Here is a 144,179-nt window from a genome sequence, read left to right on the forward strand (position 1 = left end):
GCCATCATCATCTCTAGCCTCAGTCACTGCAATACTTCCTAACTAATCTCCCTGCAACCATTCTTGCCCCTCAAGACTCCATCTTCCACATGGCTGCCAGAATGATTTTTTTTAACACTTATCTAGGGTCAAAGGACATATCAAGAAAGTGAAAAGACAACTCATAGAATGGGAGAAAGTTTTTCCAAATCATACCTGATAAGAGCCAAGTATCCTGACTATATAAAGAACTCTTACAACTCAACAATAAAAAGACAAATAACCCAATTTTAAAATGGGCAAAGGACATGGATAGACATTTCCCCAAGGAAGATATACAAATAGCCAATAAGCACATGAAATGACTTTCAACATCATTAGTCATTAGGGAAATGCAAATCAAAACCTCAATGAGATATCTCTTCACATCCACTAGGATAACTGCCATCACAAAACCAGATACTAAGTGTTGGTGAGGATGTGGAGGAACCAGAACTCTCATACACTGCTGGTGGGAATGTGAAGTGATGCAGCCACTTTGGACAAGGATGTGGCAGGCCTTCAAAAAGCTAAACATAGAGTTAACATATGACCTAGCAATTCTACTCCTAGGTATATACCCAAGAGAAATAAAAGCACATATTGATACAAAAGTTTGTACACAAATGTTCATAGCAGCTTTATTCATAATAGCCAAAAAGTGAAACAGCCCAAATGTCCATTAACAGATGAATGGATAAACAAAATGTGGTATACACATACAATGGAAACTTATTCTGCTGTAAAAAGGAATGAAGTCCTGCTACATGCTACAACATGGATGGCCTTAAAACTTTACGCTACCTGAAAGAAGCCAGACACATAAGCTGTAGGATTCCACTTACATGAAATGTCCAGAATAGGCAAATCTCTTGAGACCGAAGCAGATTATTGTTTGCCAAGGGCCAGGGAAAGAGTCAAAGGGAATAACTGCTAACAAGTACAGGATTTCTTTTGGGGATGATGGAAAGGTTCTGGAATTAGTGCTAATGGTCACACTCATTACAACATGCTAAAACCAATGAGCTGTACATGAATATTAAAAAACACTAATAAGAAAAAAAAACCTTACATCAGACCACGATCTTCCACTAGTTAAAACTCTGCAATGGGTTCCTATAGTACCTAGAGAAAATCCAATCTTCTTCCCCAGGCCAACAAGGCCTATAGGACGTGACTCCTACCTGCCTCTCCCGTCTCACCCCACATGACTCCCTTCACTTCCCATCCTCCACTTACATTACATTCCAGGCTCAATGGCCCTCCCACTTCCAACTCAGGTCTTTACACTCAATCCTCCTCCCGCTTGGAGTATTCTTTGCCAAGGGCTTCTCATGGCTGCCTTTCTTATTACAAAGCTCTCAGATCAATGTCGCCCCTTCAGAAAAGTCTCCCTCACCGTCCCCACCACTGTCTATCACATTACCTGTATTATTTTCTTCATGGCAGTTATCACTATCTGAAATTGTTTGTTTATACATACATTCTCTGAGAGCAGAAATTTTGTATGTCTCCACTGCTATCACCCAAGGGCTAAGAATCATGCCTGGCACAGAGTAGATGCTCAAAAAATACATTCTGAATGAATGAATAGGACCTAATTTATGTACGTTGGAAATTTAGACATTTTGAAGGTCTCTGGGGTGCTGACAGAGCTGTACCTGATTTGAATGAGAACCTCAGGAACCCCACTCCTTGACACATTGAGGCCACGTGCATAGCATCTACGGAGTGAGGTAAGAAGCAGGAGGGGTGGAGAAACGTACCTCAGCATCATTTCCAAATTATCCAAAGACAAAATTTTGTAGTTTTGGAACCATGATAAAACTTCCTGAAGTTTATGAATCAGCTATATACATCTTGCAATGTAATTCATGATTCTGTTTGTTCTCTGAGAGTTGAGGTGCACTTGCTTGATCTGAGTTTATTGGAGGAGAGCAAAGGGAGGATGGCTATGAGGCAGCCCAGTGAGGTATTCCTGTGCTTGCAGCTCAGCCCAGCTTCCGGGCCCATGCTGTGTTGCTGGAAAGGGGCAGTTTATTACAGCTCCCGTAACCACAGAGCATAAAGTACATCTGCTTTGGGGCCCAGGAAGAAGGTAAGCCAGGAGAGAGGTGGCTTGACAGTTATTAAGAATGGAATTAAGGGGGCCAGCCCCATGGCCTAGTGGTAAAGTTTGGCGTGTTCCACTTCGGCAGCCTGGGTTCTGTTCCTGGCACGGACCTACACCACTCATCAGCTGTGGTGGTGATCCACATACAAAATAGAAGACTGGAACAGATGTTGGCTCAGGGAGAATCCTCTTTAGCAAACAAACAAAAAAGAATGGAATTAAGGAGCAACCATGTACATGCCTGTGTTGGGAATGAGGGGGATGTCAGGGTAGCGGAAACCACAGGGCTGACATGAAGAGGGTAAATGAGGGTGTTGGGAGCCAGGAAGACCCCCTCTGAAGCAGCCACCTTCAGGCTGCTGTGAAGGAGCTCAGGCCTGGGATCTCCATCTTTGCTGGTGGAGACTGAGCCACATGCTGCTGTGTCCCCAGTACAACCTAGGGAAATGTGGTTACACATATAACAGAGGGGACAGTGCTCATACTCCCTTATTCAAATAAGGAAAATATCCCATCTTTGTTTTGAGATGATCTATGAATCATCTATGACATAAATTAAGTGGAAGCAACATTGGGTGAAAAAAATCATGTCACCATATATTTTAGTGAGTTTGAGCATTAGGCAAAAGAAAGTGCTTACCTCCAAATTAAGCCAGGAAAAAGAATGTAAAGATAATTTAGCTTTAGATTGTCAAATAAGGAGAAAAGGTTACTGAGGCAGGAAAGAAAAGGCTTTGAGGATGAGAAAGGGAGTAGGTACAAGGAAATTAAAGGTTAGTTGGGAAGTAATAACCAATATTGTGAAAGAAAGAGTAGAGTTTTAAGCTTGAGAAGATAAGGCTTTGTCTAAAATAAGTCTGAACAACTGCACAGAAAATATTGAAAGTAAGTGGAAATGATTTTTAGAAAGTTAAAATACAAGAAGGTGAGCAGAACATGCCGTGGCCCCACTTGCCCAGACACACTGAGGTGACATCTACAATGCCTTAGGCTGCGAATGAGACATTTCAGGTGATAAGCAGCAGCCCAGCGCTGGCTTGCACAGGTCTGCATTTCCAGAAGAGCTTGCCACGTGGCCTCCACTCTCAAGCCGTCCTGCACACTCACTGCCTAACTAATCTGCTTGACACAGGCCTTTAGCCACTACACAACCTTCCATGCTTCCCGTCTCACTAAAGCAACTGTGAACTCTGCCTGGCTCTCCAGCCCCACCCTACCCATTCGATCTTCCTTCTTAGCTCCCTCCAGCACACCCCCTCTCTCAGGCCTTACTCTCTGCTTGTCCTGCTTCTGGGCCTTTGCCCAAGATGCTGCCTTGGTCTGAAATGTCCGCTGCCTCCTGTCTGCCTAGTCAAACACCATCCATCAAGGTTGAGCTTATACTTCATGTTCACCATGGGTCTTTCTTAATTACCCCTTTTTTTGAACTCCTGAACACAACTGCTTATTTACATACTGCCATGTATTAGTCACTATTCCTTTACATATACTAGCACCAGGAACTGGAGGAAAGAGAGAAGATAATAACAGAAAAGAGTGAAATCCCCATTTCAGATTCCAATTTGGAGGTGAGTATTGGTAGAGGATGGAGGAAGTACAGAAAAGTGGCCCAGAAGCCTTTGGGGAAGGAGAAGTTGTAATGAGGGAGGGCCGGTTCCAATGAGCACTCTATTTTCCAGGTCACTTGGCAATAACACCTTAAGTTCAACAGCGTGAAGAGTAAGAAATATAACACGTGGATGTTCCAGATAACGGAAGCTTACCGTGCAAATTCTTGGGCCCCCTCCAGACCTACTGAATCAGAATCTCTGAGGGTGGGGCCCAGCAATCCGTGTTCTAATAGCACTCTAGGTGGTTCTGATGCCTGGTAATGTTAGAGAACCATCACTTCACAGCATAAAAACTTAAAAAGTATTCATTATATTAAATTATTCCTCTAATATGTTACAAACTTCCTTGCCTTCTGGAACAGAACAGACTAAACATAAAGCGCTCCTTTCTTGTGAGGCCAGAGACACGATGATGAACACTCCTTCTTGCCCAGGGCCAGTGTAACGGGTAGCACATCAGACAAGACACTTGAGCAGCACGCTGCCAGGGCCATGGGCCAGCCAGTCACCTCATTCAGGCAGCCGTGTTTCGGGACCCCCCAGCCCTGGTCATTATTCATAACAACACTGGGGGGCTCTTCAGCATGCGGCTTTATGAAAACAATGCAAACTGAAACTGAATCAGAGTATAAAAGAAAATGCATGCCGTTCACTAACACACCTGCATCTAATACTACTACAAACACTGCCTAGAGGCAGTTTGGAGTCATATTCCAATGTCGCTTTATTCAAGAAGCGGTGGGAATTCTTAGGGAATGTTTCTGTTCTCAACTGGATTTCACTTCTCAGATCACCTGGGCTTTACTGATCCTCTGCACGGAACACTCTGTTCCTGCCACACATCAGTGTGCCCAGAAACCACTGCTTCCTCACAAGTCATTTAAGAGTCAAAATCTGTATCTGCAATTGCTTGAAGTTCAGATTTTACAAAGACATCTCCCCAGAAATGGCTATGGGGGTTAGCGTCCCTTGAATACTTTGTGCTGAGCCCGCCACCAGCACCTTCCTGCTTATGGTCGGCACCTTTTCCACATTCACAGCTCCATGTCAATCTCTGAGCAGGATCTCTGTGCTCTGCCCATACTGAGGCTTTCAGTGAGGTTTACATCCAGTTCAGTTCCTTTTGGGAAGAAATAACTTCCAGATTGAGTCCAAACTGAGTGGGATTTCCCTGGATTCAAGGGTAAATGCATATGGAAATTTGACAGATACTGTCAAAATGCCTCTAAGAGGGGTTTATCAATGTTCCCCAAAAATGTGGAGGGTGCCCATTTCCTCACAACCTCACCAGCAGAGACAGAAATCTCTTTTTCCTGTGGGTATCTCAGTGTCCTGCAGCATCTTCACATGGCAGCCACCATGCGAACTTCATCATCTCTTCAGATGCTGATCGCTCCTCTCAGATGCACTTTTCCTTTTCAATTTAATTCAAAGAATTGAATTGAGAACCCACTTTGAAACTAGTTCTCACAAGTATAAAATCACAGAGCTTGCAACCTTGCTATGATATTTGTAATGACATCTACTCTTTTTTTGCTTTGAAGATGAGTTAAGAGTTTTAAAATCAGAAAATTAAAAAAATTTTTTTTCCTAAAGATTGGTACCTGAGCAAACAGCTGTTACCAATCTTCTTTTTTCCCCCTGCTTTTTCTCCCCAAGCCCAGTACATAGTTGTATATTTTAGTTGTGGGTTCTTCTGGTTGTGGCATGTGGGATGCTGCCTCACTGTGGCCTGACGAGCAGTGCCATGTCCGCACCCAGGATCCGAACCAGAGAAACCCTGGGCCACTGAAGCAGAGCACGCGAACTTAACCACTCGGCCACGGGGCTAGCTCCCAGAAAAGAAAATTTTAAATGATCTAGCCCCTGTTGGTATAACAGAGTTTGGAGTCTCGTGGTATCTGTCTTCATATTCCAAGATGCCTATTTCCATTCATAGGAAAGTACTGTTATTCACTGAGAGTCCAAAGACTCTTGCCACACAGCACTGTTCCATTTTTCATTTCTAAGACAGCTGAAAGTTCAAAAGTTAATCACTGATGCAGAATGTTAACAATAAGGGAAACGGGGGTGGGAGTCATATGTAGGATCTTTCTGTATTTTCTGTTCCATTTTTCTGCAAACCTAAAACTGCTCTTAACAATAAAGTCTATTAGTACTTTTAAAGTAAAAACAGAATAGGCTGTGTAACAAAATGCTTTAATTTGGAATTCTAATAGAAGGAAGATTTGTCTCTTCTCCTTTGTTCATTTTTTTAGTCATTTATTTATATGAGTATGGAGTCCTGGACATTTATTTTATACTTTGGGTTATAATTTCATATTGCATTATTTTTGCTCTCAAATTCTTCCAGGTTTGTTTTGGGAGCTTTATCCCTCTTGCCTCCTTGATTATGGGCTGAGCTCAGTCATCGCTTCTAAAGAATAGAGCATGGGAAAGGGGTAAGTTACTTCACAGTGAAGAAACCTGGAAACCCTCCCTAGGCTAGGTGATCAAGGTCAACAGAACCAGTGACGTCATATTGACAGCACACCTCCCTGACACACGGTGTGATGAGAAGGTGACCTCAACTCTGTGGTCAGCCTCTCCATCCAATAACCCCAATCTAACTAGAGAAAAAAATCAAATTGAGAAGCATCGTATAAAATACCTGACCAGTACTCCTTAAAGCTGTCAAGGTCCTTAAAAATGAGGAAAGGCTAAAAAGTTGTCACAAATCAGAGGAGGCTAAGGAGACACAATAACTAAATGTAATGTGGTGTCCTGGATGGGACCCTGGAGCAGACAAAGGACATTAGTGGAAAAACTAGTGAAATCGGAATAACGTCTGGAGTTTAGTTAATAGCAACATACCAGTGTTGGTTTCTTAGGCGTGACAAATGTAGCCTGGCAATGTAAGATGCTAACAGTAGGGGAAACCAGGTGAGGGGCAGACGGGAACTCTGCACTATCTTTGCAACTTTCTTGTAAATCTAAAACTATTCTAAAATTGAAAGTTAAAAAGTTAAAAGGTTCTAACTTACCAGGTACTTATAATGTACCTAAAAAACAGAAACCAGAAGGGGAAACATTGCATGCAGATCCAGCAGGGGAGGAGGAAAATGTCTTGCTTACATTTCACATGAATTATTCTACATCCTTTTTAAGTCTACCTTGCTCAACGCTGTGACCCAGTTGGAACTGAGCTCAGTAATGCAGAAAGAGACATTTTGATGTATGAGGGAAGTCATTAAGATCTGGAAATCTCCATATCCCAGCTTATGCAGAACTGGCTGGGTCAAACTGGATGCTGGTGAAGGGGGGGAGAAGCTAACCTCCTGAGGGAAAACTTGAGTTAAGAGTCTATTCGCTCTTTGGCCCTGCAGGAGCTCACTATGGTACTGTCCACTTTTCTCAGATTAAAGATGTTTGAAATAACCAAACTGCAGCATCATTTTCCCTTTCATGGATGGTGCTGCTGATTTAGATCCAAAAACTCATTAGAAAAAATAATCACTGCCACCAATAACACTGATTTTAATAGATTCCTGTAGACTATAAATACTACTCTAGAGGAAAACATTAAATAAGAATTAAAATCTTAGCTTATATTTACTTCCAAGTTATAAACTGATCATCATATAAAGTTCATAATTTTAAAAATCTTAGCTAATTTTAACATACAGATCCAGTGATGGAATAGGTATTATTTCCATCTTATAAATGAGAAAACCTGAGGATCTGAATAATTAAGTGAATGGTTGCAGAGCATACAACTAGTAAGTAGCTGAGCGAAGTTTAGATATTTAGAACCCAAGTTATCTGGCTTCAATTCTTGACCCACTGCTGGTCGCCCCATATTCTCAGACTGCCTGGTACTGCCAGGTCTCCTTTATAAGCTCCAAGCTTCCACCTTGAATGGGGTGAAGGTAGATTCTGGTATGTTCTGGGGATAGGGTGTGCCTCTCGCACCGGCAGGTGAGCCTAACCTTTCAGCTTGCATTGTCTTCATCATACGTTGTAACACAATGGGAACGGCCCGTTTTCATATCCACAGTTTCACAATAACACTTGAGTTCCAGGGAGGTTGGAGGAGGTTTCTTGTGGCATTTAAAAGTCTCCAATGAAATGAATGATGTTTGAGATTCTGAAATTTGCTTTAAAATAATCCAGAACGGGGCAGAGAGGAAAGAGGGTACCGATGACAGAGGTATGGCCATAAATATGCAGGAAATGGCATACACGTAGGAAATAGGAAAGGCCTTATAACACAAATGTTGAGGTTTAGTCATAGGTACATAAGACTTCATTATACCATTTCCTCTACTTTTGTATGTCTGAAATTTTGCAGAACAAAAAGTTGATAAATTACCAAACAAATATAGAAGTAAATAACACCAAGACTAGACCCTGGGTAAAAAATTAAGTATCTAAATTTTGAAGAACTAACTAATTAGTTAGGGTAGGCTCACTTGTTTTAATATATAGACCTTAAAAGACAGTCACTAAAAGCTTATTTCTCTCTAACGAAATGGCTCAGGGGGTGTTCTGGCCTGGAGGAGTAGAGGCTCTGCTCCATGAAGTCATTCAGGGATCCGGCCCAGACACAGTCTGTGCCATCTGCAACATGTGGCTGCCAAGGTTACTCTGCTTGTCAGCATCCTGGCCACAAGGATGGGGAAAGGAGCATCACACTGTCCTCTGGAAAGGCGGTTCAGAAGTGCCCTTCTGCTGCACTCCACGAACCAGAGCTGAACCACATGAAGCAAACACTTAGCTGCAAAGGAGGCTGGCCATTGTGGCTCGTGGCTGGACAGGCATGACCTAGTTACAGCCTCTGTGGAAGAAACAAAGAACAAATGTTGGTGGAAAACTAGCTGTCTTTGCCACAAAAATCTAGTAGACTTAGCCATTAACATAGGCAGAGATAATTTCCAAAAACCTTATGAAACTCAAACTTCTAGGCCTCTTCAAAGGCCCTGTGAGGGACCTGTATTAGTCACCAACTTCTGTATAACAACTTACTCCAAAACTTATTAGCTTAAAAGAATAACCTTATTATCTCACACAGTATCTGAGTCTGGAATCTGGGAGTGGCTTCTTTGGGTAGTTCTGGCTCAGAATATTTCATGAGGTTGTAGTCAAGGCTGTAGTTATTTAAAGGCTTGACCAGGACTGGACGATCCACTCTCAAAATGGCTCACTCACATGGCTGTGGGCTGGAGGCCTCAAGTTTCTCACTACTGACTTCATTACAGGGCTGTCCAAAGGTTCTCACAACATGGTAGCTGGGGTCCCCAAAGTGAATTATCCAAGAGAGAAAGAAGAAGTCATAATGTCTTTTATAACCTAGCTTCTAAAGTAACATCACTTCTACTGTATTTTATTGGTCTCACAGACCAATCCCAATACAATATGGAAGGGGAATTATACAAGGGCATGAATACCAGGAGACAGGGTTAATTGTGGGAAATCCTCATGAAGGGAGGCTGGCTACCCCCAGTCCCCAGCAATGTGCTCACATGTTTTTGTAGCATTTTGTAAAAGTAAGATTTTTTATATTCTTTTTCTTAATGAGCCATCCTCCCCCCTCAACTATGTAAGCTTTTGACTTCACAAAATGTGAACACTTTTCTATGACCTTGATATTTGCAAAATCGTTTTAGAACTTTGTGAAACTATTCCACAAACCGAAGTCATAATAACTAAATTCTGAAGAGAATGAAGTACTTTTTCAAAATGTGCTTGTTTTGATTACTGTTAATTTTATCTAGTTTGTGCACTACTGATTTATTATCCATGCTAGATGAGAAGTTAGGAGATCTGGATTCCAACCCAGATTTGACCTCTAACAAACCAGGTGACCTTCCTTTCATAAGATGCAGCCGGCTTTCTAGGCTGGCTTTTTTTGTCAGCAGTGAGGGGCTGCATTAACCCATCCAGTTCTTTAAAGGTCTGTGATTGAGTGCTATGTCCCCCTATGCCACAGATCCCTCCTCCCTACAGCGGGGATAAGAGAATCGACCTCACAGAGCTGTAGTGATGATTCAATGAGGTAGCCCACACAGAGAGGAGCAGGCCTGGCAAGCACTGCATGCTCACTAAATTATTAGCCATTCTTTTGTGAACACTAGCTCAAGAAGCCTATTTTGAGTGCTTTTATACTATTACAGTAATTTCAGTTTTCATCTCAGATGATTATGTAAATTTCTATAAGTTGGTAGCACATAATGTGAAGTAACATCAAGGATGTAGAAAGCTGGAACTCTCACACATTTATTGATGGGAGCACAAGTTGGTATAATGACTTTGGTAAAATATTTGATAATACATCCACTTAAGCTCAACTTATGCATACTCTATGATACTGCAAACCCTCTCCTGTCTATACCTCCAGCATAAATCAGTGCTCGTGTCCACCAAAAGACACACACAAGAATGTTCATAACAGCCCGAACTTGAAACAACTCAAATGTCTTTTGACAACAGAATGGATAAAGTACAAGGTAGTCATACAATCAAACGAGTACAGCAACAAAAAAGAACAAAACTCACCAACATAATGTGGAGTAAAAGAAGCCATTTCATTATGCAGAGTTCAAAATCAGGCAGACAAATCTGTGGTGCTAAGAGTTGGAAGTGGCGCCCTTTGAGAGGAGGCTGGCTGGAAGGCGGGCTGAGGGAGCCTTCTGGGCGCTGGAAGTGTTCTACACATTGATCCGAGTAGCGATCACACACGTGTGTACGTACGTAAAAGATCAGTCACGCTTTAGACTTAAGAATTATACATTTTATTGCAAGTTGTATCTCAATAAAACATGTTTTTTAAGTTTGTAAGAGTCTAGAGAAACACAATGCTGGTATCACTGATGTAGGAAAAGAGGCTTGACCATGATGTAGACTTACGCAACTCTTTTTCATTTTAGCTAAATCTTTGACAATTATGGTCACAAGGCAGTGAACTAATGAATAATTAATTGTTTATTACTCCCCTATCATATACTACCTTATTAACTGTGTCAACTGTTTACCCATTTCACAAAATTTAACTGCCAGGTACTCTGCTAGGTGACGGGGCCACTGATAATGAACAAAATAGACATAGCTGTTGCCTAGACAGGGCTAGGTGTATCCAGGAAGGACAGAAAAGTAATCAAGAGTTACAAGTGCAGGTTGCAAATGTATTAATATGGGGAAGTAGAAGGCATTTCCCTGCTGTTGGAGAAAAAAGCAGGGTCAACAAGCCAGAGGGGGAAGACTTGCTGAAGAAAATAATATCTAAGTTGATATCAGTTCCTTTAGAGTAGAAATAGCATGCTGTTCCACAGGCCAAAGAGAGCATGGCATATTCTAGCACCTGAGAGAAGTTTAGTATGGCTGGACATAACGTGTGCTGGAGAGGAAACAAGGAGTGCACTAAATGATGCTAGAGAAGTCGGCCCATGGAAGACTCTGCAAGCCCTGTGAAGGGGGTTAAGATGTTATTCTATGGACAGGCAAAGAGCATGACTTCGCCTGTGTTCTGGATGTATCAGTCTGTCTTCAATTTGAGGAATGTACTAGAAGGAGGTAAGACTGGAGGAAGAGACTGGTTAGAGGCTGTTGCAGTAAACTAGGTTGGAATTGATGGTATCTAAAACTAAGGCAGTAGAGATGAACTGAGCGATATTTGGGAAGTAGAAATGGGAAGACTGGAAGACTGGTTGGCTAGGAAGAGGAGAGCAACGAGTGAAGTGTGGCACCCAGCTTCTGGCTTGAACAATCTTGTTGACAGGAATGCCACTTACCAGGAATGGGCCCATAACTGAGAAGCAGTTTGCTAGTTTGAGGGATTGTGATGAGGTAAGAGGAGGAAACTAATGAGTTCTGTTTTGTCTATCCTGTGTTTAAAGTCCTTAGGAGCCACGGAAGCAGAGATATTCAGAATGTAGCTGGTGTTTAGGAGAGAGCACTGTCCTGAAGAAATAAATTTGGAAGTCAGCATTATATAGGAATTAATTAAAGCCAGGCCTGGTGGTCAGTGGTTAAGATCTGGTGCTATCACTGGGCCACCTGAGTTCGTTTCCCAATTAGGGAACCTCACCACCCCTCTGTCGGTTGTCATACTGTGGTGGCTGCGCGTCGCTGTGATGCTGAAAGCTCTGCCACTGGGATTTCAAATACCGGCAGAGTCACCAGTGGTGGACAGGTTTCAACAGAGCTTCTAGACTAGACAGACAAGGAAGAAGGACCTGGCCACCCATTTCCAAAAAATCGGCCATGGAAACCCAATGAACAGCAGTGGAGCACTGTCTGACACGGCGCCAGCAGGTGAGAGGACGGCGCAGAGAGACTGGGCAGAGTTCTGTTCTGCTCTGCTGTACATAGGGTCGCCAGCAGTCAAAATCTACTTAACAGCACCAACAACAATTAAAGCCATGGGAGTGGAGAAAATCTAAAATCATCGCTGAACAATATGCAGAGCGAGGAAAGAAGCAGATTTCGTATAGAACGCTGAGGAATACTCATCTTTAAATGATCATCAGCAGAGACAGAAGGTCCCTGAAAGAATACTGAGAGGAAACAGTGAAAAAGGTGGGAAACCAGAAGATTGTATATACAGAAGCTAAAGGAAGTGAGATTTTGCTAAAAGTATTAAGTGGGCAAGAGGGTCAAATGCTGCCAGGAGGTTCCATCAGGGAAGTCTTGGCGATCTTAACAAAAGCAGTAGCAGAGAAGGTAGATGCCAAATTTCAGTGGTTGAGGACTGAATGGGAGGTGAGGGGGTTATTGTATCTGATTCTCAAACATCCACCCCCACTCCCAAATCAGAGAGTCCTATTCCCCTTCCCATTGACTAGTTTAGAGATATATAGTTAAAGTACTAATTTTAGACAACAGAGTACACTCTCACTAGTTTAAACAGAAAGGGATTTATTACAGAGTATTGGTTAGTTTACAGGATGTCTGGGAACACCAGGAACCAAGCTTGCTTGTTGCACATTGACAACACAGCCAGGAGAAAGCCCCAACCGCATCATGGGAACTATGTAGCAGATACATCCTTGTTGCCAGTATCTGCTGCTTGATACTCATAAATCCAGGATCTGGTCACTCCAACCCCTACAACAGCTGCAGCAGAAAAGTACATAAGCCTGTCCATTTGTCCTTGCCAGAAGCACTGTGTGGCGTCTGCCTTGCAATGCTCATTCTGCCTCGCAATGCTCATTCTGCCTGGCAAGTCTGGCAGGGGTGCATCTGCCTGGCAGAAAGCATGAGCAAGCTTGCTACACTTCAAACGAGTCTTGGAAATATAGTCTTTAGCTTTCCAGCTTCTAAAGCCCAGGAAGGCATGCTACAATGGATTGAAAAGGTATGGAAGAAGCCAATCAGTAATATCTGTCACTGTTCATCCCTCTCACTACTCAGCATCCATTCATCCTTCTCCCCACACTCAAAATTACAAACCACAGATTGCAACAACATGTTCCTGTCTCTAATAATGCAATTATTTCTTGTACAAAAGAAGTTACATTCATTCTCTCCCTTCAAGACATAGAATTTCATCAATAACTTCATTTATCTTTGGCTAATGTTTTTTCCTCCTCTGGTTAAGTCACAACTCAGTACTGATATTCTGAAATCTGTGGACAAAATTGTGAATTTAACGACAAATAAAAAGGGAAAGGTAAAAAAATAAACCAGAGCAAAGAAGAAGATAATGATAGCTACTCTAGGCCATGAGGCTGTACCTGGCATTTATAATTTTCTTCTGCTACTACTTATCCTATGCTCCCTTTGCTCTAAGCCAGAAGCTTAAATGGTTGGAATCACTTACCTCATGAGACGACCCAAATCTTCCTCCCTAAAAGGTCTGAGCCTTTTTGACTCTGACATAAAGACTCCTGAGGTTTTCCATTGGCTTTACCACTGGGCATAGTGGTGGTAGGAGGCAAAAGATGCTCTAGGTTCTGAACACACTGCTCCTTGCCTTTGTTTGTATGGAAGAAATCCTATTTACCCTTTAAAATCAAAACCAAGCACCTCAGCCAATACATGTAATTGCACCCACCCCCCACCCCACTCCCTGCCCTCGCCACCCTTGTACATAAGGCATGAGAAATCCAAAAAGACCAGGTGTCAGTCTCAATCTCCTGTTCCATGTAACTACTTGGTGTCTCCCGATGGACTCGTTCCTCCCTGGATAATAAGATTGTGAGACCAGCAGAGTTAAAAGTCACAGGCACAAGCAGCAAAAATTTGGGGAGTGGGTCATTAGGTTTATCAGTGGGAGGTGTCACTCCTATTTCGCATCCACTGGTTTCTGAAACCATATATTGTGACCATGGAAGATATGCATTTACTTCATCCTAACTGATGGCATTACAACCTCACAAAGTGTTGTTTCCCAGCTGGTACCTTAACTAGGTCTCCAAAGGGCCATCTACCTTTCTAAAAGCCCATCCACTTCTGGGTGATGGGATACATGGTAAGACGAGTGAAGCTCATCAACAGCATCAGCTCAGCGCTTTAACTTCATTCACCGATAGACAAATTCTCTGGTCAGAAGCAATGGCTAATGGGATACCATTACAAATGAATTAGGCAATTAGTAGAACTACAGATAATGATGCAGGTAAAAATTCAGCATGCAGGGAAAGTAAACCTCTATCCACAGTAAATATATATTTACAATGAGGAAAAAGTGCTGCCTTCTCCATGAGGGAAAGAGGCTTATGTAGCCAGTCTGCCACTAGATGCTGGCTGCTGCTCCAGGGCTGCGGGCTGGGTCAGGGCCACAGGTATGTTCGGCACACAGAAGGTGCAGTTGTGAGTCAGCCCCAGCGCGGGAAGTTGATGCTCAACTTACGTATAATATCCTTCTCGGCCACTATGGAGACTTTTTAAATGAGCCTACTGAACAAACACGTAGACCCCTGGGGAAAGGCCATTTGTCCACCTAATTATTGAGAATCTCCTCTGCAGAAGTCCTTGTCAAGCTTCCTCACGAGACACAGTTATTCTCACACTCTGGGCACAATCTATAGATGTCCATCCGTGCACTTCTTTCCCCATATTTCCTTGTCGCAGTCTTTCAATCTTTTCTTAATGATCTGACTTAGCTCTGACCATGAATCGACATAAATCCACACCCGAGAACATCTCCTTCCATACAAAATACCATGAGATGGTCCTCCTAAAACTCACACATGTACATCTGCTTAGCAGAAAGAAGCTTGTTAGATGAAAACAGCTTGATGATGATGTCTTTTTCCCTGCGAAGAGGAGGCAAGGTCATCTGCTAAGAGTGAGGAAGAAACTGGCAGAGTCAGAAAGTTGAGGAATTCAAAAGGTTTAAACTGGCCACACACAGGGAGAAATGACTTATGGATAGTTTTGAAGGTGTCAAATTACGTGGTTATGTGCTTTTTCTCCAGAAGCCCTACTGCAAGCCACGAAGAAGCAAAAACTACCACAATCGACAAATATAGCATGATTACAGCAACCTCAACACTACTCATTCACCTGTGCTTGACAAGAATTGCTAGTTCACAAAATCAATTTACTGGTAATTCTTCTAGCTAAATCAGGGTTATCATTGAGATATTAGACTTTTAATAGCAGCTTTTGTCCAAAGCATAAGAGTAATGTATAAAAATTATGTTTGCAAATAAATATTATTTGGAATTATTATTATTTGGAATAATCATCTTTTAAAATCTGTAAAACTAATTGGTAACAATAATTGCCTCTAGGAAGGAGAAGTAGGTGGCTGAAAGACAAGAGAGGAGGGAAATCTACGTTTCACTACATATCCCTTTGTAGCTTTCGAATTTATACCTAGACATAAAAATACTCGTACAGTCCCTCGATGTGTCCAGCCTTTCCTGATACAAGTGCCCTCCTCTGAGGGAACAGGGATCTGTGCCTCTGGCCTTCTGGCCATTAGGTCCACTCTATACCAAATGACACCTTTGGTAATATTCTAAGCCATTTCTTGATATCAGCTAATCAGAGGGTTATTTTCCAAAACCTATGTGGTAAGAATATGAATTATTTAGTTTTTCCCTGTATTTTCCAAACTTTCAATAATGCACATAGTCAGGAAAAAATGAATCATACATATTTTGTCATGTACTCGCTCATTCATTTATCTATGTATTCAACCAATTTTTATTGAGTAGTAGTGTGTATATGTTTTCTAAAAACTCCTATGTGACGTGTTCTAGGAAATACAGAGCTAAAAGAGGAAGCCTCTAGTTGTCTCAATCTTTTTTGAATGTGGCAGAATGTAAATAAGAAGTGATCCCTGCCTTCCAGCTATTTACAGACAGAAACGTAGAAAAGTACCCAATAAAACAGAATGAGGTGAAAGCTATATGCAACAAGTATTGTGCTATGAGAGTGAAGGAGAAACAATTCATCCTGGGTATATCAGGAAAGGTTTCACTGAAAAAAAACACAGTTGAGCTAGGTTTTGAAAGGTGATTAGAATTTTAGAGAAGAAAAAGAGATGGAAATTGCATTTCAGGTTGAGGAAACAGCATGGGCAAAGGCATGGCAAGTCTGGAAAAACGGTCACCATCCAGTGAGATAAGAATACATTGTGCATGGAAACACTTATGGGAGCAAGACGCTGAAAGGAATGGACAGATCATTTTACCCAGGGAATGTGCTGGGAAGCCACTGAAAATGTGAAAAGGAAGGAACAAGTTCCACTCAGGTTTAAGGAAATCATCATTTAGGCAGTGTGATAACATAGAGATCACCCACAGGCTTTGAAGTTAAGCAGACCTAAATTTGAATCCTGTCTTGTACTCACTAGCAGTATCATTTGGGGCAAGTCGTTTAACATCTTTGTTTCTTAATTTCATCATGTCAGATAAGAGTTGACAAATAAGTTGACACTCAACACTTGCATAGCACATAGTAGAGGCTAAATAAATTATAAGTATTAGTCTTCCTATGGTAACATGGAAGACATATTAACAAGGTTGGATATTGGATAAATGGGCTAGTTCAGGGAGTGATGTGGAGTCTAGGTGGAGAGGTAATGAGGGCCCAAAATACGTTAACAACTGTGAGAACAGAAATGACAGAACATAAGATGGTAGCATCTAGTGGGTAGAGGCCAAGGATCCTACAATGTACAGGACAGCCCTCAACAACTAAGGATTATCTGCCCAAAAGGTCAGTAGTGCCAAAGATTGAGGAACCCTGTATTAATAGAAGGAGATCAGAAAACAAGTTGTGTGACTTTTTCTCAAATTTTTTTTTTAATTATGAAATATTTAAAACATACTTCAAATATAACAAACACTCACATACTTACTACCAAAATTTAAGAGATATTCATAACAAGGCTCTTCCACATCAATGAGAAAGAAGTGGACCACAAGTCTGGATAATCCTTGAGGAACACTGTAGCCTCTGTGACTGAGAATCAGTTCTATCTGATGGAAGAGGACTTAAATACCTTGAGGTAAAGGCCCTTCGTTCCTCCTTTACAGAACTTTAAAGTGGAAAGATTCTGAAAGGAATAATTTATTAAATTAAGAGTAAGAGTTTTCTCTTTGACTCATTAAGCAATATTAATGAATAACGTTAGGATAGCATAATATCTGGAAAAGAAAGAAAAACTGCAATATGCTATGATGAAAACTTTCAATAAATGGGGCATAAGATTTCCTGGGGATTTTGCTTAAATGGACTCAGACAGGAGAACCCATTCTAGTCTTGCAAGCCCCTCATAGCTCCATCAAAAGCCAACATTGATGAAAGAGTCAGTCTTAGTATGGGCATGCCCCCAAATCTGTATATTCCACTACGCATGTGATTTCTCCCATAAAATGACACAAATATAAATGATAAAAACTGTGACTCCTTCAAGATTTTAGTGACCATTAATGCTTATGAGATAACTTATTGTGCTAAGAGATGCTCTAGGTGCATGGAATACAATATGAACAAAAACAGGTTAGGTCTCTGGACTCATGGAGCTATAATAGTGGGAAATATGGACATTGAATGAATAATTACACAAATAACCATATAATTATCACTGATGAGAGGGACAAGAATAGAATGCTTTGAGAAAAATATAACAAGGGAATCCAGTCTAGCTTGCAGGATCAGGATTGAGGGAAAAGTAACGTTCAAGCTATGACCTGAAGAATAGGTTTCCCCACCAGGAGATGGAGAAAGGACCGGGCAGCAGAGGAAACAACACTTGGGAAGGCTCTGAGACGGGAAGGAGTTTGAGGTGCACTGAAAGAGGAGGGAGGCCAATATGGCTGGGGCATGGAGACGAAGAGCTCAAAATGACAGTAGCAATCATGTAGGACCTGACAGACCACGTTAAGGATTTTTACATTTTAACATAAGAGCAGTGAGAAGCCACTGAAAGATTTTAAGCATAGAAATGACTGCAATAGTCTGAATGTTTGTCTCCCCATCAAATTCATATGTTGAATCCTAACCCCCACAGATGATGATATTAAGAGAGTAGGGCCCTTGGGAGGTGATGAGGTCATGAGGGCAGAGCCCTCACGTATGGAATTAGTGCTCTTATAAAAGAGGCTCCGGAGATCCCTAGTCCTTCAATCACGTGAGGACACAGGGAGAAGGCACCAGCTATGAACAAGGAAGAGGACTCTCACCAGACACTGAATCTGTTGGCACCTTGATCTTGGATTTCCCAGCCTCCAGAACTGTTAGCAATAAATTTCTGTTATTTATAAGCCACCTAGCCTGTGGTATTTTGTTACAGCAGTCCAAACAGACTAAGACAAATGACATCATGTGATCTCCCTTTAAACCATCAGTCTCATACCTATTGAGGAGTGGAATGGCTTGGAGAAGCAGCAAGTGTGGACATGAAGCAGCCAGTGTGAAAGTTTTCACAGTTGTCTAGAGAGATACAGTGGTGGCTAGGACCAGGGAAATGACAATGGAGATGGAGAGAAGTGAACAAATTCAACAAATATGTTGAAGGTAGAAAGGCCACTTATTGGACATGAAGTACAGGGAGATGGAATTTCCAAGCATAACCACCAGGTTTCTGGCAAGAGTAACTGGGTGGACAGAGTTACCATTTACTAATAAAAAGAAGAACGAGATAGAAATAGATTTGGGGAGAAGTTCAAAAGGCTTCAGTTAAAAGATGTAAGATGCTCCTTGCTCTTGCCTACAGTAACAACAACAATAATAAGGAGATTGTAGTGACTAGGTAATAACTGAACCTCATGACTTTTGCTTTTCAATATAAAATATCCCTTAAGAGTTGGGAGATAGAATATATATGCTACAGAAGCAGACCACAATGTTACAGAGCAACTTTTGGACTTTTTCTTCAATTTATTTCTGAATGGAAATGCTAATGACACTATCTTAGTGTAACAATATTCCCCATAACGAACTCTAGCAAGTTAGTACTAGGCAAACCAAGCACCCCAAGTTAACTAATATTACCCTTGCTGATGTGGTAGCTACCAGAAAGTGAAACCTTTGGAACTAGGACCAAATAAATCTTTCAGAGTTTGTAGAACACAAATAAAAATTACAAGTGACCAAACATTCTTTTCTGAATATAACAGATGAACATTTCTGAGTTCTCATCCAATTACCTGAGGATAGCAGGCAACTGTTTCTCTAAGCAAGAATAAAGCTTATTCTGCCAATATTATTATTGTGTTACACTACGAAGGTGGTGTCCAGATTGTGAATACTTCTGTATTAACATTTCATAAAATTGATTTGTCCAAGTGTGTTTTGCTTTTCCATGTTGGCTGACCTCTCAAATCAAACATTGTAAGGCTGCTAGAAACAGCACTGTGTCTTATCCAACTTTGAGCCATAGTGGATATCCAATGAATGCTTGCTGGATAAAGACATGAATGTTTAATAGGCAGTATGCTCTTTGACATCAGTCTTAGCAGCATCTTTTCAAATAACACATCTTGCCAGACTAGAGAAACAAAAGAAAAAATAAACAAATGGGACTACATCAAACTAAAAGCCTTCTGCACAGCAAAAGACAACATCAACAAAATGAATAGACAACCTAACAACTGGGAGAAGATATTTGCAAACCATATATCTGATAACAGGTTAATATCCAAAATATACAAAGAACTCAAACATCTCAACAACAAAGAAACAAACAATCTAATTTAAAAAATGGGCAAAAGAACTGAACAGACATTTTCCCAAAGGAGATAAACAAATGTCCAACAGGCACATGAAAAGATGTTCAACATCACTAATCATCAGGGAAATGCAAATCAAAACTACAACGAGGAGCTGGCTGAGTGGTTAAGTTCATGCACTCTGCCTCGGCAGCCCAGGGTTCAGATCCTGGGAATGGATCTAGCACTGCTCATCAAGCCATGCTGAGGCAGCATCCTACATGCCACAACTAGAAGGACCCACAACCAAAAAAAGTATACTGCTATGTACTGGGGGGCTTTGGGAGAAGAAGGAAAAATAAAATCTTTATTTAAAAAAAAACTACAATGAGCTATAACCTCATTCCCATCAGAAAGACTATAATTAACAAGACAAGAAATAATGTGTTGGAGAGGATATGGAGAAAACGGAACCCTCATACACTGCTGGTGGGAATGCAAACTGGTGCAGCCACTGTGGAAAACAGTATAGACATGCCTCAAAAAGTTAAGAACAGAATTACCATATGATCCAGCTATTCAACCAATGGGTATTTATCCAAAGAACATGAAAACACAAATGTGTAAAGATATATGCACCCCATGTTCATTGCAGCATTATTCACAATAGCCAAGACTTAGAAACAACCTAGGTGCCCATCAAAGGATGAATGGATAAAGAAGATGTGGTGTATATACACAATGGAATACTACTCAGCTATAAAAAAAAAATGATGAAGATTGGAGTAACAACAGCATCATGGCAGAGGGAGCTGTCCCTGTACCCTGTCCCCACGAAGCTACAACAAAAAGGACATTCATTAACCAACAGAGAACATCCACACAGCACAATAGGTGTCAGAGAGATTCACACAGCCATATGTCTGAAGGTGGGGGTGCTAGATCCCCAGGAAGCAGTGGAAAGCGGTAAGTGGACCTCCTCCCTCCTCAGCGGCAGCAATCTAGGGTATGGGACTTCATTCAGTGGCTGGCGCATGACTGAGGAGACGGGGGAAAAAGCAGCCCTCTGCGGGAATGGCTTCACTCTCACAGTTGCTTCTCAGCCCACAGGAATGCTCCACACCAAGGTGGCTCAATCTCTGTGGGACCCCCACACCAAGCCAAGCAGCTCACGTGGGCCACCAATGAGTGCAGAGCAGGAGCATGGGTGAGGAAAAGAGTGCCCTGTCCCCCTCATCCCGCCTGGCACACCAGCTCGGCCAATCAGCCAGAGCAGGGGATCCGTGCCAGAGTGCCTATGCCTGCATGTGTGAAGCAGCAGGGGCCAGTGGGCAAACGCAGAGGAACCCTGTAGGCACAGCTTCCAATGGATGGGCACAACCGCCAGTGGACACAGCAGGCTCAGAAAAGATAGTTCCTGCCCCCCATCCAGTGGTGGCAAGTGGAATCTGCAACCAGATACTACCACTATGTGCTGTCAAAGGTCCACCCCATCAAAAAGCATGAAGAAATACATTAACATTTCAGACCAAAAGGAAAATGACAAGTGTCCAGAGACAAATCCTGAAGTCACAGAAATTTACAATCTAAATGAAAGAGAATTCAAACAGTTTTCACACAGAAACTCAATGAGTTATGAGAAAACACAGAAGGACAGCTTGACGAACTCGGGAATAAAACTAATGAGCAGAGGGAATTCTTCACAAAAGAGATCGAAACTCTAAAAGAAAACCAAACAGAAATGCTAGATGAAGAACAAAATGAATGAGATAAAAGACAATCTAGACTCCTTAAAAAATAGAGCTGACATCATGGAGGACAGAATTAGTAATTTAGAGGACAAATTTAGAAATGCTTCAGGTGGAGGAGAGAGAACTAAGACTAAAAAGAAATGAAGAGGGGCCGGCCCAGTGGCACAGTGTTTGGGTGCACACGTTCTGCTTCTCAGCAGCCCGGGGTTCGCCAGTTCAGATCCCGGGTGCGGACATGGCACCACTTAGCATGCCATGCTGTAGTAAGCGTCCCACATAAAGAGTGGAGGAAGATGGGCATAAATGTTAGCTCAGGGCCGGGCTTCCTCAGCAAAAAGAGGAAGACTGGCAGTAGTTAGCTCAGGGCTAATCTTCCTCGGGAAAAAAAAAGGAAATGAAGAAATTCTCCAAGAAATATCCTACTCAATTAGGAGATGCAACATACAGATTTTAAGTATTCCAGAGGGAGAAAAGAGGGAGAAAGGAGCAGAGAGCTTGTTCAAAGAAATAATAGCTGAGAACTTCCCAAACCATGGGAAGGAGCTGGATTACATGTAAATGAAGCCAACAGAACTTCTAATTTCATCAATGCTAAAAGACCCTCCCAAGGCATACATTAGTAAAACTGCAAAAGTCAACGAAAAGGAAAAAATATTAAGGGCAGCAAGGCAGAAGAAAATTATCTACAAAGGAACCTGTAGCAGGCTTTCAGTGGATTTCTCAGCAGAAACCTCATAGGGTAGGAGAGAGTGGAATGATATATTCAAAACACTGAAACACACAAACTTTAGTCAAGAATACTCTATCCAGTGAAACTATCCTTAAGATACGATGGAGAAATAAAAACTTTCCCAGATAAACAAAAGCTCAGGGAGCCCACGACCACAAGACCCCCATAGAAGAAATGATCAAGAAGGCCCTCATACCTGAAAAAAAGTGTTTACAAAGCCTTGAGCAAGGAGATAGACAAAATCAGAAAACTGCAGCTCTCTACCAGGACAGGTTAGCAAACAATTATAACATTAAAGATAAAGTGAAAGAAAGCATCAAAAAAGCTATAATCACTCCATTTTAATCACAAACTCACAACACAAAACAGAATAAGTTGTGATAACAATAACTTAGACAGAGAAGAGGATAGGGATGGACCCTGCTTAGGCTAAGGAGATAAGAGGCTATCAGAAAATGGCCTCTCATCTATGAGATGTTTTATACAAACCTCAAAGTAACCACTAAACAAAAATCAGAACAGAGACATAAGAGAAAACTGAGAAAACCATGATAGAAAATCATACTGAAATAGCAGTCAGAAATACATGAGAGCGAAACAAGGGAAATACAGAACAACTGTAAAACAAGAGATAAAATGACAGCATTAAGCCCTCATATATCAATAATCCCTCTAAATGTAAATGGATTGAATTCTCCAATCAAAAGACACAGAGTGGTGAGACAGATTAAAAAACAAGACCCAACAATAATGCAGCCTCCAGGAAACACATCTCAGCTGTAAAGACAAACATAGACCCTGAGTGAAGGGATGAAGGACAACACTCCAAGCAAACGGCAAACAAAAGAAAGCAGGTGTCACAATACTTATATCAGACAAAGTAGACTTCAAGATGAAGAAGGCAATGAGAGACAAAGAGGGGCGGTATATAACAATAAAAGAGACACTCCACCAAAGGACATAACACTTATGAATATATATGCCCCTAACGCAGGAGCACCAAAGTACATAAAGCAGCTACTGACAAACCTAAGGGAAAAACTGACAGTAACACAATAATAGTGGAGGACCTCAACACCCCACTTACATCAAGGGATAGATCATCCTCACAGAAAGTCAACAAGGAAATATGGAATTAAATGAAAAACTAGACCAGATGGACTTCAAAGAAAATACAGAACATTCTCTTCAAAAATAGCAGAATACATATTCTTCTCAAGTACACATGGAACATTCTCAAAGATAGGCCATAGGCTGGGAAACAAGGCCAAGCCATGATAAATTTAAGAAGATTGAAATGGTATCAAGTATCTTTTCTGACCATAATGCTATGAAACTAGAAATCAACTACCCAAGAAAAGCTGGGAAAATCACAAATACGTGGAGACTAAACACCATGCTTCTGAACAACCAATAGATAAATGAAGAAATTAAAGGAGAAATAAAAAAAACATCTGGAGACAAATGAAAATGAAAATACATCATACCAACTCATACGGGATACAGTAAAAGCAGTCCTAAGAGTGAAATTCAGAAGAATACAGGCCTACTTCAACAAACAAGAAAAATCTCAAATAAGTAATCTTAGACTACACCCAACAGAACTAGAAAAAGAAAAAGCAAAGCCCAAAGTCAGCAGAAGGAGGAAAACAATAAAAACTAGAGGAGAAACAAATGAAATAGAAACCAAAATAAGAGTAGAAAGAATCAATGAAACTAAGAGCTGATTCTTTGAGAAGATAAAGAAAATTGACAAACCCTTAGACAGACTCACTAAGAAAAAACAAAAGAAGGCTCAAATAAATAAAATTGGAAATGAAAGAGGAGAAATTACCAAGGATACCACAGAAATACAAAGGATTATAAGAGAACATTATGAAAAACTATATGCCAACAAATTGGACAATTTAAAAGAAATGAATAAATTCTTAGACTCACACAACCTCCCAAAACTGAATCAAGAAGAAATAGAGAATCTGAATATACCAACCACAAGAAAAGAGATTGAAACAGTAATCAAAACTCTCCCAAAAAATAAAAGTCCATGACCAGATAGTTTCTCTGGAGAATTGAACCAAACATTCAATGATGATTTAATACTTATCGTACTCAAACTATTCCAAAAAATTGAAGAAGATGGAATGCTTCCCAACTCATTCTATGAGGCCAACATCATCCAGATACCAAAGCCATACAAGGACAACACAAAGAAGGAAAATTACAAGTCAATATTGCTGATGAACATAGAAGCGAAAATCCTCAACAAAATATTGGCAAACTGAATACACAATACATTGAAAGGATCATAGACCATGATCAAGTGGGACTTATACCAGGGACACAGGGATGGTTCAACATCCACAAATCAATCAATGTGATACACCACATTAACAAAATGAGAAATAAAAATCAGATGACCATCTCAATAGATGCAGAGAAAACATTTGACAAGATCCAACATCCATTGATGATAAAAGCTCTCAATAAAATGAGTATAGAAGGAGGGTAACTCAACATAATAAAAGCCATATATGGCAAACCCAGAGCCAACACCATACTCAATGGGGAAAAACTAAAAGCCATCCTTCTGAGAAAAGGAACAAGACAAGGGTGCCCACTTTCACCACTCCTATTCAACACGGTACTGCAGGTTTTGGCCAGAGCAAGTAGGCAAGAAATAGAAATAAAGGATATCTAAAATGGAAAGGAATAAATAAAACTCTTGCTTTTTGCAGATGACATGATTCTATATATAGAAAACCCTAAAGAATCCATCAGGAAACTATTAGAAATAATCGACAACTACACCAAAGTTGCGGGGTACAAAATCAACTTACAAAAATCAGTTGCATTTCTATACACTAATAATGAACTGACAGAAAGAGAACTCAAGAATACAATCCCATTTACAATTGCCACAAAAAGGATAAAATATCTAGGAATAAATTTCACCACGGAGGTGAAAGACCTATACATTGAAAACTGTAAGACATTATTGAAAGAAATGAGAGAAGATATAAAGAAATGGAAAGACATTCCATGCTCATGGATTGGAAGAATAAACGTAGTTAAAATGTCCATATGACCTAAGCAATCGACATATTCAATACAATCCCAATCGGAATCTCAATGACATTCTTCACAGAAACAGAACAAAGAATCCTAAAACTGATATAAGACAACAAAAGACCCTGGATAGCTAAAGGAATCCTGAGAAAAAAGAATAAAGCTGGAGGCATCACAATCCCTGACTTCAAAACATATTACAAAGCTACAGTAATCAAAACAGCATGGTACTGATACAAAAATAGACACACAGATCAAGGGACCAGAATCAAAAGCCCAGAATAAAACCAGACAACCATGTACAGCTAATCTTTGACAAAGGAGCCAAGAACATACAATGGAGAAAGGAAAGTCTCTTTAATAAGTGGTGTTGGGAAAACTGGACAGCCACATGCAAAAGAATGAAAGTAGACCATTATCTTTTGCCATGCACAATATGAACTCAAAATGGATTAAAGACTTGAATATAAGATCTGAAATCATAGAACTCCTGGAAGGAAATATAGGCAGTACGCTCTTCGACATCACTCTTAGAAGCATCTTTTCGAAGACCATGTCTACTCAGGCAAGGGAAACAAAGAAAGAATAAACAAATGGGACTTCATCAGACTAAAGAGCTTCTGCAAGGCAGGGGAAACTAAGAACAAAACGAACAGACAACCCACTGTACGGGAGAAAATATTTGCAAATCATATATCTGACAAGGGGTTAACCTCCAAAATATTTAAGAACTCATACAACTCATCAACAAAAAAACAAACGACCCAATCAAAAAGCAGGCAGGGGATACAGACATTTTTCCAAAGAAGATATACAGAAAGCCAACAGGCTCATGAAAAGATGTTCAACATCACTAATCATCAGGGAAATGCAAATCAGAACTACAATGAGATATCACCTTACAGCTGTTAGAATGGCTATAATTACCAAGACAAAAAAATAACAAATGTTGGAGAGGATGTGGAGAAAAGGGAATCCTCATGCACTGCTGGTGGGAATGCAAAATGATGCGGCCACTATGGAAAACAGTATGGAGATTCCTCCAAAAATTAAAAATGTAAATACCATATGACCCAGTTATCCCACTACTGGGTATTTATCCAAAGAACTTGAAATCAAGAATTCAAAGAGACTTATGCACTCTTATGTTCACTGCAGCATTATTCACAATAGCCAAGAAGTGGAAGCAACCCATTAACTGAGGAATGGATAAAGAAGATGTGGCATATGTACACAATGGAATACTACCCAGACATAAAAAAAGACAAAATTGTCCTATTGGCAACAACGTGGATGGACCTTGAGGGTATGTTTTTAAGCAAAATAAGCCACACAGAGAAAGACAAACACTGCACAATTTCACTCATATGTGGAAGATAAACAAATACATGGACAAGGAGAACAGATTAGTGGTTACCAGAGGGGAAGGAGAGTGGGGGTTCGGGAAAAGGGGTAAAGGGGCACATATATATGGTGACATAAATAATAATGTATACCTGAAATTTCACAGTTATAAACTATCATGACCTTAATAAAATTAAATAAATAAATATAAGATGAAATCTTGCCATTTGTGACAATATGGATGGACCTTGAGGGCATTATGCTAAGTGAAAGAAGTCAGACGGAGAAAGTCAATTACCATATGATATCACTCATAAGTAGAAGATAAAAACAACAACAAGAAACAGACAGACAGATACAGAGGTTGGATTGGTGGTTACGAAAGGAGAAGGGGAGAGGGAGGAAGGCGAAAGAGGTGACAGGGCACACGTGTATGGTAACGGGATGGTAGTCCCTGAGTGGTGAATATGATCTAGTCTACAAAGAAACTGAAACATCATGATGTACACCTGAAATTTACATAATGTTATAAAGGAATGTTACTTCAATAAAAAAAAATTAATTAAAAAAATGAATGTTTATTGTGTGGATTGTAAAATGCAGTTCAGATCAATAAGGGCTCTAAAAAATGTGGAAATACGACAGGTGAATTCAATATAAATAAGTGTTAAGATAAATGCACTGGCAGACAATAACTCAGATCACACTAATAAAATATTAGGTTCTGAGCTATCAAAATACAATCCAAAACATCTGGAAGATAACCTATTTACAGAAAATACCTATTCTATGTTCTCTCTAGGGTTGTAGCTTACTGCAAGCAGCTGTAAAGGGAGATTACACTCACCACAATTTTAGAAATGTACTATTCAGATATGAAAGACAAGCGGGTATTGACCATGAAAAGACAAGGATTTCTTATGTGGCAAAAAAATCAAACAGCAGTGAATACAAAGATAAAACATTTACAATTAGGTTTATAAATACAGAAAATGGACTTATCTTGTAATACGCCTATCTCTTTGGAAACTCCTATTAAATATAACAATTCCTTTATATAGTCACTCAAATTCTATGACATTGAGGGAAGAGAAATTTTCCATAAACTATACATGAAGACGAAATTGGTCCAAATCTCTGATGAATGTTTCACTTATTACCACTTGTTTCCAAAGTTTGGTTTCTTTAGCATGGTTAAAGTGTAACTCGAGCGGTACCTATTCAATGACCCACAACAGGGCATTCTAATTTTTATTGTGCAATCATTTATTAACCTTACATCATATCCACTTTACATGTAAGCAACACCAATGATGACTCTCAGGAAACCAATGCTGTGTGGCTCTTTCCAACAGAGCTGAGGTTTATAACCCCACACGCTATTTTTTTAAGTCTTTGTAGACTAAGATTGAGTTGCAAAAGGGTTAATTCACCACCTGCTCATCAACCTTAGCTTCAAGAACTATTGCCTTTTTCAGAGGGAAACTTGAAGACTGGGGAGCAGATGTGCGAGGAAGCTTTGGTTTTCATTGGATAACCTCCTACTGTTTGATTTTATGTATTTTTACCACATGCATGTATTATCTTACAATAACCACAAACCACACACACAAACACACAAAGCAAAGTTAGCTATATTTAACAAAACTACTTAAGCTGTTTTTTGTATCTGCCTTGGAGATAGTCAGTGCTTTCCCCAAAGTTCTAGAGAACCTACTGATACTCTTACTATAAAATCCTCTATTATATTATGTAAAAACAAAGCAGAACCTCCACACAGTCAATAGGCACAAGTTATTCTCTGTATTCCCAGGGTCATGATACCAAAAATAAACTGGACTCTTCAAAATTCAAATCTTTTTTTTTTTTTTTTTTTTAGGAAGATTAGCCCTGAGCTAACTGCTGTCAATCCTCCTCTTCTTGCTGAGGAAGACTAGCCCTGAGCTAACATCCGTGCCCATCTTCCTCTACTTTATATGTGGGATGCCCACCACAGCATGGCTTGCCAAGCAGTGCCATGTCCACACCTAGGATCCGAACCCGTGAACCCTGGGTTGCCGAAGTAGAACAGGCGAACTCAACCACTGTGCCACCAGGCAAGCCCTCAAATCTCTTTTTAATCGAATGTTTTGCTCCAACAACTTTGTTGTTAAAGCTGCTCACAAGAAATACAATAGGCTGAGACAAAGAAATTATCTCTTATTTAACTTCCAAGCTCCAATGCATGTGCCATGGGCAGTGAAAATGCATTAAAAAAAAAAAAAAAAAGGCATAGAATCTGGCCCAGTCATGAAAGGATCCAGTGGCTGGGTAAGAGAGTCCTGGCTGTGTAAGGCACTGAGGTGCAGGCGCTAGGGAACAAAGCAGGCAGAGCCCACCTGGAGTCCAGGGTCCAAATTCACCATGGACGTTAGCTCCAGATAAACTGACTAGTGTTATCTGTGCTCATCTGTGGCTCAGTTGTACTAGTAAATTAACTTATTAATGAAGAGCAGCAAAGAGATCCAGGTCACCTCTGTTTCTTTCTTGGTGAGGTGGGCCCATTTAGGGCTCCAAAGTCCAGATCCAAAATTGTTTTGGAGAGGTCCAAATCAGAACTTAGGACTTCTCTGTCCATCAAAATCTGGTTAAAAAAATGTTTTTCCTCCTTCACTTCTATGTTGGTTCAAAGAAATGGACCCAGTTATGGAGAATTTAAAAACAATTTGCTGACAAAACCATCCTTTTTCCTTTAAGACTTTTCAACAGTCATTTAACATGATGTTTTTGTACAAAAAATTTAAGGGGTAGGAAAGTTTTCCAGGATAATCTACACTAGAATACATAAACTCTGCACATAGTCCAAATATTTTTCCCATTTACCCTTAATATTTCATATTGTAGTTTTCAACCAGGGCGGGATGGGCTTGAGTATGTACTAGAGTGTGGAACTCTACCACCATGATTCGAATGATTTGAACATATCAAGTCTACACCTATCCACATCCAGTGTACACATTCGCACACACGTGCACACACCAGGGTCTATGTCACTACATCTCAGACTGTACTCTATTCCACTACAGTGCCTTCTCACAGCAGAACAACTCATCTACCAACTGAACACATCTTACCAAACTTAATTTTTTTGGGTTGTATTAGGAAAACAATAGTTATATTCAACACATTTTTAAAATTACACATGCTCTCTCACCCTGAGAATGATTGTTCTAAGCTTACCATTCAATTCTTCTGCTAACAGCATCCTTTTCTTAAACATATACTTTACATCTTTATGATGGCAAAATTCCAATTTATAATAATACAATGTGACATTACAAAAGATTATTCTAATAAATTTTGGGTGAGTTTCTACATCAGTATAACATCTCCACAATAGATTGAGATTTGCTGCTACGTACTAAATTCACTATTATGGTTTTGGCTTCCAAAAACATTTTATTCACTTTTCACAAAATCACATTTAATGTAGTAAGGCACCACAGTCTCAGGATTGAAACTATGGGGCCTGAGATTTAAATTATAATTCTCTCCTGAAGCAGCCAGAAAATTATAAAATGAAATTTTCACATTTTATTTAAATTAATCATCTTTACTAAAATCACTCAACATTTATTTAAAAGTCTTTTAAAGCCACTTTTAAAAGTGAAGCAGCTCAGCACTCTTATGAATAAAGCTGCAGGTAGCCGCCTCAGGAGGCAGCCGTGTGTCCTCAGGGTACGAACCCTGAGCTAGGCTCTAAACAGGAAAGCTGAGCACCACTGCTTCTATTTCTAAGTCTTTCTTGAGTTCTGTCACTTTTTGAATTTTAATTTATTTTGCTCTTTCATTGCTCATATAATTTTCTTAATGTATTTACCTCATTTTGAAATAATATGGTGCTTTGGATCCGTTTTTTGAGTATGTCTTTCTAGCATGCTTTTACTGTCTGTATGGATGTTATCTTACTCCTTATTCTTGTTCCTTACAATAACTTCATATGGCATCAGACCCTGAGATTTTTCTGTTGCTCATGTTTATGTGAATTTAGTTTTCCTGAACTTTAAGGAGGAAGCTTGTTTCAGATTTTGTAACTTCAGTTGTTAAAAACAAGGCAGCATGCTGTTTCCTGACTGTTCCCCTCTCCCACATTAGTCTGGACCTTCTCTTTCCTTCTTCACTCCCCCTCTCCTGCTGAATTTCAACTGTGCCTCCAGCCACTTCTCCTCAGTGTGAGGCCCAACCTTGAAGTGAAACTGACAGCTCAGTTTAGAGAGTTGATGGGATTAAACCACTCTGGCCCCTGTAGGTCTTGCTTGAGATCCTTTGTTCCCTAGCCACCTCCTAGCTGGGTGTGACCCTGATGAACTGCTCTATCTCTCCATGCCTCCAGTCCCCACTTGTAAAAGGGAAAAAGTAAAAGAATAATGAGTTTTCATTCAAAGTGGTCAAAACATTTTTTGACACTCAGTGATCACTTTTTGAACGTTCCTTCAATAAGTAAAACATCCATCAGAACACCATGTCTTTTCAGACAAGGGAAAAAATAGAATAACAAAATGGGACTTCATCAGACTAAAGAGCTTCTTCAAGGAAAGGGAAAACAGGATTGAAACAAAAATACAACCCACCAATTGGGAAAAAATATTTGCAAATCATATATCTGACAAACAGTTCATCTCCATAATATATAAAGAACTCAGACAACTCAACAACAAAAAATCAAACAACCCGATCAAAAAATGGGCAGGGAATATGAACAGGCATTTCTCCAAAGAAGATATACGGATGGCCGACAGGCACATGAAAAGATGTTCATCACCACTGATCATCAGGGAAATACAAGCCAAAACTACACTAAGATATCACCTTACATCTGTTAGAATGGCTAAAATAACCAAAACAAAAAATAACAAATGTTGGAGAGGTTGTGGAGAAAAAAGGAACCCTCATACACTGCTGGTGGGAATGCAAACTGGTGCAGCCACTATGGAAAACAGTATGGAGATTGCTCAAAAAATTAAAATAGAACTACCATATGACCCAGCCATCCCACTACTGGGTATCTATCCAAAGAACTTGAAATCAGCAATTCAAAGGGACTTATGCACCCCTATGTTCACTGCAGCATTATTCACAATAGCCAAGATGTGGAAGCAACCTAAATGCCCATTAACTGATGAGTGGATAAAGAACATTTGGTACATTTACACAATGGAATGCTACTCAGCCATAAAATGGATAAAATCGTCCCATTCACAACAACATGGATGGACCTTGAGGGTATTATATTAAGTGAAACAAACAAGATAGAGAAAGACAATCTCTGTATGACTCCACTCATATGTGGAAGTTAAACACGTGGACACAGAGAACACATTAGTGGTTACCAGAGGAACAGGGGGTGGGGGTGGGAACAAAGGGTGAAGTGGTGCACCTATAATATGACTGACAAATAATAATGTACAACTGAATTTCACAAGGTTGTAAACTATCATAACTTCAATAAAGAAAATGCCCTGAAATACTTGATCATTTAGGGGAAAAAAACAAAAATAACATCCATCTGAACCTTCTTTATGAACTCACTTTTAAGCTGTAGAAGCTCTCAGATCAACTGATCACAACTTTCCAAAATCCTCAGTGCCTCAGAGAATCTATTCATGTGCTAACCGTAGTTAAAACTTAATTAGTATACTTTACACTATTTTCATTATTAACAAAAGATTCAAGAGAAAGGAAAGCTGCTTCGTTATTCTACTAAGAACACAAATGCCCTTGTCTCCAGTGTTGAGTCATTTCTCATTACATCTGTTTCATTTATTCCCTCCCTCGGCTCTGTAGGAACTTAGATGAGAGGTAATTTTATTTGTATACAATCAAATAGGACTTCTTAACACCTGGTACCATTAGCAAAGGTGGCAAATAATCTTTTTAGAAAGGCCCTGGAAATTTTTTTCTTAAAAATCCAGAGCACTTTTAAAAGATTTTTGAAATTTTCTTTTTTAACAGCTTATGATTTACTGCTGAAATTTTCTATTATCTATAGTCAGAATGTGTCACTTCTTTAAGTTGATGGATCTCATGTTTTCCTTTTTAAGCAACTTTGCTTTAAAACATATATATACAGAAAAGAGCTAACTGAGTAGATTTTTGAAATTCAAATTGCCAAGAAGTATTACTCTATGTCAACCTATGATTTATCTAGGAAAATATGACCAAAAGAAAAGGTGTGTGTGGTTGGGAGGACTCATGAGAACTAATCGTAATGTGTGATCCTGGTTTGAATCCTAGACCAGAAAAATCTTTTGCTTCTTTTTATATAATGGACATTATTGGGAAAACTGATGAAATTTCAATGTCTACAGATAACAAGTTTGTATCAATTTTCCTGATTTAGAATAATTATACCATGATTATATAAGAGAATGAACTTAAACCATTTGGGGTCTACAGTTCATTCTCAAAGAGTTTAGAGGGCCGGCCCAGTGGCCGAGTGGTTGAGTTCAAGCGCTCTGCTGCAGTGGCCCGGGGTTTCACCAGTTCGGATCCTGGCGCAGACATGGCACTGCTCATCAAGCCACGCTGAGGCAGCATCCTACATGCCACAACTAGAAGGACGGACAACTAAAAATATACAACTATGTACCAAGGGGCTTTGGGGAGAAAAAGAAAAAATAAAATCTTAAAAAAAAAAGAGTTTAGAGAAAAGAGAGAGGATGTGAAAGCAAACATGGCAAAACATTAACATTTGGGGAATTTGGGTGAAGAGCATATAGGAATTCTTTGTACAATTGTCTTACAACTTCAGTGAAAATCTGAAATTGTTTCAAAATAAAAAAGGTTTTTAAAAGTTGGGTGGTTAAGAGCAGAAGGATAGTAAGATCAATGTCTCGGAGGGTCTCTTTGGGCACTTACAGCATCCCTGAATGTTACACATGGAAAGCAAAAACATTACTTTAAAAGAAAAGTTGAGGGCTTAGAATGCCTCAAATATTTGATGAGGAAAGTTGGTATAAAATCAGCCCCTGGAAGGTCCTCACTCTGATAGGTGCACTGATGTCTGATTCAATAAACTGCCATTCCATGTTAGCAGAATCAGTGACATCCCAGCAAGCCAGTAACTCAGGCAAAGGCCATTAGAAATCACAGCACTGAGGGCTGGCCCGGGGCCCAGTGGTTAAGTTGGCGCACTCCACTTCCGCGGCCCAGGATTTCACCGGTTCAGATCCTGGGCACGGACATGGCACCACTCGTCAGCCCACGCTGAGGCAGCGTCCCACATGCCACGACTAGAAGGATCCACAACTAAAATATACAACTATGTACTAGGGGGATGATTTAGGGAGAAGCAGAAAAAAAAGGAAAAGAAAGAAGACTGGCAACAGTTGTTACCTCAGGTGCCAATCTTTAAAAAAAAATAAATCACAGCACTATCGGACTGGCAGAGATGAAGTTGAGTTATTATGTTCAGTTAGCACAGGGGCAACAGCAGCGCCTGAGGTCTATTGGTAGGACTCAAACTAGTATAACCTAGCATAATTTTTTTGAGGAGCAATCAGGTAGTATGTATTTAATGAATTTTTAATGTTCATTTTAAATGTTCATTCCCTTTGACCCATGATTCTACTTCTAGAAATTTCTGCTAAGGAAATAGTGGGGCAAGTGAACAAAGGTATACATTCAAGGATGTTCACTCCAACACAGCAAAGAACAGGAGATAGTATGTGTCCATCAGGGGGAGATTAAATAAACTATGGTTTACCCTTATAAGAGTATATTCTTCAGCCATCACAAAGTATGAGATAAATGACAGGGAGCAATATCCCTAGTATATTAAATGAAAAAGCTGATTGCAGAAGGGTAATAATATGATCCTAAGTATCCTTACATTACTAATTTACATTTATAATAGAAATATTATGTAGGTTTTTTTTTTAAAGATTGAAGGAACATTTGTCATAAAGAATTGTGGCTAGGCAGAGTTGAAGAATACACATTGCATTATCCATGGCAGACTACATAATTTGCAAGGCCCAGTGCAAAATAAAAACATGGAGCCCCTTGTTAAAAAATTAAGAATTTCAAGATGGTGACAGCAGAGCATTAAGCCAAGTATGGTGCCCTTCTGACCACAGGACCCTGTGCAACTATATAGGTCACATGTGCATGAAGCTGACCCTAGCTATGCACCACACTATACACTTAGATATATGTCCCACTATACTATACATTACACTTCCAAACATATGCTGAGATATACACTACACTTAATGGTAATATTGGATGGGTGGGTGGAAATGTACATGTTGTTAATCTCCTCCCCGCCTCTTTGTTATTTTGGGTACTTTAATAAGGGCAATACTTTGTGGTAAGGGCAATCTAAAGTGCGTTTAAATTATTCCTAAAAGGAGCTAGCACATTAAGGGTGCTGAGATGAACGATTTGCGAATGTACCCTTTGGATCACTTCGCATGCCACAAGAGTGCCTCTAAGAGGACTAAGAGAGACTCAGTGAGAAGACAGACACGTGCAGCTCTCAAAAGACTTCTGTGACACATTTCACTTACTTTTAAAGAGGTTGCATGATGGTGACCATCAGGACAAATAAATGATGGGTAACTTTTTTCCTCTCTTCATGTGGCAAGTAAAAGTATAAAAAAAAATAAGAACAGAAAATATAAATAGGAATTTCCTATCTCTGGAAACTAAATAGCTCTTCTAGGCCACGTAGGTATGGATAAATATTTTTCTACTCCTCTAAATGGTTCTATGATACCCTTGAATTAACCAAATAATAGTATTACGAGTCATTAGCTGACTCGATCTGTCTACAAGTTAAATGTTCCCTCTGATGATTTTATTTATAAGTAGAACTAAAAACCTGGGAAGTCTAACTTGGGATCAGCATGGTAGCTTACGTTCTGCCATGGAGAACATCAAGGTTTGATTAGGCAGATCTTAAGGTTGTAGCCAAAAGGCAAGAGAGCAAGACATTCTCATACCTAAAGGGCTCTAAATAAGATGGTCTGACACTTACTAGGCTCTTATTCTCCTTAGTTATAAGTAACTTTGAACAGGGCCTACGGAGTGCTGGGGTAAGCATGCAGGTGAAAGGACAAGGGTTTCTAGAATTCAATCGAGTGAGGAAGGGGTGAGAAAACATTAAAAGATTTACTGTTAAAGATTTTTTGGAAGTTCACCATAAGTAATCAGGTAATCAGTGGTAACTAAGTCTAAATGATACTGGGAGCTACAGGCATCTGGAGAATCTGTTGAAACCATTTGAGAAGTTCTCCAAGAGACTTCAGGGTTTTGTATAACATAGTGACAGACTATAAATAGGAAACTGAGAAATCCTATGAGGGGTTGTGTACTTCAAGACTAATTTCCGTGCCTTAAAAGTGTTCAATCTTGTACTATTTTTAATCCACCTTCAGAATTATATGTGTATACATGGTACCATAGGTAACATATAATCTATGCTCAGTAACAGGGCAAAATAACTAATACATACATCAGAGTCCCACTTATATACGATTATCCAAGGCAGTCATCTGTTTTAGGGCATCAGTTCTGTCTTCATTAAAGTTAAAACCACTTATATTCATGAGAATTAATTTTCAACAGTCTGACTAGCACTACTATTCTCAAATTTCAAAACAGGACTCCTAATCCGGGTGTAACATACTACTGAAGGTAGGAATCTACCATTTTCACAAATGCAAAAAAGAGCTCTATTTAACGCATTTGCCCTTTGTTATCTCCATTGGTACTTAACTGCTTCTACCTTAAATATTACAGTGACTTTTTCTTTTAAATGATATTATATACACACGTTTGACATGAAGAACTTTCTGATGATATCCTCTGAAGATTGAATGGGTTATGATTCAAGAAATATTGAGTTTCCCATTAGTAAATGTGTCGTATTGTATGAGAATGCTGAAGTGAGAATTCAAACACAAAATAGGTGGTTGAACTAGACAACATTCGTGCTCCTTTCCAACTCTGAGACATCATGAATGTGAAACAGCTCCTAGAGGTCTTTAACAGTGCAGAGGATGACAGAATGAGAAGGGAGAGGAGACAGTCCAGAAAGAGACTGTGAAGGCAGTGGCACAGGACGAGATTTAAGCTAACACCAAGGAATTCAGAGTCAACTTCACAGGCTCAGTGGAGCTAGGCTCTTAGAAGAATGTCATCAACAAAACAGCATTTGAAAAAACTCAAGAGAAAAAACTAGAGGCAGAAAGGGGCTCAGGAAAATATTGCATAAATCTATTCAGAAAGTAAAACGGAATTGGATATTACTGGCCTGTAAATTCTGTCTCTGAAACATCATTCAATACATTTCTCAAGTAACTACATAACCATTATTCTACATATGCAGTACTTTGAAATTTTGCACAACATATCTATTACTGCGATGCCTAATTACCCGTATTTTACCTCTATCCTCACCTTAGGCTGAAACCACCTTCTACAAGAAACACTAGGCCAGATCTAGCAGTTCTCAAAGTATGTTCTAGGAACCAGTACCATGAGCACGGCATGACCTTCAGATGCTATCCCAGACCTACTGAATCATAAACTCTGTCGATGGAGTCCATCAATCTGGGTTTAAGCCTTCCAGGTGGTTCTAAAGCACTCTAAAGTTTGAGAACAACTGCCTTAGGCGTTTTGGGACTAGACCTACTTAGAGCCTGTTTAGGAAGAAACACTCTTCTGTTTTCTGTGATCAGAAGTGAGAGTAGTGCTGGGAGTAGACAGAAAACAGATAATGCCGTGCTGGCCAATGATTTAAATCAATCATGCCTATTAAATGAAGCCTCCACAAAACTCCAAAAAGGACAGGTCCGGAGAGCTTCAGGGTTGCTGGACTTGTGGAGGTGCTGAGAGGCTGGTGCACCCGGGGAGGGCGTGGAAGCTCTGTACCCTTTCCCCGTTCCTCACCCTATGCATCTCTTCCAGTTGGTTGTTCCTGATTTATATCCTTTTATACTCAACTGTTTATTCTTCCAATCCATGAGCATGGAATGCCTTTCCATTTCTTTATATCGTCTTCAATTTTTTTCAGTAACGTCTTATAGTTTTCAGTGTATAGGTTTTTTACCTCCCTTGGTTAAATTTATTCCTAGATAATTTTTTTTCTGCTTTTTCTCCCCAAATCCCCCAAGTACATAGTTGTATGTTTAGTTGTGGGTCCTTCTAGTTGTGGCATGTGGGATGCCGCCTCAGCATGGCCTGATGAGCGGTGCCATGTCCATGCCCAGGATCCAAACCAGTGAAACTCTGGGCTGCCAAAGCAGACCATGCAGACTTAAGCCATCAGCCAAGCACCCAGCCCCTATTCCTAGATATTTTATCCTTTTTGTTGCAATTGTAAATGGGATTGTATTCTTGAGTTCTCCTTCTGTCAGTTCATTATTAGTGTATAGAAATGCAACTGATTTTTGTAAGTTGATTTTGTACCCCGCAACTTTGGTGTAGTTGTTGATTATTTCTAATAGTTTCCTGATGGATTCTTTAGGGTTTTCTATATATAGAATCATGTCATCTGCAAAAAGCAAGAGTTTTATTTATTCCTTTCCGTTTTAGATATCCTTTATTTCTATTTCTTGCCTACTCGCTCTGGCCAAAACCTCCAGTACTGTGTTGAACAGGAGTGGTGAAAGTGGGCACCCTTGTCTTGTTCCTGTTCTCAGAAGGATGGCTTTTAGTTTTTCCCCATTGAGTATGATGTTGGCTCTGGGTTTGCCATATATGGCTTTTATTATGTTGAGTTACCCTCCTTCTATACTCATTTTATTGAGAGCTTTTATCATCAATGGATGTTGGATCTTGTCAAATGCTTGCCCAGTGTCTATTCAGATGATCATGTGATTTTTACTCCACATTTGGTGTAACACATTGATTGATCTGCAGATGTTGAAACACCCCTGTGTCCTTGGTATAAATCCCACTTGATCATGGTATATGATCCTTTTATTTCATTTGGTAAGGAAGATTGGCCCTGAGCTAACATCTGTTGCCAATCTTCCTCTTTTTGCTTGAGGAAGATTATCACTAAGCGAACATCTGTGCCACTCTTCCTCTGCTTTGTATGTGGGACACCACCACAACATGGCTTGATAAGCGGTGTGTAGGTCTGCTCCCAGGATCGGAACCTGTAAATCCCGGCTGCCAAAGCAGCATGTGCAAACTTAACTACTACACCACCAGGCTGGCCTCTATGATCCTTTTAATGTATTGCTGTATTCAATTTTCCAATATTTTGTTGACGATTTTTGCATCTATGTTCATTCATGATACTGGCCTGTAATTTTCCTTCTTTGTGATGTCCTTGCCTGGTTTTGGTATCAAGGTAATGTTGGCCTCATAGAATAAGTTAAGAAGCATTCCATCTTCTTCAATTTTTGGAATACTTTGAGAACGATAGGTATTAAATCTTCTTTGAATGTTTGGTAGAATTTTCTAGAGAAGCCCTCTGGTCCTGGACTTTTATTTTGGGGGAGGTTTTTGATTACGGTTTCAATCTCTCTACTTGTGATTGGCCTATTCAGATTCTGTATGTCTTCTTGATTCAGTTTTGGGAGGTTGTAGGAGTCTAAGAATTTATCCATTTCTTCTAGGTTATCCAGCCTGTTGGCATATAGTCTATCACAGTATTTTCTTATAATCCTTTGTATTTCTGTGGTATCCACTGTAATTTCTCCTCTTTCATTTCTAATTTTATTTATTTGAGCCTTCTCTCTTATTTTCTTAGTGAGCCTGGCTAAGGGTTTCAGTTTTTTTAATCTTCTCCTTTAACCAGCTCTTAGTTTCACTGATCTTTTCTACTGTTTTTTTTTTTTAAATCTCTATTTCATTTATTTCTGCTCTAATTTTGATTATTTCCCTGCTTCTACTGACTTTGGGCTTCATTTGTTCTTCTTTTTCTAGTTCTGTTAGGTGTCGTTTAAAATTACTTATTTGAAAGTTTTTTTCTTTGAGGTTGGCCTGTATTGCTCTGAATTTCCCTCTTATAACTGCTTTTGTTGAATGCTAAAAGAGCTTGTATGTTGTATTTTCATTTTCATTTGTCTCTATTTTATTATTTCTCCTTTGCTATTTTATCTCATTTTCTGGTTATTCTATATTTCCATTGTTTCTCTTCCTTTGTGTTTTTGACTGCCATTTCATTTTGGTGGTTTTCTGTGATGGTTTCCTGATTTATCTCTTTTTTTTTTTTATGAATTGTGGCTCTGCTCTAATTTTTTGTTTAGTGGTTACTATGATGTTTGTATAAAACATGTCATAGATGAGATACTCGATTTTCTGATAGCCTCTTATCTCCATTAGCCTGACCAGGTTCCATCCTTTTCCTCTTCCCCTTCTGAGTTATTGTTGGCACAAATTGTTCTGTTTTGTGTTGTGAGTTTGTGACTAAGTTGAAGTGTTTATAGTTACCTTTGATGCTTTCCTTCCCCTTACCTTTTAAGTTTTTATTAAGTATTGCTACCCTGTTCTGAAAGAGAGCTGCAGTTTTCTGATTGTGGCTATTTATCTCCTTGCTCAAAGCTTTGTCTTTTTGTTTCAGGTATGAGGGCCTCCTTAATCATTTCTTGTAGGGGAGGTATAGTGGCAATGAACTCCCTCAGCTTTTGTTTATCTGGGAAAGCTTTTATTTCTCCATCATATCTGAAGGATGGTTTCACTGGATAGAGGGTTCTGGGCTCAAACTTTTTGTCTTTCAGAATTTGGAATATATCATCCCACTCTCTCCTAGCATGTAAGGTTTCTGCCCATCTGCTGAAAGCCTGATAGGGATTCCTTTGTAGGTAATTTTCTTCTCCCTTGCTTCCCTTAATATTTTTTGTCATTGACTTTTGCCAGGTGTACTATTACATGCCTTGGAGAAGGTCTCTTAGCACTGATGAACTCCTAATGGAGTTCTATTGGCTTCACGTACTGGTAAGTCCAGTTCCTTCCCCAGGTTTAGGAAATTCTCAGCTATTATTTCTTTGAACAAGCTCTCTGCTCCTTTCTCCCCTTTCTTCTCACTCTGGAATACCTATAGTCCTTATGTTGCTTCGAGTCAGATATTTCTCAAAGAATTTCTTCATTTTTTAAAAATCTTAGTTCTCTCCCCTCCTCCACATGAAGCATTTCTTTACATCTGTCCTTAAACTCACTAAATCTTTCCTCCATAACATCAGCTCTATTTTTTAAGGATTCTAGATGATTTTTATCTCGTTAATTGTGTTCTTCATATCCAGAATTTCTGCTAGGGTTTTTTTATAGTTTCAATCTCTTTGGTGAAGCATTCCTTCTTCTCATTAGTTTTATTCCTGAGCTCATTGAATTATCTTTCTGAGTTTTCTTATAACTTGTTGTTTCTTTTTTTTTTTGTCTCTTTTTTTTAAGATTGGCACCTGAGCTAACAACTGTTGCCAATCTTCCTTTTTTTTTCCTTCTTCTTCTCCACAAGGCCCCCCACTACACAGTTGTATATTCTAGTTGTGAGTATCTCTGGTTGTGCTATGTGGGATGCCACCTCAGCACGGCCCACTGAGTGGTGCCACGTAGGCACCCAGGATCGGAACCAGCAAAACCCTGGGCCGCTGAAGCAGAGTGCATGAACTTAACCACTCGGCCACAAGGTGGGCCCCAGAGTTTCTTTATGACAGCTATTTTGAATTCTCTGTCAATTAGATTGTAAATTTCTGTGAATTCAGGGTCAGTTTCTGGAGATTTGTCATTCTCCTTCTGCTCTGAATTGTCACTGTAGTTTTTTATGGTGTTTGATGAACTGATCTTTTGGCAGTGCATTTGTGGTAGTATCAGGTCACAGATTCCACCTGCAACTGCTGGTGGGAAGCAGAAGCTGTGTTCCTGATTGCACCCTGTCTGCTGGGAAGTTATGCAGTATGGTGGGTGCTTCCACTGGCTGGGAAAGTGGTCGCATGTGGGCTTAGGGCTGCTCCCATGCCAAGGTGCATTCCCACTTGTGGGGCTGCAGCGGTACTCTGGGCTCCTGCTTGCCAGGAAAGCATTCGCCTGCGCATGTATCTACCATTGCCTCTCCTTAAGGTCATGCCGGCTGTTGTGCTTCGTAGGCGGGGCTTCTTTGCAGAGTCCATGCCTGGGCCACTCACTGGGACCACAGTGGCAGGATGGGCTCTCCACCGACCAGGAAAGCTTTCATGCCAGGGCCACGGGCTGCCATCGCTCATTCCCACAGTCACACCGAGGCAGGTTCCTGCTTTTGGGACTGCAGCAGTACTATGGGCACCCACGCAGACTGGGAAAGTGTTCAGGCACAGACATACAGCTGCTGGGGATGGGTAGGGGAGTACTCACCTATCTCCACCACTTCCCAGGGAGCCAGTCCATCTACCTTCAGCTGCATGGGTCTCTCAGGTATCTTTTGGTGCAGTGTGGGTACCCTGCATTGGTCAATGAATGTTCATTTAGTTGTAGCTCAGAAGGGGAGAGAGGAAGGAAACAGCTCACTCCACCATGTTGCTGATGCCACTTCCAAAAACTTTACATTTTTAAACAATTAAAGATTCATAGAGTTGCAAAAAAAAAACAAGGCAGTCCCATATATCCTTCATTCAGCCTCCCCCTGCTGTGGTAACATAACTATACTACACTATCAAAACCAGGAAAAGTGCCACAACTAGAAGGACCCACAACTAGAATATACAACTATGTACTGGGGGGATTTGGGGACAAAGAGCAGAAAGAAAAAGAAAACTTAAAAACAAACAAACAAACCAGGAAATTGGTATTGGCGTAATCCACAGAGCTTATTCAGAGGGGAGGGAAGATATTAGAAAATAAAGAATATATAAAAGAATTAGGGGGTGCTTATGTACTGGAACCTCTTATAACCCTATGCTTTATGAGAAAGAATTTTGTAATGAGAGTAATAATTTTTACAGAATATTGAGTACCTACTATATTCTAAGTGTTTTATCTACATGAAGTATTTTATTACTATCATTGTTGTTCTTTGTATTTCTACTATTATAAGCAGATAACAATTACTGAGCAATTATGTAGCAGGCAATCTTGTAATCAGCTACACCAAAGTTGCAGGGTACAAAATCAACTTACAAAAATCAGTTGCATTTCTATACACTAATAATGAACTAATAGAAAAAGAACTCAAGAATAAAATTTCATTTAAAGTTGCAACAAAAAGAACAAAATATCTAGGAATAAATTTAACCAAGGAGGTGAAAGACCTATACATTGAAAACTGTAAGACATTATTCAAATAAATCAAAGAAGATATAAAGAAATGGAAAGACATTCCATGCTCATGGATTGGAAGAATAAACATAGTTAAAATGTCCATGTGACCTAAAGCAATCTACTGATTCAATGCTATCCCAGTCAGAAACCCAATGACATTCTTCACGGAAACAGAACAAAGAATCCAAAAATTTATATGGAACAACAAAAGACCCTGAATAGCCAAAGGAATCCTGAGGAATAAAGAACAAAGCTGGAGGCATCATAATCCCTGATTTCAAAATATACCACAAAGCTACAGTAATCAAAACAGCATGGCACTGGCACAAAAACAGACATGCAGATCAGTGGAACAGAATTGAGAGCCCAGAAATAAAACCACACATCTATAGTCAGTTATTCTTCAACAAAGGAGCTAAAAACATAGAATGCAGAAAGGAAAGTCACTTCAATAAATGGTGTTGGGAAAATTGGACAGCCATGTGCAAAAGAATGAAAGTAGACCATTATCTTTTGCCATACACAAAAATTAACTCAAATGGATTAAAGACTTGAAGGTAAGGCCTGAAACCATAAAACTTCTAGAAGAAAATATAGGCTATACACTCTTTGACGTCAGTCTTAGCAGCATATTTTTGAACACCATGTCTACTCAGGCAAGGGGAAAAAAATAAAAAATAACAAATGGGACAACATCAGACTAAGAAGTTTCTGAAAGGCAAAGGAAACCAGGAACAAAATGAAAAGACAACCCACGAACTGGGAGAAAATATTTGCAAATCATATATCTGACAAAGGGTTAAACTCTGAAATATATAAAGAACTCATACAAGTCACCAACAAAAAACAAACAACCCAATCAAAAAATGGGCAGAGGATATGAATACACATTTCTCCAAAACAAGATATACAGATAGCCAACAGAAGCATGAAAAGATGTTCAACTTCACTAATTATTAGGGAAATACAAATCAAAACTACAACAAGATATCACCTTACACCAGTCAGAATGGCTACAATTGCCAAGACAAAAATAACAAATGTTGGAGAGGATGTGGAGAAAAGGGAACCCTTATACACTGCTGGTAGAAATGCAAAATGGTGCAGCCACTGTAGATAACAGTATGGAGATTCCTTGAAAAATTAAAAATAGAAATACCATAGGACCTAGTTATCCCACTACTGGGTATTTATCCAAAGATCTTGAAATCAACAACTGAACAAGATTTATGCACACCTATCTTCATCGCAGCATTATTCACAATAGCCAAGATGTAGAAGCAACCCAACTGCCCCGATATGCATGGACAAAGAAGATGTGGTATACATATACAATGGAATACTACTCAACCACAAAAAAGACAAAATCGTCCCATTTGAAACAACATGGATGGACCCTGAAGGTATGATGTTAAGTGAGATAAGCCAGACAAAGACAAATACTGCAGAATTTCACTCATATGTGGAATACGGACAAAGAGAACAGATTAGTGGTTACCAGAGGGGAAGGGGGCTGGGGCATGGGTGAAAGGGGTAAGGGAGCACATATGGATGGTGATGGATAGAAATCAGACTACTGGTGATGAGCACGATGCAGTCTACATAGAAATTGATAAATAATAATGTACACTCGGAATTATACAATGTTATAAACCTTTACGATTTTAATAAAATACCTGAAGAAGAAAAACAAAAAACGTTTAAAAAAAATAGGGGTTGGGAGCTTGCCTGAAGTGAGAAGTATTGAGAGGAGAGGTTTGGGCCTAAACTTCATCCACCCCCAGTCCCTTACTTCCCGATGCCTAGACTCCTAACCTTCCTCTTCACCAGTTTGGGCTACTAGAAACCATGAGAGTCCAACGGTGAGAGCCAGGTCAGGCACCCGAAACATCAGGTAAAGTATGAATTTGCAGAATGTCTGATTCATGGAATTCTAAGGGGAAGGAACATTGTCATCTTTGTAACTTCATCACCTAACACAGTTCCTGGTGCATAGTGGCAAAGAGAAGAGAGGTGTTCCTCCTGACCAGTGTTGTAAATCCAAATATTTTCCTCATAGAAATATTGCCACATATTGCGTCTAGGTTCCGTGGCATTCATACAAGTACTTGATAAATTAAATAAGCCTCTGTGAGCTAACCTGAACACCCCTCACTAGTCATGACCATGTTCTCACGCACATGTTTCAAAGAACTAATCTTCAAGCAAACTTTTGAAGTATCACTCATTTGTAAGTCACTATACTTGGCTGATGCTATTAACACAACATTTTTTAATTGAGGGGGGATAGTGATCTTTCTAGGCTCACTGATTTCAAGTTTCCAAACAGTGTTCTGCTTAACACTAATGTCTCAAAATTTCCACTCCCACCCACCCCCAAGTTCGTAAACTGTTACACCAAGGAAACTTTTCTTTTAAGGAACACTCTCTAAAATCCAGTTCTGAGAAACTCCGTTTGAGAAACACTGCTGTGGCCATACGATCAGCCTCTTTGGCTTCTTAAGTGGCTCTTTCTGTGGTATTTATTCTTTAAAAATTAAAAAATATATATCCTTTCATTTTCCAATATTTTAGGCTCAAGTAAAAAGCAAGTGAAAAAAGCTTTAGATAATCTATGCATGTTTGCCTGGCAGCAATACAAATAGATATCCACCAATACTTAATGATTTGTACACATGAATGTACAAATTTGGTTTTTCTCAACTAAACTAAAAAATTTAGTTTTTCTCCAATTTCTAAGTTTTTCTCCAATTAACTAGTCGAAAATGTAAAAAGAAAATAGTTTCTGAGAGAGAAAAATTGGGTGGCTCATCTCTCCAATCAAATTAATATCAACAGCTAACTTTTTAATTCATCATCTCTTACCATTCAGGGACTTTAGTCAAAATAAAGAAGTAGTTTTCTCCAGGCTCCTCAAGTTATAAGTCAGAAAAATCCTGGCAATAAAGAGAAATGAATGAAGTCCCCGAATACCTCACCAACTACGTTTTCCTAAGAAAATAAAGGTATATTACTAAAGGTCCAATGTTTTCCTCTGGAAAAAAGAACTACTCCAACTGTAAAAACACAAATTACATTTTAGTAAGATTTAGCAACATATAAAATTGCATCTCACTTCAGGAAATACTACCTAGAGTTTTGCTCAAGAAATCACACATAATCCAAGATATTCCCTAAACAGTAACAGAAACTGTAAGAGCCACATTATAGACCAAAGAGCGATTCCACAATCGTCAATTTAATGTATGCATCATGAGACCACCCCAAACTGCTTAAATGAAAGAATTATCAATTATAATTCTTTCTGAAATTACATTTGATCAACTAAAACCCTATGCAAAGCTTCACAAACCCTCTCACAAATATCTGTTGCAGAAGAGAGGAAGATTCTTTATTCAGAAAGTGACTCTAAGAGGAGAATTTCATGACACATTGAAAATAAGTATCTCCATAATATTTCAGATTTTTCCTACACCAAATTAACAAGTCAGGATATTAAGTTACCTGGCACTGAATATCCTATTTGAAAACAGGTCTCATATATAGGTTTTATAGTGTTTGGTTATAACAATATTTCATAAACACAGAAAACATCTTTGTTAAACGTTAAATAGTCTATGTTGAAATGGTATCAATGGCTGCATCTTACTACTTCCTTACTGAGCACGTCAAATTTCTAAAACTGCAGTAAGAGCTACTGTATCTCACTAATTAGGTTGCCAATCTGCATTTAGGGCTACAGTCATGGGCTGCACAAGGACGGTTTGGTCAACGATGCACTGCATGTATGACAGTGGTCCTTTAAGATTAGTACCACACAGCTTAGGTGTGTAGTAGGCTATAACATCTAGGTTTGTGTAAGCACACTCTGATGATCGAATGACGACAAAATCACCTAACAACATATTTCTCAGAACAAATACCTGCCATTGTTAAGCAATGCACTGCTGTATTACCAACTCCAGAAGAACTGCTTTACCCCTTTGATAAATTATGCATCTTCTATCGGGGAAGAACTCAAGTACAGAGACTAAACATGTAAACTGGGTGGCAAACACGTAGTGACAATTTCAAGTGAAAAATTTAGGCCAGCAAACAGATTACTTAAGCATTATAATTAAGGATAATTGTTCATCTTAGCAAAGAGTGTCACAACTACTTTTAAACATGTAGGGGGTATGCCCTGAAACCTATGTCTGATCTACTCCCAGAACCCTGGAATGAACATGATACCAAATTAAGAATTCCTTGAAGGAACTTACTGTAAATTAGAAGCAACAACTCAATTCACACCTTTTATCAAGAAGTGTTAGCTTGTTCTTTAACTTACGGAACATAAGTCAAAGAAGTTTAGATTCAGGTCTTACATTCGACAGTCACTGACTGCATACTATGTGCCAAGTACTACTAGGTGCCAGGTACATAGAGAACAAAATATGGTCCATGACTTATTGTCTAGAGAGGGAGACAGGCTTTAGACAGACCTTAAACAAATAAAAAACCAAAATCACTTTGTGGTCATTTCCTGTCTGTACTCCATCTCTCTCGGTGGGTAACTGCGATCACACCTTCTCTTAGGAGTATTCTGCAAAGAATCTCGAGTTGTTTACTCACAATCAGCTGTAGCTGGGAGACATAATGGCAGACAATTTCACAACCTTTATCATGAAGGCTGTCACGGAATTTACTCCAAGAAATAGAAAACATTCATCTATACACGCATGTCGACAAGATTAATTTCTAATCATAGGGTGGGAATTCACCAGTAATTTGTTTTCTTGAATTCTGCTCATGACAGATATCCATGTTGGTGGAAAACTCACACATATCCCAGCTTTTCAAGTGAAATTGCTTATCCTAAACTCATTTTGAAAACATCAGCGCTCCAGTGTGCAATGTTACTTCAATTAAATGATTCTCATTTAAATTTAAAATGGGCACTGAATTTACATTCAAGTTAACCTTCGATGTGAATTGTTTCCAGGTACAGCTTCTGTTTGCCTAGGCAGCTGAAAGTATACAAAGTATTGAGGACTTTAAAGGTACTATTCTCATTTTAAACGTTTTATCTCTGCACGCTGTTCTACTAAAAAAAAAATAGGCTAGTAAGGAAGTGCGAGGGAAAGGGACGAGGAATAAAAGTTCCCAAAGGAGTTTGAATTAGGGTCTCCTCCCCCTGCCTCGCCAAATTTAAACACACCCAACGCTTCTACCCTGCTCGTTTCCTTCTGACCTCAGCTGCTGCTGACTACCTCACGTTTCCCTGCACATTTGAAGAGCTATTAGTTGGTATTTAAATATTTTTAAGCCATTTCTTTCTCCCTTTTCCAGGAATACTTGAGTACGTTCTTTTATAGCCTGTGTTATTTCTGCCTTTGGTAATAATATTCCTGGTAGAGATGTAAGTCCTCGGAATTCGGTTTCCTTTCTCAACAGTTACAACGTTACATTACTATGTTAGGTGTCACCAACCGCGCCTTCCAGAAGTTAGTACTTTGTGGCCAAGTAGCTTCTGCACTTTCTAAGAAGGAACACCTAGGAGGTGCTATCGTCACAGCATCATCAGCGCTTCCCAAGTTCCCACCTGTCGCGGGGACTTGGTCAGAGAGGATGAATCAGATTTGTCTAATTTTCCACCCACCGTCCCTCCCGCTTCCGCCGCGCCCCCCAAAGCACGTCTCCCCGCAGGCCGGCCCCGAAACCCGGCCCTCAGACGCAGGCCCCCGCGGGGACCGCAGCTGGTGGGGCAGTGGGGCCCGCACCGGGGACGGCGCGAGGCGCAGCCCCCACTTCCTGTACAGTCGGCGGAGCGCGCAGGAAATGCCCTGGCAGAGCGGGCGCTCCGAGAAAGAGAACGTACTTCCCCCTCGGCTTCGGGCCGGGGCCCCGGACGTCTGCAGCGGAAGGACAACCGGAACAAACCCACTCGTCCCGAGCCTCCCCGCAGCCGCGGCTCCCCTCTTGCCTCCTCATTCTCTCTCGCTTCCGCCCTCGGGCTACGGAGGCGCGCGGCCCCGCCTCCTCTGTCCTCTCGCGCCCCGCCCCGCCCCGCCCCGCCCCGCCCCGCCCAGACCTCCCGACCGCCGGCCCCTTACTCCCAGCACCGCTCGCTTCCCCTTTCCGCTCGCTCTCCCCGCCCCCGCTCCCCATCGTCCTTTCTGATTGGCCGAGCGCGCCGGAGCCTGGTTGACCAATCGGCGAGCGGGGTTGGCGGGATGGGCGTGGCCGCGGCGCCGGGCCCTCAGACCGAGGCTGCCTCCCCCTCAGCCGGCAGCAGATTCCGCCGCCGTTGCCGCCCGGCCCGCTGTTGTCTCGGCCCGCGCTGCCGTCGCGCCGGGGAGGGCGGGGGGCGGGCGGGGAGAGGAGGAGCAGCGGGAGGCCGGGCAGAGGAGCGAGGCGGCGGCGGGGGCGGCGCGGGCGGCGGCCCGGCTCCGGGAGTGTCGGCGCGGCGTGGTGGTTGGGGCGGATCCCGCGGGGCCCGGGCGGGGGAGGGAGTCGCCGGCCCGGCCATGGCGGACAACGAGAAACTGGACAACCAACGGCTCAAGAATTTCAAGAACAAAGGCCGCGACTTGGAGGTGGGTCGGGGCGCCGGAGGGCGGGGGCCGCGCTCGGGGCGCTCGGCCGGACCGGAGCGCGGGCGGGCATGGCGCTGGCCGCCGCCGTGACGCCGGTGCGGGCGCGCCGGGAAGTTGGGGCCGGCCCGGGCGGCGGGTTGCGGCCTAGGCTGCCGCGGAGTGCGGCGGCCCCACCGGCGGGGATGCGGGCCCTCGCGCGGGCCCGGGCGGCGCCGCGGGCCGGAGGCAGGCGGCGGCGGGCCGCGCGCGTGTGGCCCCGAGCGCGGCTCGGAACTTCCTCCGCGCGGCCGGGGCGTGTCCTCCGAGAGGCGGCTCCGGGCTTCCCGACGCCCGCTCTCGCCTGCCCCCGGGGCCGGGCTGCGGGAGTCAGCTTCTGTGTCGGAACACACGGCCCGGCCGGGGAGGCCCTCCTGGGGATGCTCACGCCTTCCAGCGGCCCGTGCTTCTCTCCTGGTTCCAGATGTACTCACGGTGTGCCCTCCTCTGGGTAGACGAGACTCCTCTTTGCAGCTCGTGCACAAGTCTTTTTACCCGTCCTGGGAGACACCAGCTGCGTGCTTGCATATAAGGTCCAAAGGGTTATACAAAGCTGTCATCCGCTAGCCTACAGTGTTCTTTCTCTCCACCTGCTGCTAGGGCTGGTGGGGGTGGGGTGAGCTGGGGAAGGGCACCGTCGCGTCTTATTATTTTAAAAGGGTGAAAAAACCCTTCAGTATGTTAGGTACAGCTGCTCCCGAGGTTCTCCGGCTACATAAGGTGTGTGGGTTAAACACACACACTCACACAAGTCACAGATTTCTGGTAGAAGAGTTCTTCCCTTCAGCTTTAAGAGTCTAGGTAAATAGAGTTGTTTGTTTCTCTTTTTAATGCGTCCATTCTGCATGTGAATCAAGAGTTTAGCTTTTAAGAGAAAGTGGTCTAGTAGTATTTTTATGTTGTCCCTTTGTACTTTTTTATACTGAGATCTTCGCCTTCCCATCACCTGTTTCTGGACTTTGAGGATTTATTTGACTGAGGTAGTCACTATTTTGGGGGCTTTACACAAATCTCTTTTACATTCACTCTCTAAGGTACTTTGTGCTGTCTTAGTGGGTTTCATAGTTTGAGGGACTATTAAGTGTCTGGGACCGTGGATGTTAATTCTGTGGTTGTTTTAAGGTTAACATGAGACATTATCCCAGTGACCCCTTTTTTTAATGAAAAAATTTTAACATCTATAATGTAATTTACGTGCCATAGAAATCACCATTTAAATGCACAATTCGTGATTTTCAGTAAGTTTACCGAGTTGTGTAATAATATGAAAAAAAATGTTACTAATATGAATATTTAGAATAAGAAAAAAATCACAAATTACAAAACTTAGAAACATAAATACCACAAAGTTACAAAAGCCCAAAAAACAGCAACTAGGTGCTTGACAAATCCTTCTAATCCTTTTCCCCCCTCCATTTCTGGCTGTATTTTTTTTAACAGCCTCACTGAGATGGAATTCACCCATTTAAAATGGGCTTTTGATGTTTTCATCGTTGTGCAGCTATCACCACAATCAATCTTAGAACTTTTCATCACTCCAAAAAGAAACCCAAACTTGTTAGCAGTCACTCTTGATTTCCCAGGTAGCATAATGTTTTCAGGGTTCATACAAGTTGTAACAAGAATGTGTCAGTGCTTCATTCCTTTTTATGACTGAATAATAGTCCAGTGTACGGATATACCACATTTTGTTTATCTGTTCATCAGTTGGTAGACATTTGTGTTGTTTCCACTTTTGAGCTATTATGCGTAATATTTCTGTGAACATTAATGTACACGTTTTTGTGTGGATCTATGTTTTCATTTCTCTTTGTATACCTAGGAGTAGAATTACTGGGTCATATAGTAACTTTATGTGTAACATTTTATGGGGTTGACAAACTGTTTTCTAAAGTGATCCTTTTTTTTTTAAATTGATGTTTCCCTTTTCTCTGTATCTCTTATTACTTTAGTCAAAATAAGACTAAAGTGCTGACTCTATATTAAGCAATATTATGACATGTGATTTTTTAAAATAACTATGTACACATTAGGCAGATTTTTTGGAGAAGTTCATAGTGCCTTATGGGCATCCTCTGGTGACTTTGATAACCCTGTGTGTACATTAGGAATAGAAATCTTTTCACTTTCCCACCTAAGGAAATGACTCTATTGGAAAGTGATACTTTCTCCTCACTCATTACTTACTCAAAGTCACATATGTCTGTAATGAGATGGAAATGTCTATTATTATCCTTAAGAACACCAGAATGGCCTATTTTGTGTATTTATTACTTACGTATATGCCTGTGTCCCTCAAAACACTTACTCTGCTCATCTCCTCCCCTTCCAAATATAGTTTCTCTGTTGTTCAACAGCAGATCCTGAGAAAGCACTGCTTTGTGGTTTAGATTTTATGATGACATCTATTTCATTGGGAGGTCTTTGGAAAGAAATGGACCACTGCTGTCTAATGAATTTTATCTAATCCAATATATCCAAAATAACTTGCAATATGTAATCAGCATTAAAAAGAAATGAGATATTTTATATTCCTTTTCATACGGAGTCTTCACAATCTGGCTTGTATTTTACACTTCCAGCATATCTCAGTTTGGACTAGCTACATTTCAGGTGCTTTATAGCTACATGGGGCTATTGGCTACATTAATGGACAGCACAGATACAGAGGATAGCATATAGAGTGAGGTAATTATAGCATTTTTCAGTTTGATCTAACACTGGTTGATTTGAAAAATTGTGAAGAGTACAACGTCCTAGAGTTTAGTTTAATCTCATCTGTGTGTGACCTTGGAAGAATTAGTCAGTCTTATGGTTCTTTCAGTCTGTAAAACTAGAGGTACCTGACGTATGCTTCGTGAGTGTTGTGAAGATTAATAGGTTAATGTCGGGAATGTTAGGAAGATGCCTGGCAGTTCTCTGAGCATTGTATCACCTTCAGTTTTTCTGTTTGGGGCGCAGGAGGGGTTTTAATAGGATTCAGTATAATCGATTCTTACTCCCTTGTTTGCACTTGGCTGTTTGTTTTTTCTCTGCGAATATGTAACTTAAGTTACAATTAATTTTTAATGTAGAGATATGTAATTGCTCATTGAAGGGCAGTTTGGGCCCAGGGAATTAGTGACCCTTCTAAAATAATAATTTCTAAGTGTTAGAGTTGAAACTAATTCGTAGGTTTCAATCTGCTATTTATTCCTGTCTTTCCTTCTACCATTCTGGCTCCTCCAAAATGTGGTCATGCTAACTTCTTGAAAGATAGAAGCATCAAAGAAGGCATATGTCAGTATCCATTTAAAATAATTTACAGGACCTGTCAGAGGATGTTCAAGGCTTGCTTTCTTTCATGCAGTGTGGTAGAGAATTGTCATTATTAGTTTGAGAATAGTAACCATAGAGAGGGCACGCACAATGCAATACAGGAAATGGGTAGGGATAAAACTTCAAATAGAAAAAAATTTGTCAGAATAAAGCAAATTAAGCTCATCTAGTTTATGTTTTAAAAGTAGAGGGGGAATTCTCTTGTAGACTTTCTAATAAACCTGCATAATTTTTATAGAAGTTCTCAAGAGTGTCCACGTTCAAACAGAGCACGAGTTATGTTAGAAAAATAATTAAATCTTACAAAAACCTAACTTTTAAGAAAAAAAACTTACCGTACAAATAAAAGAAGATTAAAATACTACATACTTGGAAACTTGTGATTGTTCACACAGCATGGAATATGATATGAAGTCAGCTTGAACTTTAAAAAAAAAATAGTGACTTGGTTGGCAAGAGTTTAATAAATTGATCAGCTGTTTTGTTGTTGTTTAGAAATGACCTTGGTGATTTGTTAAACTGTACAGAGTGAAAAGGCATTGTTAAGCTATTAAGTCTTGTTAACTTTTAGAGACTGACCTCTCTCATCACAAATCTTGGAACATATTTACTCTACTTAAAATAACTACTGTCTAATTTTTCATATAATAATCCAAGCATGTGGCAATATGAAATATCGGCTAGAAATATAGTTGGGAATTAAATAATTCTTTTTATGCTTCCTGCCAGTTTTCCTCGTTTACAAGGCAACCAATTTCAGAACTGTCTCATTGATAATTTTCTTAGATATCAAGATGTCTTTGTTTTTTATGATCACTAATCTGTCGAATATACAAGACTGGGAGGAATGTAGGAGTGATTTAGCTTTAAAAGAATGAAACTGCTTTAGAAAAAATGTGCAGGTAGTCTTTAAACATTGATCCCTAATACCTGATAGTGGTTGTGGGTCCTTGAAATGTTTTTAAATGTTTTCTGGAGCAGCATTCATCTACTTGAGGCCTCTGGTGATGAAATGAGAGCTTGTCGTCAAAATCTAACCTTGAAAGACGATTTGGGTATTCGCTGGGTTCATTTTAGAACAAAGAAGTGTGATTGAAGGGAACTAACTTTTTGAGCACCTACTGTTTATGCTTTTAAGTGTATTCTCATTTCTCTCAATCTTCTAAGTAGGAATTTTATTCATTTTATAGATGAAAAAACTCTAGAGTTAAGTGACTTAGCATAGCGTTCAAGGGATTGACTTTAACTCAGGTGTGTCAAAGTCAAGTCTATACTGTTCCTACGGTACTGTGTTACTTTAACTTCTCTTAGCCTTAATACAGATCTCAAAGTTGATTAAAAGATTGTTTGTGAAAGTACCTAGCATAGTCCTTAGGGTATAATATGTGTTATAAGTGTTTCCGGTTTTTTCCCAGAGAGATTTTTGGAAATTGTGTATCATTTGTGGACTTTAAACTCTAGAGAACACAGTCCATTTACTATGCTTTCCATTAGGTGAGTAAAAGACAGGGCTGAGGGAAACTCCCTTTTCCACCAATTAATACAATCTTTCTGTTGACACCTCCTGAGTAAAGACAATATATACAAGCTTGTAATGGCCTTAGTTCAGAAGTTTTCAACGCTTTGGGGTTCAAGACCTGTTTATGCTGTTAAAAATTAAGGACTCTCCTTGCACCGCCATGTTCATTGCAGCAATATTTACAATAGCCAAGACGTGGAACCAACCTACATGCCCAGAAACTGATGATTGGATAAAGAAGATATGGAATATACACACAATGGAATACTACTCAGCCATAAAAAAAGACAAAATTGGCCCATTCGCAGCAACGTGGATGGACCTCGAGGGTATTATGTTAAGCGAAATAGGCCAGTCAGAGAAAGACGAACTCTATATGACTCCACTCATAGGTGGAAGTTAATATCTTGACAAGGAGATCTGATCGATGGTTACCAGGGAAAGGGGGGGGGGAGGGCACAAAGGGGGCAGTGGTGTACCCACAACATGACTAACAATAATGTACAACTGAAATCTCACAAGGTTGTAATCTATCATAACATTAATAAAAAAAAAATTAAGGACTCTCAAAGAGCTTTGTTTGTGAGTTTCTATCAATATTTGCCATTTCAAAGATTAAAGCAAAGAATTTTTTGAAATATTAACTCATATAAAAATAACATTAATAAAGCTATTTTATATATACGTTTCTAATGAAAAGTAACTTACTTTCCGAAACCCAAAAAATTTGATGAGGAGAACAGCCATGTTGAACAATTTTTTCGGGTCTCTAATTTTTGGCTCAAGAAAAGATAGCTGGATTTACATATCTTATTTCCGATTCCAGTCTTTTGTGATATACTGTTTTGGTTGAAGTGTGTAAATAATATCCAACTTCACACAGATAGGCAGTTGAAAAAGGGAGGAATGCCTTAATAGCCTTTTCAGATAATTATGGAAATTATTCTTTGATACTGTACCATAACGCCACAAATAGTAGTTTCTTAAAGTTTAGTTGCAATGTGGAATCTGAAGCCACATCAGTGAACTTTTTTTTACTGTGTTAGATTAAAATCCACTGGTCTGTCCTGCGCTTGGAATGTATCTTTTACCCATGTCTGATTTTGTAACATCATGTATTGGTCATTTGGAAAATATTAATTCAGTGAATTATGCAGATCTTCCAAATACTGACACATTTTATTATACAATGAAAGTTCACTATTATTGTCACCACATAGCTTCCCCATATTTAAGATTTTTCTGATAAACTATCAAGCTCATAGTGGGGGATACAAGTTTTCCAGAATTCTTACTTTCATTTGAAAGCTCAAATTTTATCATTAGCAACAAATACTGTAACTTGTTTTCCTTGAAGCCATAAGCTCACTTTGCTCATTTTGGTGAAAACATCTGCCAGACAGTGTCTGGATAACCATAATTTGTCTGTCAGTTGTTCTTTCAAGTAAAAATGATGTTTCATGAAAAAAGTGGCTCATTCAATTTGCAACTTGGACAATCACACAAATACTTTCCTTGAGACAGTCATCCTACTGCAGAAGTGGATATGCTGCAGAAGTGCTTTATGTGTAATCCCCATTTTATCACAAAATTTTAGAAAGGAAAGGCCAGGTTTGTATTTGGTTTGGTTTTGTTTTGCTGGGAAAGATGTGCTCTGAGCTAACATCTGTTGCCAATCTTCCTTTTTTTTTTTCCCCCTCCCCAAAGCCTCAGTACATAGCTGTATATTCTGGTTATAAGTCCTTCTAGTTCAGTGTGAGCCGCTGCCACAGCATGGCTGCTGACAGATGAGTGGTGTGGTTCTGCGCCCTGGGAACCAAACCCAGGCTGCCGAAGCAGGGTTCACTGAACTTTAACTGCTGGGCCATCAGGGCTGGCTCAGAAAAAAAGTAATAACTTCCTACCATTTCATCGAGGACATTCTTAAGTGAGCTGGCTTTTTTTTTTTAAACTGAGATACAATGATTACTACTACACCTTGGTGACATTGCCTTGATTCATGCTAAAGCACCAGCAGTTTTATCCACTGCAGTGCAAATGTTAACACAATATAAAAGTATTAGTAGTAATATTGTGAAAATAGTTTTGAGCTTGTAGACCCCCTGAAAAGGTCTTGGTAGGCCCACGTGGACCCATGGACCACACTTTGAGAACCACTGCCTTTGTTTATTGTTTCTGTTACAAATCACTGTTACTTTTAATTTATAAAAGCTCTTAAAAGGCTTTATAGTATCACGATTAAAGAACATGGACCGTGGAGTCATTTACATCCGAATTTGAACCCTAGTTTCTCCATTTAATAGTTATGGAGGTTAACAGTCTCTCTAAATCATTTAAATGCTTGACAACACCTGGTATATAGTACAGCAAAGTGAATGGAGGCTCTTTTTATTTCTACCAACTTGCTTAATCACGCGTTACATCAAAATAACCTCCCTGTGTTCCTGTCAGAATAACATTTTGTTTGCAATTCCTTTTATGCCACTGTGCACCATAATTCAGATCACATCTCATGAATTGGGGAAGGCTTCCTTTTCCCTTGTTAACTCAGGTGAAAGCCTCCTTTCTCCTGCATGCTTCAACCAAATTGTCACAAAAGTACTAGTTTCTGACTTCATTTCTCTAATGCTGTGTTGTAAATAGGTTAGTAAATACATTGTGTATATTTTGTAACTGTGTTACCACAAGGTAGCTCTAATTCACAGTATTTAGTACCCATAATGAGAAATGATTTAAGCTCATAGATGTTTGCTGGTGATACAGATTAGCTTGATTATTTAAAATGCTAAACTTTTTTCTATTACTGCTTATTTACTATTAGAACAAAATTTGATTAGTCACTTTTACCCTAAATTTAATTTACATTAAGCTTAATGTAAATTACATTTTCTGTAATGTATTTTGGCAAACCTAGAAGTTTATTAAATTTTTATTAACAAAAGTTAGACTCCTAAGGTAATGTGGTGTTTCATAATTTGATGATAGACTTTTTTTTAATATTAGAAAGCAAATCACATTCTCCCTCAGTTTCCTGTCCTTTAATGAAAATTCTAGTTTAATTCTTGTTTTCGTTTTTGTACTGTGTCTTTGTGGTTGCTTAGAGTAGGTGTTACATAAATTTATTTAGTTATAGTAGTTGTATCCTGAAAGCCCTCCAAGTAGTCTCTACTTGGTTGTATTAAATGAACCTATCCCGTTTACTACTATCTTGCCTAGATACCTGGTCCTCTTTAACCACTTTCAGCTGTTGCTGGTCCACTAAAACTAGCAAAATGTAGTCTTAAGGGTTTCAAATAATTATTACATTACTCAGTTCTTTAGTAAGTGTAAAACCCAGTATTTTCTGGCTCTCTTTAGAATAGTGGCTTTAAGGATACCATAAACTCTTTTTCCATAATGTTGATATTGACAGTTAGATATGATCGCTTTAGGCTGAAAGAGCTGGTTTTTATGTTGTGTAGTTATGTTTCAGGGAACAGAAACCCAACTCAGATTAGTTTAAGCCTGATGGGGGAATCCGGCTCTCATAACCCATGAAGTCCAGGGCCACAGCTGGCGTTAACTTATGACAAGAATCCTAGTGAAAGTCTAGGGAGGACTCTGATCAAGATTTGATTGCGTCCTTATACCTGAATGAATTCTGCGGGCAGGGGAAGATGGTTGTGGCCAGCACAAGGTTATGTGCCACACGTCCAACTGTGAGTTTGTGTGTGTGCACGCGTGCATGCTCTCATGCTGTAATTGGGGAGGGGTTTGCTACCTCCACTTAAAGCACAGATTTGCCACAAGAATGAAGAGTCTGTTAGAATAAGAAGAAAGGAAGAAAAAGCCTATAGAAGACAAAATTATAAAGCACCACCATCCAATACAGATGTAGAATGGTTCCTCATTTTGCCTTTGAGTATCTGTGGCGATGTTCATTGTACTACAAGTGTATCTGTAGAATTGACTTTGTTGTTGATCAACGACGTCTTATATCAGAGTGTTCACATTTTTTCTCTTAATGTCTTGAATAATTTTTCCTAATTCCCTTTTGTTCTCCAGCTTTAAAACAATAACAGTATTATCTTTAAATGATGAAAAAGCTTAACTAGGACCAATAAACAAATAAAAAATATGATCAACATCATTAGTCATTAGGGAAATGCACATCAAAACTGTAATGAGATACCACTTCACACCTAGGATGGCTATAAACAAAAAGAGAATAACAAATGTTGGTGAGGATGTGGAGAAAGCGGAACCCTGATACAGGACTGATGGGAATGTAAAATGGTGAAGCCACTTGGGAATGCAATTTGGGAGTTCATCAAAAAGTTAAACAGTTAACATGTGACCCAGCAGTTCCACTCCTAGATATAAGCCTAAAAGAATCGAAAACAAATGCCTGCACAAAAACTTGTACATGAATGTTCATACAGCGTTACCCATAATAGCTAAAAAGTGGAAACAGTGCAAATGTCCATCAGCTGATGAATGGATAAACAAAATGTGGTATATACATACAATAGAATATGTAGTATTCTGCCATAAAAAGGAATGAAGTACTGCTGCATGATACAACAAAGATGAACTTTGAAAACATGCTACCTGAAAGAAGCCATTCACAAAAGATCATAGTGTATAATTCCGTTTATATGAAATGTCCAGGATAGGCAAATCCATAGAGACAGAAAGTGGATTCATAGTTGCTAGGGTCTGGGACAAGGGGGAAATGGGAAATGACTGCTAATGGGTATTGGGCTTCTCTTGCCCTTTTTTTTTTTTTTTTTGGTGGGAAAGATTGGCTCTGAGCTAACGTCTGTGCCAATCTTTCTCTCTTTTTTTTTCGTACATGGGATGCCACCACAGCATGGCTTGATGAGCGGTGTGTAGGTCCACACCCAGGATCCAAAGCTGCAAACCCTGGGCTGCCAAGTGGGGATTGTGACAACTTTCCACTGCCTAAGGGTCACAGGTGAACTCTTGGCAGCTGTTTTTCAGTGACTTCTTCATCTCTTCCTCCCTGTATTGAATCCATTTGCACAGCAAACATTTATTCAGCTTCTGTGTCTGAGATTGTGTACTAAGCAGTGAGGATAGAGGCATGAATACCATAGGCCTAGTTCCTGTTCTCATGGGGTTTATATTCTAGCAGATCAAGGTCTCTCGAATCCCTGCTCTAAACTGACCCTGTGGGGATGTTCAACCACAGTGAGCTGGTGTTGTAGTAGATCTCTTATCTTGCTTTCCTAAACTCAAGTTTAGAGGAAATAATATACCTTAAATTTGAAGGGAAAGGACATCCTAAGTGTTTGGTATCCAATAACTTTTCCCTTGAGATTTCTGGAAAAGCTTGATTTTTAGAATGGGAAGACCTAGGATTGCATATCATTAGCTATATTCTGTTAGGAAAGCTTAATAATAATTTTTTTAGCCTCAATATCTGTAAAATGAAAATCCCATCTTAGCGGGTACTTGTGTTAATTAAGCGTTTAAGAATGCAAGGGGGCACAGCCGGTGCTGCAGCGGTTAAGTTTGCACTTTCCGCTTTGGCAGCCTGGGGCTCTCCAGTTCAGATCCCGGGTGCGGACATGGCACCACTTGGCAAGCAATGCTGTGGCAGGCATCCCACATATAAAGTAGAGGCAGATGGGCACAGATGTTAGCTCAGGGCTAATCTTCCTCAAAAAAAAAAAAAAAGTGCAAGGAACACCTTATTCAGACTAGGTCAAATAAGGGTGGAGTGTTAGGAAAATTAAGGAACCAATTCTCACATTATCCAAGATTCCTCAGGTAGGAGTGTCTTGGTGGTAGGAATTCAGGGATCTTCACTGTACTGCTCTGCCAGCCACTAACTCAACTACTAAGTTTTATCTTTCCTGGATACTGTCTGTCTTCATATTTATGTAGTTTTTCATTAAATTGCTGAGATAATCTGAGCTGGTAAGCTCTGCCCAAGCTGGAGCAGGTTTTTACTGCTGGCCTGCTTACAGATGGACTTTTCTTGAGTCAGGGCTTTCCCCTTCCCCCCACCACCAGTCAGCTGTGATGTGCAGAAGGAGGGGTGTCACATGGTAAGGAATGTCTTTTGCCTGCTTCTATAGCAGCATCGCTGGAAAGAGCAGTTTCTCTTAGACAATGTTGTAAGTATGACATTATTTAGTTAATATCACTGCATTCTTAGTTTTCTGTTAACTTTCTTCTCACTGTTAAAATCTGGGGCAAATCATCATTACTTCATTATTATGTCATCTCCACAGTAGTTGCCTTATTTCTGCCATTGCTCCTCTCTAATTCGTAAAATAACCAGCATGGTTCTTTTAAAAAAATAAAGTAAATTAGGGGCCGGCCCCGTGGCCTAGTGGTTAGGTTCACGCGCTCCGCTTTGCTGGCCCCGGGTTTCATGGGTTTGGATCCCGGGCACTGACATGGTACCGCTCATCAGGCCACGTTCAGGCAGCGTCCCACATAGCACAGCCAGAGACACTCACAACTAGAATATGTTCTGGGGGGCTTTGGGGAGAAGAAAAGGAAAAAAGAAGAAGAAGATTGGCAACAGTTGTTTGCTCAGGTGCCAATCTTTAAAAAAAATTTTTTTTAAATAAGATAAAGTAAATTAAATCCTGCCCCTCCTCTGCTTCAGTTGCTTCCCAACACATTTAGCTTCCAAACTCCTTACCTAGACCTTCAAGGCTTTGCCAGGTTTGGTCCCTGTCTATTTCTACCTCTCACCCTGTTATCTCCTTAGTTACCATATTCTCATTCTTCTTCTTTTGATTCCTCTAACACATCAGTAGTGCTCTCCTCTTCACACGTACTGCTCTGTCAGAATGCCCTCCACCTTCATCCCCATTCCTTTACCTGCCTGGGTGTTTCTTATCCTTTGAGTATTCAGTATCATTTACTTAGGCCATCCCTGAACAAGCTAATTGAAAGTTAACCCCCCCGCCCGTTGTTTTCCTTAAAAACACTGGTCAGAACTTGTTAGTATATTTACTCGATGTTGATTTCTCCCTTCAGACTATAAACTCCCTGAGAGTATGGATCTTGTCCATTTTGAATACCACTCTATTCTTAATTCTTATCACAGAGCCTGGCATGTAAGTGGCACTTAAGTAAACACTTGAGGGAATTAAATGAACCTTTTAAAAAAAAAACGTGTAGGGGGCCGGCCCCATGGCCGAGTGGTTAAGTCCATGCGCTCCGCTGCAGGTGGCCCAGTGTTTCGTTAGTTCGAATCCTGGGCGCAGACATGGCACTGCTCATCAAACCACGCTGAGGCAGTGTCCCACATGCCACAACTAGAAGGACCCACCACGAAGAATACACAACTATGTACCAGGGGGCTTTGGGGAGAAAAAGGGAAAAAAAATAAAATTTTTTAAAAAAAAGTGTATTCTGATTAGAATTAGTGACTAAATCAGACTTTTCAAGTCAAATTTATTTTTTTCTCTTGAAATGATAATGGCATGGTAATTGTAAACATTTTTTTAGAAAAGTGGAAAAAATTATACTCTATAATCTTACTGCTATTAATCTTTTGAAATATTTCCTTTTTCTTGTGTACATTTTTTCAAATATATTTGAACTGAATTTGGGTTCTCATGAGAATAACTCATAGTAGAATACAGCAAAGTTTCTCAACCTTGGCACTATTGACATTTTGAGTCAGGTCATTTTTTGTTGTGGGGAACTGTCCTGTGCATTGTAGGATGTTTAACAGCATCCCTTGCCTCTGCCCAGTAGTCATCCATTTGCCTCTATCAGTAACATGCTGCTCCCCACTTATTACAGCTATAATTGTCTTTAGAAATTGCCAGATGTCCCCCCAGTGGCAAAATCACCCCAGATGAGAACCACTGGGATGCACTCACTTCAGAAAACTTCCCAGAACACCATTGCTATTTTCACTTTTCATTTCAGAAACTTTTAGTGGATTCCTGTTATCTGTAAGAGTCAAAATTTCTTAATAAGCTAGGTATTTCTGGTTCTTGGTTCAGTTTAGCAGATATTTGAGTGCTTGCTGGATAAATGCTGGTGAAGGGGCAAAAGCTAAAATATCTGACCAAATTAATTCTGACCTTTTTAGTTTATAATTCCCCCAACCATATAACTTCCTCTCTGACTCTTCTCCCACTTGAGGCAGGTGAACACACCTCACCTTTAACATTTGGTTGTGTTTTCCTATCTTTGCTTTTATTGGGTCCCTACTGGAAACTCCTTCTAGTCTTCCCATTACCTTGCTATTTCTTATTGATATTTCCAGGTTGAAGTTAAGCCTCGAGACCTCAATTAAGTTTTCCCTCATCACACCAATTCATATTGATCATTCCTTTATTGAACTCTTAGAGTGGTTACTTATGTACCCATATTTTGGTGTTTCCTCATGTAAGATAATGTTTTTACTAACGTGTCTTATAGAGAAAAGAGTATTGCAAAAGGATATGTTTGACTTACATACCAACAAATCAGATAGGTTAGGTGAAATGGATAAATTCTTAGAAACACCTGTAGGCAGGGAGGAAGGCGTATCCTCTACCCTCTTGATCCTTCTGCCTGGGCTATGAATTAAATTCACATGAGACAGAATAACAGGAGAAAATCAAACAAAGCTTTATAACTGGTATACATAGGAGACACTCAGGAAAACTGAGCAACTCACCAAAATGGTGGAGGCTATCATCTTAAGTACCATCTTCAGCTAAAGACAAAGGAGGATGTTGGGGTGGGAGGAGTCACTTATGGGAAATTACCAGGAAAGCACAGTAAACAAGAGTAAGGTTATTATGCAGATTTAAGTCCCTGCCTTCCACATTGATGAGTTTCTAGAGATAAGGTCATCCACACTTCTTCCTGGTACAGAGAGGGAGATACCTTTCCAGATGGAGATTTCCCTTACAAATGTAAATATCTCTTGCAAAGGGTAAAATTCTACTTTTCAGAGCTTCTCTCATGTCTGCATTTTTTTAAAGTAATGGTCCCAAAATAATCCTCATGCCAGAGAGACACATTTTGGGGTGGCCAATTTTGATCCCCCACATACCCAACCTACCAAGACTGAATCATGAAAAAATAGAAAATCTGAACAGACCAATTACTAGTAAGGAGATTTAATCAGTAATCAAAAATCTCCCAACATAGCAAGGCCCAAGACCAGATGGCTTCACTGGTTAGTTCCACCAAACATTTACAGAAGAATTAACACTAGTCCTCGTCAAACTCTTCCAAAAAACTGAAGACAAGGGAACACTTCCAAACTCATTCTCTCAGGCTGGCGTTACCATGGTACCAAAGCCAAAGACACTGCTAGAAAACTATAGAACAGCATCTCTGATGAATAGTATGGCAAAGATCCTCAACAAAATACTAGCACACTGAATTTAATACCATATTAAAGGGTTATACACCACAACCAAGAGGGATTTATTCCTGGAATGCAAGGATGGTTCAATATGTAAAAATCAGTCAATGCATATACAACATTAACAGAATGAAGAACAAAACCACATGATCTCAGTTGATGCAGAAAAAGCATTTGACAAAATTGAACACTCTTTGATGATAAAAACACTCAAACTGAGAATAGAAGGAAAGTACCTGAACATAATAAATGCCATACTTGACCATAAAAAAGAATGAGCTCTTAGCATTTGCAAAACATGGATGAACTTCAAGAGTATTATGCCAATGAGGTGAAAGACACTTGAAAACTGCAAAACATTGCTGAAAGAAATTAAAGAGGACACAAATGGAAAGACATCTTGTGTTTGTGGATTGGAAGACTTACTATTGTTAAATGTCAATACTGCCCAAAGCTATCTACAGATTTAATGCAGTCTCTGTCAAAACCCCAATGACATTATTGCAGAAATAGAAAAATACATCCTAAAATTCATATGGATTCTGAAGGGATCCTGAGTAGCCGAAACAATCTTGGAAAAGAAGAAAAAGTTGGAGGTCTCACTTACTGATTTTAAAATTTACTGCAAAGCTACAGTAGTTGAAACTGTGGTATTGGCATAAAGTCAGGCATACAGACCAATGGAATAAAACAGCCCAGAAAGAAACCTTTGTTTCTTTGTAGCTGTACACATCCGTTTAGTATGTGAGCATAACTAGAGTTATGCTTTGTAAGTGGTGTTTTGGGTTTTTGTGTTTTTTTTGAGGAAGATTAGCCCTGAGCTAACATCTGCTGCAATCCTCCTCTTTTTGCTGAGGAAGGCTGGCCCTGAGCTAACATCCATGCCCTTCTTCCTGTACTTTATACGTGGCGTGCCTACCACAGCATGGCTTTTGCCAAGCGGTGCCGTGTCCACACCCGGGATCTGAACCGGCAAACCCCGGGCCACCGAGTAGCAGAACGTGCACACTTAACCGCTGCGCCACTGGGCCAGGCCCTCAAACGATTTTTGACAAGGGTATCAAGATCATTCAGTGGAAGAATGTCAATGCCTTTTCAACAAATGGTGCTGGGAAAATTTGATATCCACAAACAAAAGAATGAAGTTGGACCCTTACCTAACACCATGTACAAAAATTAACTCAAAATGGATCACAGACGTAAATGTAAGACCTAGAACAATAAAACTCTTAGAAGAAAACATAGGACAAAAGTTTCATGATTTTCAACTTGGCAGTGATTTCTTAGACATGACAGAGGCTTAGGTAACAAAAGAAAAAAATAGATAAATTGAACTACATCAAACTTTATAACTTATGTGCATCAAGGGACCCAATCAGCATAGTAAAAAGGCAGCCAATAGAATGGGAGAAAATATTTTTAAATCTGATAAGTGGTTAATATTCCAGAATATATAAAGAACTCCTACAACTAAACAACAACAAAACAAAAAACTCTATTTAAAAATGAGCAAAGGATTTGGATAGACATTTCTCCAAAGAAGATATACAAACAGCCAACAAGCATATGAAAACATGCTCAACATAACTAATCATTAAGGAAATGCAGATCAAAACAACAGATACCACCTCACACCCATTAGGATGACTACTAGAAAACCCAGAAAATAAGTATTGGTGAAAATGTGGAGAAATTAGTACCCTTGTGCACTATTGGTGAGAATGTAAAATGGTGCAGCCACTATGGAAAAAGATATGGTGGTTCCTCAAAAAATAAAAAAATAGAATTTCACTTCTGGTACCCAAAAGAATTGAAAGGGATTCAGAGATTTGTACACTTACGTTCATAGCAGCGTTATTCACAATAGCCAAAAGGTGGAAGCAACCCAAGTGTCCTTCAGTGGGTGAATGGACAAATAAAATGTGGTATATACATACAGTGGAATTTTATTCTGATTTAAGGAAGGAAGGAAATTATGGCATATGTTACAACATGGATGGACCCTGAGTACATAGTGCAAAGGCACAAGAAGGAATACTGTATGCTTGCACTTATATTAGGAACCTAGGATAGTGAAATTCATAGAAATAGAGAGTAGCTTGATGGTTGCTGGGAGAAGAGGGAAAGAGAAAGTTGTTTAATGGGTATAGTGTTTTCAGTTTTTCAGGATGAAAAGAGTTTTGGAGATTGGATGTACAACAGTGTGAATTTACTCAACACTACTTACCTGTATACTTAAAAATGGTTAAGATGGTAAATTTTACGTTATGGGGGGGTTAATTAAATATATTTTTTTTAATTTTTAAAAAATGGTTGAGAGTAAATTTCATGTATATTTTACCACAATTTAAAAGAAAAAAAAAAACAGTACCAAATGCTGGTGAGGATGTGGAGCAGCAGGAACTCTCATTCATTGCCAGTGGGAATACAAAATGGTACAGCTACTTTGGAAGACAGTGTGGCAGTTTCTTACACAACTGAACATGCTCTTGCCATACGAGTCATTAATCACACTCTGGTGTTTATGCAGATGAATTTAAAACTTAGGTTCACGCAGAGCAGCTTTATTCATAATTGTCAAAACTTGAATCAACCAAGATGTTCTCTGGTAGGTGAATAAACAAACTGTGGTACATCCACACAATGGAGTATTATTCAGCACTGAGAAGAAATGAGCTGTTAAGCCATGAGAAGACATGGCTTAAATATACATTATTACATGAAACCTTAAATATATATTATTAAATGAAAGAAGCTAGTCTTTAAAAAAAAGGCTACTTACTATATGATTCCAACTGTATGACATCCTGGAAAAGGCGAAAGTGTAGAGACGTTGAAAAAGATGATTAGGGGGCCGGCCCCATAGCCGAATGGTTAAGTTCGCACACTCTGCTTTAGTGGCCCAGGGTTTCACCAGTTTGGATCCTGGGCGCAGAGGTGGCACCACTCATCGAGCCATGCTGAGGGAGCGTCCCACATAGCACAACCATAGGTACTCACAACTAGAATATACAACTGTGTACGGGGGGCTTTGGGGAGGAGAAGAAGAGGAAAGAGAAGAAGGTTGGCAACAGTTGATAGCTCAGGTGCCAATCATTTTTTAAAAAAAGAGTAGTTTCCAGGGGTTATAGGCAGAGTACAGAGGATTTTTAGGACAATGAAACTCATCTGTATGATACTGTAATGGTGGATACATTTGTCAAAACCCGTAGAATGTTACAACGCCAAGACTGAACCCTGAGGTAAACTCTGGACTTTGGGTGATAATGATGTGTCAGTGTAGGTTCATCACTTATAACAAATGTACTGCCCTGGTATGGGACGTTGATAGTGGGAGAGACGCGGGGAATACAGGGGAACTCTGTACTTTCTGTTCAATTTCGCTGTGAACTTAAAACTGCTCTAAAAAACAGTTAATTTTAAAAAAGGATATGTATGGTATGATATCATTCATGTAAAAAGCTGAAATAAAACTACTATAGATGTGTTGGTAACACAGTAAAAATACCCATGAGAATTAAAGAAATTCATAAAAATCATTGCTTCTGGGGAGGAAAAAAGGCAAAGGAGAGGAGATTTTAGCAGTATCTATAACACTTTGAAATTTTTTTTTTTTTCTTAAAGATTTTATTTTTTCCTTTTTCTCCCCAAAGCCCCCCAGTACATAGTTGTGTATTCTTCGTTGTGGGTTCTTCTAGTTGTGGCATGTGGGACGCTGCCTCAGCGTGGCTTGATGAGCAGTGCCATGTCCGCGCCCAGGATTCGAACTAACGAAACACTGGGCCGCCTGCAGCGGAGCGCGCCAACTTAACCACTCGGCCACGGGGCCAGCCCCTGCACTTTGAAATTTTTATTTCTTTAAAAAGTAAAGCAAATATGACAAAATAGTAACATTTATTAATACATGGGTTTCTGTTAGGATTTTCTATACTTTTTTGTGTATTTGGCATATTTCCTGGTTGAAAGTTTTTTTAAGTTCATTCTTGTATAAGTGGTTGATTTGGGGCTATATATGTTAAAATGTAGTCTACTCCATTGACTGCATTGATAGAGGGGAATCCTTTTGGCCAGTTTACACAAATTTAGTCACACTCTTGTCCTAGAAATACTACCCTCCAGTCAGAAATGGGACTCTGCCTGCAGAGTGGCTTAAGGGAACAAGGAAGGGCTAGAGAGTGGGTTTTGTTTGCATTTGGAGAAATCTTCACGTTTTGTAGATACCAGAGTTCACTTTTAGTTCCGTAACTTACTCAGGTAAAGTACTGTAGCGCCATAAATGAGATGTGGGTTAGAAACTGTCTTGAGTAGTATTTTTCAAGTTATTAAATGTCCATGGATGGGAATAAATGGTAACAGAAACAGACTAGAATTCATAGTAGATGGAAATATTGGAACCTTTGTTTTCATGAGGATGATTAGCCATATTAAATTACTTTACAAAATAAATATATATTCAGTAATGGTTCTCAGTCATCATCTTATTTGACCTTCCAGCACCATTTGACATAGTTAATTATGCTTCCTTGAAAAATAATTTTTTACTTGCTGTCAGATTCTCAGATTTTTGCTGCCTTCTGTTTCACTGACTGTTCCTTCTTAGTCTTCTGCCTCTTAATTTTGGAGTGCCTGAAGATGTACTCGCCCAATAACATAGCTGTCTCACTAAGAGTAAATGCCAAAATCTTTACAGCAGGCATCCATTTCCTCCTCCTCTTTGCTCCATTGCCTATCAGCCACCCTGGACTCCTTGCCTTTCCTTTTTTCTCTTATTTGGGCCCTTTTCACTTGTTAATCCCTCTGGCCTTGAATATATTCTGCCAAATACCACATGGCTTTCTCACACATCTTCTTAAGGTCTTTACTTAAAAATATCCCACTTCTTGGCTTTATATTTTTTCTCTAATATTTGTCACTGTCTAACATACCATGTATTTTATTTTTAGTTATTGTTTCTCCCCACACCAAAATGTAGATTCCATGAAGGCAGATATTTTTGTCCTTTTGTTCCCTGCTGTATCCTTAGCACAGAGAATAGTTTGTGGCACATGGTAGGTGTTAGTAAACATTTGTTGGGTGAATGAATGGCTTCCTATGTAGATGTACACATTCGTTTAGTATGTGAGCATAACTAGAGTTATGCTTTATAAGTGGTGTATTTTTTTTTTCTTTTTAGGAAGATTAGCCCTTAGCTAACTACTGCCAATCCTCCTCTTTTTGCTGAGAAAGACTGGCCCTGAGCTAACATCCATGCCTACCTTCCTCTACTTTATATGTGGGACGCCTACCACAGCATGGCTTTTGCCAAGCGGTGCCATGTCCCCACCCGGGATCTGAACTGGCGAACCCCAGGCCACTGAGAAGCGGAACGTGCGAACTTAACCGCTGCTATAAGTGGTGTTTTAATAAAGTAATTTGGTAATTTGCCTTTCAATGAAGATTTTTCTATTGCTAGTGTTGAAATATTTGAATATAAGTTCACAAAGAAAAATTAAAGAATATTTTGAAAATAAGTACTGAGGAAGAGTAGCTTGAAGAGAGATGTAACTGAAGTAGACCTAGGATAAAAAGTAGTGTGGTGTAGTATAAAAAACACTGGACTTGGGCCAGGATAATCTGAGCCTTACTATTCTTGGGGAAGTCACTGGGTGCTTTTCTCTATAAGGTGAGATAGTTTAAATGATTTCTACTCTTTCCAGTCACAGAATCCTATAACGTTATTTGTGTAGACTTTTCCATAACAAAACCGTGAATTTGAATTATGTTTATATAATACTTAAGGAAAAAAGTAATTAGTTTTTATCATCTGAGAATGTACCAGTTAAGCAGAGAAATCAGCTTTCTTCAGCAGTGATGTAAAAGCTTGGGTTCTGTTGACTTCCTTAATTTGGTTGAATCTCATTTCATTTCTTGTTCTCTATAATTTTTCCTAGTATCTTTCACGAGTTGCATTTTCTTCATCCTGTCATTCAGTCAGTTCCTGACATTTTATTTCTTCTATAAAATATTTAAACGTTTGAAGAGAAATGATCATTCTTGCTGGCGTTTCATCGATCCGTTATAATCCATTCATTGTAAAAGGGAAGGGAGAGGCCAACCCCGTGGCTGAGTGGTTAAGTTCAAGCTCCGCTTCGGCAGCCCAGGGTTTCGCCAGTTCGGATCCTGGGCACGGATGTGGCACTGCTCATCAGGCCATGTGGAGGAGGCATCCCACATGCCACAACTAGAAGGACCTGCAACTAAGATATACAGCTATGTACCGGGGGGATTTGGGGAGATAAAGCAGAAAAAAAAGAAAAAGAAAAAAAAAGATTGGCAACAGTTGTTAGCTCAGGTGCCAATCTTTAAAAAATAAGTAAATAAAAAATAAAATAAATAAATTAAGGTTGTTATATTGAAAAAAAGGGAAGGGAGTACCTTCCTTTTGCTCATAGATAACTTAAATATGTGTTTAATGTAGCATTTCTCTATGTGTTGTCCTTAATCCCTTTCCATAATTGATTCTGAAAGTTTACCTTGCAGCATTTCCCATCTCTGAGAGGGTTATATGTGTCTCCCCAAAACTATGGTCATTTCTTAATCTTTTTTCTTTCCTTACCAGATAGCTCATCAACACCACCAGAATTCATTTGTCTGGTAATTATCTCTGCTACCAAAACTAGCTATTGAAGGCTCAATGATTTCCATATTCTTTTAACATTGCGGCGTAATTTAAGGCAAAAAATGTGCAAAATGTGAAAACGCTGAGCAGCTATACCAGAGCTACAAAATAGCTCTTCAATTGTTTGCAGTTTTGAGCTATGTGTAGTAACTTGTACAAATGGCAATTAAACATTTTTGTGACACTGTTTTTTGGGGTTTTTTTTTTCTTTTGCTGAAGAAGAGTCACCCTGAGCTAACATCTGTTGCCAATCTTCCTTTTTTTTTTTTTTTTTCGCTTGAGGAATATTAGCCCTGAGCTTAATCTGTGCCAGTCTTCCTCTATTTTCTACGTGGGTCACCGCCACAGCATGCCTGACCGTGGTGTAGGTCTGCACCTAGGATCTGAACCTGCAAACCCAGGCCGCCAAAAGGGAGCACACCAAATTTAACCACTACACCACAGGGCCAGCCCCTGCAACATTCTTTCTTTGAAATTGATAAAATTGATAGAGTTTTTGAGGCAAAAAGATCTTAGAAATCTCTTGAATCCTCTCTCTTTACAGGTGAGGGAATTAATGCCCATAATTATGGTAGCTTGTCTAAGATTACATTAATTCAAGGTAGAGTTGGGACTGGTAGCCATATACTAGTAGAGTAGTATAGCCATATAGTAGTAACTCATCTTGGAAGGAGACATATGTATGTATGCATACATTTTCTCGTCTACCACATGTATACCTTTTGTACAAGATAGGTGACTATAGAAAACTCTGGAAATTCAACTTTTTCCTGTTTCTAACCTTTAACTTCTGGCTTTTCCAAATAGATGTGTGTAACTTTTGAATTTAATAATTTCCTTATTGTTTGAGTATTGAATAGATAGTGAAACTCTACTGTACTCCCATTCCTTGGAGTTAACAACTGTTAACAGTTTCTTACATTTTTTTGACTTTTAAAATTATATTCATGTACTAATAAATTTTCTTTTTTTCTCAGAAGATTGGCCCTGAGCTAATATCTGTCGCCAATCTTCCCCATTTTTTTCTTTTCCTCCCCAAAACCCCCCAGTACGTAGTTGTATATCCTAGTTGTAGGTTCTTCTAGTTCTTGTATGTGGGATGCTCCCTCAGCATGGCTTTATGAGTGGTGCTAGGTCCACACTCAGGATCCGAACTGGCGAAGCCCAGGCCGCCGAAGCAGAGCCTACGAACTCAACCATTCGGCCACGGGCCAGCCCTAAATTAAGTTTCAATGCTTATAATTTAGATGTGGATCATTTTAAAGTATGGTATCTATAGACTAGAATTAATTCGTAAAACTGCTGCAATAGTTTCCAAGGTTAAATCTGGTCTCCTACCCTGAATTTACTTTCAAACTCCTCTTACATTCATTCTCCATTAATTTTTTTTACTTGTGAGAGATAAGAACATGATTCTGTTTATGAAGACTTTTGCCCATCACTAGTAGTGCTAATTAGAACTTTTTTTACTACTACTATTAATAAATACTATGTCTGAGAAATAAGTCCACAGTTTAAGTAAGCTTTTAAAATTTTCATTTTATTGTCATAAATGCAGACTTGGAATTTATTTGCTAATCATCTGCAAATTGCCTGTAATGTACCATTATATACTGTTTGGCAAAGGCATGAATAAGCACCATGACTGCTGCTGCTAGAGATCTGCAAGTAGAGACAAAAGGAGGGAGAAATAGGAAAGGAATGGGAAAACAGATTTCTGTGGTTATGTGTTCTTAGCTTTTGGTTTACCATATAAATTGGGTTGAACAACTATTGTACCAAGTATGTTTAGGATGTGATGATCATTTGGGTTGAAAACACCAGTAACTCCCTTTTCTCTGAAATGTTGTACAGGTTAGCTTTTCATGACGTGATTGATTTGGCTCCTTGCCTACCTTTCCGTTCCTGGCTTCTGATCTTCTTCAATAGGTTCTGCACGTGCCATCTTTTATAATCCTCTATTTTGTGTACGTGATATTTTCTACCTGGAATGCCTGTCTCTAAGTGAATTTCCATTGAGTCTTAAAGATTTAGCTTATATTTTATCTGTATTACTTTGTCTACTGTCAACAGTGGTGTGCACATTGTAACACATTACATTTATTAAATGAGGAAAATCAAGTATCATGTTTAGAATGGTGTTTTGCACCCAATGTTTGCTAAATGTTATACCTTATTCCTATTTTATTAAATTATATTTCTCTGTCATAAGAGTACTGCCTCCTTAAGGCTATGGATATGCTATGTATGGTCCATCTTTGTATTTCTAGTGCTTGGCAAATAGGTGATTAATAAATATTTGAATGATTGAGTGAATGCTTTCCAACAGACTCTAAATAGTAAGACAATAGTAATTCATGTTGTGGGGGGACAGGTATGTGTATGTATATATAACTTTTTTAAGTACTTTATTGAGATATAGTTTACCTTGCATAAAACTCACCCATTTGAAGTGTACAATTCAATGATTTTTAGTAAATTTTCAGTGTTGTGCAACTGTTACCACAATCCAGTTTTAGAATATATCCCATCACCCCACAAAATGTCTCATGCCTGATTAATTTCTAAACTTTTTTTTCTCTTCTGTTTTTTGTGCTGCTACCTAAATATTAATGTTCCTAAGGTCTGAATAACAGTCAGGCTGAATGAAATAAAATCAAAGCATTATGTTTCTTATCCTTTGTATGACTAACTTTCGAAGAATTTTCTTGAAATATTTTTCTCTAATGAAATGATTTACTAGTCTAAACTCTAACTTTTTACTCAAGAAAATTTAAAACATTCAAATTTCATATAGTATATTATTACATCATCGTATCTTAATAGTTTTTAGAGTTTTAAAGAAAAACTATACATTGGTAAAAAGTGACTTAGAAATTAAGTAGCCACTAATTAGAAATGAAGTAGCCATAAATAGGAAAGAAAGTATTAAACCCTACCCTCCATGAGAATAAAGTGTTTAATCCCTAGAACCTAGCGAGTAAGGAACACATAGTAATTATTTGTTAAATAAAAACCGAATCTCTTTTAGATAGAAATAGCATTCTGTATTCTGTAAGATTCACTTCCGTCAATTTTTTGACAATTTCTTGTCCCCTTTTCCCTGAATTTAGAAACTTTAACTGCATTACAGGAAAAGAAATAGAAAAATTTGGGTGAAGTTTCTACTCTCTGCTCAGTCCCTTTCTCTGCCTCTCTTCCCACCCCAACCCCCTATTTACAGCTTTTGTCCTTTAGATAGCTCTTTGGCCTATAAATAAGCCTGTAGCCAGTTTGGCAGCCTTTTGGAATTCTAATTGACAGTTTACTGCATCGCTGTAAGTCATGTGAATTCACAACTATTAGATTTGTATGTAGTATATAAAAACACTGCTCTTGAAGATAAGAAAGACTTAGAAAAAGAAACCTTATTACTTCTTTCACGGGACCCCAGAGAAGTAAAAGTCCTTGGTTTGAGATGGGGTTGTGACTTGAAAATGTCTAAATATCTAATACCACTTTTAAGGCATTTATTTTTTACAATAAAAAACATGGGTAAGTGCTGCCAGGTTGGTGCATAGGATATCTTTCTACTAATTCATTGTCTTCTCTTTACCTTGGAGGTAATAGCTTTTTCTCAAGAGAAGAAAACCCTTTCTTGCTTTCTTGCTCTGTAATGGATTGTCAGATCTCTCATTTTGCAAATAAGTTTCTGTGAGTAATAACAGCCCAAGGCTTATGTCACAACTACAGTGTTAAAATGGTTTGATAAATTTTTTGTTAATACTTCCAAATTATCAGAAACTCCAAATTTAATAAATAAGATATACAGTCATGCATCACTTAATGATGGGGATAGATTCTAAGAAATGGGTTGTCAGGTGATTTTGTGCTTGTGCAAACGTCATAGAGTGGACTAGATGACATAGCATGCTACACACCTAGGCTGGGACCACTATCATGTATGCAGTCCGTTGTTGACTGAAACGTCATTGTGCAGCACGACTGTGCTGTAATGGTAATAAAATATTTGTGCAAATATGCAGTAGTTGTTTTGGACTTATTTAATAGTTTGCTTTATTGAAAAGAAGTTAATCAAAGCCCATTAGACTTTATCCTGCTTCTTTAGATGGAGTAGTTACTAGTAAAAACTTTCCTTAGGCTAAAAATGTTTCTGGCCCTCAGAAATCTACCTTTTATTGAAATCTTCTAAGTAGTACGATTTTACAGATTTTAGTTTCTGTGTGAGGCATAAGACATAGTTTTTTATTGTTTACTGTTTTCATATTGTGATATAATGCAGAGCCCGTTGTCTTGATAACAGGACTTTTGCTTTAATGTGAACCATGGGCTCTAAAATTGGCTTAAACTCTATTTGACTTTAAGACTTGTGGGAGACAATATAGCTTAGTAGTTAGTTGGCTTTGTATGAAGCTGAATTCTAATCCCACCTATTCTACTTATAGCTATGTGGTCTTGGCCAAGTAATTTAACTTCGTTAAGTCTCAGTTTATTGGTAAAAAGAAAGAAATGTTTCTTCTTAACCTCTTAAGGCTATAATGATTAAATGATAGTGAATGTTGCAACTCTTACTGTAGTACTTAGCTAATTATTTTTATTCATTTTGCAGCCTAATTATTATTTTTTTAATTGAGTTTTGGTATTTTTAAAATCCATATGTGTACCAAAGCTCAAATTAAAGCTTCAAACGAAGCTTCACCTAAACAAAGATAGAAAAAATTGGTTTGGTCAAAAATTGAGGTAAAGTTTTCTGCACATGTAAGATTAGCCAATACATTTTGAGAAGAAATAGTACTTATTTTTTATGTTATTACTTATATGTAGAGCTTATATTCTAGTGGGAGAGGGAGCAGACCAATAAGCAAATAAAGTTATATATGCTGTGTTTGAAAGTGATAAGTAGTATGGAGAAAAGTAAGGCAGAGCGGAGGAATAGAGAGCACACGGATGGAGAGTTGCTGGCTGGTTAGGGAGGGAAGACCTTGGAGGTCTTGCATGGAGGTGACAGCTGAAAGGCTCAAAGACAAGAGAGCGAACGCCAGCTAGGGAAGGGCACCGCACCCTGAGGGAATAGCAGTAGCAGTAATACTAGCAGCCAGCACGTGCCAGGAACTGTCTAAGCAGTTTACGTATATTACTTTATTTAACCCTTACAGTAATCCTATGAAGTAGCTATTTTTACTATCCTCATTTTATGGGAAACTGAGGCATGGAGAGCTCGTAAGTAGTAAGGCTGAAAACTGAACCCAAAGAGTTTGGCTCTGGAGTTGTCTTAGGAATTGCTATATAGTATATTAGTGAAGGCCTTGAAAAGAGAGAATTTCCAATGTGTTGGAGGAATAGCAAAGTTAGGATACAGCAAAATGAATGAAGAGAATGATAGGAGCTGAGATCCGGGAGGTGGTAATTGGGGAGGGGATGAACTGGAAAGATTTGAGTGGACTTAAGCCATTTTAAGGACTGAGCTTTTACTCCAAGGTGGAGAGCCATTGGATGGTTTTGAACAGACAAGTAACATGATCTGACTGACTTTTTAGAAAGGAATTCTTTATTGAGTCCTTCCTCCAAATCTCTTGGTAGAATTCAGGAGGGCCTGGGAACTTAAAAGAGAAATTACATCTTTGTCGTCACCAGCTTCTAACTGAAACAGTATTTCTTTCACTTAATGATGTAGCCAGTAAGCCTCAGTAGTTATTAAAGTTACCTATGTGACTTTGTCACCACCAGTGACAATCACATTGTTGTTGCTGTTGCAAGATACCCTGAAATACCATTTATGGTCATCATTACTTTGGAATTATAGTAATTATTAGATCCACTGCTAGATCCTATTTAATGTGATAATGAAGCACATATATTACTATTTGTTTTTTCCTATTTATATGTTTTTGACAACAATATGTCAATATAATTGACTTTTTTTGGTAATCTTATGTATTTCTTTTGTATATTTAAAAATACTACCTGAGGGGCCGGCCTGGTGGCGCAGCAGTTAAGTGCTCACGTTCCTCTTCTCGGCAGCCCGGGGTTCACTGGTACCGATCCTGGGTACAGACATGGCATGGCTTGGCAAGCCATGCTGTGGCAGGCGTCCCACATACAAAGTAGAGAAAAATGGGCATGGATGTTAACTCAGGACTAATCTTCCTTAAAAAAATAAATAAATAAAAATGCTATCTGAGAGGGTGTTCATCGATTTCACCAGGCTGCCGAAGGAGTCTATGGCACGCAAAAATTAAGATTCCCTGTGATGATTGCTTTGGTTGCTGTGATAAGAATGGACCGGGGAGGAAGTTAGAGGGCAAGAGTAGAAGGAAGGATCCAGTTAGGAAGCTTTTGCAATAATCTAGGTGAGAGAGAATGGTGAGTTGGACCAGAGTAGTGGCAGAGGAGGTAGTGATATGTAGTTGGATTTGGGGTAAGTTTTGAAGGTTGAACCAAGAGGATTTATTAACAGATTCAATGTGTAATGTGAGAGAAAAAGAATCAGGGATGGCTTCAACATTTTTGATCTGTGCAGCTGGAAGGATGGAGTTGCCATATGCTGAAAATCTCTTTGAAATTATTAATAGATACATAATATTGGATATATCATAAAATTTTTAAACAGTAACATAAGACTTATAAAAATACAAAAGTACAAAGAATAAAAGAAACCATAATCTCACCCCGCATATGAACCATATGAGTTGGGATAGAGTACATATGTTAAAGATCAAAAGTTCAGTTTGGATATAAGTTTGAGATATTTGTTAGACATCTGAGTGTTTCTTTGTGACTTACTATTTCCATTTAATATGTCTTGGCATATGCAGTCATTAGAAAGAATGAGGCAGGAGCCAGCCCAGTGGTGCAGTGGTTAAGTTCGCATGTTCCGCTTCTCCAAGGCCCAGGGTTTGCTGGTTCGGATCCCGAGTGTGGACATGGCACCACTTGGCAAAAAGCCATGCTGTGGTAGGCATCTCACACATAAAGTAGAGGAAGATGGGCATGGATGTTAGCTCAGGGCCAGTCTTCCTCAGCAAAAAGAGGAGGATTGGCAGTAGTTAGCTCAGGGCTAATCTTCCTCAAAAAAAAAAAAAGAAAGAATGAGGCAAACTATACATAGAAAGAGCTTGAACTTGTATTGTTTCTAAACTTTTGAATGTTTTACAGTTGACCATATATCCATGTGTTAGGTAACTTCAAAATGAGAAGAAAACATTACAAAATGAGAGAATGGTTATAGTACATGATAGAAGAATTATGTGGTCATTAGAAAGAATTAAATAGGTCTGTATATACTACCATGGAAGATCTCTAAGATCTATAAATAAACAAAAATAGGGTGAAGAACAGAATAAATAGATAAGTGTGTCAGAATCATAGTAAATCTAATGGGTTTGCCTTTAGAGAAAGAGACAGTGGATGGGCAGGAAGGTTCCCCCCTCCCTTTTTTTAAAGCAGTTGAATTTTGTAACCTTGTTACATGTATTACTTTTTAAAATGTCATGGTTCATATAGGGGATGAGATTATGAGTTCTTTTCTTCTTTGTTACCTTTGTATTGTTATAAATCTTATGTTACTATTGTAAAATTTATGATATATCCAATATTACAGATCTATTAATGATTTCATAGAGAATTTCAGTATTTGAGAATATAAATGTGAAATGAAGATAGAAAATCATCTATATAATATAATATGATCTTTAATGAGTAAAGTATGACTTTAGATATGACTAGAAGAAAAGATTGAGGGATGTATATCAAAATATTAATAGTGATTTTCTCTGGGTGACGTAATTTGAGGTGATTTTTTACAGTGTTTTTCTTTAATTTCTTGTAGACTATGAGACGGCAACGAAACGAAGTTGTAGTGGAATTAAGGAAGGTGAGTCTGATTAATATGATGAATATTGGGTACTTCTAAGCATAATTCTAACATTACAGCATATACGGAAAATATCAAATGTATATTAATCTCAAGGACTTAGCATTTTTCTTTTGAAAACTGGAATATTTTCACTAAATTTGGCATGCTGTTGAAATTGGAAAGATACATCTTGTCCACTATCCAAAAGTAGAGATAAACAAGTTATCAGATGGTTTTTTTCCTTCTATAATTTTTAAATGATTTATATAAAGTGTAAGTCATAGGTATACAGTTATACTAAATAGTCCTGCTATGTACAGTTACGCCCTGAAAAGAACTGAAAAGAGTATATTTTTAAATTTGTCCTAAACATTTTAAATGAAATTCCAGCTACCCTTGACTTTGTAACACTTTTTTGGTTTTGTCTCATTTTGAACTGCCCAACTTTTGCTTTGACTTTGTTTTTAGGGATAAAGAGAAGCTTCCAATGATGTATAAAATAGTTTAGTACTTTTCAATAAATATGTATGTTTGGTCCTGGCTTAAACTTGTACACTATCTTTTTTAATCAAATTTTTTTGTTTTTTAGTTTGTTTATGCATAGTTCACGGTTCACTAAGAATGTAACATTTGCGGGTTTGGAGCTCAGATTAGTGTTGCTTAAGTGTTTAATTCACAATTTGGTTTAATTTTCTAAACTTGTGTTTTACTTTTAAAAGGCACTTCATATTTCACTTTGTAGGCACAGGCTTGCCTAACGTTTGTATGAAAGTATTTAGCTTTTTTATTTAACTAAAGTTCTTTTTCTGGTCTTTTTTTAAAGAATAAAAGAGATGAACACCTCTTAAAGAGAAGGAATGTACCACATGAAGACGTCTGTGAAGACTCTGATATAGATGGCGATTATAGAGTGGTAAGTTATTGTTATTCGGGTAACTTAAAATTACCAGTGAAAGAATTTACATAAATAGAGAATTTCAAGGGGACTTTTTAACTTAGTTTTCTCTTTACCTTTTTTCCCAGCAAAATACCTCTCTAGAAGCTATTGTTCAAGTAAGTTGAGGGTTTTTTTGTCTCTTCATTTTTATTTTTTGGACTTAACAACTAATTATTGTGTATCTACATCAAAAATTATTTTATTTTTTTATAGAATGCTTCAAGTGATAACCAAGGAATTCAATTAAGTGCAGTTCAGGCTGCTAGGTAAGTTAAACTTTGAGGACATATTTAAATTTTATAACTTACACAGGAGTTCTCTTTCGGGTTTTCACTATATAGTAGTTGTGTCAGTCATTCAACTTTGATGACAGACAATAAAGAATAGTCATAGACCAACTGCATTTATCTTAAAAGTTGTCCTCTGATTTAGAGTATTAAAACTGGTAGCAATTTTCTAAACTCACAAATACACTGAAGCTTTAGTGTGCAAAACATGTACAGATGCTTGAGAAAAGTTGATTTGACAGGTTATTGCCATAGACCAATAGAAAAACATTTATAAAGCTTTACTTTTTACTGATTAATAGGTTTCATTTTATAAGAGGTCAGATTCTTCAGATCCTGCCCAAGTAGTTAATTCTTCTCAACGATCCTCATATTGATAAAATAATAGTAAAGTTAGAAGCTTACTATAGCAGTATACAGGCAAGTAGACATTAAGATTTAGGGCTACAAAGGCTCCAGTCTGTTTCCAGATAGTATTGAATACTAAGTTGTTTTGCATATTTCTATTGTGAAACCTATACTCTCATGTTCTAAGGGAAAAAGCAGAAAAACTTATTACTGAGACCTTTGTATTAATAAATAGATTGGGGAAGACATGGTGTATTGCAGTACAATATAATGGTTGCTTCTGTATATTTATCAATATAAGAATAACACTCTGTGTTGTGATTATCAACAAGAAAAAGATACTTAAGCAAGAAATTGATGCTAGTTGTAGAATTTCAAATTGGAAGAAGATTCACAGGCCCATCCAATATCTTATCCAGTGTATGAATCCCTTTTATATTTATTAGACTTCCTACTTTTGTGTATTCACCTTAAATAACCTAGAACAGATAGGGAAATTACGGAATTACAATGTTGCCCATTACAGGTTAAAAAAAAACTTTACAAAGGACTTTGTTACATAGAAAGAAAATCACAAAAGTATTCACATCTCAAAGTGGCAAATTAATGTTTATAGGAAGAATGATTAAGAAATTGATACATTAAACTTACTATTGTCACAGTTGATTATTTGATAGTTTTGGAGCAGCTCTTCTCAACATGAATTCTGTAAGATAGTTAAAGCCCTAAGGCTGGGGTTCTCAACTATGGTCTGTGGCTCTCTTGGAGATCCTGAGACAACTTCAGCAGGGATATACTTGGATCAAACCTATTTTCACAATAATTCTAAGACTGTATTTGCCTTTTCTCACTGTGTTAACATTTACATTTATGTTGCAAAAACGGCTGTGGGTAAAACTGCTGGCACTTTAGCACAAATCAAGACAGTGGCGCCAAACTGATTTTATATTATATTTTGTAGATATTGTATGCACTCAAAGAAAAAAAGGCCATTTCTCTTTAAGAATGTCCTAAAAAAATTTTCTTCTATTACATCTGAAACCTTGATTCAGAAAGACTGGGTTATTTCCTACTTTGTGCTAAGAATGTGTCATGTGTTACGGAAAATACTGTGAAAAAGCATGTGGTATAATTCTTGCTCTTTAGGTTTCAGATTCGATTTAGAACCTAATTGGAAGGGTGAAACTATGTAAAAAACAGTGATACTCGACAGCTGTGTAAATCCTCTTGGAATTCAGAGAGGGTATTGTGAAAACAGAACTTGATGTAGACTTTGACTAGATAGAGTTTGCATAGACAGAAAGAATAGGATGTGAAGGGCCTGGAAATGAGGTTGAAATGGTGGGACAGGCGACTGACCTATTGTTGAGTTAACAGAGAATAAGATTAGTTAGGTATCATGGAGCCACCTTGTGGAGTGGTTTAAAGCTAGGTCAAGGAGTTTACATTGATAGAGAAGTAAGCAGCCGTCACTTGGTTTAGATAGGGGGATGATCTGATTGGGCTTTCTAAAACATTGTCTTTATGTAGTAATGCAGGTGATTCAAATGGGTGAAGATTTGTGTCAGGCCACCTGCAGTGTTCCACGTGTGCAAATGGGCGCTGGGTATTGCTGCTTTACCCTCTGAGCTCCATGAGACCAAGGATGTGCCTGTCTTTTATATTAATATCTCAAACATCTCTTTGAGTATTTTCCTGTGTATTGCTGTGCTTATTCTGTTTCACGTTAGTCACTGAGATGAGAATGTTGGTGAGCTTTCATTTGGTGTTTTGAGTAGTATGAAGAATTGGACACTAGTATCAGCTATAAGGATGTACCAGAAGCCTACCTGGCTTTGTCCTTTGACTCTGTTGTGACCTAGTATGAATAATTTGGGGTATTTTGGTGACCTCTTAACTCCTTTCTTAGTAGGGTAAATACCATGTTGAAGGAGTCTGCCCAGTTTTCTTCTCTAACCTAAAAATTAAGTCCAAAGGTAAAATATATAAAATATTTAGTTGTCTTTTTATAAGTCACAACTGGGACTTTATCAAAGGAATAATGTTACTGTACTAATTTAAAAAGTGGTAAAGTGGTTCATGTCTGCCATTTTTTCCTAATTATTAATAATCAGTAAATTTATAAATCAGTTTTTTTGGGAATAGAGAAAAGTTTGCATTATATAAACTTAAAAAGTAAATTTTAGAGGCTGGCCCAGTGGTGCAGCAGTTTAGTGTACACATTCCACTTTGGCAGCCTGGAGTTCACCAGTTCGGATCCCAGGTGTGGACATGGCACCGCTTGGCAAGCCATGCTGTGGCAGGTGTCCCACATATAAAGTGGAGGAAGATAGGCATGGATGTTAGCTCAGGGCTAGCCTTCCTCAGCAAAAAGAGGCAGATTGGCAGCAGATGTTAGCTCAGGGCTAATCTTCCTTAAAAAAAAAAAAAAAGTAAATTTCAGAGACAGTACTTGTGCCAAATACTCAGATTGATTGTAATTGCTGTATCAAATATGAATCGAATTATAATATGTCTTTAAGTTTCATAAGGGAGGGTTATGTGTGTGTGTGTGTGTGTATATATATATGTATATATCTCTCTTTTAGGAAGCTTCTGTCCAGTGATCGAAATCCACCAATTGATGACTTAATAAAATCTGGAATATTGCCTATTTTAGTCCACTGTCTTGAAAGAGATGACAAGTAAGTACATGATTTTAAGAAATAATTTAGGATGTATCCTTTGCAGAAGACACAATTTTCTAGTAGTTAATTTGATCTTTAAAGAAAAGAGAAAAGGGCTTATGAGATGGAGTTGAAAAGCCAAAGTGAAAAAATAATGCAAGGTGTGTTTATACTAAGAGATGAAGATGAAGGCCGAGGAAGGACTTAAGCATGATACATTTAACCTTTAAGCTTGGGAAATTGGCAAAAAACTAGTTTGGCTGGATAGCTACTTGAGAAGACTCAAGTTGGGGTAGTAATGTGCAGGTATCTTAATAAAGAGTTCTTACTGAAAATAAGAAGGACACCAGAGGGGGTTGTATGCTTTTTATGCCTAGAGAGTTTTTAAAGTCATTGGAGGTTAAAAAAAAAAAAAGTGCTGGATACCTAGATACCTTCTGAAACAAAATATTTAGTACTGTGAAAATGCTAGAGTAGAGGAATGGTTGGTAGGTATTTGGGCCACTGTAAAAATCCCTACTGTTTAAAACTCTTGGTTTTGCAGTCCTTCTTTACAGTTTGAAGCTGCGTGGGCTTTGACAAACATTGCGTCTGGAACCTCTGAACAAACTCAAGCAGTAGTTCAGTCCAGTAAGTTGGTTATTAACAGACAAAACTGTGATTTTTAATAAAGAAGTTGGTAAAAGATAAAGTGATTCTCCTAAAAGGATAAAACTATTTATGTTATAAAATAATAGTTATCCAGTAACACGTAGGCCAACTTAAGTATGTTACTTTGATCATGTAACTGACATTTTCTATTTCCAAACACTCATTTGATTCCTTTCTAAATCTGAGAACATTTCCTAATTGTAGTAGCAGATCACATTATTGTACTTATACTTTATTTATAGGATGCTGTAGAAATAAGGGTGTTTTTCCCATTGCTACACTGCCTCTTGCCCTCTCTCAATGAGATTTCCATCATATGTTTTAGAGAAATCTTCCTTTATAAAGTGCTCCTATTGAAAGAATGGCTTTTAGGGTTTTTTTTTTTCAGTTTATTATAATAGGATTGTTTTTCTTTTTATGTTCAAGAGATGTAAGTGGGAAATTACTATTAGGAGTAATAACTGGAGTGTATTGTTTTCTTGAATACTATTTGATTCTTCTACCAAACAAATTGATCATTTTAAAGAAGGTACTTTTAAAATCCTCTTCAAGTGTGTAAGAAGTATACTCGTCTAAGCTTGTTAAAATCTTTTTTTTAACTTACTTTTTTCAGTTCAGTGTACATCATTATATTTCAGTTTCTGTGTAGATTACATCATGTTCACCACCCAAAGACTAATTATAATCCATCAGCATACACATGTGCCTAGTTACCTTTTTACCCCTCCTCCCTCCACACTTCCCCTCTTGTAACCACCAATCCAATCTCTCTTTCTGTGTTTGTTATTTTTATTTTCTGTTTATGAGTGAGATCGTACGGTATTTGACTTCTCCCTTTCAGTTGTTTCACTTAGCATAATACCTTCAAGGTCTGTCGATGTTTTCTCAAATGGCCAGAGTTCATCTTTTTTTATGGCTGAGTAGTATTCCATTGTGTATATATACCATGTCTTTTTCATCCATTCATCCCTTGATGGGTGTCTAGGTTGCTTCCAAGTCTTGGCTATTGTGAATAATGTGGCAGTGAGCATGGGGGTGCTTATATCTTTACACATTCATGTTTTCATGGTCTTTGGATAAATACCCAGCACTGGAATACCTGGGACATATGGTAGTTCTATTCTTAATTTTTTCCCCCCAAGGAAGATTAGCCCTGAGCTAACATCTGCTGCCTTTCCCCCTCTTTTTTGCTGAGGAAGACGGGCCCTGAGCTAACATCCGTGCCCATCTTCCTCCACTCTACATGTGGGACGCCTACCATGGCATGGCTTGCCTAGTGGTGCCATGTCCGCACCCGGGATCTGAACTGGCGAACCCCAGGCCACCGAAGTGGAATGTGCAAACTTAACCACTGTACCACCGGACCAGCCCCCTATTCTTAAGTTTTTGAGGAACCTTCATACTGTTTTCCATAGTGGCTGCACCAGTTTGCACTCCCACCAGAAATGTATGAGTATATGAGGTGATATCTCATTGTAGTTTTATTTGCATTTCATTAATAATCAGTAATGTTGAACATCTTTTCATGTGCTTGTTGGCCATCTGTATATCCTCTTTTTTTTTTTAACTTTTTCTTAAGATTATGATAGTTTGCACCCTTGTGAAATTTCAGTTGTACATTATTGTTAGTCATGTTGTAGGTGCACCACTTCACCCTTTGTGCCCTCCCACAACCCTGCACCAGTTTGCATTCCCACCAGCAGTGTATTTGACAAACAAAAAGTGACAAATGTTGGAGAGGTTGCTGTGGGTTTTGCAGCCCCGTTTGGTTTTTTGATTTTTCAGGTATGAGGGTCTTCCTGAGCATTTCTTGTAGAGGAGGTCTTGTGGCAATGAACTCCCTTAACTTTTGTTTATCTGGGAAAGTTTTTATTTCTCCATCATATTTGAAGGATATTTTTGCTGGATAGAGTATTCTTGGCTGGAAGTTTTTGTCCTTCAGAGTTTTGAATATATCATTCCACTCTCTTCTAGCCTGTAAGGTATCTGCTGAGAAATCTGCTCACAGCCTTATGGGGGTTCATTTATAGGTTATTTTCTTCTGCCTTGCTGCCCTTAGTATTTTCTCTTTGTCATTAACCTTTGCAAGCTTCACTGCTATATGCCTTGGGGTTGGTCTTTTGACACCAATGAAGTTTGGAGATCTATTCGCTTCTGTCACGTGGAGTTCCATCTCTCTCCCCAGGTTTGGAAAGTTCTCAGCCATTATTTCTTTGAAGAGGCATTCTGCCCCCTTCTCCTTCTCTTCTCCCTCTGAGATACCTATAATCCTTATGTTGCGTCTCCTAATTCAGTTGGATAATTCTCGGAGAGTTTCTTCATTTCTTTTTAGTCTTAGTTCTCTCTCTTCCTCTATCTGCAGCATTTATATATTCCTATGCTCCAAATTGCTAATTCTGTCCTCCATATTATCGACCCTACTGTTCAGAGAGTCCAGATTTTTCTTAATCTCCTCCACTGTGTTCTTCATCTCCAATATTTCTGATTGGTTCTTCTTTATGGTATCAAGCTCTTTTGTGACATAGCTCCTGAACTCATTGAGTTGTCTATCTGTATTCTCTTTTAACTCGTTGAGTTTTTTAATGATGGCTGTTTTGAATTCATCATCATTTAGGTTGTAGATTTCATTGTCTTTGGGATTGTTTTCTGGGTACTTGTCATTTTCCTTCTGTTCTAGAGATTTAATATATTTTTTCATACTGCTTGATGGCATGGATTTGTGCCTCTGCATAGAGATAGAGTTTACTTACTGCTTCCACTTTCTTCTCCTGGAGTCCAGGGGGAGCTGTTTGTTAATCTGCACTGACCAGGATCCCTGTCAGCTGTTGCTGCCCGGACCTGGGCCCCTCCTCATAGTCACAGTGGTCCTTTGGGGTCCCTCATCAGCTGTGGGGACAATCACAAGGGGGCCTCAGGTTGCTGGTGCCTACTATCGCAGACCACCTAGAGGCGCTCCCTCCTTAGTGTCTGCAGCAGTGTTATGGGCTTTCCCAGCGGCCGGGAGCAGGATCACCTATATACACAGCTCTGTCACTGTCATGGCCCACAAGATCTCACTTGTCCACTATGGGCCACAGCAGAGCTATGGGTATCTACTGCAGTCTGTGGTTAGCTCACCCAGCTTTGCTACTTCTGCCTCAGGGTCTTCCAGCCTTGTGATTGCCAGGCGGGGCCTCTTCACTAATGCTGCCCAGAGGCTTTCGCTGTGGCTGCTGTGGGACCATGGATTTTCCCTTTGGACCACAGAGCAGGGCGGCTGGGACTCCAACACGCCCCTGCCCTCACACACAGTCACACTGGGTGTCCCTTGTCCCCTCTGGGACACAGCCGGAGTCTATGAGTCAGAGGTGGCTGGCAGGCTGCTGCGCTGCCTGGAATCTTCCTCTCCCAGAGCCTCCCAGCGTTCTGGATGCTGGGTGGGGCCTCTCCGCTAATGGCGAGTAGCGGCTTTCCCTGCCACTGGTGCAGGACCGTGGATTTTCCCCCTGGACCATGGAGCAGAGCGGCTGGGACTCCAACGCACCCCCTTCCTCACACACAGTCACACTGGGTGTCCCTTGTCCCCTCTGGGACACAGCTGGAGTCTGTGAGTCAGAGGCGGCTGGCAGGCTGCTGCCCTGCCTGGGATCCTCCTCTCCAGGAGCCTCCCAGCGTTCTGAATGCTGGGTGGGGTCTCTCCGCTAATGGCAAGTAGAGACTTTCCCTGCTACTGGAGGGGGACCATGGATTTTCCCCTGGGCTTAGGGGCAATCACTGGGGTTTAGGTAGGGCTGTAGTGAGCTGTTTCCACCATTGCTCTGCTGATACCCGCACATGCCCGTCCTCTGTGTGTGGCAATGCTGTGAGTGTGTCCGCTGGAAGAAAGTCACTTACAGGTAATAGTCTGTCCGGGGATCAGGGGTTGGAGAGTTTTCACCTGTCTCCACCTTCTCCCAGGGGGAAGTCCGTCCACCTTCAGATGTGTAGCAGCACACGTCTCTCAGGCGTCGTGAGATGCTGTGTGGATTCCTTTGTTGACCAATGAACGTCCGATTAGTTGTAGATTCAAAGGGGGAGAGACAAAGAAAACTGCTCACTCTGCCATTTTGCTCAAATCATCTGAATATCTTCTTTGGAGAAACGTCTTTTCAGATCTTTTGCCCATTTTTTAATTTTGTTGTTGAGATGTATGAGTTCTTTATATATTTTGGATATTAACCCCAAAACACATATATGGTTTGCAAATATATTCCCCTAATTGTTAGGTTGTCTCTTCATTTTGTTGATCGTTTCTTTTGCTGTACAGAAGCTTTTTAGTTTGATGTAGTCCAATTTGTTTAGTTTTTCTGTTGTTTCCCTTACCAGGTCAAACATGGCACTTGAAAACATGCTACTGAGACTAATGTCAAAGAGTGTACTGCCTATGTTTTCTTCTAGATGTTTCATGGTTTCAGGTCTTACATTAAAGTCTTTAATCCATTTTTGAGTTAATTTTTGTGTATGGTGTAAGATAATGATCTACTTTCATTCTTTTGCATGTGACTGTCCAGTTTTCCCAATACTGTTTATCATAGAGGCTTTCCTTTCTCCAGTGTATGTTCTTGGCTCTCTTGTTGAAAATTAGCTGTCCAGAGATGTGTGGGTTTATTTCCAGGCTTTTGACTGTTCCATTGATCTCTGTGTCTCTTTTTGTGCCAGTACCATACTGTTTTGATTACTATAGCTTTGTAGTATATTTTGGAATCAGGGAGTGTGATACCACCACCTTTGTTGGTTTTTTTCTCAAGATTCCTTTGGCTATGTGGAGTCTTTCATTGTTTTATATAAATTTTAGGATTCTTTATTCTATGTCTGTGAAAAATGTCATTGGAACCTGATAGGGATTGCATTGAATCTGTAAATTGCTTTAGGAAGTATGGACATTTGAATTATGTTAATTCTTCCAATCCAAGCACACAGAATATATTTCCATTTCTTTGTGTCTCCTTGAATTTCTTTCAACAGTTTTATAGTTTTCAGGTCTCTCACCTCTTTAAGTTTATTTCTAGGTATTTTATTTTTTTTGTTTCAGCTTGTTAAAATCTTAAGTACTAATTTCTGCTTGATTTTGAAGGGGGACAAAAGTCTTATCCAAGTAAGCATTTTATTATGTAGACACTTGTGTTGTAATATTAAATAGAAAAACTAATTACGTAAAGTTTTAATAAAACTGGTTTAATTTTGGGTTCAGGTGGTTTTTATTTTTGGTTTTGGGGGGTTTTTTGGTTTTGTTTTGTATACTTAACTGTTCAGTAAATTTTGTGAATTTAAGGCAACGTCTTAATTCCTCACTCTTTCTCCTTTCTGTTTTATGTGCTCTTTATTTATTTACTTTTAAGGTTTTATTTTTCCTTCTTCTCCCCAAAGCCCCCCAGTACGTAGTTGTATATTTTAGTTGTGGGTCCTTCTAGTTGTGGCATGTGGGATGCCGCCTCAGTGTGGCTTGATGAGTGGTGCTAAGTCTGCGCCCAGGATCCAAACCAGGGAAACCCTGGGCCACCGAAGCAAAGGATGCAAACTTAACCACTCGGCCTCAGGGCTGGCCCCTTGTGTGCTCTTTAAAGATTAGAAAGAGGCTTAGAAATTGTTTTTATGCTGCTGGTCTGTCTTAGTATACCAAAAATAATGGATAAATGAAATACTTTTTATTATGAGTAAGCATGATTGATCTACCAGTACCTTAAATAGCATTTTTCAAAGTAATATCAGAAGGAAGAAAGGAAATAGAAGAATCACATGTTTGGTGCAGTATTATTCTGTTTGGATCCAGGCCTTTCTGTGTGTCTCATCCTTGTTAAGCAACAGAATCACTTTCTGATTCAGAAGGTCTCAATGTGGCACTGGCCTGTCAAAAGACCCACATGAAGTTATTTTAAATTTCTATATTTACAAGTTACTTGGACGATTTGGGTTGTCCTCCCCCCACCCCAATTCGAAGATAATGCTTAATCTATAAGGAATTGATCTTGAAATTGGAATTAAATTCAGGTTCAATTTTGAATGAAATTTTACCAGCTTAATTTGATATTTGTCTTTATGTCAAAATTGTCATTTTGATGCTGAATAAGTAGTCTGCTAGTCAAAATTTTTCTACTACTTTATTCTAATGAGAATTTAATGAGGATATATTTAAAATATTTTTGATAGGTTTCTTTCATTTGAGGTTTCAGCAACAAACAAGATTGATTTTTGGTTTAATGTAGAGTATCTTTAACCTTTTTTTCTTCCAATTTTATTGATATATAATTGACATATAGCAATATCTTCAAACTTAAATAACTTACCTTTTCCTCCTTCAGATGCTGTGCCACTTTTCCTAAGGCTTCTCCATTCACCCCATCAAAATGTCTGTGAGCAAGCAGTGTGGGCATTGGGAAATATCATAGGTTTGTAGAAAATGTGTAATAACAGTCCAACAGTTGTTATCATATGCTATGTAATAAAAATGACTACTAGTAGTGGAAAAGGAAAAAGATTTTTTCTTTTTCAGCACTAGTTTTTGTGAAATAGTTTACAAAAATTATAGCTGTATAATTACAGCTATAATTATGTATAATTCATAATAAACAGAATGAACATTTTTGTTGCTTATGACACCTTTATATTTTATTATATATAGTCAGCTCTTAATTATTTGAATAATTATGAAATATATATATCATTTAGATCTTCTCTTCTTCCTTTATTATGTTGGGGTCCATTTTCTTCTTCAACTGTCTCCACTATCATAGGAAGTGTTAAGAAAAAAAGAAGAGGAAAAACGTCAACAATTTTTCTCTATAATGGCAGTTCTGAGAAGAGTCTAAATTGAAATGTTTTGTATCTTTTGTGGGTCTTAGTATATTACATTATAGTAATGTTATCCATTATCATCATGAGGTCATCATCATCCAGGAGATATCTGTAGATTGTAGGCAGTCTCATTTAATGCACCATGATTACCACACCTTTCAGGTTTTCTCTGATAAATAATTGTAAGAAGAATAATTAAAGACAATTCTAATTTTTTTTTTATCTAGAGCCTAACTTTACCCAAATCCAAAAATTCAAAGAGCTGTCTTCCAGTGCAGAATAGATAAAATCTGGAGTCTGAACTGTATCATGTCCCTTGATGTTAAAGTTTATTTTTGCCATAGATTGTTTATTATTCTTGCATGGAAGTACTCAGTATTGTTTTGATATTACCTTCTCTTTATTGCCCTTTTGGGGGCCAAGATGTAAGAATAGTGTCCCACGATTATGAGTTTTCAAAACAGAGAATTTCTCTGTAATCTGTTCTTGGCATACAGCATATTGCTATTAGGAATGCTGTCATTTGTGAATCCAGTGTCCCTCACTCCTTGTTTTTATACCCAATTCTAGATTTAACGCAGCATCTTGATCTTTGTGTTTTAGTTCTAGTGACATTGTTAATTAGAATACATGGCGTTAATTAGAATACATGGATGCGAAACAAACAAGTATTTATCTCCAGATATTGTAATGCAAGGAGAAGTGTTTTTGCTTGTGGAATGTAATACTTCATCATGGCTCACATACTAGAAATTACAGTGACACTTTTGATATAGAAATTAAATTTGGTAGTTCTCTAGGGCAGTGACTCTCAAACTTTTAGGCTGTTACCAGAATCCTATGAAGGGCTTGTTAAAACACAGAATCCTGGACCCGTGAGTTTCTGTTTCAGTAGAATCACTGTGGGAACCACTACTCTAGGGGCATTGGTCGCCCCCCGCATGCACACACACACGCTTTTTTTGACATAGTTTTTAAGTGTGTAGAATGATTTATAGTTATTTTCTCTCAAATATTTTCTCTCTAATAGTATTTTAATATATCTTTTTTTATTGCATGAGTTTGTTAAACTGAGAGTACCTTTGAGAGAAGATGAAAGCACCAGTTCTCTGCTCACAGGGTATTTTAAAGAACCCTTAGGTTTCTAGCATTTAGATGGCATAAAAACTGTATAGGTGAGCAGCTTATAAACCTAAGTACATGAATAATGTGTAAAAGAATATCTTAGTACCTATGTTGCTTCTTTTGAATCAAAGACTTAAAATGTGAACTTGGTTATTGTCTATAACTTTTATTAAACTTAATAGTATATCTAGAATTTAGGAAGCAGCACATTGAATGCAGTGATTTATGTTTTCTGAATTGCATGTTGTCAACATATTTTATTGAATTAATAAGTTCTTCTTCCTGCAGGTGATGGGCCACAGTGTAGAGACTATGTCATAAGTCTTGGAGTTGTGAAACCTTTACTTTCCTTCATAAGTCCATCTATTCCTATAACATTCTTAAGAAATGTTACTTGGGTTATGGTCAACTTATGTCGCCACAAAGACCCACCACCGCCAATGGAAACCATTCAGGAGGTAAACAAGTATTTTTGTGGTTTTTTTGTTTTTAAACTAAAGTAGCTACCATTACATATATGTTTTTATCTATATATGTTTTAAAATCTTTATATTTCTCTCTCCAGATTCTTCCAGCTCTTTGTGTTTTAATTCATCACACAGATGTAAATGTGAGTAAATGTTTCCCATCATATATCTTTATATTTGTATGTATGTATGTATGTCTAGGACTGCCACTGCGACATAAGGGAGAAAATATTGAACATGATGTCAGTATACTTTATCAGATTTTTCCGTTTCAAGAGCTGTAATACATAGTTTGATCTTTCTATATTTACTCGGTGTTTACTTGTATCACAAAATATAATTTCAGTGAAGAAATCACGCCTGACTATTGTTTTGGTCTGAGCATTAATGTGCATATACATATTTATATATATGTATGTATGTATATACACAAATGTTGTAAAAACTCACATTGAAAGTTCTTAAAGTTGCCAGTTAGTGATATTTCTCTCACTAAGATTGTCTTTGATTGTTCCATGAGCTTTTTATGGAAGCTCATTTTGACAGCCTGGACAATGAGAGAGCACATATACCTAGTGATATTTTGGGTTTTTGAAAGATTAAAAAAGAGAAATATATTTGTGCCATTATGCATGGGTTTGTATTCACATACAGAGACCAAACCACGAACATCAGTTGCTCTTCAATTTCATGTTTACTCTGTTTTTCCGTTTATAATGATTTGGGTAGTGGCTTCACTTGGTGTAGAGATAACTCTTATTATCCAAACAACAAGGAAAAAAATCAGTGCAGACTAGATTTTAAACATAATAAATATATCTTACTCATTCTTACTAATACAGATGGCAAAGGAAAAAGCCACTCAGGAAGTGTGAATGAGGTGGCAAAGTGCCCCGACTGCTCAGGAGGCAGTTTCGCCTTCAGTGTGTTAGAAAAGCTAGGAATATAATGGGCAAGGGAATCACACGAGCAGAACGTGTATCTACCAGCAGAAACGTGTGCGGTCCTTTAAATACCTACTTGCTTTGGTCTAACGACCAATGTTTGATAAGCTGCCTTGTTCCTTTACCATTTCTAGCGTAAGACTTTTTTGCCAAGATCTCTCTATAGCGTATGGAACAAATTAAAATTAGAATGATACCACATCAAGCAGTGATATAATTCACAAAATCCATCAGATGAACATGGTCTTTGATCTAAAGGGGTTTTTTTAGCTCCAGATAGTCTAGGAGCTTAAAAAAAAACATGTAAGCAATTTTTGCTTTTGGCTCCTTAGAGCCAAGTTCTTTGATTAAATTACAAATTTTTAATACTTTGCTTTTAAAAGATTTCTAAGAAAGATTAATCTCAAAGTTTATCCCTGTAGCAGAAAACAAACATCTTGGTTGGCTTTATTCAGGGGTGTATTACGTTCTTCCCACCTGTTTATCCCAGTCCGGTTGATCTCTTGCTTTTGATGTATCTTGAATTTCTCAAGCCAGTTTTCATGGGTTTTTTTTAAGTAGATGTTTACTAAGTAATATTGTTTACTAAATAAAGATGTTTACTAAAAATAAAATCTTCTTAAGTAAACACTTAGCAGCAACTTCTTAAATCAGGCCATCAGAAAAATTAAAAAAAATTAAAACTGCTTCCACAAACCATCAGTGACACACTGAAATTACACTCTAGTTGTAATTTAGTAACTTGAAGTTTTTGCCTCTATCATCAAATTTTGGCAGATGTTAGTACTCCAGAAAAAAAAATTACATTTGTAAGTTGAAATTTAGTTGTTTCATATATTTTGACCACTTTGTGTGAATTTTTCATTTGGTGTCTTCCTTTTACATTAAAAATATCCGTAGCACTGTCTTGACTTTCTGAAAGGAACAATGGCAAAGTGCTGTTTTATCCTTCTAGGAGCTTCTTGGAGGTCTTTAACATAACATTGTTTTAGAATTTAACAGGTTTCAAACTTTTCTAGCTTCTCATTTGACAGAGTCCATATTCCAGAAAGGCTTTGGAAGTAAAGTTCTGGGCACAATTATTACTGCTATGTCTTTGTCAATTGTTGTATAATTTATGCAGCAATTCAATAGAGGTTTGTCATACTTCCTTTTGGCCATAACTTCTAATTAGGGCTTAACATATAAAGAGAGATGAAACACAGTGGCCCACTGTACTTTAAAATATAATCTATAGGATATTTTTAATATAAATTAATTACAGAGGGGTGGGTTTTTTTGGTAAGTAATTTTGGCAGCTGGTATAAGTTATGTATTTCCTTTTTTTACCAGAACATATTTTTTGATTATAGATCTCACAGGTTGACCTATGGTTGCTTTAAATGTCTTGATCTGCAGCTGTGGGAGACTTCCACTATGTGGAAAGTTGCTTCCAGTTTTACAAGGCAAAGCAAACTGATTAGAAAAGATAAAACTACCATAATCCTAATACTGGAGTACTGGCTTTAGACATACCTACATGGTACCAATGATACTAGAGAACACTTTGAATATATCCACCTAGCCCAGATGTTTTGAACCACTGTGTATGTTGGGTACATATATTATTTCCTACTGTATACATTTACCACAGTGTCCTTGGACGTATTATCCCTCGGTCTGGGCATTTGGGAAAGAGAATGTCCTTTTTCCGTATTTCATGTGCTATGTAGTATATTTGTGTCTTGGGGAATTAAGATTGGATACTAATCTGTGATCAAGATCATAGTTAACCTAAACATCCTGAATATGGTTAAAAGATGCACATACTTGATACAGATGTTCACAGATGATGATGTTTAGTGTAACAGAGAAGATTAAGATTCCAGTGAATTGAGATGAGAGAAGGAAGGAAGAAAGAAGCTAATAGAACAATCATAGATTATTCTCTATGACTAAGAATTATTAAAATGAGAAAATATTTAAAGGCTATTTAAATTTTTGTTTTATTCACCAGATATTGGTAGATACTGTCTGGGCCCTCTCTTATCTTACTGATGCTGGTAATGAGCAGATACAGATGGTAATAGACTCTGGAATAGTCCCTCATTTGGTTCCTCTGCTCAGCCACCAGGAAGTTAAAGTTCAGGTGAGTTTGTTGTTCATAAAAATATAAGTTTCTCTTACCACTAATTGCTTTAAGCGTGGTATTCGAAGATGTACAATTTGAATAGTTTAGAGTCTGTTTTTAGCCTAATAACATATCTGTGATGAAAAGAGTGAATTATTATATCCCCATTTTAAAGATTTATATCCCCATTTTAAAGATTTAAAGTACTTCTACCTCATTTTAAAGAAAATGAGGTAGAAGTACTACAGTTCAACAAAACCCTCCCTCCCCTGTCCCCACCTCCTACCCCAAAACTAACCAGGGCGACTCCTTTGTAAATTACTGATTTCTGATCTAGACCAGGCAATTCATATAGCAACTTGGGGGGGCCTCTGAAACAAGAATTGATACTTTTATTTTCCCTACTCTTCCTGTTTTTCTTCTTTTCTTCCACTCTCCTACTCGCCCCCTCCCCCCACCAGCTGTCTTTTGTTCTCCTCCACTGCCACCTAGCTAGTTTAGTTAATGCTTAGCTTCAGAAGGCTTTGTACTGAAATATGCTGCTTAGATGCTTCCTAAATTGTTTCCTTTCAGTTATTTAAAATTATTTGATTTTTATTCTTAAATTATTTTTAAATCCTTCCACATAAATATTTATCCCAAAGAACTTGCTTCTAGAGAGAACCAAAAAAGAGTGTGAGAAGTGCACACAAATATTACAAGCAGTAATTGTCAAACTGCAGTGGTGAAGGGAGATGCAGCAAGCTCTCCCTACCTTTCTGAAGTAAATAGTATGCTTTCTTCTTATAATGGCTTAGAGTCTAAAAAGTACAATAATAGTATAAGGAAAACTGCTAATTTACTATTTCTCAGCCCTGGCTGGACATCAAAATAAACTGTGAAGCTTAAAGAAGAAAAAAATTTATTTCCCTTGCTCAACCCCTAGAGATTCTGTTGCAGTGAATCTGGGATGTTTCCCAGAAACCTGGGCTTTAAAAAGCTCTTCAGATGATGCTCACGTCCGTTTCAGAATGAAGACCCACTGCCTTATTTAAAGCACTGTAAAGAAAGAGGGAACATTGAACTGAATTCAGAAAAAGTTGATTAATAGAACAGTTTGCATTTAGGGGTATTGCTGGCTTATTGTAAACATTCTTGGTAGATGTTTATCATTCAGTTTGCATTTCTTAAGTGTAGTACTTCTGTCCTGGTATAGGATTTTGGTTTGTATTTTGTTTTTGTCTTTTCAGAATGCATCTTCAGTTTTAATACTGGACTTCATTGAGAAAATAGGGGCTTGGGATTTTTCGTTAGCCAACTCTCAAGGAAAGTTAATATTCTGTACTTTACCTAATAACTAATAGAGATTTTTTTTAAATGATTGCAACTTTCACATCGTAATTTAGGAAAACAGAATAGTGTGATGAACCTCCATGTAGGTTTCCTCTATATCCCTACTCACTCTCCCGCAGATTATTTTGACACAAATCCCAGATATCATACAATTTTATCCCGCTTGCATTTCTAAAATGTGTGTATTTTTAACATAAACACAATACCATTATAAACATAATACCATTAGAGCACTTTAAAAAATCTTAATGTTAAAATCCACTCAGTATCCAAATTTTGCTGATTGCTTCATATTTTTTTCACAGTTTGACGAAATCAATATCCAAATAAGGTTGACACATTATATTTGGTAGCTATGTCTTTATGTTTCTGCTATGCTACAACTTTCTTCTTTTTTCTTCCCCCTTTAAATTTATTTATTAAAGAAGCTGGGTCACTACGAAACATTTTTGAAAGAAATTAAAGAAAACCTATATAAATGGAAAGACATCTGTGCTCATGGATTAGAAGACAGTATTGTTGGGATGGCAGTGCTCCCCAAATTTATCTAGAGATAAAATGCAATTCCTGTTAAAATCCCAGGCCCCTTTTTTGCAGAAACTTACAAGCTAATCTTAAAATCCATATGGAAATACAAAGGGCCCAGAAATAATCAAAACAGTCTTTAAAAAGAACAAAATTTGGAGACTATCCACTTTCAAAACCTACTACAAAGCTAGAATAAGTAAGATTTTGTGATACTGGCAGAAGGATAGACAAATGGATCAGTGAAATAGAATCAAGAGTTCAGAAATAAACTCACATTTATGCTCAATTGATTTTCAACAAGGGTACCAAGAAAATTCAGTGAACAAAGAATAGTCTAGTCAACAAATGATTTGAGGCTACTGGATATCCACATGTAAAAGAATGAAGTTGGACCCCTGCCTCACACCATATATAAAAATTAGCTCAAAATGATCAAACACCTAAATGTGAGAACTAAAAGTATAAACCTCCTAGAAGAAAATGTAGGCATAAATCTTCATGACCTTGGATTAAGCAGTAGTTTCTTAGATATGGCACCACAAGTATAAGCAACCAAGGGGAAAAATAGATAAATTGAACTTTACGAAAATTAAAAACTTGAGCTCCTGAGGAGACCATCAGGAAAGTGAAAAGACAACCCACAGAATGGAAGAGAATATTTGCAAATCATATATCTGAAAAGGGACTTGTATTTAAAATATATAAAGAACTCTTATAATTCAACTATAAAAAGACAAATCACCCAATTAAAAAATGGGCAAAAGATTTAAATACAGTTTTCAAAAAAAGACATACAAATGGTCAATAAGCACATGAGAAGATACTCAACATCATTAGTCATTAAGGAAATGCAAATCAAAGCTACAATGAGATCCCACTTCATACCCACCAGGATGGCTATAATCAAAAAGACAGTAACAGGTGTTGACAAGGATGTACAGAACGTAGAATCCTCACACATTGCTGATGGGAATGTAAAATGGTACAGCCTCTTTGGAATACAGTTTGACAGTAGCTCAAAAAGTTAGACATAAAGTTACCATATGACCTAGCAGTTTCACTCCCAGGTATATACCCAGGAGAACTGAAAACTCATGTTCACGCAAAAACTTGTTCACAAATGGTCATGGCAGTATTATTTATTATAGCCAAAAAGTGGAAACAATCCAAATGTCCATCAACTGATGGTTAACTAAAATGTGGTGTGTCCGTGCAGCAGAATATTATTGGGCTATGAAAAGGAAGGAAATGCAGTAGTCCTCTCTTATCCACAGGAGATACTTCCAAGACGCCGGTGGATGCCTGAAACCGCGGATTTCCCTATATGTACTAACCTGTATATACTAACGTGCCTAACCCTATATATACTATTTTTTCCTATGCACACATACATGTGATAAAGTTTAATTTACAAATTAGGCACAGGAAGAGATTAACAACAATAACTAATAACAAAATAGAACAGTTATAACAATATACAGTAATAAAAGTTACCGTAGATCTTAGAAATCTCAGCATATGATTTTTTTTCTTTCCTCATTAAGTCAAGAACTTTCACCTTTTCACTTAAAGGAAGCACTTTACAGCTTTTCTCTGGCATATCCAAATTGCCAGCATCACTACTCTTGCATGTTGGCATATTAAGTAAAATAAGGGTTACTTGAACACAAGCACTGCAATACCAAGACAGTCGATCTGATAATCAAGACGGCTACCAAGTGACGTAACAGGTGGATAGCGTCTATACTGTGGATACGCTGGACAAAGGGATGATTCACATTCTAGATAGACCGGGATGGCATGAGATTTCATCATGTGACAACAGCATGCAATTTAAAACATAATTGTTTATTTCTGAAATTTTCGGTTTAATATTTTTAGACCATGGTTGACCACAAGGAACTAAAACCATAGAAAGTAAAACCACAGATAAGGGGGGACTGTTGTACTGATAACATGCTCCAATGTGGATGGACCTTGAGAGCATTATTTTAAGTGAAAGAAGCCAGACAAAAAAGACCACCTACTTTTTTATTCTAATCACGTGTAATATCCAGAATAGGCAAATCTGTACAGATAGGCATACCAGTCGCCAGAGGCCTGGGATGAGAGCGACAGGAGTGACTGCTAATAGGTACAGATACTCTTCTTTGGAGGGATGACAATGGTCTGAATTGCTTACTGGTTACAGTTGCACAACTTTGAATATACTAAGAACCACTGAATTGTACACTTTGAAAGGGTGAATTTTACGTAAATTATATCTTTTCTTTTTTTTTTTTTTTTTTTGGTGAGGAAGATTGGCCCCGAGCTAATAACATTTATTGCCAGTCCTCCTCTTTTTTTCTTCTCTCCCAAAAGACCCCGCAGTAGACAGTTATATATCCTAGTTGCAGGTTCTTCTAGTTCCTCTATGTAGGACAACGCCTCAGCATGCCCTGATGAGTGGTGCCAGGTCTGCACCCAGGATCCGAACTGGCGAAACCCTGGGCCACCGAAGCAGAATGTGTGAACTTAACCACTTGGCCACAGCACCAGCCCCTCAATTTTTTTAAAAAAAGAAAAACCTGGGTATTTGTCTTGTAGAAGGAAAAACTAGCCAAAAAAAAAAAAGCTTTAACTTGACAGAAAATGACCTAATACAACTATAAAAAAAGTAATTGACAATTCAAATTCATTTGATACTGAAATCTCTTACGTTAAGCAGGTTCCTGCTTTCCTTCAGAAAGGCGCTGTTTTTTTTTAACTTATTGAAGCACTGAATCTGAAATCTATAGTATCTTATTTTCTTTATGGCCCTGATTACTATCTAAAATTATCCTTGTTTGTTTGTTTATTGACTGCCTTCTCCTCCAATAATGTAAGATTCATGAAAGCTAGATTGTGTCTGTGCTATTCACTCCTCTGTACCTAAATCGGTGTCTGACACAGCTTGCTCAGAAAGGATCAGTTGGCATGAATGAGCAAATGTATCTTTCATAGCCTGCCCAGCATGCCTTTGTGATGGTAAGGAATATTGCACAAGAACAGCATCTCATTCCGTCGTCTTGTGTTCCAGACTGCTGCGCTTCGAGCTGTGGGCAACATTGTGACTGGGACTGATGAGCAAACACAAGTTGTTTTGAACTGTGATGCTCTTTCACACTTCCCAGCACTTCTGACACATCCCAAAGAGAAAATTAATAAAGTAAGCATTTTTAAATACTGTTTAATAAATGGTATATAAAATGTCAGCAGTCTTCATTTGTAAAATTAGGGACTCAGACTTGTCTGTAATATTGGTTATTAATATAAACTCATTTAGACATCAAGAGCAAATAAAATATTTTGCTCTTTATAATGTGGATTAGTATATGATTTTCCATACATAAAACAAACCAATTGTAAACAGTGTGAATTTGGCTCTCTTGGAAATGATGAAATAGAGATAATTGGGTGTTGAATGTTGTGTGAGTGGAAATTTTGAATACGTAAGTTAAGTAATTAATATTTTATAGGTACTTAGTAGAGAGTGTGTGTGCATGTGTGTGTGCTGCTCCTGCTGGCTATGGGAAGGGGGCGCTGACTGGTGATGCTGATACTGGAGTGCATCTGAGGCTGTTGTAGAAATTCATGGGTTGTTGATTACAACATTGCCGATGATTATAACCCAAGAACAGCTCACCTAAGTAGCCTAGCACCCTAAAATCTCTGACAGGTTCATTAAACATGCTCCTGTGATCTGATCCAGAAGAGCCTACTGCACACTAGCTAATACTAAGAGTTTTTGAAGTAAAACTTGTTTACTAGTTTTTGTAAATAGAGAAAATGTTTCACTTTAGTAAATTGGTAAATTTAATACATTTGTTAAGGTTGGTAAGTTATAGTAATATCCTACATAGGCTGTCGGGTACATACTTTGTCTTATTTTATGCTAACTGGTTTCAGTGTGCATTTATCACGTATGAAACTTGTTTAGAAAATGAAAAACTCGTAATCATTTTGGCCGAAGTAGCACCATTGTTTTGTAAAAGGTAGCATAAAAAGATCATGAGGGTAGACCAATGAAGCAGGCAAACATCTGGCTCTGCTTTAGCTCTTGAGAGAAACAGTGCAGTGAAGGACTGTTAGAAATATGTATACTAAAACAACCCACTGTGTGACTTTTCGTGTCTCCATTGTCATGGGTGATTGAGATTTATCTCGTTTGGCTAGAGCTCTTGATGAGAATAGGTAGACAGTAAAGCACATTATGTTGAGGGGGTTGCTGAATCTTGTTTACAATAGTTTTAGGATTTATATTTGTATTATAGCTCATCGGTTTTTTAGTATTTGTTCAGCCAGGCTTCTTTTGTCTTAGTGTTTGGGAACATTGCTTTCAGAAATTCTTTAGAAGGGTTATTTCATTATGACTTAGATTAGGGCCTGTAGCAATCTGTCCAAGGAAAATATGGCAAGGGGAGAAAGGAGTTGAGATTCCTAAAATTTTTATTATGGAACTCATTCCATAGTAAAAATCATTTAAACATTGTAGTGAATGTATTTTTTCTTAGTTTAGATGCAGATTTTATTTTTTAATGAGAAATATTGATGCGGTCTTGTTCTCCAGGAAGCAGTGTGGTTCCTCTCCAACATCACTGCAGGAAATCAGCAGCAGGTTCAGGCAGTAATTGACGCCAATCTTGTACCAATGATAATACACCTTTTGGATAAGGTAAGAAAATCATCTTGTTTGTATCTGAGGGAGAAGAACGGGATTTAAATTTCACAACTTATGTGAATATGTACTTTTCTCTTTATTTAATTAGAACCTATAGAGTGGCATGAATACTACAGTAAAGTAGTGTTAGTATTAAAGCTTTAAAGCCCAGCAGTTTTATATACAAGAAACGTTTCCTTTAGGAACCCCTAGCCCCTCTTCTATAGCATTCTTTTACCAAAATCATCATTATCCTGGGATTTATTTAAAAATTCATATTATTACTACTGATTATAAATGCATATTTTTCTAAGCACTTTACATATATTACCTCATTTAATATTGTAATTCTGTGAGGTTAAGAATTATCCACATTTGACAGGTGAAGAAACTATGGTATAGACATAAATTGCCCAAGATCAAACAACAAATGAGTATGCTCTTTAATTGTATGCCATTATCATCTCCCTTGCTTACGTTAACATTTGGGAAGGAGATGATTTAAAATGTCACAATCACAGCTTGAGGTTTTTTTCTGAATGCTGATCTGTAATTACAGAGAAGATACTTCTATCTTTTCCTCCATGTTTCCTACAAACCAGTAGTAGAGGCTAGTTTTCTATTAACTGGTAGATCAGATTCAGTTTCTTAGGCAAGAAAACGTAATCCACTACTCTCTGCTTCCGAACGATTCACTTCAGGAGACACTGTCTGTTCTACATCTAATGAGACTAAGATTGATAAGTGAGCTCAGGTGTTAGCCACCTACTCCAGCTGACTTTTATAAAGTTTTCCATCAATTTTTCACCTAATGGTTTTTAGGCAGTTATTGATGACTAGAAACTGCAAAATGATGACTTTCTAATTGTCGTTCTTTATGTGTTAGCTATGATTCTTCAGTAAAGAGCTTTTTCTTATCAGCTATTGGTTTACTCTGAAATACATTTCACCTAGGAGAGGCAAGATAAATGCTTGGTTCTTGCTCATTATCACTCAGTTTTTAGAATGATTTGGTTCCCTAATAACATCGAAAGGCGACTTGGGTGGAGTTTTTAGTGTCATTAGGAAATTATGGATTTTTACATATATATATATTTTGTAAGTTTTATTCCATTATAGTTATTCTTTCTGACACTCGAGTTGTCCCTGACCAATGGGAACCTTTTAAATTTAGTGCCTGTGCCTTTTTTTTTTTTTTTTGGAGGAAGATTAGCCCTCTGCTAACTACTGCCAATCCTCCTCTTTTTGCTGAGGAAGACTGGCCCTGATCTAACATCCATGCCCGTCTTCCTCTACTTTATACATGGGACGCCTACCACAGCATGGCTTTTGCCAAGCAGTGCTGTGTCCGCACCCGGGCTCCAAACTGGTGAACCCTGGGCCGCCAAGAAGCAGAACATGCGAACTTAACTGCTGCACCATGAGGCCAGCCCTTAAATATATTTTTTCAATTTTTATTTGAAAGGCAGTACATGAGGGTAAATGTCTTTATCATAGTGTCATTCATGATAGGCATACTGTTTTTAAAACTTTATGTGTTTAAAGGATTCTTTATTTTAGCTTTGTCAAATTTGTCACTTTGATTAAAGTGAAATTGTACATTTTCCCATATTTTTCTTGACTAGTTTTATTTCATTATTGACTTCATTTGATCTTATATTACTGAACAGTAATACAAGTCAGTTTGTTGCCAAGAGAGTTCACAAGAAGGAGTCACCATTGTTTAGAGTAAATTGGGTTCAAAGGCTTATCTTAATAAGTAAAGATTATGTATGCATAGAAAGGCTAGAAGAAAACCTAGGGAAATAAGCAGTTGAGAAATCATTTCAGAAGACATTTTTTCCAGTTTACCCTATATTGAGATTTGTGTCCTTTGCTTTGCTTTTACAGGGGGATTTTGGCACTCAGAAAGAAGCTGCTTGGGCCATAAGTAATTTAACAATTAGTGGAAGGAAAGATCAAGTAAGTTCAGTGCTTATTTATTTCTCAAGACTGGCAAAATAACAGTACAGATAATTCTGAGATGTAGATTTCAGTAAATCATGATTTAAAAGAATAGCAAGATAATGGGCATTCTCTGATATTTTGTTATTTTTTCCGCATAAAACTGTTACTTTGACTTTCTTTAGTTATATTTCGTAGGTAAGTGTTCTCTTCTCAACTTCTTGACCTACAAGAATTTTCTAATCCATGGTAGTAAGATTGAAACACTTATAGTCAGGATTGTTTTTTTGTTTTTTAACAGTATTAAGAAAAAACAGGATTTTTTAAGTTAATAGGGCAAAATGAAACTGCCTCACAGGTTCTCCTAACAAATGAACAACAACAAAAAGAAAGCAAAACAGCAGCAACAGCAGTTTACCAGCAGCAAACCAAACAAGGAGCTAAGCTTGGCTGGGACTAGGTACTCGGGTGAGAACTGTGAGGCGCCAGCGCACAAACTTCAACCAGGCACTCACTCTCAGGGTTGCGCGGTGACAGAGCTCACCACTGTGCCAACTGGCAAAAGAAAAGGACTTCTAAAGGTCCCAGATATGTTTCATAGACAGGTAGAAAGAGTGGATTTGGAGCTGATAAATAATCAACTGATAATTGTCACATAAGCTATAGACTGTGGCAAGCAGTGAATCCACTTAAATATGAATTCAGAGCATAGTATAAATACAGTACGTGGAAAGAAATAACAGAATTTTAAAATGAAAGAAAAATACTACAAAAATAGTACAGAACCAATTGAATAGTGACTTGAGAGCTGGCCAGGTATATGAGAGTGCTAAACATCACAGCAGAGAGTCAGTGCATGCTCTCACATTGAGCAGTGTAGTTTTAAAAAGATATCATCTGGCCTCCTAACTGATTTCATAATTTCTTAATTTTAAAGGGGAAAGGGTCTTTGAAGGAAGTACTCCATATGGTAAAGAAATGTTTCCTATGAAGTTGGGTGATGCTTTCATTTTCACTTCAGTTTTTTTTCTTAAGTTCAAGAAAAATAAACACTACATTAAAAAGAAAAGGATGTTAGATTCATGTAGTCTAACTTAACATGTGAGAGATAAGATCATGTTTCCATACTCAAAATTTAAAGTCAAAATTATTCCGCTGAGATAGTATGGTACACAAACGAAGTTCTGTTCTGTCTATTCTATCATGGTGTTTTTATTCAGGTGGCCTACCTAATCCAACAAAATGTTATCCCACCTTTTTGCAATTTGCTGACTGTAAAAGATGCACAAGTTGTGCAAGTAGTACTCGACGGACTAAGTAATATATTAAAAATGGCTGAAGACGAGGCAGAAACCATAGCCAATCTTATAGAAGAATGTGGAGGTGAGTCTGTTGTAAGCTGTTATTGCATACTTTAATGTTCTTTTTGTAACTTTTATTTTCTGACTAATAAAGCACTTCTATATTTTTCTGTCTCAGATAATCAAGTAACAGAATAAAGTAAATACTATATTCTATATATATAAGTCCTGCTCAGCTTCTTGCATATGCTTAAGTAACTGAACTGCTGCCATACATTAAACAGGCACTGTGCTAAGGTACTGGGAAGACAGTAGGAAACAAGACACAGTTCTTGCCCTCAAGGCATGTAGTCTAGTCATAGAGATAAATATGAACTGATTTAATGTGCTAATTACCCTAATAGAATTATACAACAAAGTGAAATACGTAATCCATCCTGGAAGAAGCAGGAAGTCACACCTGAGCTGGATTTTGAGAGATGAATAAGGATTAATAAAGTAAAAAGGGATGAAAGGTGATCCAGGCAGAGATAACACCATGAGCAAAGTCTGAGGTGAGAAACAGCATTCAGCAAATTATAAGTAGTTCAGTGTTGCTGAATCAAAGTATGGGGTAGAAACTGCCAAAAGATGAGGCTAGAGACATAGCCAATAACCAGTCCCCTTCGGTCTTAGAAGCTTTGTAGCACAGCAGATATTTTATTCTATAGGGCGGTGGTTCCCATATCTGGCTTTGTACCAGAACCACCCGCAATGTAAACAACACACCTTAGCTTTTCCCTCTTAGGATTAACATGTAGACAGAACATGGAAACCTCAAATGTAGCTGTGGAACCAAATGTAAATGTTACCAACCTGGATAAGCCAAAAAAGTCAAAGTATTTCTGACGCAAGTTGACAAGTACAGGAAGCGAGAGCTAACTAAGAGTAGGAGGACCTGTGTCTTCAGCTTAGTTAGTGGAGGAGTTCAGAGCCTTGACAATTAATATAATAAGAAATAAGCATTTTTAAAGTTACTAAAGTGACAAATAGAACAACAGAGAAAATAATACGTAACTATTAAGTTAGTAACAGAAGATGGGGAATAGTGTTACGGAACTAATTAGGAAGTGAGTACCAGAAAAATTTAAAACCGTCATAATTAAAAATTTTACTACTGGGGCCGGCCCTGTGGCTGAGTGGTTAAGTTCGCACATTCTGCTTCGGCGGCCCGGGGTTTCACCGGTTCGGATCCTGATGCAGACATGGCACCGCTCATCAGGCCACATTGAGGCAGCGTCCCACATGCCACAATTAGAAGGACCCACAACTAAAATATACAACTACGTGCTGGGGGGATTTGGAGAGAAAAAGCAGAAAAAAACAATTTACTGCTGTGTTTTTTTCTTTTATCATGTAAACATATTTTAATTATTAAAAATTTATTTTTATATATTAAAAATATAGGTCTTAATCATTGCCTACCTCACTGGATGTGAGGCCAGGAATCTATATCTTATAAGCTCCCCGGTGGATTCTGCCATAGGGTATGACAAGCCATTAGAAGATTTTCCCTAGGGGATTGATATGTTTAGATGGAGCATGAATATTAGGGGAATGGGACTGTTGGAGACAGGAGGCAGGAAACCAGTTAGGAAAATCGATAGTGGTTGGGCCACAATAAATGAAGGCAGTAATGGTGACAACAAAGGGTAGGTGACAAGATCCAAGGAATGATAGACTGAGGTTTTTGAGATTTGATTGTAGAATATTGAGGGAAAGGCTTTCTCAGATTTCAAGGTGGTGTTGGTTATCACCAAGTAAGAATACCGTAGAAGGCACAGTGTAAATGAGGAAAGGCAAATAACAAATTGTGTTTTGGACAGTTTGAGTTTTAGGTGACAGTGAAATGTCCTGGTGGAATTATCATGCAGGCATTTAAATTTTAAGCTTCTGAAGCTCAGGAAAGAAATGAAGCCATAGATTTACAAGTCCTCAGACTATCTGTAGTAACTAAAGTTGTTAATGGAAGGGCCCCGTAAGGAGAATTGAGCCCAAAACAACTTCCTCCATTTAAGGAATAGAGACAGGAAGAACACTCATGAAAGGGCAAGTTTACTTTATTAAGAGATCTTAAAATGAATTATTACTTCTATAAAATAAAACGATCCAATTTGCATATCAACAGGTTAAGATTATATACTCTGCCTGTGATTTAATAAATTCATTAATGTTTACAAGGAAAATTCCCTTTTACCCTGAAATACTGTGGTTGATCTTGATCATTTTCCGTTATACTTAACAGATGTCTTAACATCCGTACTTATTAATCACCAGTATTTTAAATGTTTTTCATACATTCTGACTAGAAAAACTTGGCAGATGCTAGAAAGTAGAAGGAATCTGCTTTTAACTTTCAACAAGCAAAGCAATTCTATGTTATTCCTCCTTATAAACACTGGTTATATAGTATTCTGCTGAGTAGATAGCTGTCCCATTGCTTACATTTATATGTATTTAAACACTAAGCTGTTTAATTTTTTAAGATAGAAATCCTATATCTTTGTGCGTGAAATCTTTTTATTTTTAAGATTCACCTTTAGAATAGATTCCCCAAAATTGTAGATTTGCAATCAAAAAATTGGATTATGTGGTCCCAAGATTATTGTAACTCTTATGTCACTACTTCTTAAATATTACCATTGTTTCACTTCATAACATTTCTTGCAGGACTGGAGAAAATTGAACAACTTCAAAACCATGAAAATGAAGATATCTACAAATTGGCCTATGAGATCATTGATCAGTTCTTCTCTTCAGATGATGTATTTAATAATTTTTTAGTTTTCTTAGTTTTATGCGTAAACATAAGTCTAGATGAAATAATATAGTAAGCTAGGACACAAGTATGTATTTTTTGGAATGCCGTTAAAATAGGTATATGACAGTAATGTCACTTATTTCAGAAACATAAATATTCCAATATTTTAAAGCCCCTTAAGGAATTAAAAACCAGTACTAGGTCTAATGGCAAAAAAAGATAAGGATTTTTTTTGACACTGGAAAAGTCTGTCTTCATTTTCACTTGATGTCTTTATCATTCTCATATATTATATTGTTAATAGCATAACGTGTTTATAAATGAAACATTAATACTAGTATATCCTATGATAAGTCCTTTATGACAGTAATTAGTTAATCCATATTTGAATATATTGTCAGTTAGTTGGTGACCAAAATAAAAATGAAAGATAAAATGAAAATAATACAACATCAAGAAAAATAAGTTGCTATACAAAATGTAAGGTATAGTATACAAAAGTATCTTCAGATGTCAGTATATGTAGTTGAAATTAAAGTATTAACTTATTTTTAGTATTGCTTCTTTAGAAAAGTTAAATCTAAAATTAAAGCAATTATTCCTTAGAAAGTTATAGTGATTAGATACAGACACCAGTGGATTTTCAGAATGATTTTCTCAGCTTTCAAAGACTAAGTTTAATACCACAACCTTTTCCACATTATCAAGAAAGAATGGAATGTTGTTAAGCATTTTGTTAAGCATATATGGTTTGAACATTAACCTGACAAGGACAGTACTAGAAAAGAAAATTATAGACTATTTACTTGATGATCAAGCTATTAGAATATAATGCCAGTTATATAAATCAGAAATAAAATTTTAAAAAGCATACTCTTTTAAGGATAGCTTTTATTACATGTCTTAAAGTTGGATTTTTGGAAGTCCTAATTTGCAATTAGGTATACACCAGGCCTTATGATTTCTGGTACCTAAATATGCAGTTCTTTTTTACTCTCTTAGATTGTGAAAAGAAAAATTCAGATAATGTGCATATTTATAGGAACTGTACTATAGGTCCATAATTTTGTGGTGTTTCACTAAAGAACCTTTAGATGTAAAGCATACAGAATATTATTTATCCATTATTAGCAGAGCTGTTATTTTACTACTTTAAGCTCCATTGTCATTTGTCTTCAATTGCTATTAAAAACTCAAAGATTACACTTACTCTCCAAGAGTGGTGGCATTAATTTTTTTAATGTCATAAACTTTATCTGTTTGTCCAAGTACAAGGGAAATAATAGTGAATACCCTCTCAGTTTGAGATCTAGGACCATCTCCAATTTATTACTTCTATTTCATTCTTTTGGAAGATATTCATCTTACATACTCTCTTAAGTTTCCTCTCATTTTGGCATCCCTCAAGAAAAAGCCTTTACAAAATGTTTCAGGTTTATAAAGGAATGATAGGACACTGTTGGCACTCCTCATCTCTCTCATACTTTGTTTAGGGGAGATGGAAATATTACTATAATGCTATTTATATACTTAAAACTAGGGGGCGGCCCAGTAGCGCAGCGGTTAAGTTTGCACGTTCCGCTTCTTGGCGGCCTGGGGTTCGCTGGTTCGGATCCCGGGTGCGGACATGGCACCACCGCTTGGCACACCATGCTGCGTGCTTCACATATAAAGTAGAGGAAGATGGGCACAGATGTTAGCTCAGGGCCAGGCTTCCTCAGCAAAAAGAGGAGGACTGGCAGTAGTTAGCTCAGGGCTAATCTTCCTCAAAAAAAAAAAAAGAAAAGAAAAACTAATCATCACTTTCTCTTTCTTTTTTCCCTTAGATTGATGAAGATCCTAGCCTTGTTCCAGAGGCAATACAAGGTGGAACATTTGGTTTCAATTCATCTGCCAATGTACCAACAGAAGGGTTCCAGTTTTAGAGAGATGTTGTGGAAGTTAGGTACAATGCAGCACTGAGATATATATATATATATATATACATATATATAAAAAGGTTTGATCCATCAAGCTTGGCTCATGGGATCTGCTGCTGCATTAAATCGGGAAAGAAAATGTGAAGATTTCATTTGGAATCACAGAAAATGCCCAAATGAGGTCAAGATGGCGAGTGGGTGCGAGTGAGAATGAGTGGCAAAATGTAATGAAAACTACATGAATGCTTATTTAGGTTGTTCAAAGTAAAAAGGGCTACAGGTCACAGATCTTCAGTGCCTGAGAAGGAACATTGACTTGCTCTATATCAATTGAGGGGAAAGTGCAGTACTGTCATCTTCAAGCCTTGTAAGCATAAAAGAGAATAGGATGCCCATATAAGTCAAAGGAAAATGAGCCCAGGCCTTGCTATGAAGCAATGTGTGAATGGACAATGTGGAATGAATGTCTGGCTCAGTGAGAGAGAGCCAGGTTCATCTTTCAAATCTAGGGCTCTTCACTCATGAAGCAGACGCCTAGTCCTGGAGTGACTGTGTACAAGGTGTGGTTGTGGTGCTGTATGTGAACGCATGCAAGCTTGATTTGCCTTCAGGGGGCTGATAGCAAACCTAGGAAGTCATCAAAGTGAGATCATAAGTGTTAATGTACACTGGACATGAAAACCAAGACCGGTTTAGCAGCAGACATTGGTTTACTCTGCAGCCTGTGTTTTCTATTCCCCTCTTCCCTTTTCCCACCCCCTCCTTTTCTCTCTCTCTTTTTCTTTTTTTCCTTTTTTTTTTTTTTTTTAATTTTTATTTACTTTACCTAGTACTGGCTTTTTAGTTGCTTCTCAAGTCAGAAAACTTTTCAGGAAGGTTTCCCTGTGCATTTGCACCAGATGAATGTTTGATGCTATGATAAGCTTTCCATATCATCAAAACTAATTTGTGTAGATTTTTGCATGAAAAAAAATCATAAATTTCCCTCAAAATAGACTGTGTTGCAGTACACAAATTGCCATAATGGTATAAAATAGTAAAATGTGCTTTAAAAAGCCATCCTTTTCATTTTCAGAGATGACATAAAGATCTTTGCATGAGGTAAATCTACAACATTGTTCATTTTTAGATTTTGTTGAGTCCTGTAAAGAAGAAGAAAAAAGTTTCAGTTGTGGTAGACTACCGTGCTGTGTTTAAATGTTACTTGTTTTCAAACTTTGTTTTCTATGAAAATGATATGGAAACTTCTAAAATGGAATTTGGTGCATATGTACTGCTGAATAAAGACCGATGAAGAGGTTTGAGTAGATGTACAAATCAAGTAATGGTTTGAACACCTTTAATAATATGCCTAATCTGTTCAATTGTTTTAGAATCTTTTTATCTTAGATGTAGGCAGCCATGAACAATCTATTTTGAGCCACTTTAGGGAGAAAACTTTGTATTTTTAAAACTTGCATAAAAGTTATGCAAGTGGTTTTTATAAATTGGAATAATACCTCAGTTTTGAGGTTATGCACACTAAATTAAATGTGACATAAATTAATTTGTACAAAAAGAACTCTTTATAAGGTGGCTCATTGTAGGAAATCCTGTGCCTTCCCCTTTGAGCACAAGTGTTGCATGAACAACAGTTTGCTATAAGAAACATACCAGATTAGCCACCATTAGCATCTATATCTACTTTGTGTTTAAAAATCAACTGGTAATTCTGAAACACTGTAGAATGGATAAAAATTATTTTGTGATCATAACTCTTTGTTGAACTAGAGTATTTTTGCAGCATTCCTTGTCATCAGAAACATGGTTAAAGTTTAAAACTAGAAGCAGCAGAAAACTAGCTTGTAAAATTTATCCAAGTAGAGAGCAGGCTAGGCTGTCGTGGGGAAATAAACATTAAACTTAAAGCAATGTTTTACATGGGGTGTGTGTGTACGCTGTGTGGATTTTTTTTTATATATTAATGTAAAGTTAGAGTATAGTTCAATGGCTTCTATTAGCTTGTCTTTTTAAAGCTTTTGACCTAGAACCAACGTAACAGGTTTCTTAAGTCCTGTAATTTCACTGTAGGCATGTTAATATTCTGACCCACAGAGTTTGTTCAGGTGGCACCACCTTTGCTTCTGCTTTCTCCTGCCAAACCAGGGTTTTGACCTTCCTTCACTCTTCCAGCAAAATGGGCTGAGAGAGACAGCTTGAGCTATATATTAAGTACTAATATAATTTCAACATATGCCACTAAATGATAGATTGCATACAAAGCATGGTTTGTACAGAAGGCTTAAGTTACCAGAAGGTGAAGATGATAAAACTTTGCATAATTCATGTTTCTTAGTAAACAAAAATCTGATTCGGAGTAAGCCAATGAGGTTGTAATAGGCCAAACAATTATATACAATAGTTTTTCTTATGTACATACTAGTTGTGGACGATATTAACGTCTCTGAGTACAAGGGCTCCCCAGTGGTCTAAATATTTCATTTCTACCTATGCTGTCTTACAGGACATTGATTTTCTAATAGCATTCTAGGAAGGACTTTTCCAGGTCAGATTTAAACACAGCTCTTTTTTTGTTCTCCAGTGATCCAGGAAACTGATTTTGTTTTAACATAGAGCATTATTTATGATGAGGGGAAAAGTGGAATAATAAGCCTTTAACAAGCTTATCTTGACTTTTCATGTCTTAAAATGCCTTTCTGGAGCGTTGAACCCTTCTTAAGTGTTTTAAAAATAAAAATGTTATAGGTGTGTGAGTAACCCTAGGTCTAAAATATGTCTTTAAAGATATTTTTCCCTTTCTAATTTTCAAAGACTTCAGTAATTCTGTGTCATGGAATTAGTACTCTCCACATTACCCTGAACCAAAACCAGAGCGTTCTTATAATTGAAGCTATCAACTAATCATTAAAAATACACCTGGGGGACCAGCCCTGTTGCCGAGTGGTTAGTTCGTGTGTTCTGCTTTGGCAGCCCAGGGTTTCACCAGTTCGGATCCTGAGCACAATCCTAGCACCGCTCATCAAGCCACGCTATGGCGGCGTCCCACATAGCTCAACCAGAAGGACCTACAACTGAATATACAACCATGTACTGGGGGGATTTGGGGAGAAGAAGAAAAAAAGGAAGATTGGCAACAGATGTTAGCTCAGGGCCAATCTTAAAAAAATTACATCTGAAAGATTTTTTAACATTTAGTTTAGGCTTATCTCAGTCATTGCAATTAATAGGTTTTTTTGTTTCTTTAAAGGTATTATTGCATTGTAAAATGATTTTGTTTATTGTAACACTAATGTCATTTGTGGGGCACCCTATTTGGATACTCCATTGCCTCACTTCTCAAGAAAAATTTGAAATTAAGCTAAGCTTTGGCTTTAAAGAGAAGTGATGTATTTTCTGTTGCTGGATAACAAATTATCACAAGCTTATGGCTTAAGGCAACAATATGTATGTATTATTTCACAGCTCCTGCACCAGGAGTCCAGGCACAGCCTAGCCAGGTCCTGTGCTCAGCATCTCACAAGGCTGCACACCGTCTCAGCCAGAGCCACAGTCTCATCTGAAGCTCAGGGTTCTCTTCATGCTCGTGTGGCAGAGTCTATTTCCTTGCAGCTCTAGAACTCATGGCAGCTTGCTTCTTGAAGGCCTGCAGGAGAAGGTGTGATTTCAGAGAAGGCCCTAAGCTCTCTTCTAGAGGGCTCACCTGGCCTGATTAAGTCAGGCCCACCCAGGATAATCTCCCTTTTGATTATCTCAAAGCCAAACTGATTAGTACCTTAATTACACCTGCAAAATTCTTTCCCTTTGCCGTGTACTGTAGCCTAATCAAAGGGTGATATCCATCATATTCACAGATCCTGCCCACGCTTGAGGGAAGGGGATTATAAAGGTATGTACATCAGGGAATCTTGGGAGCCACTAGAGTTCTGCCTACCACAAGGGAATATCAGTGTTTATAGCTGGAGCAATTTAGAATGATCACCTAGTATACTGAAGTTTGTTTCTAGATCAAGGTCACCTGTGAGAATCTAATGAGAACTCTGGACCAGCTTCTCCCCCCCCCCCAGAAAAAAAATGCACATACATACAGTTTTAGGAGAGCTATAGGAGGCTGAAGTTGAGAATACAAATGAATGATGTGTCCTAACCCTCACCTTCAGATGAGAGAGTTGCCAAGACGTGACTTGCCCAAGGTCACACAACTACTGAGGACCAGATAAGACGCAGATCTCAACTCCCATACTTAAAAGCTGTGCTTCCAATTACTATTCTAAAATCATTTAAGTTTTTGAACCAGTTCAAAAAATGTTTACACACCTTTTCCTATCTGTATTTTGAGGAATGGCTAACGCTTATAGAAGCTTGACTGAGTTTTGAAATTACTTGACTTTTTGTTTTCAAAATTGAAACTTCCCATTGTAGATATTAAGAAAATAGAACAATTTAGCTTGAATCAAAAGCAGTTAATTGTTCATTCGTGAGTTCTGGTGGATTATTTACCGATTAAGTATAAAAGTTTGGTTAGAATCCATTGTTGACTATTTTGAAGTCTTATATCTGATATAAGGCTTATATCTGATAAGTTTTTTTGTATCTTAATTTTACTCATTGGCAAAATTCATTAAATGTCAGCCAATAATATGACTAGGAGGGAAAAGCTTGCCCAGACATTAATTCCAGTATTCCTTGACACTGTATTAGCAAATCCATGCCTAACTTGACATTTTAAACATTGAAAGGTGAAAATAGTATTTCTTTTTAATAAGCAGATTAATAAAGTATATGCTTTTTAAAAGTAGAAGTACAGTAATAAAAGTTATGCGTAAATGCCCTTAAGTAAAACCAAGGTGCACATTGATAGTCTTATTGTAATTCAAATTAATTGCTAAGTTATAAGGAAGATGAAAGAAATGAACATTTGTAAAGCCTGTATTCCCAGGTGATCAGAAGCAACTGTGGAGTGCAGTGTCGCATTGCCTAACTAGCACATCAGTGATGTACAGGAAAGGTAGGTTTAATATTTTTTCCCTAAGACTCACCTAGAATTTCCGTTAATTTTGAATATTCCTTCTAAAGGCCCTTCAGGTGACAAGTTTGGTTCAGGGTGTCCATGTCAAGCTGTACTGTCTGTGAAACAGACTTGACAGCTGCTGCTTCGTGTGTCAGAGCAGCCGAGTGTGCAGAACAGTCCATCCTGCCCTGCGGTGTCTCTCTGATCTTGTACTGGAGGACCACATGGCTGCTCCCTTCCCGCTGACGGTTTCTTCTGGTTTCTGCCAATGCGTCCTGTGGGCTTGCTCCAGGTTACTTAGTTTTTCCAGACTATCAATTCTAGTTTTATTCTTCATGAGGAAATTTTTTATAACCTTTTTCACCTAAGTTTTCCTTTGTTACTCTTCAGTCATGAATCCAACCTTCCCTGACCATACCTTCCCTCTGATGCATAGCTGATGGATTTCCTGTTGCTCTACCTCCTTTATTTTTACTCTTAAAACAACTTAAAAATGTTTAATAATCTGCTTAAATCTGCATGCTTTTTGTGGCACTCCTGATCTCCAGATACCTGCCTTCCAGATAATTCATTCAGTGTCCTGTCGTCTCCATTCCTCTGATTTTTGAGGCTTGTGAATACCTTTCCACCATCCTTTGTGCATAGTTACCTTTTTACTCTTTTTAGGTACTATCAGGGCTAACGTCCAACTCAGACTCAGCTGAGGAAGGTATTTCTCTTTAAAAAAAAAAAAAGCTTTCATATTTTGGGTCATAATTTTGGAGCTGGGAAGGAATCAACATAGCTTAGTCTTTCCTGCCATACTATCTGACCTCTCCTTCTTTCTTAGGAGTTGTACCCCTGTTCAACTCATTAACGTAAAACTTATCTATTACCTATTATGAGTATTTTCTACCTTCAGCAATTTGTATTTGCCAGTGTGCTGCCTGCATAAACTGTAACATTCTCCCTCAAATATAATAGTTCCCAGTGTGATCTTCAAGGTGCACCACCAATGTAACTATTTAACTGGTGCAGAGAAACTGGCTTTTACCTCTTTTTTCCTCATTTAAGATGGTTATGGGACAGCTGTTAAGGAGCTGTCCTGGTAGTAACTTTGTTTCAGTCTGAGTCAGCTAGTGATCAGAGGTGCTGAAAGTCCCGAGAAGTTTCTGTTTCCCTGTTAGCTCTGTCCCCATATGCCTCCTTTTCAGTTCTCTCCAGCTGCAGAGTAAGGAAGGATAGAGGGAGCAGTTAGAAAAGCCTTGTTTGCATCCTGATTTTCTCATCTCTGCATGTCTTGAATATTCCAGATATCTGTCTCCTTCAGGAACTATGCTTGCCGTCCTCATTAACTCTCATTTTGCAGTGTGTGTTTTACATTTATGGTAATTTTTCAATCTGTAGGGTCTGTTCAGTCATTGCTCTGTCACACCTATGTTTCTCCATCTTTCCACTAGATTGTAAGCTCTTTCAGGCAAGGTCAGCATATAAGCCGATCTCTGTAAACTCCATGACAGTGCTACAGGCACCATATGAAGATTCGCAGTAATAACGCAGTTTCTCAGATGAACTGATTTTAGTGACTCCTAAAGGTCTTCGTTTGATTTGGAATTTTTGAATTTGTCTCATTGCATCTGAGGTTTAGAATGCTTCTAAAGCATTCTAGGAAGGAAAGATACTTCGTCCCTTGCCAGATGAATGCTCATTTCTTTATTTCCTTGTCTTCATTTTTGATATTTTAGCCAACATCAGATCCAGATGTCTGACACCCATAGGATATTGAAATGGATCCTCTTGTATTTTTCAAATGCCAGTTTTACATACTATGAAGCAGAAGTAACCTAATATCTAAATTCTATTAATGCAATTAATTTTTCCAAATGTAATTTATTGAAATAACTTTGTATCATAACAGTAGATGTTTTTACAAGAAAGTATTCAAACCATAAAGGTTAGTGATTGCTGTTTTAGTCTGTCTATAGTAGGAAATTACTAGGATGCTTTTTTGGTTATTGATGTTGCAGGATGCATTGATTAAAATAATTACATAAGCTTTTTTCTTTCTGAATATCAATTATACAGATATTTAGTTGCTAGAAATAATTAGGAGCAAGCACAAGGAACTGCCTCATTTTGTCTAGTCCAGTCTAAACAGTTCTCCTCAGCATGGTGTTTACTCATTCTCTTGCTGTTAGTTGTTGCAGAGGCCTTAAGTACAAATTCATACAGTGCCCTCTTTGAGAGATTATCTGGCTTCAAATCCTGGCTCTGCCACGTAACTCCCATGGGAGCTTGTAAAGTTATTTTCTTCTATGTGTTCTGTTCCTTTATCTGAAAAATGGCAAGTAGTAATAGTACCTACCTCAGTGGGTTATTTTGTGGCTGAAATGAGTTAATTCATGTAAAGCACTTAGAATAATGCTAGGTAAATAATGCGCAGTCACAGCAGCTAGGGGAAATTCCCTTTCACTTTTGCTGCAAATACAGACAGAAGCTTTCTTTTATTTTTACATTTGACAAATATCTGAGGAAGCCCCTTTGGGCTAGGCATTAGGTTAGGAGCTAGGGATAGGAAGCCGAGTAAAATGTAGCACTTGCTCTGTTTGCTGGGAGAAGCCCAGTCCCAAGTGGACAGTAAAAAGCAGTAGGCGCAGTGATAGACGTACACGGCGCTCTGGTAGACCCCACTATTTTTGGACCGTATCACAGCATTTGGTGGGGCACACAGAAAATTTAGACAGTATCTCTAAATTCATTATCTCCAACGTCAGACTTTGTTCAACTATTCAGACTTCCATTTTTTTTCAAACCTCCAACCCCCTGTTTTCCCCTCATTCTTAGTAGATGGCCTTTCCTCTCAATGGGGGGAGGTGGCAAAGAGAAACCACATGAGAGGAACTCCCTGAGCTCACTTCCAGCTTAGAAAAACACTGAAGTATTATCACCCCTCCTTCCTAATCCGTTTGAGGAGATGTCCGTCCTCATAATTAAGGCGATGCTATTGTCTTGAGTCCTCTCTCCTGCGGCTTCTCAGGAATCTCACACCAGGAATTATGGCTTTTCTTTCCCTCTTATTCAGCTATTCCCCTTCGGTGTGATCCTTCCAATTAACATTCAAGCATGCTCAAATATTTCCTTTCGTAAAAACTAAAGAGCGACACTCCCCCCCCCCCCAACAAGCTACCACCCTATCCTGACGCTTAGCGCCTCAGCCAAAGTTCTTGTAAGAGGTTTGCATGCTGAAGTCTCATTCGCTGCACAGCCCATTACAATCTCATTCGCCCCTCGCTCCATAAGCCTTTAAAAAGTCACCAATGCCTGTATGTCACTAAATGAAATTGGCAGTTTTTGTCTTTTGTCTTGACTCTCAGAAACATTAGACGCTTGACCTCTCCCTTCTAGATCCTCACAATATCACATTGTTTTCCTCTTCTCTGAACATTGCTACCCCCTTCCAAACCCCCACCCAGCATTTTGTCTCCTTTCTAGCACATCCTTCTCCCTGGTCATTAAATGTTTAAGGCATTTAGTTCTCAACCTAAGCTGCCCTTCTCACACCAAACTCCCTTTAATCTATGCAAAGACACTGATCACAGTCCAGTGATCGTCTGTAACATGCCACTGATCCCCCGTTTAGTATCAGCCTCTGAAATCTCCATACTGCCTCCTTGAAACTTCTACTTAGACCTCTGAAAGTCGACTACAACTTAACTTGTCCCAGACTAAACCCGTGATGGTCTCCTAGTCCCAGACCTGGTCCTCTTGCATTGCTCCCTGTCTCGCGGAACGTCAGCTCCATCACCCTCAAGTTCTCCAAAATGGCTCTCGCACTTTTTCACTTAGTTCCATTTCTGCCTCCTCAGTCCAGCCATCATGCATCATCTCTTTTCTTGAACCGTTGCAAAAGTCTACTAAAATGGACTCCCTCAGCTACTCTGGCCCCCTTCCAGTCTTATCTCTGCATTGAAGCAGTAGTGATCTCTCTGAAGATCAAGTCTAGGGGCTGCCCTGTGGCCTAGTGGTTAAGTTTGGCACATTCCACTTTGGCGGTCCAGGTTCACAAGTTTGGATCCTGGGCACACCACCATTTGTCAGCCACGCTGTGGTGGCGACCAAAATAGAAAAAGTAGAGGAAGCTTGGACAGATGTTACCTTAGCTAATCTTCCTCAGCAAAAAAAGTGTTTAAATACAGTAAAAAATAAAAATCTAATTGTGCCAACTTTATTTCGAACATGTCTTCTCACTGCTCTTAGAATAAAAACCAACATCTTTCTTGAGTAGATTATTGGAAATTACAAGCATGTGCAAAATTAGAATAAAAGAATAAATCCTCATGTACCCATCATCCAATTTCAACCATCATCAACCATGGTCAGTCTTGTGTCATCTGGCCCACCCACCTGTCCTATCTCCCTGGGATTTTGTGTGTGTGTGTGTGTGGAGTTTTTTTTGGTGTGAGGAATATTGGCCCTGAGCTAATATCTGGTGCCAATCTTCCTCTTTTTGCTTGAGGAATACTGGCCCTGAGCTAACATCTGTGCCAATATTCCTCTATTTTATGTAGGACGCCTGCCACAGCATGGCCTGAGGAGCAGTGCTAGGTCCCCACCTGGGATCCGAACCTGCAAACCCTGGGCTGACAAAGCAGAGCACACAAACTTAACCACTATGCCACTGGTCTGGCCCCTCCCTTGGATTATTTTGAAGCAAATCATAGACATTTCATTATGTATCTCTAAAAATGTAAGAACGTTTGGTTTAAGCATAACCACAATACTGTTACCACTTCTTTTTCTTTTTGTTTTTCTTTTTTGAGGAAGATTAGCCCTGAGCTAACATCCACCACCAATCCTTCTCTTTTCCCTGAGGAGGATTGGCCCTGAGCTAACATCTGTGTTCATCCTGCTCTACTTTATGTGGTAGGTGGGACGCCTACCACAGCATGGCTTGCCAAGTGGTGCCATGTCCACACCCGGGATCAGAACTGGCGAACCATGGATTGCGGAAGCAGAACGTGTGAACTTAACCAATGTGCCACTGGGCCAGCCCCTGTTATCACTTCTTTAAGAAACTTAATTCCTGGGCCAGCCCCGGTGGCCTACTGGTTAAGCTTGGCGTGCCCTGCATCAGCGGCCCGGGTTCGGTTTCTGGGCACAGACCTACAGCGCTCGTCTGTCAGTAGCCATGCCTTGGTGGCAGCTCCCATATACAAAAGGGAAGATAGGGAGCAGATGTTAGCTCAGGGTGAATTTTCCTCACACGCACACACACACACACACACACAAATTCATTAATATCAAGTATCTAGTCCATGTCCGAATGTCCTTGATTTAACCCAAAGTCATTGACATGTCTGTGGCCTTTCATTCTCTGGCTGCTGCCTTCTTTAGCCGTGTTCACACACCACTTTTCTCTGGGCTTCAGCTGCACGGCTCTTCAGCTCCTCCTCTCATGAGACCTTTGCTTTCCTTCTCTGCTGCAGTGTCCCTTCTCCCCTTTCTTTGTTCATCCCTCAGCATAGCTCTTTAGGGGAAGTCTGCATTTACTGCCCAGCTTAAGTCAAATTCCTTTATTAAGTGCTCTCATGGGGGCCGGCCCTGTGGCTGAGTGGTCAGGTTCACATGTTCCACTTCAGCGGGCCAGGGTTTCGCCGGTTCGGATCCTGGGCGCGGACACAGCACCACTCGTCAAGCCACGCTGAGGCGGCATCCCACATGCCGCAACCAGAGGGACCCACGACTAAAAATACACAGCTATGTACCGGGGGGCTTTGGGAAAAAAAGGAAAAATAAAATCTTTAAGAAAAAAAGAACTCTCCTAGAATTCCATTCCTTTTCTTGAGAGCACAGGGAACTCCACAATTAAGATTCACACAGCACTAGATTATAGCAGGAACCATATAGCACATTGCCTAGAACATAGGGCTCAGATGTTCTTTAGGTGAGTGAATAAATGGATTTATGGGAGAGAAGAGGATGGGTAATTAATCCAGGTTTGTGGGAGAGGAGTTGTCGGGGAAGGCTTTTTGGAGGAGGTACGATCTCCCGGCCAATTCAGGAGTTAACCAAGTGAGGTGACGGCAAGGGTCTTCCATTATGAGGAATGTCAGGGAGGGGAAAATGTAATCATTTTTAGTCTAAAAGTTCTCATCAGGGTGTGGTGGCAAGGGACCAGAACAAGCAACACATAATATGCTTTATTTAGGAAGAGGGACTTAGGAATTTTAAGTGGGAGAGTGTCACTGTCAAATTTGGACTTTTAAAAAATAAATCACTTTGTCACCTTTGTTGACCATGGATTTCAGGGAGACAAGAACAGAGCCAAAAAGACCCCAATCAGGAAGCTTTAGAGCAATCGGGCATGAGCTAAGAAGGTCCTGATTAGGGCAGTGCATAGTAGAAATAGAGAAGAGGGAATGGCCTAAAAAATATTCAAAAGTATATCTATTATCATTTGTCCCTCGGCTCCAAATCCACCTTTCTTTGCCCTACTTTGTGACACTGGAGCTGCACCATCTTAAATAACTTTCCATTTTCAGCCGGCACAGTGTTTGGCTTTGTCAACAGAGAGCACTGCAGAGACCCCACACGCCTGTTGTGGCAGGAAGGCACTCCTGGATGCCAGCTGTCCATTTCTGTTGTTCACCTCTGGAGTTCAGTGACCTCCAGGGACCAGCTCTGGCTGTGCCTTCAGGCCATGCTCTCAACAGGGCAGCTGCTTCAGAGCAGCTCCAACTGGTCACTTCCACAGCGATGTACATGTGTCTCATACAAAAGATACACTAAAAACATATTGACATTAGAAATTTTATCCAAGGAATAAACTTTATAAGAAGATTAAAATGAAAGATGATGTGTGGATAGCAAATAAACACATGAAAAGATGCTCAACATCTTTAATCTTGAAATAAATGTAAATAAAACTACAAAATTCCACTATGCACCTATATTAGAATGGCTAAAAGTTAAGTAAACAATACCAAGTGCTGACAAGGATGCAAAGCAACTGGCACTCTCACATTTCTGGTGGGAGTGCAAAATGGTGCAGTCACTTTAGAAAACAGTCTAGGGGCCAGCCTGGTGGCACAGCGGTTAAGTGCGCACGTCCACTTCAGCGGCCCGGGGTTCGCTGGTTCGGATCCTGAGTGCAGACATGGCACCACTTGGCACACCATGCTGTGGTAGACATCCCACATATAAAGTAGAGGAAGATGGGCACAGATGTTAGCTCAGGGTCAGTCTTCCTCAGCAAAAAGAGGAGGATTGGTGGCAGATGTTAGCTCAGGGCTAATCTTCCAAAAAAAAAAAAATTCATAGAACTGTTCACTAAAGAGGATGAAATTTACTGTCTGTAAATTATACTTCCATTTTTTTAAATGCTACTGTTGCACACAGGCAGAGATCCGAATTAAAAGTCATAAATTTCTTTTTTTGTTTTCTTTTGAGGAAGATTAGTCCTGAGCTAACATCTGCTGCCAGTCCTCCTCTTTCTGCTGAGGAAGACTGGCCCTGAGCTCACATCCGTGCCCATCTTCCTCTACGTTATATATGGGATGCCTGCCGCAGCGTGGCTTGACAAGCAGTGCTAGGTCTGCACCCAGGATCCAAACTGGCGAGCCCTGGGCCGCAGAAGGTGTGAACTTAACAGCTATGCCACCGGGCTGGCCCCTAAATTTCTTAGATCAAGAGACATCATAAGAATGTCAGTTCTCCCAAATTGACCTTTAAAAGAAAATATAAACAAGAATATTCATGAAAATTCTGAAAAGTTCCAGCTCTGCCAGATTTTAAAATGTCAATTCTTAATAATTAAGACAGTGTAGAACTGGCTCATTAATAATAGTTCACTAGAGCCAAATTTTTTGAAAATCCAAAAGTAGACCCAAACACATATAGGAACATAGTAAACGTTCAAAGCAATATCTTGGTGCCAGCCCGGTGGCGTCGTGGTTAAATTCAGCATGCTCCACTTCAGCAGCCTAGGTTTGCAGGTTCGGATCCCAGACACGGAAATACACCGCTCATCAAGCCATGCAGTGGCAGCATCCCACATACAAAATAGAGGAAGATGGGCACAGATGTTAGCTCAGGGCCACTCTTCCTCAAGCAAAAAGAGGAAGATTGGCAACAGATATTAGTTCAGGGCCAATCCTCCTCACCAAAGAAATAAATAAATATAAAAAATAAAAGCAATATCTCAAATAACTGAGAAAGATGAATTATTCAGTAAATAGTAGGGGAAAACTGAGTAGCCATCCAGAAAGAAAGTTGACTGCATACTTCACATCTCATACCAGGAGAAAATCCAAATGAATAAAAGTCAAAAAAACCCACTAATACTATAAAAGTACTAATGGAAAGCCACAGGCAAATTGTAACTGTAAAGTGGGAAAATTCTTCTAGATATAATACAAGAACTCAGAAGCACCATAAACCAGAAATTGATAAATTTACTTATGTGAAAAATAAAAATCTGCAGGAAAATCTTCATAAGAAAGAAAACTTCAAAAGAAAAATAACTGAGAAAAGTATTTCCAATCATCCTAGACAAAGGGCCAATTTTTCTAACATATGAAAAGCTCCTACAAATCAATTTTTAAATGTTCAATGGGAAAATTGATAAAATATATGAAAGGATGGTTTAAGAAAATATAAATGGCTCTGTTGTGAGTTGAATTATGTCCCCCTAAAATTCATATGTTGAAATCCTGACCCTTAATACCTCAGACTGTGACCTTATTTGGAAAAAGGGTCTTTAAAAAACTAAGTTATAATGAGGTCAGTCATTGGGGTGGCCCTAATCCAATCTGACTGGTGTCCTTATAAAGGGGGAGCTATGGACGCAGACATGCACAGGGAGAACACCATGTGAAGATGCAGGCGGAGGTCACAGTGATGCTTCTCCAAGCCAAGGAATGCCAAGAATTGCCAGCAACCCACCAAAAGAGAGGGGAACAGATCTTTGCTCACAGCCTCAGAAGGAGCCAAACCTGCTAACACCTTGATCTCAGACTTCCAGCCTCCAGAACTGGGAGACAATCAATTTCTGTTGTTTAAGCCCCCCGGTCTATGATCCTTTGTTACGGCAGTTGTAGCAAACTCAGCTTCCGCTCCCTCATAATAAGTGAAATTAAAATTAAAACTGCAGGAAACCATTTGTGGTCTATCCAAGTGTTAAAGATCAAAAGAGTCTGGATAACAAAATGTGTTGTCATTGTTGTGGGAAAACAGTCTGTTAATACCTTGCTGTTTGGAATACAAACTAGTACAACTCAGTAGAGGAATTCCTCAGGAGAGGAATTGGACAAAATCTCTCAAAGTTATAAATACATGTACCCTTCCCAAAATGTGAGAAATGGCCATACATGCAAATTTATTCATTGCAGCAGCATCATTTGGAAAACCAAAAGGCTGAAATTAACCATCAGTAGAGGACTGGTTAAATAATCAACCAACATACATATAATGGAATATTTTACATCTACTGAAACAGTTAGGGAAGGCTCTTTGTGTATTTATATAGAAAAGGATCCAAAATATAAAAGACTGAAAATGAAAAATATATAACTGTATGTATTGTTCTATTATTTGTGTACATATATATATACACGCATAGACACTTCTGCTTGAACATGCATAATGTATCTGGAAGAACAGACACAGGAAACTGTCAGCAGGGGTTACTCTATGGGGAAGAGCTGGGTTTCTGAAGGGCAGGGTTGCATGAACAATTTTTATCACAATGTTTTAAAAAATATTTTTTAAATTTTGAACGACGTAAATAATATAAATAAATATATAATTTTACATAAATAAAGTTTCACTTTCTCCTACCTCAAGGGGGCAGTGTTAAAAGGCTTTATGGAAGAAGTCAGTGTTTTGAAATTGGTCTCATGACAGAAATTTTTCATGTGGCCTGTAATTTTCGAAGATCCAAGTGGGGATTGAAAATACAGAATGTGTATTTTCATACAAAATGGCATATTTTAGGAGACATGTAAGTACTTTTTATTTCACTTATTTTATAATCATAGTCTATTTTGTTTTCTTTTTGCTTTAATCAAAGCACTACAGGCCTATAGTTTGAGGGGAAAAAGTACAAAAGAACTTTTAACGCAATATCAGTCTTCCTCTCCATCCCACTTCCATTCCCCAGAGGCAGCTGCCTTTTCTTGTTCCTGGGATTATATTCAAAGCTTTAAATAATGTGAGTTTCTAGTTTTTATTTCACCAGCTCTAGGTGTAAATGCTGCCTGTAATATGAGAGACAAAGACTAAGCTCACTAACATTACCTTCCTCTTCCATTCTCCTCTTCCCAATTTTTGATAAATTATTTTTAATTATTCTATAGGTTACCTTTATACTTTAAATTGTTCATCTAAACCTCCACGTTGTATTCTGTCAGTTTTCAATGTTATCTCCTGACCCCCAATATGTAAGATGAGGGATCATCACTCCAGCTCTTCTCTGCCCCTCTTCCACCTCCCAACTTGTTAGCTTTACTTTTTTTAAAAAAAAAAAAAAGCTTGATTGAGATATAAATTACATACCATAAAGTTCACCCATTTAAAGTGTACAATTCAATGGTTTTTAGTGTATTTACAGAGATGTGCAACTATCACCATAATCTAACTTGAAAACATTTTCGTTACTCCAAAAAGAAACCCCACAGCTATTAGCTGTCACTTCCTATTTCCCCACAACTCCTCCAACCTTGCACAAGCACTAATCTGCTTCCTGACTTTGTAGATTTACCTATTCTGTACACTTCATATAAATGGAATCATACAATCTACGGTCTTATGTGGCTACCTCTTTTCACTTAGTATAATGTTTTTGAGGTTCATCCATGTAGCAAATATCAGTACCTCATTCCTTTTTATTGCTGAATAATATACCATTGTATAGATATATCACATTTTGTTTTTCCATCTCAGTTGATAGACATTTTAGTAGATTCTACTACTTTTTACTATTATGAACAATGTTGCTATAAACTGTTGAATTGGGGCCGGCCCGGTGGCACATTGGTTAAGTTCACACGTTCCGCTTCAGTGGCCCGGGGTTCGCCGGTTTGGATCCCGGGTGCAGACATGGCACCGCTTGGCAAGCCATGCTGTGGCAGGCATCCCACATGTAAAGTAGAGGAAGATGGGCACGGATGTGAGCTCAGGGCCAGTCTTCCTCAACAAAAAGAGGAGGATTGACAGCAGATGTTAACTCAGGGCTAATCTTCCTCAAAAGAAGAAAAAAACTCTTGGATTTATTTTTTGTTTTATTCTGTAACCATAATTGTCTTGTCTGTCTTGACTATGGTTTGATTCTAAAAGTTGAAAAATAATAAGGTTACATTATTGTATACATGTTGCTCACTACAAAGTGAAATGGTGTGCTAGGATTATATTTACTTCTTTACAAAACCAGTATCACAATCTCCCTTTTTCCCCTGAGACATCCCTTCCAGTGCCTTCCACTTTCTGCTTAAATGTGGACTCGTTGCAGGCGGTAATCCAAGAACTGATCAATTCCTTCATGGATCTCATGTCTTTCTCTTTCTTGTTTATTCCTTTTCTTTTATAGACATTCATCCTCAAGTAGCTTCCTCAGAAATGGTTCATGGAGGTAAATTTTTGAAGTCTTTGTATGTCTGAAAATATTTTTATTTTACCTTCACATTAGTTTGGCCAGGTATAGAATTCTACATTCAAATCTAGCGTTCTCAAGGCCTTGACAAAGAAATTATTTCATTGTCTTCTGGACCTAATGTTCCTGACGATATGACAGCTGGACTCACATTCCCTTATTTGTGGTCAGTGTACCCCCTTTCCCCCCTGAACCTCCCAATGGTCTCTTTACACTTGGTGCCCCAAACCTCATAATAATATATTAAGCATGGATCTCGCTTCATTTATCATGTTTGGCAGACTCATGTCTTTCTTCAGATCTTGGAAATGTTTTGTTCTCTTTTTTGATAATTTCTTCTCCATTTTCTCTCTTCTCTTTTTTTGGAACAAAAATTCTGAACTACAGATGCTACTTTTCATTCCTTCGTCTCTTTATTTGCTTAAGATTCTGGGAGTTTTTGGATTCTATCTACCTGTCCTTCTATTAATTTCATTTTCTGCTTTGGCAATCATATTTTTTTTAAATTTTCAGAAGCTTCATTTGTATTTCTGAATGTTCCTTCTTCAGTGCATTCTATTCTTGTTTTATGGGTTCCGGCTTCTTAAATCTCTCTAAACATGAATTAGAAGGTTGTTTCCCCTTGTGCTCCCTAAGTTGCGTGTGTGTTTCTGTGCCCAGGTGCTCTGCTCATCTTTGTCCTTGTCTCTCTTGCCACTGGTCTTCAACAATGCAGTGATCCTTGGTTTTCTGTTCATCTTAAGAATGAAGGGCCAGGTTGATGATTCCAAGTAGCTCGTGTGAGTTTTCTCTGCTGTTGTGTTGTAGGTCATTTCCCCCAAGAGGCCTTTCCTTAAACTGGTGAGGCTTAGAACTCTGCATGCTTGGATAGGTCTTGTCAACCGCAGACTTAGCTCTCGAGTGTGCGGCCGGGACACTGGCCATCAGACTGAGAGCCTCAACATTTCAGAATAAAGAGGGAGAAAGCCTCGGTTCTCCAGAGGCAGATCATGTTCTTGGGATAGGCACACACTTGTTTTGCTTTTCATTGTTTTGCCCTCAAGATAAATGTCAGTTGTTTTACTACACAGATGGGTAGGAAGGGCATTTAAGGGGGCAAACGTTAACCTTCAGTTTATCTTTGTTTTCTGACCCCTTTTTGGTCCACCAGCCCTCTCCTGGGCTAGAGCCTCTTCTGCTTCCCCACTAAGTTTGGCTGTGACCTCCACTCCAGTGTCTTCAGACACGTCTCTCAGGCTCCGCGACCCCGATTCACCTGCTCGCACCTGCTTCTCGTTTTGAAATCCCTTGATCCGTCTCTTCCAATGACTCGCCACTTCACCTGTTCTCCTTACTGTTAAGGGTTTATTCCTTTTGCTCTTTTCATGGTCATTTTCATTTCAACAGGTTCTCATATGGGAACAGAGAAAACACACGTTCTATCACCATATTGAACTAGAGTTCTCTAGGGGTAACTCTTAGTTCTGCTTTTTTTTCTTTTCCCCAGATGTTTATAACAGTAGTTTACAACTGTAATGCATATTCATCATATAAAATTTGGAAATAATGGAGAAATCTTTAAAAAATAGTTATTTTATTATTTTAATTATAATTAAAAAAACTATACTGGGAAAAATGTCTATAATTCGCCAAACAGAAATAATTAGTTACCATTATGATGCATTTATTTTCAGTCTTTTCAGTATGTATATGGTGTATTTTTAAAAACAACCTAGACATTATACCATGTACAATTTTATATCCTGCTCCTTTCACTTATGTCATGAACAGTTTCTCAAGTCACAGAATAATCTTCTACTATGTGATTTTTAATGGCTACATAGTATTCCATTGTATGGCTAGGCCACAGTTAGCGAAGTTCTCCTGTTGCTGGGCGTCTTGCTTGGTCCCAGTGTCCTGTCTGTCTCTGGGTGTGTTATTATAGAAGAGATTTCTCTCCCCTGGCCTTTCTTGTGTGCTCGTTGCACCAATCTTAATTGCAATTCAGAAATGTACTCTGATTTAAACAGCAAGGAATTTATTGAAAGGAAAGCAGACAGCCCACAAGATCACCCTAAATCGTGTTAAACTTATGATTTATTAACTTGCATGCACACGAATTCAGGTAAGGGCTTCTGTTTTCTTATTCACTGAAGACAAGAGCCTGCCTGCTCTCCTCTTGCCAAGAGCTAAGACCCGCTCTCACCCCCCACTAGGAGCAGGCTCCCCCACCTCTCTCTTGCATGTTCCATCCTCGTGCCACACCAGTCCTTCTTCCCCTTCCCCATTCTTTCTGGTCAGGCTCCCCCCTAACATTTGTCAGGCCAGGGGCAAAAGTACAAATCTGAATCAATATTACCTTTATGTGTAAACATTTAAATGTTACAAATTAACCTAAAATGTTTTTAAAGAAGATGTGTCCTATCTTCTTCCCTTGACCTTCGTAATAACCTGGAAGGTTGAGTTCTAGTTTAGAATTCTTGTTCTATGCCAGAAATGTGGAGTATAGGAAGAGCCAGCCCCGGTGCTCAGCCTAAGGTCCTTGGCACACTCTGCTGCTTTTCCACGTTCTGCTCAATCCTTCACCTGCCTGTGGTGCCAGCAGAAGAGGCCTGTGCAGGCCCTAGAAGTGGGCTCAGGGTATTTGGCTGGAATTCTGGGCCCTAGGACACAGAGGATGGTCCAAAAGAGGGGGATGCAGGCTCTGGGTGGTATTTCCTCACAGACCCTGGCTCCCGTGGGGGGTGTGACCAAAGAAGGACCAGAGTGGGGCCCCCGAGCAGCGGCCTGGTGGAGCTATTTTGGTCCAGCTCAGACTTGACGTCTTGAAGCCTCCTTTGTCTCTTCTGGTTCACAACATTCGTCTCATGCTCCCAGGGCACTCAGAGTGATGTCGCTCATTGGAGCCCTTCCTCATGTATCACTGTGCTGTTACTTAGCTCTCTCCTAAGGCAGAGATTTCCTGGCTCCCCAACTAAAAGGGCAGGGTTCACAGTGTCAAATACTTCAGTTATCACAATTGATGCTTCATAAATTGAATGGCAAAAAATATTATAATTGTAGACTAAACCCATATTAATCACTTTGTTTGGAACTTAACACCTTATTTGATATTTGAAATGTGACCATATTTGTCTTTGCCATAATTACAAGGTTACATCTTTTGATTGTGGAGGAAAAAACCACATCTTGTAAAAGCATCTTTTAATGGGTGGAAATTAGCGTTGTAGTAAAGGCGGTTATATATCTAAAGTCTAGCTCCAGAATGTAACTATTACATGGAAAAGTTTACGAAAGCCAATACACTACAGAATTATTGCCTTCAACATAGGACATGCTGAGAAAAGAGGTTCAACATAGCACACAATAATCAGTTGATCAGGCTATAAATATTTCCTAACACCTGTTTATTGAGTACAGTCATGCATCGCTTAATGACGGGGATATGATCCAAGAAATGTGTCGTTAGGCGATTTTGTCATTGTATAAACGTCATAGAGTGTGCTTACACAAGCATACATGAAATAGCCTACTACACACCTCGGCTAAATGGCACTAATCTTATGGGAAGTATATCAGGTCCATCACTGACGGAAACATCGTTATGCAGCGCGTGACTGTGCTGTATTAGGCCCTAGGTCCTAGGAATGTTCAATAGTTAATAAAATCAGACAAGTCCCTGCTCTCAGGAAGCTCATATTCATGCTGATTATTAACAGAGGACTGTTATAGACATATATACACGCATACATATATACACATCAGATATATTTATCATTAGGCATTGCAGTAACTCTAAATCTAGACCCAGACCAATGAGTGTGCAAGGGTCTGAGGAAGAACTGGACAAGGTCAGCGTTGTTTACACTGGCAGCTACAGTCCTTTCTGCTGCTTGGAATTTGCCATAAACATCAAGGAGAGAACATGAAGAGGAGACACCTCGGGACCACCTACTTGCCTCTTCATGTGCCATCTTCTTCCTCTAGGCCTTTCCTTAGATCTGGAGTTCTGATTTCTCCAGTGGCAGTTAGATTACTCAGTCAAATCCTGTGGTGTCTTGCGTTTGATTTTGAAAACCCTAATTAAGGCTCCTTAACACCCCTCCCTGGCAGTGTGCCTAAGAGCTGTTTAGGGACTACTGAAAACCAAGACAGTCTCCTGGCCACTCTGAGTGGTCTTTATTGTTCCTGCTCTTCCCTAAATCATTCAAGTGGAAGCAGAAAGGAAACAGGAAGGGAGAGGAGGATGGCCACACCATTTTGTTCAGCCTCTTGGAAAGCACCCCCTCGGAGGCTGCCCCACACAAACCAGGGAGCTTCCATATCCATGTAGTGAGGTAGCACGATGGACAGAAAGAGGCGCTTGTGTCTAGCTTTCCTGATCCAGCCCCAGCTCCCATGCGGAGCGTGTCTGCCCTGAGGCCCAGAGAGGCAGAGCAAGGTGGCGCACCCGCACCCAGAGACGCGTGGAGAACAAGGCTGAAAGATTGGAGAGAGCATGGGGCAGAGATTCCGGGGTCTGCAGGCAGTAGGGGAGCCCACTGGTAGCCCTGCCCACACTGAGAGAGCCCAGCCTCCACTCACAACAGCCTCAGACTTTAGCCATAAAGTCCAGCAGCACTGGGAGGAACTGAGTGGACAAGGAATTCCTCACAGCCTCCAAGTACAAAAACAAAACATGAACATGATTCCAGGGGCCGTGCCTTCCCCACCAACCTATTGCACAGAGTCACAGAGGAATACCTCGCTCCTCATCGTCCAGACCCACCTCAGGGAGAGAAGGAGCCTCAGCATTGTTTCCACAAGAGTGAACCCTATCTAAAGAGACTTTCTAAATTACAAGATTGAACTAAGTTTTAAATTGTCATTTCATTAAAAACGATTGTTTTGTAAGAACTAGCGAGTGGAAGTTCATAGGGCAGATCACCAGATCTGCTAGACGAGCTAGGGATTAAAATAAGGAAAGTGCATTTTCTCTGTTCATCCAAGTCATAGGATGCTAAATTAGGGTTCTCCAGAGAAACAGAACCAGTAGAACATATAAAGAGAGAGAGAAAAAGAAGAGGTTTATAAGGAATTGGCACGCTCAGTTATGGAGGCTGAGAAGTCCCATGATCTGTTTTCTACAAGCTAGACGCCCTGGAAAGCCAACGGTGCCGTTCCAGTCCAAGCCTGAAACCTGGGAACCAGGAGCCATGGGTGTAAGTCCCCGTGTGAGTGCGGGAGAAGCCGATGTTCCACCTCAAGCAATCAGGCAGAGTGAGCCCTGCTTCCTCCACCTGGTTCTAGTCAGGCCGGCAGTGGATTGCAGGAGGCCAAATGCTAATCTCTCCTGGAAACACCCTCACAGACACACTCAGAAATAATTTGTAGCCAGATGGCTGGGCGTTCCGTGGCCCAGGTAAGTTGACACAGAAATTAATACATCACAGATGCGTTTTTTTTTAACCCGAAAATGGGGAAGGTACAGTTTGTGGTCCTTCCTCTTCGTTTCTGGACCCCCCGGTTATAAAGCTGGCCAAGCCTGAGCCTTAATTTGATAATGGGGGAGATGAAAGATTTTTCGATGCTTTTTTTCTGAAGACAATAGTGTAGCATGTCTTACAAGGCTATTATCTTGTTTCAGAATTTTATTTTTGAATGTCAGAAGCTGATATTATCAGTTCTATCCCTAATTTCCCTTTCCAGGAAGATGGATGTCCAGGGCCACCTATAATGGTCATGTATTCATAAAGGGAAAGTATAATGCACATTAGTAATTTTCAAAATATTATTTCAAGTACAATTGTGTATTCTTATACAAACTTCTCTTGAAACAACTTTTGCATTCAACAACTCTTACTCCAACGCATTCTTGAACTGAAGGCAAAATCATTATGAAGTGTCATAGGTAGTAAAAAAAAAAAAAAGATGGTAAATAAATTTATCGTGGTGATCATTTTACAATAAATACTAATATTAATCATCACATTGTATACCTGAAAATAATATAATGTATGTCAATTATACCTCAATTTTAAAAAAAGTAAAAAAGATATTTTTACCATCAAAAACAAGAAATAGCTTCCAGTAAAGTGGAGATTGTCCACCAAATCCTGTGTACTTGTAGACACTAAGACTGTTTGGTGCCCTCTTTAGGCCTCAGTGTGGTAGAAAGAACATGGGCCTCTGTGTTCAGCAGGCCCAGGTCTGCCTTATTCATTACATGGGAATGACTACTTAACCAATGTCAGCCTCAGTTTGTTCGTGTGAGAAAAATATATGTGTTCTGTGTCCTGGTAGGATTTAATGAGGTAACAAATATATGCAAAGTGCCAAGCATCCTTTCTGGAACATAAAAGAGGTAGAAGGAGGAGGAGGAGGGGGAGGAGAGTGGAGGGAGAGAAGGAAGAGAGGAAAAAAAAAAGAAAATAGCATAGCAAAAGGTGGCTGCCAGCAATGACCATCGTTAGTCATCTCGCAAAATCCCTTCTAGCAAGTTCTGTCCCCTTTATGTCTCAAATAGTACTGCTAAATTTATCTTCTATATTTGCCATTTTGATTTCCCTTCTTAAAGCCTTCCACTTTCTCTTGGACAGCATAGACTTTAAGGTTTTTAGGAAATTGAGCAAGGGAGAATGGTTGGTCTTAAAAATCCTTCTCCATATAAAGTTGCTGAAAAATAGAAATATTCCTAGTTAGTTCAACATTTTTTTTTTTAGCAGCTTAAAACATACATCTATCATCTCAGTTTCTGTGGGCCAGAGTCCAGGCATGGTTTAGCTGGGTTCTCTGCTTCAGAGTGTCACCAAGGTGATGGCTGGTCTGTATTCGCATCTTGAAGTTTGACTGGGGAAGGGTCCACTTTGAGGCTCATTCAGTTTGTTGGTAGACCTCAGCTTGTCGAATCTGGAGGCCCTTAGCTCCCACAAGCTGCCTGCAGATCCTTGCTGTGAGGGTCCCTTCAGAGGCAGTTCACAGCATGCATGCTAGCTTCCCCAAAGCCAGTGGGCCAAACAGAGCAAGACTGCTGGCAAGACAGAGTCTGACAGACATGAGGATTGTGGGAGTGCCATCCCATTGCCTCAGCCATAACCCGTGGGTGAGGAGCAAGTCACAGGTCCCACTCACACTCAGGGGAGGGGATCACACAAGGAGGTGAACACCAGAAGGTGGGGATCATAGGGTCACTAGATTAACTTTTTTAATTGTTTTCATAGAAAATTTCCCTCATATGGATTCCTCCAGAATCAGTTTTTATGAAGAATGGTGGTGGTTGGCCTTAAACACTTTGTGAAATGAGATGAGATGTCAATATACATAAAAAGAACCAAAATAGTTTGCTCTTCATGTACTAGATACCTAAGACTCTTCATTCGAGAGGTTGTATACTTGGCATTATTTCTCAGTCACCTTCAGGCGTTTTACCACTGGCTTCCCTTGATCCCAGGCGCGTATTTCCGAGGCAACAATTCAGAGGTACTACGGCTATAAAAACAAAGAAACAGACGTCTGTGTAATAAAGCCTCAAATAGGTATCAAACTCCTGATCTTAGTCTTTTAGCACCAGCTAAGATTTGGTTTATCCAAAATTAAATTAGCAGCTATTTATTCCTAAAATTAAAATCCATTTGTAAACATTTGTCTAGTTTACACCTTCTTCAATACTCTCAAATAGTGTATAGACAGGAGTGGTGGAATTATTTGTTTGAATTTTTCCTGCAAAAAAACTCCATACAGGGGCTGGCCAGTGGCATAGTGGTTGGGTTCACCTGCTCCACTTCGGTGGTCCAGGGTTCAAAGGTTTGGATCCTGGGCATGGACCTACACACCACTCCTCAAGCCATGCTGTGGTGGTGACCCATATATAAAGTAAAGGAGAATAGGTACAGATGTTAGCTCATGGACAGTCTTCTTCACCAAAAAACAAAACAACTACATGCAGTGACTCCCTAATTAACTTTAGATTGGATTTCATGAGGAATCTAATCACTGCATATACTTAAAGTGTGCTTCTGTGTGATGGAATAGGAATCATAAACCACTACCTGTTAAATAAGCCAGTGTGCTGCCATTAAGTAACTAGAGTGGTGACTAGCTTGATCGTTTAGTTTCTCTAAATGCTATTCTTATAATTTGTCATCATTATTATCCATTCCTAGGAGACCTGAAGTGGTGAGAGAGAACTGTGAATTAAGGGTCATTTAAGGTAGATGGAGCTATCTCCTCCTTCCACTGAGTATTTGGCCTAGCAGATTAGTTTTTAATCATAAGTAATGACTGACTGAACCTGTTTCCTAGTGTATAAACATGTATTATTCTTATTTTGCCAGAGAGCTATAAATTCCATGAGGACAGTCACGTCACAGCTTCAGTATCAAGTACCCAGTTGAAGTTTTTAAAAAAAATTTGTTCAATTAAGGTAGCACTCCAAAATTACTATTACAATTACTTACTCTCAAACAAAACTCTAATACTTGATCCATATCACCCCTCCAAAAAAGATGAGAGAGGAGAGAGCAAGCAGAAGTTGAGGGGTATCTCACCGGTGACAAGGAGCCTGTCTTTGTTACAGTAAGTGGATCCATTGGGACTTACTCCCTGGACACATGCAGGGGCTTTCAGCACAGGCAGAGAAAGGGAAGGAGAGGTGAAGGCCGCCAAGTGACCCCAACCAGCCAGCACAGGGCTCAGGTGGCCACAGGATTCTCTTCAGTTCTTGTCCTTTTTTTCCTTTTAAACAGAAATGGTATTTACCTGCAATAAAATGCAAAAATTAAGCCCAGACTGCTTCCTCTCCAGTGCCATCCTCACGTCTAGCCCCACACCAGGTTTGACACAGAGTTTTGACTGTTCAATAAGTTGTTTACAGTGTGACAGGCAAGAAGTATCTGAGACCCTAAAAGAACTCTCTAAATACCTGAAGATGGGATTTGCACAAGCCGAAGGATTTTTAAAGCATGTAAGTCTTTCCCCTCCCAATTTGCCAAAAACCTCAGGGCCTGCCCTGTTTGAAAGGGTATGGTCAGTCACCTGAAGCAAGAAAGCACTCGTGTCCACGCAGTCCAGATGGCCATAGACGTCCTGTGTCTCACTGGCATTGGGGCTCATTTTCTGAGGCTGACCCTCTGTTATCACGGATATTGCTGTTTCCCACGGAGCAGTTGTGCCCCACAGACCCCGGTGGGCACCAGACTGAAGGGGTCCCTCCAATCAGGACGCTCCTGCTCCAGCCCTGGACGCAGCCAGGGGAGGTCCTTGCTGGGCTGAGCTCCCAGGGTGCCAGCATCTCTCACTCCAAAGCCAGAGAAAAGCCATTTTACCTGCGGGGGCACATACTGCAAAATGACGAGCTCCTGAAGCAGGAACTCACTCTAACTTCCGTTCCACTCCCTCATCTACTTCTCTCCCTTCACCCTCATTCTCACCCCACCCCTAATAATTGTCATGTTTCTAAAGTTGCTCAACCCATCCAGTCTCAATGCCTGTCTACCACTCTGTTGAGTATATTAGAAAATTTTTAAAGAAGCAAATGTGAATGAAGGTGAAATAAGAAATATATACCTACAAAAGTAAAAGAACCATAAAAATAAAAATAATCATTGGTCTATAGATTTAAATTATATGCCAGATGGGCTGGTTATCCCTATGTATGTGTGTGTATATGTGTATGTGGTTATTAGAGTGATAGTTCTCAGACACTAAAGAACAAATATATTAATGAACATAGGCTTCACTTTGCCCACAATGGATCCGATAACTCAGTAGCTTAGCGTTTGATGGCCAGCATTATCATGATCAGCAGTTATTAGCAAGGCCTTTGAACTGTAAAATTTCTACCTGGCAGAAACCCTAGTAGGAACAATCACTTTGCTTTGAGACTTGGTTTCAGTCCCAAACACACCAACAGAACTTCAGGATAAAAGATCCGAAAAGATCTGAGTTTCTTAGGTTCTTTGCCATGAACAGATTGACATTTTGTTTTATCTTGACTCGGGTCATTTGTTAGCATCTTTTTCATTTAGAGTCACTGCCCAATATAAAGTGTGGCACAATGTAACCCACTTTCCTCACCATGACGAAGCTTTCTGTTTGGTGACCGTGGTCTGGGGAGATCAGTGTGTGTAATCCTGAAAGGACTTACTGAAGAGCCCGCCGCAGACCTGTGCAACCTACCTTTCCACCTCCTTCCCTTGGACGGTATTTCGTAGTTAGCCTTGAGACAAACAGTGTATCTGTTTTTTCCTGGAACCAAATGAATTGGGTGAAGGAGGGAAAAGAAGGGAATGAAGGCAGAAAGAGAGGATGTGCAAGGACTCTGGAACACTCTCTCCTCCATAGTCGGGTGTCTTACCTGCTTATGCCTAACACCAAACGCTAGGGATGGAGGCTGGAGGGGAATCCAGGTTTTCTGCCTTCCCCCAATTTGGAATTTTTAAAAAGTATTGTTAGAAAGATACTGTTTATATTTACTTTCCTATTTCCGCTGCTGCAGAAACGTGTAGCAATTGTTACAAAATTAAACCGTGGTTTATTTCAAGGGAAAGAATTACATGGCTTTGCAGAACTGCTGGGATCCGGAGTGCTCTGGGGAGCGCTGGCCTTTGGAGCTGCAAAGGAGTTCAGAGATCAGTTCACTCATTTGACAGATGAGCAGACTGAGGCCCAGACAGGGGTATCTGGAGTGGTGTAACAGGTTAGTGGCACAGCAGGGGCCCAAGTTTCTCCTCCCTGGTTTAGCACTTTATCACAAAAGCTGACTCATTCATTCACTCATTCTTCAAGGTATGTTTGGGTTCTCAGCACGTTCCGGGCCCAGTTCTCACACTCAGTGAATTTATAAGGGAGATGACGGTGAGTGCCAGCCTTAGGATAGGTACAGGGTGCTGTGGGAGGGGCGGGAAGTCTGGAGCCAAGAGCTCACAGGCCTCTGTGGGTAATAATGGTAAGTCATTTTGGTGTGATTGGTACATGAGGAATGGGATATGAGGAGAAGACAAGAGGGAATGAGGAGGCTGGAGAAGCATGCATGGTCAGATCTTGAAGATCTGTGTAAGCTGGTGAGAAGCCACAGGATTCTGAGCAGGACAGTGACCTGGGAAGGTCTATGCTTTACAAAGGCCACTCTGACTGCAGAAGGGCCAAGAAATTAGCCCAGAGCTTCCCAGTGTGGTATGAACAGCTTTGAAGTGAGGCCAGATTACAAACCTCTCAGCCTCTGGGGCAACAGGCAGCACCTGGTAGCTTCTTCCAGCAGCCTCAGCTGATTTCCCCAGTGTGCTGTACAAAGCTGGTCATCTTCTGTGTATACTATTACGAGAAACAGGTTAGAAAGCACTGCCTTGGAGAAGAGCAAAACTCTAGGTGGGGAACTGTTTAGATAGCAAATCCAGGAGGGAATCATATTGACCTGAACCAAGAGGGCAGGCCCTGACTCTGGACTTCGTAATTTACTGGTTGTAGACAGTTGAGGGGGAAGTGGGAATAAGAGATTCCCTAGTCTTGGGCAACTAGAAGGGTGATGGTGCCATTCACTGAGATCGGGAACATAGGCAAAGGGCTAGTTTGTGGGGCAGGACTATGAGTTAGGACATATTAAGGCTAAGGTACCTGGAAGACAACCAAGAAGAGATGTCCAATGAGCAGGAAAATATGTGGCTCTGGAGTGGAGGAGGCCTAGGCTAAGGCTGTAGATTTGGGAGTCCTCGGCCCATCTACAGTAACTGAAACTATGACAGTGAATAAGGCTGGCCGAGAGAAACGTATGGAGTGAAAGGAAAATGGGGCCCAAGAAAGAAACATCAACGTGTAGGTATGAGCATTGAAAAGGGCTTCCGAAAGAGAAGACGTGGCTGGAGAGAGGAGGAAGATCAAAGGATGTGGCGTCCTGAAAGCCAGAAACCGAGAGATAGAGGTGGTTACAGTCTTTCTAGAAGATAGAGGTGGTTCAGAGTGTTAAATGCCGCAAGAGCTTGTTGCCTGCAGCTGTAAATAACCCCCTACCCCTGGTATGCATTTGTATTCTAAATACGCATTTCCTCTGAAAGAGGAAAAAGACCAAAAAGAAAAAAAAAATACTATGTGAAGTGATGTAGTGTTAACCAGCCTTATTGCGGTAATAATTTCACAAGATATACACCTATATCAAATCATTGCATTGCACACCTTAAACTTACACAATGTTTGATGCGGGGTCGGTGAGCCGAGGAGTCGAAAGAAAGATTTCTTAGACTCTCAAGATCTGGCAGTAGTGCTCTTTTATTTAGAGAGTAGAATAGCATGGGGACAGGACCCATGGGCAGTCAGAGTTTCTGCTGCCGCCGCTTCTGCTGCCCCCGCTGGCATGGGGACAGAGCCCATGGGCAGGCAGAGCCGCTGCTGCTGCCCCTGCTGGCATGGGGACAGGACCCATGGGCAGGCAGAGCTGGTGCGTGGGGACAGGACCCACGGGCAGTCAGAGCTTCTGCTGCTGCCCCGACTTGAGGGTTAGGACTAAATTTAAGGCATAGGTATGTGAGTCATCTCTTTACAAGACAAAGAAAGAACATGAAAAAAAGTTAAAATGGTATCAGTGCGGGTGGGGTCTGGTCATTGGGTGATCCCATGACTTTTAGACAAGAATCAAATCGGATTAAGTAAAGGTTAGAAAGGTTAGACGCCACCACCCTAAACCAGTTACATGAGATTGCCAGACAGCAACCAACTTAAGTTCTTGCCTTCCCCATTAAGAGCTTCTAGAGATAAGACCATTCCCCCTTCTTCCTGGCACAGAGAGGGAGGCATCTTCACAGATAGATGTTTCCCTTAGAAATGTAAATGTTTCCCAACAAAGGGGCAAAACAAATTCCACTCCTTGGAGCCTGAATCTCATCTGTAGTTTTAAAACTAACCAGCCTAAAAATCCTCATCATAAGCCATTTTAAAATTAAGCAGCCTAAAAATCCTCATCAATGTTATTTGTCAGTTAATATCTCAATAAAGCTAGGGGGGAAAAGAAAGAGAGAAAAGATGTTGTCTGGGTGTGTGGAAGAGATGGAGAAAGGTGAAAAAGACAGAGACCCCAAGAGATTCAGGTAGAAGCTGTAGGGAGTGGACGGAGGAGGGACCACCTGAGACTTTGGGGTCTAAAGGACACAGGGTCGGAGACAGGGGCCTCATTTCTGTCAATACTGAGGACACGGTTGTGGGAGACTGGAATGGGCCACCCCAGGATATGTCTCTTTGGCATGAGGATTATTTGGACTGCTTACTTTTAAAGACTGCGGACAGGAGAGAAACTCTGAAAAGTAGAATTTACTTTCCCTTTGTTAAGAGACATTTACATTTGTAAGGGAAATCTCCATCTGTAAGTGTGTCTCCCTCTCTGTACCAGGAAGGAGGGGGGATGACCTTATCTCCAGAAACTCTTATCAATGCAGAAGGCAAGGACTTAAATCTGCATAATAACTTTACTCTTGTTTACTGTGCTTTTCTGGTAATCTCCCCTAACTGACTCCCCCCACCTCCAACATCCTCCTTTGTCTTTAGCTGAAGATGATTTTTTTTTTTTTTGAGGAAGATTAGCCCTGAGCTAACTGCTGCCAATCCTCCTCTTTTTACTGAGGAAGACCGGCCCTGAGCTAACATCTGTACCCACCTTCCCCTACTTTATATGTGGGACACCTCCCACAGCATGGCGTGCCAAGCAGTGCCATGTCCACACCTGGGATCCAAACTGGCGAATCCTGGGCTGTCAAGGGAACGTACGAACTTAACTGCTGCACCACCGGGCTGGCCCCTGAAGATGATATTTAAGGCGGTGAATTCAGCCATTCTGGCGAGTTGCTCAGTTTGCCTGGGCCTCTCCCATGTATACATGTTATAAAGCTTTGTTTAATTTTCTCCTGTTATTCTGTCTCATGTGAATTTAATTCATTGTCCAGCCAGAAGGACCCAGAGCAGATAGAAGAAATGTCTTCCTCCCCTACAGAGACAACTTTGAGAACTTGAATTTGAAGGAGTAGGAAACACAGTGAGCACAACTGGCATAGGTCCTGCTTGAACTGGTTTGTGTCTGCTGTCTGAGGTTAGAACAGCCCGAGTGATAAGGAAAATTTCCTCATCTTTGTTAGCAGACAGCCCTGCCCCAGGCACGGGTGCATTGAAGTCCAGAAACAAGCCACGGAGTGAAACCACCATCACAAAGGGTGGTCTGTGGACCTGCACGGGCACTTTCAACAGTTTCTGTTGAAAGCTGGTTAAAATGCACTCATTACAAGACAAGTTAGTTCAGTTCAAGTTCAAATACACACTTGGAAGGTGATCATTTATATCTGTTGAGTATCAACATGGTAAAGATCAACTGTATTTCAATTTCATCTTTACGATACAGCTGTTTTAGCCCTCGCTTTCAAGTTTTCACTTTCACTTTCACTTTCACTTTTCAAGTGAAAAATAATCTCAAGAAACACTTGAAGACCAAAATATGAAATACCAAAATATGAAATCAAATCTACTTTCAAAAATATTTTCTGATTACAAAAATAATGAAACTCTGTACCTAAAAAAAAAATCATTGGTACAGAAATGAAGAAAATAGAAAATGTAACAATCCCACCCTTTAGAGTAACTACTGTAAACATTGAAGTATGTATAGAAAGTGCCTCACTTGTGAATTTCCGCAAATTTGCAGAAAAGTTGAATCAGAGTAAAGACCTCACTGTCTCCCCCAGGTGCTGGAGGACGGAGCTCGTGGGCACTGGCACAGACAGGTCACCGTGAACAGAATGAACACGCGGCCTTGGTATGAGTCTGCTGAAGCGTTTCCTGTTCCTCACTGTGCAGCTTCTGTGTCCTCTGGACATTCGTGGATTTGCCGATAGCTGATGGACCGTGCACGTTAGACTTCATCACATGCTCCTTGGGACTGTGTAACGTACCATGTTCTCTTCTCCCAGAAACTTTCTCTGTCCCCAGCAAGTGCTCCTTCCTAGACGACATGCAGTGCAGAGGTCAGCTGGGGCACAAAACCCACCCACCCTGTCCCTTGAATTCTATTTGTTTGTTTCCTTATCCCTCCATTTTAAAGTGCAATTCCTTTAAACTGCCTCCCACCGCAATTTCCAACACCTGGAAAATTCTCCAGGCCTCCCCTAACATTTCTGAAAACTTCCATGGATTTAGTTCGAAGTCCCCTTGACCCCATGGGTGATGCTTCGATTTCACCCCCATGTCATCCCAGAATGCAGAGCTCAACCCTGTTTCCAGTTCCACAAGAAACCTCTTCACTCCCAGCATGTTATATTTGAAAAGTCTTTCCCGGAGTGTGGAAGGTGCCATCACACAGGACCCAGCGTTCCACCATCTCCTTTGCCTCCCTCTTCTCTTCTTTCCTCCTGGACTCCCCTTCCTCCAGCCCCAAATTCTTCCCCCTAAGTTATTCAGGCAGTCTCCTTTTTCTTGTAAGCGAGGGGTTTCCAAAATTTGGTTAGCACCCCCCACGAGCGTGTTAGAAATGCAGACTCTCAGGCCCTAGCCCAAATCTCCGGAACCAGAGCTTAGGGGCAGGGAGCTGGCTGCGATTCAGCAAGCCTTCCAGGGGCTTCAACGCTAAAGTTTAAGAACTTCAGCACTCACATCCAGAGTTTAAACTCTACCTCTGAAGTTACTTTGTGAAAGAAGGAGCACCCCTCAAAAGAGGAATCCTCACACCAGCTACTGAGAGAATAAATAGGTCCATATCTCACTATATTCCATATCCACTACGACACATCTGCTTCTTACTTTTCTCTCTCTTCGCCTCTGACCAGACACCTTCCCTTCCTTGTTAGGGAACAGAGGTGGAGCACGGGCTTGGCCATCCCTTTGACCACAGTCTGACTCACTGAGTTGCAAGCCACTCCGGAGTAACCTGGTGAGTCCAGCCTGCGGGCACCTGACAGGCAGGGGATTCACAAGAGGACATGTGTAAGAGCACATGACGATGAGGTGCTCATGGAATTAAGTAGCAAACATCGAATTCCAAGATGAGAGGTTGAAACGTTAATATAACTTAGGGGCATTCCCATTACAGCAGCAGTAATTAACATAAAGGCTTTGAGTTACCTTGGAGGAGCAGAGGAGATTCGGGAAGGGAAGAGACCTGGCAGCAACCCCATCCCCACCCCCACCCTGCCCTGCAAGCTCACAGACAAGGTCAGAAATAGATTCTCCCAAGAAGCAGGGGACACCCTATTCCCCAGAGTCTGATGCTCTTTCCAAAGAATGGAAAGAGACCTGGGACTCTTCTGGGCTTAGGCCCTCTTAGAAGTACAGCCGGTTCTTTATGAGATCCGAATTTGCTTTCCCACGCCCATCTCCCCATCTCTCTCTTCCATCCTTCAAGTCCTGATTGTCTTTGGTCGTTGCCGTTTCTCATCCTCTCTCCTCTTATGCACGCTCAACCGCTTACTTCTCTGGTCTTCCTTTTGCCAATCTAGTTTTCTACCATTCCGCTCCCTCCTGAATTTTCCTTTCCACTGGGACCTCTGGAACTTCTGCTTCCAGGAAAACAAACTCCCCCATAGACTCCACCTTTCCCCTGGATGCTCCCTTTGCTTGTGAAAGCTGGCTTTTTCCTGAGGAACCATGTCTCCCGCAGCTGTCTCCAAGAAGGCTGTGCTTTCTCCCACAGCCAGGCATCTGAATACCCCAGTCTCATCAGCTGTGGACACAGAGGAGGACACACTTTGTGCTTGCTCCTTTGTTCCCCATCACCAGCAAACCCTTAACCTCCAAGTTTCCACTGTGATGTTTTGTGCCCCAGAGGGTGGCTCACATGCACTCTTGCTCTTCTCTGCAAGCTCTTCTGTAGAGTTCACTGCCTCTTCAAGCCATTAGACACTTGCCCTCATGCTACCCTTCACTGCTTTGTGGGTCCAGCTAGATAGTGTGGTGGACTGGAATTGGCCACCCCAAGATATGTCTCTTTGGCATGAGGATTATTTTGGGCTGCTTACTTTTAAAAACTGCAGACAGGAAAGAAACTCTAAAAAGTAGAATTTACTTACCCTTTGTTAAGAGACATTGACATTGTAAAGGACATCTCCATCTGTAAAGGTGTCTGCCTCTCTGGACCAGGAAGAAGAGGGGATGACTTTATCTCTAGAAACTCTTACCACTGTGGAGGCAAGGACTCAAGTCTGCATAATAATCTGACTCTTGTTCACTGTACTTGTCTGGTAACCTTCTGTAACTGACTCCCCCCACCCCCAACATCCTCCTTTGTCTTTAGCTGAAGATGATGTTTAAGGTGGTGGCTTCAGCCATTTTGGCCAGGTGCTCAGTTTGCCTGAGCCTCTCCCATGTATACATGTTATAAAGCTTTGTTTAATTTTCTCCTATTATTCTGTCTCATGTGCATTTAATTCATTGCCCAGCCAGAAGGACCCAGAGCAGGTAGAGGAAATGTCTTCCTCCCCTACATCTTAAAGTAACAAAACTGGTTTCATTGTTTTGTTTCTTTATCAGAAGTCCAGATAATGTCTCATTAAATAGCCTTCTTTCAAGAATCATTGTTATTTCTGTTGCATTTGTAGGATATGTTTTATGTACATGTATTTTTTTTTTTTAAAGATTGGCACCTGAGCTAACATCTGTTGCCAATCTTCTTTCTTTTCTTCTTCTTCTTCTTCTCCCCAAAGCCCCCAGTACATAGTTGTATATTTTTAGTTGTAGGTCCTTCTGGTTGTGCTATGTGGGATGCTGCCTCAACATGGCCTGAAGAGTGGTGCCATGTCCATGCCCAGGATCCGAACCAGCGAGACCCTGGGCTGCTGTAGCAGAGCACGTGAACTTAACCACTTGGCCATGGGGCCGGCCCCTGTGGAATTCTTAATTACATTATGATAGTCATGGCTTAACCATTTTCTTCAAAGAGTTCTAGTTTCTGATATTGTGTTATGGACATGGGTGGTATTTAAGGATGATGAAGACCGTTTATGACATTTCTTTTAGAGTTGTTTTGTGCTCAGGACTCATTTGGTTGCAGGTGACAGTGCTCTACTCAGACCAGCTCAGGAAAAGAAAGTGAATTGATTGGTTCTTGTAACTGACCCACAGACGATGCAGTTCAGGCACAGCTGGATCCAAAGATTCCAACAGTGTTATTCATTCTCCCCCCGTCTGCCCGCTCTGCTTTCTCCTGTGTCGATTTCGTTCTCAGGGCCTCCCTCCAGCAGATGCAGAGAGGGCTCCCTGCAGCCCAAGCCTCCTATCACCCCAGCAGTGGGGACGGGGCAGCGGGTGTTTTCCCACGGCTCTGGCGCCGGGACAAAGTGCTGGAGGATTCTCACTGAACTGACTTGGGTCTTGGGCCTATACTTGAACTAATTAGTACGCTCCAGGGACAGAGGACGGAATGCTGTGTTTGGGCAGGCCTGGGTCACACAGCCACTCCTCTGGCACCTGTGAGAGTCGTCATTAATATCGGCATTATGAGGGAAAACAAAAACACAATTCGTGAATTTACTC

The 144,179-nt window shown here is 39.4% G+C and overlaps 1 protein-coding gene and 1 non-coding gene across 2 annotated transcripts; both read left to right on the forward strand.

The window, feature by feature from the left end:
* Positions 1–49,192: 49,192 nt before the first annotated feature.
* On the forward strand, positions 49,193–111,023 carry KPNA4 (karyopherin subunit alpha 4). The gene is made up of 17 exons (XM_070582981.1): positions 49,193–49,522; positions 78,225–78,269; positions 79,075–79,164; positions 79,275–79,304; positions 79,402–79,454; positions 82,412–82,507; positions 83,034–83,119; positions 89,458–89,544; positions 91,364–91,533; positions 91,641–91,685; positions 94,483–94,614; positions 99,515–99,643; positions 101,045–101,149; positions 103,025–103,096; positions 104,299–104,461; positions 107,089–107,183; positions 109,006–111,023. Exons 1-17 carry the CDS (start codon positions 49,454–49,456, stop codon positions 109,102–109,104), a joined length of 1,566 nt encoding a protein of 521 aa, XP_070439082.1. The 5' UTR covers positions 49,193–49,453; the 3' UTR covers positions 109,105–111,023.
* LOC139077152 (small Cajal body-specific RNA 7) lies at positions 99,865–100,186 on the forward strand. The gene has a single exon (XR_011529494.1). It is a non-coding gene; the product is annotated as a small Cajal body-specific RNA 7 (non-coding RNA).
* Positions 111,024–144,179: the final 33,156 nt, after the last annotated feature.

Source organism: Equus przewalskii, chromosome 18, assembly GCF_037783145.1.
Source record: "Equus przewalskii isolate Varuska chromosome 18, EquPr2, whole genome shotgun sequence".
NCBI classification, from domain to species: domain Eukaryota; kingdom Metazoa; phylum Chordata; class Mammalia; order Perissodactyla; family Equidae; genus Equus; species Equus przewalskii.

Bases quoted from the DNA above. Each gene is read 5' to 3' on its own strand.
- KPNA4 (XM_070582981.1), top strand. From the start codon at position 49,454: ATGGCGGACAACGAGAAACTGGACAACCAACGGCTCAAGAATTTCAAG. The intron at 79,165-79,274 runs GTAAGTTATTGT...CTTTTTTCCCAG, and splicing joins TAGATGGCGATTATAGAGTG to CAAAATACCTCTCTAGAAGC. The intron at 89,545-91,363 runs GTTTGTAGAAAA...TTCTTCCTGCAG, and splicing joins GGCATTGGGAAATATCATAG to GTGATGGGCCACAGTGTAGA.